At 44.5% G+C, this 144,179-nt stretch overlaps 4 protein-coding genes, 1 long non-coding RNA gene and 1 pseudogene across 18 annotated transcripts; 4 read left to right on the top strand and 2 right to left on the bottom strand.

Moving 5' to 3' along the window:
- Positions 1-27,242: 27,242 nt before the first annotated feature.
- On the top strand, positions 27,243-62,847 carry LOC138764602 (zinc finger protein 850-like). The gene is made up of 2 exons (XM_069940724.1): positions 27,243-28,537; positions 61,419-62,847. Exons 1-2 carry the CDS (start codon positions 27,440-27,442, stop codon positions 62,646-62,648), a joined length of 2,328 nt encoding a protein of 775 aa, XP_069796825.1. The 5' UTR covers positions 27,243-27,439; the 3' UTR covers positions 62,649-62,847.
- LOC138764582 (zinc finger protein 420-like) lies at positions 41,448-106,984 on the bottom strand. 14 transcript variants are annotated; one of them, XM_069940702.1, is made up of 5 exons: positions 106,829-106,984; positions 106,043-106,282; positions 91,575-91,650; positions 84,371-86,002; positions 41,448-46,314 (listed from the first exon to the last, which is right to left on the bottom strand). In XM_069940702.1, the coding sequence occupies exons 4-5, from the start codon at positions 85,708-85,710 to the stop codon at positions 44,991-44,993; spliced, it is 2,664 nt and encodes an 887-aa protein (XP_069796803.1). In that variant the 5' UTR covers positions 85,711-86,002; positions 91,575-91,650; positions 106,043-106,282; positions 106,829-106,984; the 3' UTR covers positions 41,448-44,990. The 14 variants fall into 14 exon arrangements, with proteins under 14 accessions (XP_069796803.1, XP_069796790.1, XP_069796792.1 ...); XM_069940689.1 differs by lacking the exon at positions 41,448-46,314 and having other exon boundaries at positions 84,206-86,002; positions 106,043-106,085; positions 106,829-106,967; XM_069940691.1 differs by lacking the exon at positions 41,448-46,314 and having other exon boundaries at positions 84,206-86,002; positions 91,575-91,647; positions 106,043-106,085; positions 106,829-106,967.
- Positions 46,647-52,469, top strand: LOC138764603 (uncharacterized). The gene is made up of 3 exons (XR_011358225.1): positions 46,647-46,976; positions 49,425-49,567; positions 52,360-52,469. It is a non-coding gene; the product is annotated as an uncharacterized lncRNA (long non-coding RNA).
- Positions 106,985-107,070: 86 nt separating the features above from the next.
- Positions 107,071-111,363, top strand: LOC138764593 (zinc finger protein 583-like). The gene has a single exon (XM_069940714.1). The coding sequence runs from the start codon at positions 107,257-107,259 to the stop codon at positions 108,097-108,099; it is 843 nt and encodes a 280-aa protein (XP_069796815.1). The 5' UTR covers positions 107,071-107,256; the 3' UTR covers positions 108,100-111,363.
- Positions 108,584-117,859, top strand: LOC138765470 (gastrula zinc finger protein XlCGF7.1-like). Its single transcript, XM_069942509.1, has 2 exons — positions 108,584-109,051; positions 117,602-117,859. Exons 1-2 carry the CDS (start codon positions 108,584-108,586, stop codon positions 117,857-117,859), a joined length of 726 nt encoding a protein of 241 aa, XP_069798610.1.
- On the bottom strand, positions 117,710-120,184 carry LOC138764587 (zinc finger protein ZFP2-like; annotated as a pseudogene).
- Positions 120,185-144,179: the final 23,995 nt, after the last annotated feature.

Here is a 144,179-nt window from a genome sequence, read left to right as displayed (position 1 = left end):
CCCTCGAGTGAAGGAGGCTGAGGGGTGACATGAGAGGGTGACAGAACATTAGATCAGACACAGATAGGGTGATTGGACAGGGTCTGTGTCCCATGGTAGGAATGTGTAATACTGGAGGGAATGGGTTGAGGGTGAGAGGGAGGAGGTTTAAAAGGGATCTGAGGTGTAAATGTTTCACACACACAGGAGCTGGTGTCTGGAATGAGCTGCCAGAGGAGGTGGTGGAGGCAGGAACAGTCACAAAATTTCAGAGGCACCTGGACAGATGGAGCCACAGAACCAGAGAACATTACAGCACAGAAACAGGCCCCTTCGGCCCTTCTAATATGTGCCAAATCATTTTTTTTGTCCAGTCCCACTGACCTGCATCTAGTCCGTAGCCCTCGCCCGTAGTCCTCTCCCATCCATATACCTATCCAAATACCTCTATCAAATCTTTCCTCATTCTTCCATGATCCAGGGAATAAAGTCCTAACCTATTTAACCTTTCCCTGTAACTCAATTCCTGAAGTCCGGGCAACATCCAAGTAAATCTTCTCTGCACTCTATCCATCTTATTGATAGTGTTAGGTGACCAAAATTGCACACAATATTCCAAATTTGGCCTCACCAATATCTTATACAACTTTACCATAACATCCCAATTCCTCTACTCAATACTTTGATTGATGAAGGCCAATATGCCAAAAGCTCTCTTTACAATCCTATTCACTGTGATGCCACTTTCAGGGAATTATGTATCTGAATTCCCAGAATCCTGTGTTCCCGTACTCCTCAGTGCCCTACCATTTACTGTGTATGTCCTTTCTTGGTTTGTCCTTCCAAAATTCAACATCTCACACTTGTCTGCATTAAATTCCATCTGCCATTTTTCCGACTGATCCAGATCCCTGTGCAAGCTTTGAAAACTTTCTTCACTGTCCACAGTGCCTCCAATCATAGTGTCATCTGCAAACTTGCTGATCCAATTTGCCACATTATCATTCAGATCATTGATATAGATGACAAACAACAATGGTCCCTGAGACACATCACAAGTCACAGGCCTCCAGTCTGAGAAGCAATCATCCACCACTACTCTCTGGCTTCTCCCATCCTGCCATTGTCAAATCCAGTTCACTACTTCACCATGAATTCCTAACTTCTGTATCTCCCATGTGGGACCTTGATCTAAAGTCCATGTAGACAACATCCACAGCCTTTCCTTCATCAACTTTCCAGGTAACTTCATCGAAAAACTCAAAATGATTAGTTAAACATGACCTACCATGCACAGAGGCATGTTGATTCTCCCTAATCACTTTCTGACTCAGGATCGGCCCCAGAACGTGTTATGGGGGGGCATTAACATGTTAGAGGAGGGGTTGTACAGCAATGAGGGGGGGGGGGTGCTAGCCGGCAACGGCCAGGAGCAAATGGAGTGTCACTAGCATGCATCAACCTAGACGTCGGTGATGCAGGAGGGGTGGAGGCAGCACCTTGTTTTTGGGGCAATGCCTGTTGATGCCTCCCTTTGACGTCATCCCTGTTCTGACGATCCAAGTAATTGTATATCTGATCTCTTGGAACACCTTCCAATAATTTATCTACTACTGACGTCAGGCTCACTGGCCTATAATTTCCAGGGTTACTTTTAGAGGTTTTTTTAAACAAAGGAAAAATTTGAGCTACACACCTTTTGCTGAGGACATTTTTTTTAATTTATAGCTATGTTGTGAAGTATTCTATACTGAGCTACAGTAGACGTCGGTGTACACGTCGTGGAATCACTGCACACGTTGTCGAGTGGTTGTGTATGCTAGGAAGTCAATGTACATGCTGTGCAGTCTAATGCAAGACTGACACCTCCAGGCTTGCATGCTGGGCATGTATACATCACTGCTTCTGTCACATGGACAAGAAGTGATAACAATGATGACATCAGCCTTTGTTGGATGCAGATTCCTGCATTTTCTACAGCACGTCTACTATTTTGGGAGCCAGTTCGCTTGTTAGTAAGTGGGTCGCTGCATGACCACCCCCCCTCAGAACCAGCAATCCCATGCGGACCCCAAAGTCGTTTTATTTTTTGTTTGGGTGGGTGACCTTTCTTTTCACCAAGGTGCCTGAACCATGACTAGTCCGACAAGATCTATATGGGCAGGTTTGAAGTGGTCAGTTGCAAAAGCTTCCTTTTTACCTCTGACGTCCAAAATGTACGTTGAACCATTGTATCATAGTGTCTCAAAAAGACCCTCATACGGATGCTGGAATGGTGCAGGGTGTGCTCCTTTCTGTACGAAAACATACTTACAGTCCTGTAATTTCTGGGGTTTATAGGACTTGGCTTGACCGTGTTGAGATGTTGGTATGGGAGCTAAAGAATTGAGCTTCTCACGGAGCTCGCTTAGGACTGCTGCAGGCATCACCTCCTGTCCTCGTGAGTCTGATACAAATTCTCCTGGAACCATCAGGGGCACGCTGTGGACCAACTCTGCTGATGAGGCACTTATATCATCCTTGGGTGCTGTTTGTATGCCCAAGAGTACACACAGCGATTCATCAACTCAGTTGATTATGGTGGTAAGTCCAGTGGATTATGGGTGATAAGCAGTTGTGTGGTGTAACTTGGTTACAAGCAGGGTCGCCATTGCTGACCACAGGGCTTGACGCGAATTGGGCACCCCTGTCAGACGTGATGTGTGCTGACAGACTTAAACATGCTATCCAGGTGGAAGTGAGGGCCCTGGTACAGGTGTCGATAGTCATGTCTGTCAGTGGAACCGTCTCTGGCCACCACATGGCCCAATCCACTATAGTGAAAAGAAAACAGGAACCATGTGACATCTGCAGGGGGCCTACAATGTCCACATGTACATGGTCAAGCCTCTGATACATCGGCTCAAATGATTGTGGGGCTTTCATGTGCTGCTGGACTTTGGATGTCTGGCAACGAATACATGTCTTCACCCAATTGCTGACCTGTTTTCAAAGGCCACGCCACACAAATCTGTTGCTACCATTCAGACAGTTGTTCTGATCGATGGATGTGCCAACCTGTGTACCGCGTCAAATATCTGTCACCTCCAGGCCACCAAAACGATTGGATGAGGATGACCTGTAGATAAGTCACACAGAAGTTTGAGCTTCCCCAGGCCTACTGGAATTTCTTCCAGTTGCAGGTTCGAGTCTCCTGTAATGTAGAATTTTTTCATCTGTCTGTAGCCCTTTCGTGAGCACAACATAGTCCACCCCTTGGGCCAAGGTCTGCACGGTTGTATAGCCGGGTGAGACAGCACATCTGCCACTACGTTGGCCTTTCCTGAGATGTTTTCGAAGGCCATCGTGAATTCAGAAATATATGATCAATGTCTGTGTTGGCGTGCCGACCGCGCATCTTATAGCTTTTTTTTTTAAACTTTGTTTACAATTTTATGACATGAATAAAATAAAAATTACATTTAAAGAAATAATAAAAAATAAGATAATAAAAATTAGAATACTACATCATTAAACTACACAAATTAACCCCCCCAATAATTATAACACATTAATCATCTAATTTAAAATTAGTCCAACCCTCCCCCCAAAATAAAGAGTGAAGAATTAATTAACAATGTTGTAAATAAAATAGAAAAAACCCCACTTACAAAAAAAAGGATAAAACTTAACAACAAAAAAAATCAATACTAAAATAATACCCTTAAACATATATTTAAATCAAACATAATACATGTATTTAACAAATGAAATCCACTTTAAAACTAAGTTCAAATATTAAAATCATGTATCAACCACATATCTGTTATACAAAAAATTATAATTAATAATACATAAATACAGAATCTCCATTAATACCAAGTTTCCTTTATAATTCATCGAGAGAACAAAAACATCCCTTAGAAAAACAATCAGATAAACTTTTTATTCCCTTCCCCTCCCCTTATATAAAAAAAAGAAAAATAGAAAAAAAAGTTCAAACTCTTATAAAAATTCTCCATATTCTTCATTTATAACATCTTCAAAATTCTCTATCGAAATTAACTTAATAAATTAAACTCTTCTCCCTCAATGTATTTTTACATTTTCTTCTTTTTCTTCTTATCACCTTTCCCCTGATCTTCCTCTTCATCTAATTCAACATCCTCAATTTTTTACTTATTATCTTCTGTGACATCATCCTCTTAAAAAAGAGAGAAAAGAGAAAAAAAATCCCCCCCAAAAAAAAGAAAAAAAAGGAGAGAAAAAAAACCTCCTAATTCCCTCTCAATTACAATCAGAAAACAAAAAGAGTTAAAAAAAATTATTTATTTTTAATAAAATAATAATTTAAAAAAACCTTCACTTCTTAACCCGAAAATTAAAAAGAAAAAAAAACAGGTTGGGGGTCACGACTTCCTCCTCCTGTTTAAACCGCCCAAAGCGGTAACTCCCCCAAAATATTGGGTGTGAGATAACTCACAGGTAGCTGATGACTTTTGGAAACTAGTGCCCACCCAGTTCCCTCTCCCAACTCCCATTTCATTAAACTATCATCATTATTTAAACTATTTAAACTCTTCTCAAAAAAAAAAGATAAAAGATTTTTTTTAAAATCAACGTTACCACTTCGGTCACCATTGCTTCCATCTCTTTTAAAAATCTGGATCCCACCTTACATCTCTACTCTCTTTGGAGACCTTGAAGGACTACATCGTTCCTGAAACTGCATGATTAGTAAAGACTGAGCAAAGTCCAAAGCCTCTTTAGGATTGTCAAAGAACTTTGGCTGATTTCCATCCTGAAAAATCTTCAGTACCGCAGGATACCTGAATGTTGCCTTATGTCTTTTTTTCCACAACCGTTCTTTCACAGAATTAAATTCGCGTCGTTGAAACATAATTTCTTGACTCAAATCTTGATAGAAGAAAACAGGATTATTCTGAACCATCAAAGGAGATCTATTTTGCTGGGCATTTCTAATAGCCGTACGTAAAATTGTCTCTCTGTCACAATAGTTTAAACAACGGATCAGAACAGGTCTTGGATTCTGTCCTGAAAAAGATTTTCTTCTTAAAACTCTATGAGCACATCCCAGTATTAAACCTTCAGGGAATTTATCCTGTCCTAACACTCGTGGAATCCATTCAGTAAAAAATTTTCTTGGATCTGGTCCTTCTATACCTTCTGGCAAACCAACAATTTTCACGTTGTTCCGTCTAGATTGATTCTCCAAATAATCAACCTTTTTTGCTAAATTTTTATTTTGGATCTGCAATGTTTCAATTATTCTATTTTCATCTTGCAGTTGATCCTGTACATCGACTAAACCTTGATCACACATTTCAAATCTTTCAATGGTTTCAAGCTTAAAAGCTCCATTAATGACTTCCGCTATCGCATTAATCTTGGAAATAAACGGGTTCACAAAATTAGCTAAATGACTCAATACAGAATATATCTTATCTTCAAGATCCTTAACAGACATTTCAACAGAAGTAGATTCAGGCATAATGGGGTCTTGCTGTTCCTTAGAGACCACGGGATCTTCTCTCCCTTCCCTTAATTTAGTATCTTTTCTAGCAGTTTGACTTCATATAAAAATCCCTCTCAAAGTCCCCCCAGCAATGCCAGGAGACTGAAGATCAGGGTTATCTTTAAGCCAAATCTCTTTAATCATCTTCACTGAATCGATGTCTGGAAAAACCGTTGTAATTGAAGATGCATTTTGCAGTGCCACCACTGTAGCAGTCGAATGACAGCTCTTTAACTCTCCAGCTGGTGGCGCCCCAGCTGATTGAACTGTCAAAGTCTCAGTAACAGCACTCACAGTGGCCGTTGTGTGAAATACTGGCACCCGGCCAGCTCTTTGTTCTGAAAGCTGCTGAGTGCGACCTTCAGAGAGCCTTACCGGTTCAAAACGGAGTTTCAATGCCGAATTCTGTACGTCTTTTTCTGGATCCATTCTACGTTGAGTCCTGCCAAGTAGGCTCAGACAATTTCGGAAAATGTAGTTTTTTAACAGTCTGTTGATGTTTTCTTTTACCTTTTTTTTTGCATATAAACCATTAGGTATTAATCCAGCACCTCTTATTATTTATAAACTTTTAAAAGAACTTTAACGGGCACTTAAAGACAAAACAATAAATCAGAGTCAGGAGAGGTCTGGAAGGCACGTATGTTCCCTACGCCATCTTGCCACGCGCCCCCCCCCCCCCCCCGCATCTTATAGCTTAGTGAAGGCAAATGTAAGCTGCTTGTGGTCCGTAAAAGCCATGAAATGGCTTCTATAAAGTACCTGAAATGTATGATAACTAGGTACATTGCCAACAATTCTCGATCAAAAGTTGTTCTTGAGTTCTGGTGATCTTATGGTTTCCAATGTCCATTGATGTACTGTGCCAACCCCCCTCCTACTGCTGTACTGAACACATCCACTGCCAGGACATCCATTCTTGGGTGGACCAGTAATGCAGCATTAACCAGAGCTTCCTTGGCATTCTCAAACACTGTTGATGATTCTTCGTCCCAAGTGACGTGGCCTTGCCTGACACCAGGGTGAAGAGAGGGTACCTGATGCGAGCCGCTTTTGGAGAAACCGGGAATAAAAGTTCAGCATTCCAAGGAACTCCTGGGCTTAACTGGGCTTAGCAAGGGCCCAGATCACCTTGACATTTGTCAGTGGTGGCTTTGGTCTGTGTTTGTCGATTCTATGGCCCAAAAAGTTTATGGTCACAAACCCGAATTGACACTTGTTGGGTCGATGGTCAGCCTAAACTCATTCAAATGAGTGAAAAGCTTGCGCAGGTGGGGTAGGTGTTTCTGACGACTGCATCTAGTGTTAAGTATGTTGTCTAGGTGTATGAAGGTCCCACTCTCCATTAAATGTTGGAAGTCTGCGCCACATTCTTGAGCCCAAAATGCATCCTTCTGAATTCAAAAAGGCCAAAGGATGTAATAATAGCAATTTTTGGAATGTCATCTGGGTGGATCGGGATCTGATGATACCCCTGGACCAGGTCTACCTTGGAAAAGATCTAGGCTCCTGGCAGGTTGGACGCAAAATCCTGTAAATGCGGTTATGGGTAGCGATCCAGTGGGGTGACCTCATTAAACCTGCGGTAATCACCGTAGGGTCTCCATCCGCCTATGTCCTTGGGTACCCTAACGAGGAGGCCCAGGAGCTATTGGACCATTGCACAATACCCATGTCCTCCATCCTTTCAAAGTAGTGGTGGCTCTTTGGTTGGTATGTGGTGCTGCACCCCTTGGCCTCACCTCGGGCGAAGGAATAGAAAGTGTTGGTATGAACGATCCTTCATCCCTCTAGATCAGGGGTGTCAAACTCAAATTCACGGAGGGCCAAAATTAAAAACTTGGACTAAGTCGAGGGCCGAACTAAATATTTATTGAAAATTTTCAACAACATCGGCATGTTTTCTCTTCTTTCAACATATGTAATGTTAAACTTTAGGATATAACTTTAGGAGGATAATGTTACAGGTCAGGAGTAAGTAGCTCAAGTTCACCCTTTGCTTGACCTGAGGGAAACATATTTGGTCCCTGTGGAGATGTAGTCAGCATTCACAGGCTGTGTCCATTTTGGCCTGCATCAGGACTCAGCATTTCCTGCTCACTCCTCAGGCTCTAGGCCTCTATTCACCCTTGACCCACCATCCCTCTACCTGACCAGTCCTTTACCCAACCTCTACTCACCCCTCACTCCACTCGCTCTGCCTCTACCCACCCCATCCTATACACGCCCCTCTACTGCCTCTCCCCTCAACCTGTTCCTCCCTCTACCCATCTCTCACCCTCTAATCACCCCTCCCCTACTCGCCCTGCCCCTCCCCTTTTACCTCTTCCCTATCCACTAACTGCCCCTCGCACCACCATAACTTCCCCTGCCCATTACTCCTTACACCCTCTGCTCACCCCTGCTTACCCACCCACTCAGGCCCAGCGCGCTGCCGATCAGCCTTTGCGGACAGCCACCATCTCTCTCTTCACGTGCAGGGCCGAACCAGCCGTCCCTGGAGTCCGCGCGGGTGCAAGCGCTGAAGGCCGTGGCGACCGGGAGAAGTGCGCTCGCGCTGTGGAAGGGCCGTCCGGTGCCAGTCGCGCGGAGCTCACGCTGCCCGGGGGCCGTGCGCAGCCTGCCATGTCCGTCGCGCCGACAGGAAATCACAGGCGCTCGCCAATCCGCCGCACCGCTCGACAGGTGGGAGAAGTGACTGGTTGTGCGGGGAGCCTTCCAACTGGCTTGCCGGCTAATGACATCGACAGACTTCTCGTGTTACAATTTCTCGTGTTACAATGGGGAAGGATGTGCAATGAAGGGGGAGGATGGTGGGGGTGACATTACCAAAAAACAGCATCGGCTCTCGCTGCAGGGCGGGCCACCTCTAATACATTTTTAAAATGATCTTGCAGGCCAAATATGATTATATCGGGCCAGAGTTTGACATGTGTGCTCTAGATCAACCAGCAGGCCATGTGCTCTGAGAAAATCAGCTCCCAGTAGCGGGTGTGCGACTGCAGCTAATGTGAACGTTCGTGTGAACTTAGTATCGCTGAACTGAAGTGGAATCCTACAGGTGCCAAATGTCTGGATATTACTGCAGTTTGCAGCTTTCAGTGATAGCCCATGTTTTCTGTTACATGTGTCACGCCCCCGAAGGGGGAAGCACACTGATCTCAGCCCCTGTATCCACCAAGAAACGCCAGCCAGAATGCCTATCCCAGGCATACAAAAGGCTGTCTCAATGGCCAGCTGCCGCAAGCATTAGCGGCAGCTAGCCCCAGTGTTTCCCTAAAATGCATGAGGTCAGCAGCGACAAACATCTGCGCCCCATCGTTGATGGTAGAAACACCAATGGTTGTCTCCTGTCTGACTGGCGGTTTGATAACTGATTTGATCGATCCTGTTGCTGGTACTGCTGCTGTGAGTGAGATCTGGTGACCTGTCCTACATATGTCACACTTTCTTGCTTAGCTCACCATAGAATGTCAGCCTGGGTGATGATTTTCCGTGTGTCACTGAAATCCTCATCAGCCAGCAGTTTGTGGATATTTCTGGCAACTGAACTAAGAAAGCCTGATTGAACATGAGGCAGGGCTTATGCCCTTCTGCTAGTGCCAGCATTTCACTCATGAACATGGAAGGGGTCTTGTCTCCCAAGCCATCCAAGTGAAATAAATGGGCCGCACACTCACGTTGTGAGAGGCCAAAGGTATGGATGATTAGACTCTTGAGTGCCATGTACTTGCCCTCCTCCAGAGGCTGCTGCAGTAAATTGAAAACTCAGCATTCCGTCTCTTGATCCAGGGCACTTATTGCATACCACGTGGAATCAGATGTTACCCACCTCACTGGAATTGGGCTTATGCTTGGTCACACTATACACATGGTTGTGAAGTCCAAAACGTTGGCAGTTGCAGAGCCATGGCATGTATTGAAGAAAAATTTTCTATGTTGGGGTCCACATATCATTTGGACTGTCGGGGTCACCAATGTAGTGAAGTATTTTATACTGAGCTACTATAGACGTCGGTGTACACATTGTGGAATTGCTGTACATGTTGAGCTGATGTATATTCTGGGAAGTCAAAGTACATGCTATGGAGTCAAGTGTAAGACTGACACCTTCAGGCTTGCATACATCACTGCTTCTTCACATGGACAGGAAATGACATCATCAGTGATATCATCAGTCCAGATAAAACGTGTTGGATCCCGGCAGGTACATCCTGACTTATGATAATTTCACCTTATGATGCGAGTCGTGGAACCGAACCCCATGTAAATTTCCCCTGCAATTTCTACACTAGCCATCCTCAAGGTCTGAGGGAATATGTTGTCAGGCCCTGGGGATTTATCCACCCTTATTTGCTTAAAGGCAGCAAGCACTTCTTCCTCTTTAATCTATATAGATTCCATGACCACACTGCTTATTTTCATAACATCCCACAACTCTGAAACCATTTCCTGAGTGAATTCTGATGGTTTAAAAAAATATATGATAATTCCCCCTTCTCTTTTGGCTCCATACAAAGCTCACCACTGATCTGCAAGGGGACCAATTTTGTCCTGTACTATCCTTTTGCTCTTAATTTAGCTGTAGAAACCCTGAGGATTTTCCTTCACATTGTCAGTCTCATGATTTCTTTTAACCTTCTTGATGTTTTTCTTGGTTTTTCTTACATTTTTTATACTCCACAAGTACCTCATTTGCTCCACGTTGCCTTTACCTGCTGTACATTGCTCTCTTTTTCTAAACCAGATACACAATATCCCTCGATAACCAAGGTTCCCTGTGCCTGCTAACCTTGCCTTTAATCCCGACAGGAACATACAAACAATGTGCTCTCAAAATGTCACTTTTAATGCACTTCCACTTCCCTCGCATATCCTTGCCCGAAAACAACTTATCCCAATCCACGCATTCTAGATCCTTTCTCATTTCTTCAAAATTGGCCTTCTCCAATTTAGAATCTCAACCCGAGGCCCATATTCTTCTCCATAATTAACTTCAAACTAATGGCATAATGATTACTGGACCCAAAATATTCCTGACACATATTTCTGTCACCTGTCCTGTCTCATTCCCTAATAGGAGATCCAGTATTGCACACTCTCTAGTTGGTACCTGTAAATATTGATTTAGAAAACTTTCCTGAACAAATTTGACAAACTGCAAGTCAACCAGCCCTTTTACAGTATGAAAGTCCAGGTCAATATTGGAAAATTTAAATCTCCTACTATCACAACCTTGAGTTACTATCACAACCTTGTGTTTCCTGCAGCTGTCTGCTATCTCTCTACAGATTTGCTTCTCCAATTCTTGCTGACTATTGGGCAATCTATAATACAACCCCATGAGTGTGGTCATACCTTTCCCGTTCATCCACTCCACCCATCTAGCCTCAGTAGATGAGCCCTCTGGTCTGTTCTGCCTGAGCACAGCTGTGATTTGTTCCCTGACAAACAGAAGCCGAAACATTGAGCTGCCAGTCCTGCCCGACCTGTGACTTATGGCCACAATGTCATAATTGTATTCGCTAAACTACGATCTAAGATCCTTTGCCTTTCCTCCAGTTCTCCTTGCATTCAAATAGATAAACCTGAGAATATTTCCACCACGTACATCCTGTTGACTTCTTGCGGTGCAATTTTCACGTCATCTATTCCCTCTATCTGATCTGGCACTCTGTTTCCCATCCCCATGCAAATCTTGTTTAAACCCACCAGAGTCGCTCTAGCAAATCTTCCCGCAAGGATATTCGTTCCCTCCAGTTCAGATACAAACCGTCCTGTCACAACAGGTCCCATCTTCCCTGCAAGAGAATCCGATACAAAGCTGACCACTGATCTGCAAGGGAACCAATTTTGTCCTGTACTATCCTTTTGCTCTTAATTTAGCTGTAGAAACCCTGAGGATTTTCCTTCACATTGTCAGTCTCATGTCTTCTTTTAGCCTTCTTGATTTTTTTCTTGGTTTTTCTTGTATTTTTTATACTCCTCAAGTACCTCATTTGCTCCACCTGGACTCTCATACTGTTAAAGTACTGGTTGACTTGCAGTTTGTCAAATTTGTTCAGGAAAGTTTTCTAAATCAATATTTAGAGGTATCAACTAGAGAGCGTGCAATACTGGATCTCCTATTAGGGAATGAGACAGGACAGGTGACAGAAATATGTGTCGGGAATATTTTGTGTCCAGTAATCATTATGCCATTAGTTTGAGTTAATTATGGAGAAGAATATGGGCCTCGGGTTGAGATCCAGAAACCTGAAGCCTTCCCTCCTGCACGCTTCCCAACGCGAGTACAGGGGAGAGGTCTTAGCCATGTGTTAAGCAGCTTTATCCTCCTATTTCTGTCCTCACCAGCACATGGCCTGGGTAGAAATCTTGAAATCACAACCCTGGAGGTCATGTCATTCAACCTAGCGCCTGACACTCTGAACTCTCGTTACAGAACCTCCTCTCACCCTTCCTACCCACGAATTTGATCTCTGGACTACGACATCTGGATTCTCCCACCACACACACCCCACCCTGGACAGAGCCTCCACATCTCCCTGATAGAGCCCTCACATTCCCCCCTCCCGGTCAGAGCCCCACCTCCCTCCCCCCCACCCTGGACAGAGACACATAAAAAGCCCCCATCCCTCCTGGACAGCACCCATCTCATGGCACCTTTTTCACGTGTTTGCTGGAAATTTCCAATGGGCTTAACGCGTTTTGCGCCCTGTGGCATGACTGCATTGATTTATCTCTTGGTCACACCCTGTTGTACCCACAGCGATGAACCCATTTCAGTGCTCCATCTGCAGGAAGAATTTCAAAAGGTCGAGTGAGTTAACGAGACACCAGCAGATCCACACCAGGAAGAGGCACTTCACCTGCCCAAAGTGCAGCAAGGACTTCATTCATACCTCCAGCCTGCTGAGACACCAGTGGGTTCACACCAGGGAGAGGCCGTTCATCTGCTCTTGAGTGTGGCAAGGGCTTCACCCAGATCACTAACCTCTTGACCCACCAGCAGGCCCACACTGGGGAGAGACCCTTCACCTGCTCTGAGTGCAGCAAGGGGTTCCGCCATACCTCCAACCTGCTGACCCACCAGCAGGTCCACTCTGGGGAGTGGCCGTTCGTATGCTCAGTGTGCGGCAAGGGCTTCACCCAGACCACCAACCTACTGACCCACCAGTGGGTCCACTCTGGAGAGAGGCCGTTCGTCTGCTCAGAGTGTGGTAAGGGCTTCACCCAGACCACCAACCTACTGACCCACCAGCAGGTCCACACTGGGGAGAGGCCCTTCACCTGCTCCGAGTGTGGCAAGAGCTTCACCCATACCTCAGCCTGCAGATCCACCAGCAGGTCCACTCTGGGGAGAGGCCTTTCGTCTGCTCTGAGTGTGGCAAAGGCTTCACCCAGATATCTGACCTGCTGAACCACCAGCGGGTCCACACCAGGGAGAGGCCCTTCACCTGCTCCAAGTGTGGCATGGGCTTCATCCAAACCTCGAGCCCGCTGAGGCACCAGTGGGTCTACTCTGGGGAGAGGACCTTCAGCTGCGGCAAAGCTTCACCCAGTCAGCTGCCGTGTTGAAGCACCAGTGGGTCCACAAGGGAACTGGATTCTGTTGCTGATCTGACCCCACACCCCTGTCATTCTAGCCAGGGTCAGACTGTGTCCACCATCCCATCCAGTTGATCTTAACAGCCCCTGTAACTGTCCTGCAGCTGAACGTACTTGGCACATGTCAAATAAATGACCTGGACCCTGAATACCCGACGTGTTGTCTGTTGAACAGCGAGGGATGTACTTGGGCTTTAGTTACGATTGTTTGAATGGTCTTTCTGCTGTTGAACCACAGAACAGAACAGAAGCAGGTGATTTGGCTCATCTAGTTGAAATAATAATGCATGAAAAGAAATATTAAAACCCTTCAGAGCTTCAGTCTTTTGAAGCTTGTTGGAATTCAGTGTTTCGGGGAGAGGTGAAAGGTTAAAAGCAGGACTGTGTGTTAGTGCCTCTCACTGGAACAAGCTTGGGGTGCCTGGGGATGGAGCCAAAGCAGATGGTGCAGGAATCCAAAGAGAGATGAGAAAGATGTATTTTCACTGAGTTTGAAGAATTATCAACTGCCTTGTTCTATAAACATGTTTTTTAACCTTTTTTAATCTATGAGGCTGCAGGCTTGGGGCAGTGAGGGGAGGGGGAGGGAGATGTTGGAGAGGGTAGTGCCTACATGCCTTAGTGTCTACATGCCTAAGTGTAATGCTTTACTTTGAGATCACGTGAGTTTTTGACTGATGTAACCTTTTTCTAACTTGCTTGAATGTATAAATACCTGATACATCCCTTTGTTGGATGGAGACCCGATGAAACTGCTGCAAGTGTGACAGCAGGAGAGGGCTCTTCCAGGTCGCTGCGACCTACTAAAGAGTTAACAAAGAGATTTCTGTGAGCTTGATTGCATCAGGAGTGACAGAAACCAGAACCACATTTGGTGAACCAGCCAGGAGCCCAAATGAGAAATGCTCACCAGAGACAGTATAAGCGACCAACTGAGCTGGCACCCAAAGGTTTGAGAACGGGCCCATGGGACACTTTCCCGGTTCTCCTCTCAAGGTGTCAGCCCAGCTGATCCCCCTCCTCTGATGGTACCACCCTGATGGGCTCCAGATGAACCGAGAGTGTCGCATTCTGGTCATGCAAAAGCTATGGCTCAAGGATTCGCCCAGGGAAGGGATAAAAGTGTTGTCCTAGTTCCAATACCTTGGTTGTTAAAGGGGGAAATCCCCCACACGAAGGTCAGGACCCTGAAGTGAGCGCAGAGAAACAAAAGGACAACATGAGACAAGTATTTGATCAATCATTACTCCTTTGGGTAAAATGTTGGAAATGAGGGACGTGGGGACCCCAGGACAGCAAATGTGTTATTTGTATCTGAAGTGAGGTAAAGATGAAGAGTAGGAACTAAATTGGACAGTGTGTTGTGCAACTCAGTAGAAAAAGGTAGGAATTGAGCAGGAGGCCAGAAAAGGGCTGGTCGGGGAAACTTATGGAGAGTGTGGGACAGAGTTGAAAAGGTTCTCTGGGGAAGGGAATGTGTGATTTGTACTCGGGAGATGGAAAGAATTGAAAAATGTTAAGTGTGTCCTGAACAAATGAAGCAGGGCCAGCAGGAGGAAGAACTTAGAAAACTAGTAACAGAGCCGAGGCAGAACAACTAAAGGGGGGAAAGATGCATCAAGTAAATGGAAAAACAGAATTCGAGAGTGGAAAGAGGAGGCCCACAAGAAGTGGGAGTAAAATCGAGTAAGAGCTGGAGAGATAATGGGAGTCTCAAGGGAGGAGACTTTGGGGATCCCAATCACATCTGACACATCGACCCTGACCTTACTTAGTCATCAAAGCAAAGTTAATGATCGGCAGCTCCTGTCCCGTCTGAGCAGGATATTTTTTTGAAGACTGAAATTAAAATTCTCTCCAGGAGTTACAGAAATGAACCCAGCGAGTTATTTGGATAAGCAGCACATTAAACTAGAAGGAGCTCGTCAATTGTGAACAATATTAAATTAAATGTGATATTTAAAGAAATGATAGACAACAGACTCGCCAAGGCAAATAGCGCCTTTGGAAGACTACACAAAAGAGTCTGGAAAAACAACCAACTGAAAAACCTCACAAAGATAAGCGTATACAGAGCCGTTGTCATACCCACACTCCTGTTCGGCTCCGAATCATGGGTCCTCTACCGGCACCACCTACGGCTCCTAGAACGCTTCCACCAGCGTTGTCTCCGCTCCATCCTCAACATCCATTGGAGCGCTTACATCCCTAACGTCGAAGTACTCGAGATGGCAGAGGTCGACAGCATCGAGTCCACGCTGCTGAAGATCCAGCTGCGCTGGATGGGTCACGTCTCCAGAATGGAGGACCATCGCCTTCCCAAGATCGTGTTATATGGCGAGCTCTCCACTGGCCACCGTGACAGAGGTGCACCAAAGAAAAGGTACAAGGACTGCCTAAAGAAATCTCTTGGTGCCTGCCACATTGACCACCGCCAGTGGGCTGATATCGCCTCAAACCGTGCATCTTGGCGCCTCACAGTTTGGCGGGCAGCAACCTCCTTTGAAGAAGACCGCAGAGCCTACCTCACTGACAAAAGGCAAAGGAGGAAAAACCCAACACCCATCCCCAACCAACCAATTTTCCCCTGCAACCGCTGCAATCGTGTCTGCCTGTCCCGCATCGGACTTGTCAGCCACAAACGAGTCTGCAGCTGACGTGGACTTTTTACCCCCTCCATAAATCTTCGTCCGCGAAGCCAAGCCAAAGAAATTTACTATTAAAATGGTAGTGCACAATTTATAGTGTGGGGGAATAACATGTGGGAACAGTTTATAATCTATCACCCACGCTCCCACTTTAGAGAGAGAGAGAAGAGCCCAATGGAGACATCCTGCAGGCTGAATGTGGGAGGAAAGAAATCAGGTGTCAATTGGTGAACAAACAGAAGGTGAGAGAAGGAAACCCCGGGGACCTGATGTCAGGCACGGCCACCCTATTGTAGCAGAATGATGAGGAATCCAAAGATTCCTTGTGGGCAAGACCACCCCCATATGTACCCGAGCAGCCACCGTCACGAGTCCTGTGTCTCACCAGTTACAATGAAGAAGGTTTCAGACTTGGCTTTGATAGAGAATTGTTGATCATTTTGGAAAAAAGAAACTTGGAAAAGTTTCCTCCCACCTTCTGTTTGTGTAATGAGACTGTGCTTGAGTGAGGAAGACGTGGTTTAAAAAAGACTCACAGTTTCCCAGCGATTAATCACAGTGAGGAAATGGTGTTCAACTCCTTCATGTTACAGTCTCCAGTTAAGCCCCTTCCCAAAGACACACTGCACAGGTATTTTGGAAGCACATTAGACGTGCTGCAGATCAGACATTTAACGATGGCCGGCCCTTGACTTAATTTAATGCAATGCTCACCAATAAAAAAAACTACAACGTTGTTTAAGACTAAACTGGTGAGATAACACCAAACAACAATCTAGAAGAGTGGTGATGACCTTCTGGCCGAGTAATAAAGAGAGAGAGAGCTGAAGCACCTTTGAAACCCAGAGTGAAATCCATCCAGCATTCAGTGACAGCTCTCCTGGCGTCTAATTCAAACAGGCCACGTGACGAGAGCACTTTTGAGCCACTATGAACTTTTGTCGTATTGAATTCATATCGGACCTTCCACGACTGTATCACTGTTATTTCGACAACCTTTTTAACACCACCTCCAGATGAACTTGAGGAACCAGATGATGATTATTTACAGCATAATTATCTTTTGACTTCTGGCACAAGATTTAATAGACAGTTTCATTGATGAAACTACAACTTGGTTTATTGACTGGTCAGCCTTTGTTGACAATACAGGTCTTCACTGTGTAGTTTTTACCATTGTGAAAGATGCAGATGAAGTAATAAAGACGGCTGCTTCAAGACTTTCCCAACAATTGTTTGCCCTTATTCAAGCCTCCATGATCGGGAAAGGAATATTTCTGCCCGTACAGGAACCCTGTAGCCCTTGGGGATGATTACACAAATGCTACTGCAAAAGCTGCCGTTATAAATGGTCCCTTCACCATTTATTCAGAATGTGATAAACTGCTTGAATATAGAATGCTCTTGCCTGATATGGGGATGTAATATAACCTCAGGGGGGCTCCCATGCCCTGCTAATTTCATTCTGCTCTGTAAACAGCAGGGGGTGTGACAGACATCCAAAATCTGAATTATGAACCACCCCTGCTGGAAAATTTCTGTACCTAATGCACCTTTTTACTTGAACTGCTTAATTATATACTTGTAGCAAGGTCTCTACAGTGAGGTATTAGCTCTCAGTTATAGTTCTAAAGCTGTAGCTCAAATCAAAGGAGAAGAAAGACAAACATACATACCAGTAGAGTGTATTCAACACTGAGTTTATTCAGTGACAGCTCTGCCTTTTATAGTCAGCTCGGCCATATCACCACCAGGCCAGCTGCCGATTGGTCACCACGGATGCCCGGGCTTCCATTGGGACCCTGCAATCCACCAGTGGTGATTGGCCAATTTCACCACTCTGCTGGCGGCCTATGGAAATGGGCACTTCAGCCTGCACAATGCTTTGCCAGTCGCCATGTTCAACGGCCATTTCCTGTGTCAGCCTGAGGCACAGGCCGTGGGCTGCTGCATGACCCCCTCCAGAACCAGCGATCGGAGCACTGTTTTTAGGAGACCGACCCCTGCGCTGTGGGGTAAGTTGAGTGATGGGCTGGTCAAAGTCCCAATAGGCCGGTTTCAACTGGTTGACTGAAAGTCTCTTCCCTGCCGCCAATATCCAAAACACAGGTGAAGCCATTGCGTCTGATGAATGGTCCCTTCTAAGGCTGCTGTAGAGGTGGCCGGTGAGCCCCATGTCGAACAAACACGTATTTACAGTCAGTAAAGTCCTTTAGGATGTAAGCGCAGGGTTGTGGCCATGGGGTCTAGGTTTAGCAGGGGCCAGGGTGCCTAGGCACTCACATTCTTGAGACAAAATGGTCACCGGGGCTCCCCTAAGTCCTCAGGGGTTGACACGAATTCACCTGGTATAACTAGGGGTGCACCAAAGACTAATGTAGCAGAGGATGCCTCAAGGTCCTCCTTGGGTGTGGTACAGATCCCTAACAGGACCCAAGGGAGTTCATCAGCCCAGTTAAGTCCAATAAGCTGTGCCACTAAGGCTGCCTTAAGGTGTCTGTGGAACCTCTCCACCAACATGTTGGCCTGTGGGTGATACGCCATGATGTGGTGGAGTTGAGTCTCCAGGGCATGGGCTAAGGCTGGAAGTGAATTGGGCCCCCCTTCTGATGTAAGGTGTTCAGGGATCCCGAAACGCACTTCCCAAGTGTTGAGTAAAGCCTGTGTGCACGCTTCTGTGGAAGCCTCTGAGAGTGGCACCACCTCTGGCCACCTGGTTGACCATTGTGAGAAGGTAACATGTGCCTCTGGATACAGGTAGGGGCTCACACAGCCCCCACCCCATGAGGTGTTTTTCTGTTAATGGGAGTTTCTGCGGTGATGCTGTCATTGCAAAACAAAATATATACAATGTTTCCTACCATGGTCTGATCATTGACTGGTCAGCTCAAATGTCTGTGGTGGAGCTTTGATATGAGTCTAGATTTTGGAGACTGGTACTGAGTACAAGTCCTGGCCCACAGGGCGACCTCTTTGCAGAGGCCGTGCCAGACATACCTGTTCACCACCATTTTGTCTGTAGTCCTGATGGCAGGGTGAGCCAAGTTGTGGACCAAGCCAAAAACCATTTCTTCCATGTAGCCGGAATGACAGAGTGAGGTTTACTTATTGAGGTGGCGCAGAGCAGCATGCGATTGCTGGGGGTGATCTGGATGTCCTCCAGTTGTAAGCCGGTGAGCGCTGTCCAGTACGCCAGAATTTTAGGGTCTGCTTGCTGTGCATCAGCCAGGGCCACATCGTTGATGCCAGGGATAGGGTCATGCACCGCCAAGATAGTCAGATGGGATAGCGCACTGGATTTGCCGGCTGTGTGTTCAATGTCCGTTGTAAATTCGGAAATGTAGGACAGGTGCCGCTGTTGCCTGGCTGACCACGGATCTGACACCTTACTGAAGGCGAAGGTAAGGGGTTTGTAGTCCTTGTAAATTTTGAACTTCCCGTCCTCCAGGAAGTAACAAAAGTGCCGAATTGCCAGGCTAACAGTTCTCTATCAAAGGCACCATACTTGAGCTCTGGTGGCCTGAGGTGTCTGTAGTACTGACTGAGTGTAGGTGGGGCTTGGTGAGTTCAGTGCCCTTGAGTGAGAGTGACTGAAATGTCCGGACGAGCACCCTTTGATATCCACCAGGAGAATGAGTTTGCCCACAGGAAATCTGCACCCAGTAATGGTTGTTGCACAGCTGCCACCTTAACTTCCAAGTGAATTGCCTGTCCCCGAAGTGGAGGGGAATGGTGCAGATACCGAATGTCCGGATATTGGAGCCGTTTGCTGCTCGGAGCTCCTGGCCCACTTTGCAGCAGCGGGCCGCCAGGCTGGTCGGGAGTGTGGAGGAAAATCTGAACAGAAAAGGTTAAGGATTCACCCATAAGTTGCTTACAAGAAGATACAAGAGTCAGTTGCATTTTGCTTAAGCGGAGGCAGGGAACCTCAAGGTTGCGATTTATCGGCAAACTCGCTTATCTGCAGACATGATAAGCTTTGAAATTCTGTGAAACAATGATTAAATTCTTGCCAAATGTTGACAATGATAAACTATTGTCAGGTTGACCGCAACAGGAAGCTCACATGCAGGAATGCACTGCCATTTATTGTATATAAACTCTGTTAAATCTGGCTGTGAGCAGAGCAAGCTCATGCTGGGTGCTGGGCATGCTCTCCAAGATATCTTGCTAATAAAACTCTTCCAAAGCGTTACCCTGGTGTTGGTAGTTGATTCTTTCTCCGGAACAAATCTGGCACATCCCTTAAAAATATTCCACCAAAGATGGGCGGAGAACTGAGAGACCCGGATCAACTGTCCCTCCTTGTAAATTAAATCCACTCGGCCTTGACTTATGGTTCGTCTTAATTTTTTCATCAGGTGGGTAATTTGATCATTTTCATTTATCAGTCTATCCAAACGGGTATAGTTAATAAGGGGAGTGAGGAGTTGCTGGCAGTGTGCAATGCGATAATCTTCTACCTGCCTCCAGGTTCCCAATAAAATCCATCCCTTGGAGGTCACACCACTCGTCATTCATGAGACAATCAATAACTTGTATGTTGCAAGTTATTGTAACATGTGAAAAAAACAATACTGATCAAGTGGGTCAATATATTCATTAGTCCCATCCGAATGCTGGACAAGGCATAGTCAAATTCAATGACAACATCTCATCAGTCCCCGCACCCCTGATCAAACTGGGTTATTGTGTTACCAGTGGGGCAGGGTGCTGTGGGAGCTGCTCCCCAGTGTCAGAGGGGAGAATAGAAAAATAAATTTATTTGGTCATCAGCTCCTATGCTGGGTTCTCCGGCTTAGCTGGCAAATGTGAGCACCCTTACCAACGTCTGCAAGCAGGCAGTGCAAGGTCATCCATCAGGTGCCAAAGCCCTCTCTTGGCTTGCACATCCCGCACCTTGGCCTCATGCTTGGGCACTCCTCAGGCACAGAGCCCAGGTGCCTGTCACCGTGCTACCCCATGGTGAGACAGGGGGCAGGCCAGCAGGTATACATCCGGGATGTACCTGGGGCGTCTGCTTTTCTGGGCTGACGTTTGACACCAGGATGCCATTCCTGCTCACATTCTCTTTCAACAGGGGCCCCAAGTGCCTGCGTTGGATCCCTGTAATGATAGCCAGGAGGAGTCAGGACAAAAAATTAGCCAATTTAGCGTTTTTAAATAAAGGCCCCCACAGCCCCCACCCCATGAGGTGTTTTTCTGTTAATGGGAGTTTCTGCGGTGATGCCGACATTGCAAAAAAATATATAAACAATGTTTCCTACCATGGTCTGATCGTTGACTGGTCAGCTCACAAACTGTAACTTTACATCCACACTATGATTATCTATCTATAAATTTCAGTTTCTCTGAGTGTGCTTAGAGACATTATGCATTGTAAAAACCACAGCAAAACAAGCAATTTTAAAAAGTTCAAGGCTTGACCTGATAGAATGTCCAGCAATAGTTTCCAGAGCAACAGCTGTTCTCTTGCTGATTTTTTTCGAACTGTCTTGTTGGTCAGTCGTCAGTTCGGTGTCACTGTCCAGGTGCTCGCAAATTCATAAGCAACTCTGAGGAAAGTGTTGGCTGATGTCCCGGTGTCAAATGGGTTGCAGCGAGTGGCAGCACCAGGCAGAGATTTTCTCCAGAAGACTAGCAGGATTCTGCACCCTTGGATCTTCTGCCGGAGAATCTATTCAGCACCTGCCTTACTGGCCAAAATCTGTAATTTAAAAGGAACACCTGCCTGGCAGGGGGGAAGGGGCAGTGCTTGTTCAACAGCTTGCTTTGCTGTGTCAAAAGCAGCCTGTTGTTCTGCTCCCCAGAGGAATGTGGCTTCCTTATGGGAGACCCTATAGGATGGGTCAAAGAGCAGGGTAAGGTGGGGTATGTTCTGCTGCCACTAATTTAGGAGGCCACAAGGCTCTGGGAGTCTGTTTTATTTGAGGGGATGGCAAAATTCAAAGTTTCATTTTTGGCTGTCTCAGAAATATCTCTGGCCTGAGCACCATTGGATCCCTCATTATCTCAGTCAGGGGCTACAACTATCTTTCCTGTAAAATGGGTCCCTCTATCTCTATTTATCTCTCTGGGGATCTTGCAGTGGGGAATCAATTCCTTCATCAGGACTTTGGCCACTGTCTGGGCATCATCTCTCCTAGTCGGGTAGGCTTCTATCCATCAGGTAAACATATCCACTATAACCAGCCAGTACTTGTACCCTTTACAAGGGGGCATATGGGCAAAGTCAATCTGAAATTTCTCAAAGGGGGCCTGAGCAGGGGGCAATCGATCAAATTTGGCAAGTGAGCGTCCTCGATTGTTCTGCTGACCAATTAGACAATTCCTAACTTGTCTTTTTACGTTTGTGGAAATTTCCAGGGGCAAACCATACCTGCTTTATATTATGCAGCATTCCCGCCTTTCCCAGATGGGCTTGCCTGTGGGCAAGTTTTACTATGGGCCGATATAGATTTCGCAGGCACACTACCCTTACGTCTTTACTCTTCCACAAGCTTTTGTCCACTCGGCAGCTGTGGGTTTCCCACGTACACTGCTCTTGGGTGGAAGCTGTTTCTTGGGCGGTTTTCAATTCCAACTCCTGTTTTAGTTGAAGCTGCTCCGGGGTAGTGACATCTCGAGTGAGTGTCATGGGCAACATGGGGACTTGCTGTGACGTGTTCCTGCTTAGAATCGCACAGTGAATGCAGAAGCTGGTATGTATTAGCGGCGGGCAGTTGCATATAAGTGCCCTCCTCGGTATAATATAAAGTAGCATTAAGTTTGCAGAGAGATTGTCTCCCTAAGACAGGGGTCGTGGGTGACACAATCAATCTTTCTTCTACTTGACTATCTCCCACCGTCAGGATGGTGGGTTGTGAAACAGGGTCAGTCATAAGGGTTTTGGACACCCCAATGCTACCTACAGTTTTTTCACTCAGGGGTAATCCTGTGGTTGGTGGCTTTTCCCCCCACCCGCACATTAAGCATAGGCTGGCTTTCTCCATCTAAGGACAATTGGAGGAGCCCTCCAGGCACCCCTACGGGTTGGGCTGCTAAAAGGAGAACTGGGGCCATTGGTTACAGTCCTGGCCCGCAAAGGGATTTCGATAAAGCTCAGATCTATAGAGCAATGAGCATCCACTTTTTGCCATCCTCTACCCCGGGGCTGGCTTCTACATTCCCGTGTCCAATGACCCTTTGTTCCGCAATTTCGGCACATCCTGGGGCCTGCCCCGCTCTCGGCCACCCTCTCCCTTATGTAAAACTGCCCTGTCCGCTTCTCCTTCTTGGTGAATAACCCTTCTCTGTCCATATTAGTCAATTCAGTAACAGTGATAGCTCAATTCTTTCCCTGCCAATCCAATTGCTTCATGTGATAGTACAGATTCTATCACCAATGTGTATATGTACATATTACGGATGGTAGTGTAGGATGACTGTGATTGGCTGAGAGTGTAGCCACACCTACTGGCAGGTCTTAAAGGATTGCTCCAACCCAGACCAGGTCATTCTGGACTGGTCAACCTACTTGAGATATGCTCCAGTCTTTTAGTTAATAAAAGCCTTGGTTTGGATCAACAAGTTTTTGGTTCTTTCGACTTGCATTACACTTCATCTTATACATTTTGGCATTTTGGCTTCGCAGGCAATTTAGCAAGTGAAGGCACCCCAGCATTTTCTTCCCAAGTGTTTTTAAAACAAACCACAAAACCAATTGTTTCTTTCACAGCCTTCTGGAGGCAGTGCATTACTTCTCGCATTTTCTCCTATTGAGACTAGGAAAGATTCTTTTACTGCCTGGCAGTGGGATCTGTAGGCAGCTTATAATGGCATATGGACATCACCGGGCAAGGGATGACAGATGACACAGGTTTGTTGCAGCCAATGGTAGAACGCTATGAGTCTCCTTATTGGGTCTGGTGCTGCTCTAATCATGTCCCGTACCTCAGTGGGCATCCAGGGCTTTAGTATGGGGGTGTCTCCGATCATTTTTTGGGGCATTTGACTAGTTGATTTGGCTTTTCCTTTCCGCCCCCCCCCCCCCCATGCATTGTTACTCCAATCCTTTCTCAGACCTAGGTTCTCTGTGCCCTAAAGCATCAGGTGCCGAGGCAACATTCGTCTCCCGCGAAACAGGAGGTTCAGCCTGATGCACAGGCCCGACAGGGGCCCCATCCTGCGGCCTGCTGGCATAAGCCACTGCTGCCTGGACCAGGTTGTCCCAATTGCTTCCCCTTCCAGTAGATAACTGGGGATACAGGCCGACAGGAGGCGTGGAGGCTGTGCCTGGAGGCACAGATGGTGCTCTGGGGGAGTATGAAGGGGGCCTGAGAAGCTCCGAATTAGAGTCCCTTTTCCTTCCTTTCTGGTCTTGGGCTGATGCCACTTCGTGACCTCTGTCCACTTATTAAAACACCCATTAAAATATCCGAGATCCCAAATGTGGTCTCCTCCTTCAATATTAGCAGATTCTTTCAGATCTGCTATCAACTTTAAATTAAAACTTCCCCTGCATGGCTATTCATTCGTGAACCACCCATATAGATCATTACTGAACGGGACGGCATAATTCCAGTTTCCCATTTCTCTCATCACGATGTCAGCTGACGTGCCCAGAGGCTGCAACGGATCTCCTACCAGTTGGTGACGTCTCTGTTGTTCCTTTCCTCGGGTCTTCAGTGGCTTTCTTCATCGGGGTTGTTGTCATGGCCCGGGAACAGACTTATGTGCTCGACTGGGAATAATTGCCTTGCTGAGCCGATTTCCCATCTTGGTCTCCTGTTAAATCTTAATAACAGTTATACAATATATACACAGTTGTCAGTTCCCTTACTTTACAGCTTGTTCACTGGTGCCTTTTCTGTCCGCGTTGTCACCCTGGGTTCTACTTCTCCGTCTTCCCCCCATTTTAGATAGAGAGACTCCTACTCTGTACATCACCTCACCCTCTCAAGCAGGGATCTCATTGTGTGAGCCTCACCTCACCCTCTCAAGTTGGGATCTTGGTGTGTGAGCCTGCCTCACCCCCTTTCAGCTAGGTTCTTGGCTAGGGCCGTCGCCCACTCACTCCTATGGGACACTCAGTCCCAGGTTCGTGATCCTGTCAAATAGGATCATGCTTGCTGCACCAGATTTGTTGCGGAGAAAGAATCAACTACCGACACCAGGGTAACGCTTCGGAAGAGTTTTATTAGCAAGATATCTTGGAGAGCAAGCTCAGGCTGGGTGCTCGTGCTCCAAGATATCTTGCTAATAAAACTCTTCCAAAGCGTTACCCTGGTGTCGGTAGTTGATTCTTTTTCCGCAACAGGGAGAATGATGTTGTATTGTGCCCCAGTGATCACAAAGAAATGTCGGCCCGACAGGGAGAATTGAATGTGTATCAGGCTCTGCAGTTGGTTGGTCGTCACAGCCATTAATGACAGCCTGGGTGTTGCGCAGGGGGAGTAGCATTGACGGGCCTCGGAACCCCACTGTTGATGATAGAAACTATACTGATTACCGGTGGGGTGTGGCATTCGGGGGGATGGTCAGTCAGTGGCCTTCTGGTTGGGCACTGTTGATCCATCCTGGGTAAGTTTAACTGGGTTCCCGGACTACCTCCAAGGGACCTGGTTGACTTTGGATGAAGCTGACTGGGTTGGACTCTTCCAAGCTGCCTTGTGAGTGGGGGTTGAACCAGGCAATTTGCCCCATTTACCCCATTTTACAAGGCAGCTAATTCTAACCATGAATAAGCTAACAAACTCTAGATAAAACAAAGAGGCAGTGACCCTCTGTGATTGTGCAGCTTTTCACATGCTTTATGAAGAATATTTATTTGTAAACATAATTCTCAATTTCATCTATTTTATAAAATAAAATGTTTCTTTACTTTGTCAAAAGTGTGGCTGAATGTGACTATTCTTACAAAGCTGTTGATTAATGGCAGAGCGTAGACTTTCTCAAAAAGGCAAAACAACTCCAACTGCCCCAAGCCCATCATCTAACTCGACGCCCAACTGCCTTGGCCTCGCTGATCCTTCTGTACTGCCCCTCCCTCTTTCCCCCTCTTCCTCCCACCTCCACCCAGCGCTTCGGAATCGTCCCAGCACAGAGAAAGAGAGAGAACCCCCATTCCCCTCAAGAGGCAGGTGAGCCAAACTGAACTGTGCTGCCCCCAAAGACAAACCCCCTCCCCACCACCCAGAAAACCCAGAGAAATCGACATTTCAGAAGTTCAAGAAATGTTTCCCCAGACTTTTTGGAAAGTTTCTCCCTCATTCTCGGATTTCATCCTGGTGGATCTGTTGGGGTTGTGGGGGATGGGGGAATGCTGTTGAAGGGTTTGGGGACGGGGGGGGGGGGGTGTTCTGTATTCCCAGGGAGTGGTGGTGAAACAATCCCAAGAGCGGATCTTAGAGCAAAGGGTAGACAAGTCCAAGTGGGTCAATTGTTACTTGTTGCGCATATGGTCTGTCCATCCTGGGATGCAGCTTGCACTCTTCTTCCCCATCCCTTTCTCTCACCCGTCCTCTCTTCCTTTCCCCTTCCCCTCTCTACCTCCCCTTATCTTACCCATCCCTTTTTGTCTCCCCCTCTCTCCCCTCCCCTTTCTCACCTATTCTCCCTTCCCCCTCTCACCCCTTAAATCACCCCCCTCTCTCACCTGCCAACCCCTTCTCTCCCCACTACCTCCAACTCTCCCCTCTCTTCCCCCACCCCCCGCATTCTCTCCCCCACTCTCTCACCCTCGGGTGCTGGGAGACTGGAGTCAGGCATTAAATGCTCTCCCTCCTGGAATGAAACCCATCCAGGATGGAGGGTCCCTTTCAAATCAGCAGGTTCATGGTTCTGTTCAGTGTTTCATCATAGTTTCATCATGGACGATCGCCCAAAAAACGCTCACCCCCTTACAAGTAGCCCAAACTCCCACAACTCACAAACACTCAGAAATTCCCACGGCCGATCTTCACTTCTAGCCCAATTATGCATGGAGATCGCAAAACTGCCAACTTCATTTACGGGTTGGGGAGGAGGGGGGGGAATCCTGATTCAGTGCCATAGACGCTATTTTACCTGCAGATGTCACTGTCCAATGACATGAGGGAAACATGGACACATGAGACACGTGTTCCAGACCAAACAATGACATGTGGGAAACATGGACACATGAGACAGGGGTTCCAGACCCATCAATGACATGTGTGAACCATGGACACGTCCTTGCCCGGGCCAGAGGGGAACATTAATCTCCAGTGTTGAAGCAATAAATGGGAACCTTTCCAACAGCCCTAACTCCACATTGGATGAGAACTCAGATCAATGACAGATCTTCACTCACATTGTTCCAATTCTGTTCAATGAGGAAGCTCGTGTTCAGGCAGATGACGGAGCTCCGCCCCTTCAAGGAAGGCGGGACAGAGACATCCAACGCGATGACGTCATCACGTTCCACCGGCTAATGACGCGACGCTGAAGCCTATTAATACATTCATAGGCATGCGCAGTGCGCGTCTCCCTGACAGACGCCAGGCCTTTTCAGGAGTGGTTCTTGTCGGGGACCGAAGGCGATTCGGCACCCGGTGCCGGCCCTAGTCCCAGCCTCAGTGTTGATTTAACCCGCGGCCCAGCCCTCCGGGACCCTTCATCAGGCTGAGCACACGCTGTGGCAGGCCTGCATTGATTTATCCCCTGGTCATATCCTCTCGTCCCCACAGCGATGAAGCCCTTTCAGTGCTCCGACTGCAGGAAGAACTTTAAATGGTTGAGTCAGTTAAGGATCCACCAGCGGGTCCACACTGGGGAGAAGCCCTTCACCTGCCCTGAGTGCAAGAAGGGTTTCACCAGGTTGTCCAGCCTTGAGATACACCGGCGTGTCCACACCGGGGAGAAGCCCTTCACCTGCCCCGAGTGCGGGAAGGGGTTTGCCCAGATCCCCAACCTGCTGACCCACCAGCGGGTCCACACCGGGGAAAAGCCGTTCACCTGCCCCGAGTGCAAGAAGACCTTCACCAACAGGTCCAACCTTGAGGTACATCGACGGGTCCACACCGGTGAGAGGCCCTTCACCTGCCCCATCTGCAGCAAAGGCTTCATCGACACCTCCAGCCTGCAGAAACACCAGCGGGTTCACACCAGGGAAAAGCCCTTCACCTGCCCTGAATGCGGCAAGGGGTTTGCCCAGTCCTCCGAACTGCGGATGCATGAACGGGTCCACACGGGGGAAAGGCCGTTCGTCTGCCCCGAGTGTGGTAAGAGCTTCACCCAGATGTCCAACCTGAGGACCCACCAAAAGATTCACAGCAGCGATAGGCCATTCATCTGCCCAGAGTGTGGGAAAGGATTCACCCAGTCCTCCCACCTGCTGACCCACCAGCGGGTCCACACCAAGGAGAGGCCATTCATCTGTCCCCAGTGCAGAAAGGAGTTTGCCCGTTCCTCCCACCTGCTGGCCCACCAGCGGGTCCACTCCGGGGAGAGGCCATTTGTCTGCCCCGAGTGTGGAAAGGATTTTGCCCAGTCCTCTAACCTGCTGATCCACCAGCGGGTCCACACTGGGGAGAAGCCATTCACCTGCTCCGAGTGTGGGAAGGGCTTCACTCATTCCTCCTACCTCCAGACCCACCAGCTGCTCCACACTGGGGAGAGGCCATTTGTCTGCCTCGAGTGTGGGGAGGGCTTCACCCAGATCTCCAACCTGCGGAGGCATGAGCGGAGCCACACTGGTGAAAAGCCGTTCGCATGCCCTGAGTGTGAGAAGGCCTTCACCAGGTTGTCCACTCTTGAGACACACCGACGGATGCACAAGGGGGAAGATGCCCTTCGCCTGCTTTGAATGCAGTGAGGGGTTAATTGAATCCAACAAGTTGAAGAGTCACCAGCGGGTCAAGACTGGGGAGAAGCCTTTCACCTGCTCTGATTGTGGGAAGAGCTTTATCCAGTCATAGGAGCTGTTGACCAACCAGCAGGTCCATTTCGGGGAGAGGCTGTCTGCCCCAAGTGTGGGAAGGGCTTCATCCAGTCCTCTCAGCTGCTCACCCACCAGCAGGTCCACTCTGGGGACAGGCTGTTTGTCCGCACTGAGTGCGGAAAGGAGTTTACCCATTCCTCCAACCTACTGATCCACTAGCAGGTCCACACCTGGGTGAAGCCGTTCATCTGCTCTGAGTGTGGGAAGGGCTTCACCCAGTCGGACATCCTGCTGAAAAACCAGCGAGTTCACACGTAAAGTTTGCAGAGTGAACATCACTCAGACCTCCGGCTGGCGGCTGCATGGGGTCGGTGGCAGTGGTTCAGTGCTCCTGCCAACTTTCAAACATTTCTCACTCAATCATCTTTAATATTTAACAAAAGAGGCTTAAACGTATACCCTTAAATATTTAATATCATTGTCTTTGGAGATGACAACTACCAGAGGAGCTAAAGGAGCAATAAATGGTAAAGAAGAAACGGCCCCTCTGACTGCAGACTTTGTCTCAGAAATCTTGAAAAAACGATCACAGGAGATAACATGAGAAATAACTGCAGAAGGTCAACGAGAGATTAGTTCTAAGCTTGAGAAGCTTTTACAAGCGATTTCAGCAATTGAAGATCGTTTGGAAACTGGAGAATGGTTTGAAGTCTTAATGACCGTACAGAAAAGCTAGAAACTTGATTTGAAGTAATGTCTGCCACCAATTCCAAGTTAGCCTGGAAGGTGGTTGATTTGGAGAGCAGGTGTAGACGCCACAATACTCAGATCCTGGGCTGAAAGGAAGACACTGAGAAAGGCCAGTTAACTGACTTCTTCTCAAATCTACTCATGGAGGTGTTTTTTTACTACTAAGCCCGAGCTCGACAGAGCATGTTGGTCTCTGGTTCCCAAGGCAACCTCATCTGTGTATCACCTTGGAAAACGGCCACAAGAATTTTTTAATTTGGTGGATGAAACTTGCAAAGTTTTGGTTGATTCTGATCCAACTTCAAGTTTAATATGAATGAATAGTCTCTCTTGAAGGAGGGTCATTTTTTGAGTGGGAGTGTTTAACCACTCTTTGTGTCAATTGAAGGGTTAATTGATTTAATAATGGCATGATTTTTTAATTTTAATTTTGTTTGTTTAGTTTATTTTATCTTTGATATTAAAGATTTAATAGATTGTATTAATCTTATTAATATTGAAGTATTTGCCTATGTTGTTTATTCATTTATTAACACCGTAAATAATATAATGTATGTAGTTTATTATTTGACAGTGGGAAAATAAGTTTGTGCGGTTGGTTTTTTCTAGGACCGTGGGGAAACAACAGTCAGCATCGAAATAACGGATATGTGTTTAATCTAGTTAGTTGGGGAAATATTTTATAATAAATTCTAGTGTTCATGTTGCTGAGTTTGGAAAGTGTAGATTTTTATAGTTTAAAATGACTTCCTTTTTAATTACTAATGATTTGATGTTATTTTGAAGGTTTGAGGCTTAAACGTTTTGATGATGTTTACGCCCCTGCGAATGGTTTTGTTCATTTTGGCTGATAATGGGAATGAGACCTGATTCTACTGCGGATGTGCGTATATTGTCTGTCTACACAGCAAACTTCGTATTTTTCATTTTAGTTTTTTATATTTAGAATTTTTGTCTTTGTTTGAGAAAATTATTGTTACTTTTTTAATATAAGGAGCTTTACTAAGATTTTCAGCAGAAGTGTATGGGGTTAGGATGTATTTTTTGAGATGGTTGCTACTTTGTTTGGCCACCGTCCCAGCTGGGCTGTTTGGGGGGGGTGGGGGGAGGATTTTTGTTTGGGTTTTTACTGAATTTGCAAGGTTATGTTTGTTCCATGGTTTACATATTTTGTATTACAGCATGGTTTCAAGGTGACTAGAGACGACACTTTCCTTATTCCAATTTATCCTAATTTCAAAGCATCGTCCTCCAAAAGCAAGAATTAATGATAATCCAAATTTTGATCTCTAATCCAATAAATCCAACTCTGTGGCTGCTGCTTTATGTAGCTTTAACTCATTGATTAAACTGATGAACATTTTGCATTACTTCGCATTAAGACTTCCATAATGATGAATAACAAAGCACTTACTGTGTAATGAAGATATAAAACATAATAAGAAGCTTTTAAAGAGATAAACTTTAAAGAGATACATAAAAATATTTAAAGATACAAAAAATTCAAAGAAAAATCTCATGCTCATGCCCTCTCTACATCCCGTAGAATAATAACCAACTTGTTAATGGCTGGGCAGGTATTATGCCATATTACATCACAGTCACCATGGTAATACTGAAAGGGACAGGCACAAAATTAACTAAGAATTTAAAAACCACAAGTTCTTAACCTTTTACGTTCCAGCCCCTAATTATAATAGCCCCTAATCATTAATGGCTAATATATAATAATTACTATTACAGATATACAAGTAAATACAGTAAGTATAAGATTAGAAATCAAAATTTTTAGCTTGCTGTAAAAGGCAGATTTTAGTAATAGGTTAATTTAAGTAACCCGTCTTGGTTTTAATCCGCATTTGCCGAACGAAACCTTTCTTGTCTGGAACTGTATCCATGATTTTTCCCAGCAACCAAGAATTTCTTGGTGAAGGATCGTCCCATGATAATTACAATGTCTCCACATACAAAACTGTTTAGCTGTAGATCATTTTTGTCTGTCTTGTAATAACGAAAGATCTTCTTTAAATCATCTTTCCCAAAATAAATCTGCAAGAAATTGCACTTGTTTCCATCTCTGTCTTGCATAAATATCTTCTTTCTGAAATTGAACTGGTGCCATTAAAGGTTTAGATTTAAGAAGTAAGAGATGATTCTGGGTAAGTGCCTTGATGTCATTTGAATTAACAAATATTTTTGATTTTGGACAACTAGCTTCAATCTTACACAATGCTGTCTGAAGATTGTCATCATTGAGTATTTGACTATTCAAGTTAAGAATTTTGTGATTGATCTAATATTTCTCTAAACTCTTATATAACTCTTTCCCACACACCTCCATGATGTGATCCTGTGGGTGGGTTAAATATCCAACTAATTTCTTTCTGAAGTAATGATTCATGAATTTGATGATGATTCCAATTTTGAATTGCTTTTCGTAACTCTAATGAGCTCCTGTAAAGTTATCAGAAAGTAATTTTTTTACTTGACCATGTCTGGCTATAAAACATGGAAGAACATTGATAAAAGAATCTGTATCAAGTGGCATAGGTGTTGTCAAATAGGTAAAAACAGCTCCATATTGTTTTTCTACAATTTTTCCTCATTTAACTTGCAAAGGACCAAAATAAATCCTATGTATGTAAATGGGGGTTCATCAGGTGAAACTCTGTCCTGCGGTAAATCTGCCATTTGTTGTTGTTCAGGTTTAGTAATTTCACATTGATAAATAATTCTTTTGATCAATGTTGAAGCATCAAGTATCCAATATTTCTGGCGTAGTTCTGATAACATGTGATACAACCACTGTGACCTGTTTTTTTCATGTATATGTTGAAGAATCAATTCAGAAATAGGAAATTCCATCGCTAAGATAATTGGATATTTCACTTCTTCTGGCATTATTGCTTTTTCTGATCTTTCTCCTATTCTCAATACATCATTTACCAGAATAAGATTTAGCCTGTAAACACGACTTCTTTTTGCAACGTTCAGATTCTTCTTCAATTTTGATATCTCATTATCAAATGCCTTTTACTGACAAAAATGAATAATCTCCAATTCAGCATTCACCAACTCATCAACTGTTAGGTAACAGCTCTTTCAAGTCTTCAGATTCTCTTTCTTGATACGATTTAAAAGCATAGTTTTTAACCCAAGAATCCATGATACTGCCTTTTTCAAATGAATCTATGAAGGGTGTTCGCAAATAACTTGAGTGATTGGATCATTTTTATTAGATTTTTGAATAGTATTCACATTAGTGTTTTGGATTTCTGGATCCTCCATTGAAAATTCCTTTAACTCTTCCAGATTTTGTGTCTGCTCTTGAGATTGCGAAATAAATTGCGGACCGGACACCCATGTGTTGGCTCTGTTCAGAAAAGATTGAACATTTGATCCTTGTGAAGCCGTATCAACTGGATTATCCACTGTTTTAACAAATCTTCGTTGATTAGCATGAGAAACCTTTTCGATTTCATTAACTCTGTTCGTCACAAAGGTATGAAACTTTGTGGTTTTGTTATTAATAATTTTAAGCACTGATGCACTATCAGTCCAAAACATAGAATCTGCTAACTCCATCTGTAATTCTCTTCTTAACACAGTGTCCACTTTGCTCGCCATAGTAGCGCCAGTCAATTCCATTCGAGGGTTGGTGACTGGCTTTAAAGGAGCCACTCTTTGTTTTCCCATTACAAATCCACAATTTACTCGCTCTTGGTTATTTCAAGGTATTAAATAACTGACAGGACCAAAAACAACTTTGCTTGTGTCTCCAAAGAGGTGTAATTGAGCAAATGTGGAAATTCCAAAGTCTGTTAGTTTAAAATATCTGTTGACTTCAAAATTTTCTAACATTAAGACTCTCAATCCAATTTATCCAATCTTGTGCGATGGAATCTGGTATAGTTTCATCCCATCCAAATTTTCGTCTGCATAATTTTTGCAGAATTTTCTTAGCAATTAATACTACTGGAGCCAATATTCCCAAAGGATCGTGTATTGAGCTTACAATCAAAAGAATACCTCAAAATGATGCTCCACAATTAAATATCACACATAATTTTTCCTTTTGTGGCTAATCCATTTTGTAAGGAAGAAAACTCCTTTAATTACAGATCTCCTTTAACTCATGATAAAGATCTATTGTTTCTTTTTCTGAAACCAGTGAAGTGAGACAATCATCAACATAGAAATTGTTTCTGATGTTGGTTATAGCTGGAGAACGAAATTGCTCTTCATTATCTTCAACACATTTCCTGGGAGCTAAATTTGCACAACTCGGTGACAAAGTTGCTCCAAATAGATGAACTGTCATTCTGTATTCAATCTATTTTTACTGAAATCTTTTGATGGAACATCGCTCCAATATCTGCAGCAATGGCAATAGGCTCTTTACAAAATCTTATCAGAACACCTGTTAATGTACTGGTTAAGTCTGCTCCTTGTAGAAGTTGAGAATTGAATGAAACTCCTTGAAATGATGCTCCACAATTAAATACTACACATAGTTTCTCCTTTTGTGGATGTATAACTTCATGCTGAGGGAAATACCTTTTTTAAAACCATCTTTATGTTCCAAGATACCTTTTTTGAATATTTTATTTTTGATGTTATCAACAAACAATACTAAATTATCACAGACAAGTAATTAAATGTGAATAATTAATACATGTTCCAAATATGACCCCAATCCTCCCTCTCCCAAACAAAACCCCTAATGAAGAAGAAAAAAGGGGAAAAAGGCAAAAAGAAACAGGTGAAAGAAAGGGAAGAGTAGAATGAAAAAGAAAGAAAAAAGAGAAGGAGCAATCTATATCTGAAATCCAAAGAGGCCCAATTATTTTTATCTAAATTTCAACTAAAGAAGAAAAATAGAGGGAAGAAAATTAATAGAACAAGCATCTTATTTGGTAAGTTTCCAACCCTACATTTTTTAAGTTCCCGTACCTGCAAAAACATGTTGCATTTATTTCTTACATTGTAAGTACTTATCTCCAGGGGAATACAACTCTGTATTTCATTATTCCAACAGGCTATTTCCAAGAGAGAATCAGACTTCGTAACTGCAATACATTTCCTGGCCACTGCCACTGCAATTTTAGCAAACTAATTGATATTTGGACAACCTTAGTTTAGGTCTAATAATTTGATTTAATAAAGCTCTCAAGATTCCCCAAGAGGGTTTTAATTTGGAGCATGACCAGGTGGAATGTAAAAAAAAAGTACCTGTTTCTTCCCCATACCTGAAACATACATCAGAAAAAATATTAAAGGGATCAAGATGAGCGACTTTTTGCAGACGATTTATTAATACATCTGACGAGCCGGTAACTTCTCTACACTCGCAATTGGAAGATTATGGGAAAGTTTCAAGATATAAGATATATTAGATTAAAAGTGAAATAATTGCTTTAATGAATGGAGACTACACAGATTGCAAAAGAAATACACAATTTAGGTGGCCGGTAAATGGGATCATATATTTGGGGATTAGAGGAGATAATGATCTTAAAGGTTTGTACAAGTTGAATGATATCCACTTGCTTCGGAAAATTAAAGAGGATTTAAATAAATGGGCCACTCTCCCAATAACATTAATTGGTAGAATGAATTGCATTAAAATGAATATATTTCCATATCTCCATTACCTCCTCTAGACCCTCCCGACATCACTACTACAGAAAATCAAAATTTGAATAAACAAATTAAATTTTTATGGAAAGGTACATTAGCAGAATATCCACGGAAAAATTAACTTGGAAATATGATAAGGGAGGATTACAACTTTCCAACTTTAAATATTATTGGGCGCCCCCAGATGAAATTTATCATTTCCCTCTTGGACAGAAGAGGCAAGGCTTCATGGGTAGAAATTGAACTGCACAAAGTCAGGGAAAGAGGGGCAGAAAATTTTATATATGAATGGGCTGTTAATTTTATTCTAGCTGGAAAAGAAAACGAATAATAAAACACATTTTGAGTATCTGGTATAAAATGAATAATTGGTACAAGAAACAAATTACTCCAAAAACACCCTTGTTTCAGAATAGACAAATTCCTCTAACTATGGATAATTTAATTCTACATACATGGTTGCATAAAGAGATCAGATATGTAGAAGTTTGTTATGTACAAGGGTAATTAATGTAATTTGAACAATTAAAAAATAATTACAATATTTACAACAAATCAATCTTCTGTTACTTTCAATTAAGAGCTTTTCTTAGAAAGAATGAGGTCCAACTAGGACGATACCAGAGTGCAGTGAAATGGAGATTCTAATTCAAAAGGGCACCCACGAAGAAGCTCATATCAGTTATGTATTCTTTAATCCAATTGGGGTACTCCATACTGGAAGTTACTTGGATCAAAACAAAGATGGAAATCAGCCTTGAATATTAGTATTGATGATGAGACCTGGTCGAATTTATGTTATGACTGTACAACCAACACAATTGATGTAAAATATAGACTGGTGCAATATATTTTGCATCAACTGCATCTTATCCTGCAAAAAATACATAAATCCTAATTTTTCTGATGCCTTTTCTATGTATCCCCTGGTTATTGTGTCCAACATGAAATTTGTATATTCTAAATGAGAGGAAGAATTTCTCTTGAACTTTCTCTTTAAATTCAGCATGCGCTGTTCTGTGATTATTTTATTATCTGACGTACAAATTTCTCTTGAGAGGTAATGACCATCAACATGTTTAATGAAAAAGAAAAAGTGTATATCATGGCTAATGTGATTTATGGTGTGAAAAAAAAAATTTAAAAAAACATGTTTAATGAAATTTGAAACTAATTCCAGAAACTGCTTGTCCTCTTTTAAAGGTTCTTAAATAATCTTTGAGACATTCAGGAAAATCAATTTTAAACTATTGTTCCCACAGATCATTAAGTTTCACAACTGAAATTCTGTTGACATTCTTCTGATCATTATTTATTTTTCCTCCTAATGGTGGTTAGTTGTCCATCCAAGCAATGTTCTCACAGCATAAGCCAAGTAACATCTCTATCGGCTTCAATCTTGGGTAAGCAAACATCTTTTAGATGATCCCACTATTCGATATCATCCTGATTGGGAATATTCTCCCTATTCACAGGCATAGTCTTCTGAACATATACACTTGGAATATTGCAAAATCCACTGCTATTCAATTGAGCAATCTGTAAACCTGAAACCATATTCGTTTCAAATTTCCTTTCATTGTTCATTGTCTTCAATAAGATCTGTGATCTTTTCCCATTAAGATTATTCATTAATTCAACAGTACAAAATGATGCAGTACTTCCTGAATCAATAAATGTGTAGGTCTTCAGTATGAAGCTCCCCTTTTTTAGCTTTAACCTGCAGAGGAATGATTGAGAGAGATCTGTCACCGGCCCCAGTAAGACTTTGTCTGAACCGAAGCTGAAGCATCCCCTCTGGCTGTGTCTTTAGTCTTGGATTCAGATTGTTTGACTTCCATCTCAACTTTACTTTGTTGAATATGCAGAAACTTGGGATGCTTTAATCTGCATATGAGTCATTTATTACAAGTTTTGCTGATGTGCCCTTTGTACAAGTAACCGAAACATTCCATTCTTCTGTAAAAAAAACAATTTCTTGTCAGGCAATTTTTTTTCTAATTGTGAACATCTTTCTATAGCTTGCTTATCTTTGCAATACTAACAGCTTTCCTGAACAGCCTGATTTTTTTTTTTCCATTGTTTCCTTGTTCTTTCTTGTGCTTGTATCTGACACAGTAGGAATAAAGGTACTTTGCTTTAGTTTCTGTTGAGACAATGACTTAGACTCCTTTACATCTTAGGAACTATTGAAGTATCCTTAATATTTACAAATACTGGTACAGTGTTAACGTACACACACCATTCCAAGAATTGTACAACATCCTCAAAGATAACGTCCCTTCCAGGAAGCATCTTTGTTCTTTGGTTCTCCGTAAATCCTTCAAGGCAATTTGTTTATAATAATTGACAAATTAGCAAGCAAATTTAGCTCTTGCAAATGTACACCACTTCCCATTGTGTTACAGCATCCTCTCAGAAAGAGGGCATATGCTTGTAAAGCCTTCGTGTCCTCTGATTTTATTGCTGACCAAAAAAGAATCTTGTCTGTGAGCCTTGCCATTTTATGTTTATTGCCATAATGATGTTGCAATAATTCTTTTGCCCTTTTAAAACCTTGGTCTGGATCCATATATTGGCAACATTTGACTAACTCCTTCACCTGTCCTCCAGTACACTGCTCCAGGTAATACAGATGATCTTTAGTGATTTTAGTTTTACTTTCAATGTGACGTTCAAGAGATTTCATGAACATCAAATATTGTAATGGATCTCCATTGAAAACTGGAATTTCCTTCTTGGGTAAACCATATGAACCTTGTTGCTGCGCTAACATAGCAGAGATTTTGTTCTGTTTTGCTATAAGTGAAATATTGTCTTGTCCACCATAGTTGTCTTGAAGTGAATGGAGAAAGCTGATCTTGAACTGGTGCCATAGGTGTAGGACCATGACTTGTAAGTGATAGCATTGATGGGAATCCTTAACTAGAGAACCAGTTACATCAATGGTTGAATATGATCAACTGGCATGGTTGAACATTTTTGGTATACCCACCTTTCGGGAAGATCCTTATATTGTGTGCTCTGGAGAGGTTGATTGTCGCTCGCTCTTTCCATAGGATTGGTCATTGTCATTTGAACACTAACAGTGACACCTATGACTCCTTGCTCGAGTATATTTGTTTCTTGTGGCTGCGGTACCCATGATTCTGCTGGAAGGTTAGGTGCTAGCCCTTTGGGATGTCACTCTGAGTGATAAATCTTGCAGAAGCCTGAGCTAATGCTTTCACTTTGGCCATATTCATTGCATGTTGTTCCTCAAGCTCTAGTCTTTTCTCTATTCAATAATCTATTTTGTTCTTCATGAGCCGTTTGTAACTTCAGTTGCTGATTTTTTGATTTGAACACCCTCATCTTCTAAAGCATCTCTTTTCTCCAACCACTGTTGTTGCGCACAGTCTGTTTGCGCCTTAGCCTGCAGAGCTGATATGCTTGAAGCACGTGAAACTGAACTTGCTCTAGATGCCTTTGAAGATCTTCCTATGCTCATAACCTTGGAAATACTATCATCTGGATTCACATCTGAACTTTCAGATACCACTGATTGAGTATCTATCTTCTACATTTAGCTTGGTACAGCACCAATGGGACTTTGCAGTTCCAGTTCTACTAACGTTTAAGCCAGGTAATAAGGCCTGCAGTGCCTTGACAGAGTCTTCTTGCTTGCTAGTTGAAGCCACTTCTTATTTGATGGTGTTACAGGCCCAGAGGACCCCAAAACCCAGCAGCAATAGAAACAAAAGTTGCTTTTAATTGTCTTTAAACTTGAAAACAGGGTCAAATTTTTACTTATTACTATTAACTTAACCCCCTTGTAATTCTAAACACATGTGTATGTAATGTGCGTGTAAGTTCAGAAAAGTTCTTTGATTCACAGTCCTATCTTACTTCTCACTCTTCCAAGTTCACCAGTATCAGGCAATTCTTCGACTATGCACAGAATTTAACATTTATGAATTTTCACCAACCTCTTGTGCTTGAAATATAGATGGTTACTACTCAGGAAGGTTCTTGTTGGTTTTCAGAGAGAGATTTGTTGCTCGTTGGACACACACAAACTAATTCCTTCTGATCAGCCACTTCATTGTCTTGCCAAAGAAACTTGCCCCATCGTGGTTTTCCAGATGATAACCTCTGCCAGGTCACCACAGAGTTCCTTTTGTCTCCCTTATTTCAGGTGAAAAACTCTACAGCCAGCTATTTCCTCTTGTGTGGACCACAAGGGTTCCAACAGGCTGAACTAAAAACTCACAACCCATATTCAAAATGGGGGTTCAACAAGCTTCCAAAAGCCACTGGCCAAAAGTCAGTTCTCTCTCTGTGAGAAAAAAAAACCTGTTTGTCTGCTTGCAAAACCACATGACCTTCCAAGAACAGCAAACTGGCCCCAAAACAGATTGCCGTCTCCCAAAATCAATTCCTGAACAATCCCATCAGTTCCCTGAGATGGGTCCTTCCATTTGCACCTCCTTGCAAACATCTCCAATACATAAATCTATTGTCTTTGCAAAAACACTCAGACGCTGAGTGTCTGGGCTTGATCCAAGCTCTTGCATTTAAAATGGAATTTGTATTGAAGTGTTGTTTCTGTTTATGACCTAAAACCCCACAATCTATCTCATCTAAAAACTCATAAAACACAATATAATATATAATATAATCCATCACATTGGCTGGCTCCACCTCCGTCCAAGGTTTGTCGGTCCGCCTTGCTGGCTCAACTCACAACTAAATAGTTCTTTGAAAGCAGTTGTTTGCTTGAGCCTGATGAGACTTCTTATCCATCCTGGCTTCTGGTTCCTGGGATATCTATCATTAATTGTATTAATTACACTATCCTGGCACAATCTTGACCAGACCTCATCATGCATTTGTATATTTAAATCTTTTTCACTTTTTTACTTAAATAGTTCCTTTTTCTGAATTGTGTCTTGTAATTGTATTAGTAGTACATATTAGTAGTACATTTCTCAATAAATGTACAAATTATTAAATACTCAAATGGTTTCTGTTCTGGGTCAAAAATTCATGCCTAATTTCTAAATATGATTTAAGCTGATAGTATGAAAAAAGTTTTATTTGGTACATTGTATTTCTCTTTCATTTGTTTCAAAGTCAAGAAAAAAAAACCCAAGAAACAATCTTTTATCCTCTTTATCCTGTTATTGTGTCAAGTATCAAAGAAAGGATTATTTAAAGTAAAATAAATAAGTGGATTCTCCTTTAACATCATCTTAGCTATCTTAGTTCTTAATTCCTCTTTCTATATGAATTCCATTCCATATCTTGAATAAATGTTTTAAAATTGGTACTGTTACGAGTCCAGAGGACCCCAAAGCCCAGCAGCAATAGATATGCACCACGACAAAGGATGCTTTTAATTATCTTTGAACATGAAAGAAATAGAATCAAACTTTAACATATCTCTATTGACTCACTTAAGCTACTTAACTACCCTCTAATTCTAAGCGCACATGTATGTAATGTGTGTGTAAGTTCAGAAAAGTTCTTTGGTTCACAGTCCAATCTCACTGGTTGCAGGCAATTCTGTACTGTACACAGAAGTTAGCATTAATAAAGTTCACCAGGTTTTGGTGCTTAACTGGCAAATGGTTACCACTCAGAAGGGTTCTTGTTGGTTTTCAGAGATTCCTTTTTAATCAGCCAGTTCGGTATCTTGCTGACAAAATTTGCCCACTTCAGGGTTCTCCAGATGATGACCTCTTTCTTTCATGTCACCACAGAGTTCCTTTCTCTTTTTCTCCAATTCCAAGGGAAACACCGGACAGCCAGTCCTCTCCTTTGACCAGGCCATCTTCCAAAGCTTGCTGGGTTGTCCCTCTGGAATTGATGTCTGTTTCTCTCCTCTCTCTCTCTCCCTCCCTCTCTGAGACCAAAGCCAGTCTGATCCATATTTATTATTTTAAGTAAATATTTAGCTTGTTAGCTAATAATTTGAATACCATTTTATAATCCGTATTTAATATTGATATCGGTCTACAAGAGGAAGTAATAAAGGATCTTTCCCTTTTTTTGGGAATAACTATTATTAATGCTGTTTTAAAAGATTCTGGTAAGTCATTAGAGTCTCTCATTTGATCCAAAAGTCCCATAAAAACAGGAATTAACAACTCCTTAAATTCTTTATAAAACTCTGGAAATTGTCCTCTTTGTATTTGACAAAAATATCAAAATATAATTTTTTTGGTATATTTTATTTATTATTCAAAATAAGACATACCATCAAAGTACAAATATACATAATATTTTCTCCCCTGTAATTCCCCCCAGAAAGAAGAAAGAAGAAAAGATGAGGAGTTCAACGCATATAACATCAACCAGTCCCCATGTTTGGTGCAACCCCAACAAGGGAGAAAAAACCTACTACATATTTAAACCTATATATTTCATACACGGGTTCTACACCTTAAAAAAATGAATATTTATTACATAAATTATACGTTATCTTTTCCAATGGAATACAGAGCCTCATTTCCACAAAATATATACTTCAACATCGGTAAAGGAGTTGGAAAATTCCATTTTTTTTTTCAATTGACATTAATTCAGGCAATGTAACTTGCGATAGATATTTTTTTTTTCCCTTATCTTTTAAAGATTCAGACTGATAATTGTTTATAAAAATTCCTAAAATCATCATTAATTTCTTGTATTTTATATTTGTCCAGTTTCTCTTTTTGTTGCTGTTATTGTTCTTGATCATTGCTCCACTTTGAGTTGCCATGCTAAAACTTTATGGGCTCTATCACCTAATTCAGAATATTTCTATTGTGTTTGCGTACATCTACTTTATAAGATTGCATTGTTTCAACTTTTTTTATTCCAATAATCTTCATTGCTTTTCATTTTCTAAATACATCTTTGTTTAATTGATCTACTTCTTTCAAATATTCCTTCTTTATTTTAGATGTGTAACTTATTATTTGTCCTCTTAAACAGGCTTCCATAGAGTCCCATATAATAAATTTATTTGCTTCTGAGTGTTCATTAATTTTTTGAAAAATTTTTATGTTGTCTCAAGAATTCACAAAAGTCCTCTTTAAAAGTGCTGTATTAAATCTCCACCTATAACCTAAACTGTGTTCTTCTTTCAACGCAAATGACATCACTAAAGGCGAATGATCCGATAATATTTTTGCTTGATATTCAGCCTTCTGAACTATAGCTTGTAATTGTGTAGAGACTAAAAATATATCAATACGTGAATATGTCTTATGTCTAAAAGAATAGTCCCTATTGTTAGGATGAATTTTCCTCCAACTATCAACAAGTCTCATTTCATTAAATCTGTCACGATTTTAACTACTTTACTTTTAACAATATTTCCACCTGATTGATCTAGTTTTGAATCAAAAGTAAAATTAAAATCTCCACCCATTATTATTTTCCCCTGGGCACTTAATAATTGCATAAAAATATCTTGTATAAATCTCCCATCATCCGCATTTGGTGCATATATATTCATTAATGTCTAATATTCTGAATAAACTTGACAATTAATCGTTATGTATCTCCCTGCTTTATTTATAGTTGTTTCCAATATTTTGATTGGTAATTTTTTATTTATTAATACCTCCTCTGGCCTTGTTATTAAATGAAGCCAATACAGATCCAATCCAATCTCTTTTTAACTTCCCATATTCTATTTCAGTCAAACGAATTTCCTGCAAAAAAGCTATACCAACTTTAAACTTTTTCATATAATTTAAACACTTTTTTTCATTTTATTTGAATCTGAATTCCATTAATATTAAAACTAATAAAACTTAATTTTCCTGGCATTAAGTAGCAATATTAAATCTCCTGTCCATCGAATGCCCCTTTCTCACTTGATCCAGGCGTAAAATAAGATAGAAATAAGAACCCCCCTCCGCCCCCACCCAGAAGTGCGTGATGCCGTTACGTCTCTATTCCCCTGATCTATTCAGGATGTGATCCAAATCACATTCATGCACATGACTTTGCAATGGTTAGGCTCATGGTCCCCACTAACTCTCTCAATATACCAAACAATCCCTTATTCTATTTTTAATCATTAGATTCTAATTCTCTCATAGATCTTTTAAAATGTATCTAGATCACTTAAAGGTTAAACCCTCCTCCCCATTTAAACTCTCTCAAAATATTACTTTTTATTCCCCCAGTTACAGCAAAACCTTTTCCATCTGATAGTACATTCAAGTATCAGCATCCACCTGCCTTGCTTTTTCAGGCAATGAATCGACACACACCTTTGCCTCATTAGGTTCCGTGAAAAACCTATTTCTCCCTTCTGGAACAAAGACCTTCAAAACTGCCGGATACCTTAAGACAAACTTTTCTTCCATAACATATTTGTAACTGCAACTCAAAACTTACATCATGATTTTTAAAAATCTTATTCCTATTATAAATCATGGGTGACTGTCGTTCTTTTGCTTTCTTTGCTGCCATCTCTAAAATCTTCTCTTGTACTTCATATCGGAGAAATCGGGCGCGGCTTCTGATCCGGCTGTAGCTTTGGTCTCAATGCTCTATGCACTCTCTCAATTTCAATGTCTCCTTGAAATTCAAAAGATTGTAGACTCCAACGCTGTAAAAACTTTTTAATTTCTTGTCCTTCATCACCACCTTTAAGTCCAATAATCTTTGTTGTTTCTCCTGCTGAAGTTCTAAAATGTCTGTTTTCTGCATTAACTGATCTTCTATTGCAGCTGCTTCTGCCACTTTCATTTGCTCCTTAATGCCTTGGATTTCAAATTAATTTCCTTTAATTTTCTCATCCATAACTTCAAATCTTTTATCCACCTGCTGCATCATTTTCTCAACTTTCTCTGTAAAGGTCTTGTTTTCCACCACAATCTTTTTTTATAAACCATTATAAACTTCCTATCTTCTTGGGAAGATTCCATGTATTCTTTCATTTCTGCTGCAGAAATAAATGATTCTTTCATTTTCTCCAGCCATGTGGCCTTGGGACTTTGAGTAAACAAAAACTCCTGTTTTTCCTGTTCCTCTTCTTACCCACTGGAGCTGGACGTCTGCCTGGTCTTTTTAAAGTTGCCTGTCTTTTTTGTGCTCTGCATGTGTATGACTCCTCACACACACGCAGAGTCACATCTTCACCCGAGTCAGGTGGCCATTGTCTGGAGAGACCCTGTACTGCAGATTCCAAGGCCTCCCCAGCTCCTGGCTTATTTCTCCAGGGCTGCACCTTACAAACATCTCCTGGATCCTTCCTCAAGAGTCTTTCGTCCTTATCTCAATCTTTTTCTTGCTCATTTTCTTGTATTGTAACGGCTGGCTTTTATTCTTTGGTGCCATTTTAAAATGTTCTTCGGGTTTTCCAATATTTCTTTCTTCCGTTTTTCTGAAGTTTTGCTAACTTTTTGACTTTTTTGAGGAGAGTAGGGATTTTCAGCCTAACCCCATGTCATCTCTTGGCATGCCCTCCATGATGGGTTTTTTTCAACATGTCTGAGACAGTCTGTATCTTAATTTTTGCTGCTTTAGCTCCTCTGGTGGTCGTCATCTCCAAAGGCAATGATATTAAATATTGAAGGGGATAAGTTTAAGTCACTTTGGTTAAAGATTAAAGATGATTGAGTACAAAATGTTTGAAAGTTGGCAAGACCACTGAACCACTGCCACCTACCCCAAGCACCCGTCAACCAGAAGTCTGAGTGATGTTTCAATATTCACTCTCTGAAACTTCATGTGTGAACTGGCTGGTGTTTCAGCAGGATGTCTGACTGGGTGAAGCCCTGCCCACAATCGGAGCAGGTGAAATGGCTTCACCCTGGTGTTGACCCACTGGTGGATCAGCAAGTTGGAGAAACTCCTTTTCACACTGAGGGCAGTTGAATAGCCTCTCCCCGGTGTGGACTTGCTGGTGGGACGACTGGGTGAAGCCCTTCCTACTTTTGGGGCAGACAAACAGCCTGTCATTGGTGTGAATCTTCTCGTGGGTTCACAGGTTGGAAATTTGGGTAAATCCCTTGCCACACTCGGGGTAGACCAATGGCTTTGTCCTGATGTGGACCCGCTGGTGCAACCGCAGGTTGAGGACCGGTTGAACCCCTTTGCTGCACTCAGATAAGGAGAAGGGGCTTTTGTTGGTGTGGATCCGCCGGTGTCTCTCAAGGTTGGAACTGTTGCTGAAGGTCTTCTCACACTCTGGGCAGGCAAACGGCTTCTCCCCGGTGTGGACCCGCTGGTGACTCCACAGGCTGGAGATCTGGGTGAAGCTCTTGCCACATTCGGGGCAAACAAATGGCTTCTCGCCAGTGTGGATCCGCTGGTGAATCCGCAGATAGGAGGACCGGGCGAACCCCTTGCCACACTCGGAGCAGGTGAATGGCTTTTCCCCAGTGTGGGCCCGCTCGTGCCTCTGCAGGCTGGAGGTGTCAGTGAAGCCTTTGCCGCACTCAGAACAGGAGAAAGGCCTCTCGCCAGTGTGGACCCGCCGGTGTATCGCAAGGCTGGATCTGTTGGTGAAGGTCTTCTTGCACTCGGGGCAGGCAAATGGCTTATTTGCGGTGTGGACCCACTGGTGGATTAGCAAGTTGGAGATGTGGGTGAACCCCTTGCTGCACTCAGGGCAGATGAATGGCTTTTCCCCAGTGTGGATCCGTTGGTGCTTCTGCAGATTGGAGGTGTGGGTGAAGCCTTTGCCGCACTCAGGACAGGTGAAGGGCCTCTCGCCGGTGTGGACCCGCCAGTGTACCTCAAGGTTGGATAACCTGGTGAAGGACTTCTTGCACTCAGGGCAGGTGAATGGCTTTTCCCCAGTGTGGACTCGCTGGTGGGTCAGCAGGTTGGAAATGTGGGTGAATCCTTTGCCGCACTCGGGGCAGGTGAATGGCTTTTCCCCAGTGTGGATCCGTTGGTGCTTCTGCAGGCTGGAGGTGTCGGTGAAGCCTTTGCCACATTTGGGGCAGGTGAAGGGCCTCTCGCCGGTGTGGACCCGCCAGTGTATCTCAAGGTTGGATAACCTGGTGAAGGACTTCTTGCACTCAGGGCAGGTGAACGGCTTTTCCCCGGTGTGGACCCGCTGGTGGGTCAGCAGGTTTGAGATGTGGGTGAATCCTTTGCCGCACTCGGGGCAGGTGAACGGTTTTTCTCCAGTGTGGATCCGTTGGTGCCTCTGCAGGCTGGACAACCTGCTGAAGGCCTTCTCACACTCGGGGCAGGTGAAGGGCCTCTCCCTGGTGTGGACCCGCCGGTGTCTAGTTAACTCATTTGACCTTTTAAAGTTCTTCCCGCAGTCGGAGCACTGAAACGGGTTCATCGCTCTGGGGACGAGAGGATGTGACCAGAGGATATATCAATACATATATCTGTCCCGGGTTCCACAGCCCGATGGAGGGTCCCGGGGAGCTGGGCCGCGGGTTAAATCAACACCGAGGTTGGGACTAGGGACGGGAACCGGTGAGAAGCGTCCTCTCGCCGGCCGCTTCCCGTTCCGGAACCCGGTGCGACGACACCTTCAGCGCTTATCGGGGGCATCTATGAACAATTCATGAGCTGCAGCCCTGCGTCATCCTGCCATCCTACGTGATGACGTCGCCCCGTGGGACGCCCCTGTCCCGCCTTCCTTAAAGGGGTGGAGCTCCGTCATCTTCCTGGACTTGGTGAACATGAGCTTCCTCAATGAACAGAATTGGAACAATATGAGTGAAGATCAGTCATTGATCTGAGTTCTCATCCAATGTGGAGTTAAGGGCTGTTGGAAAGGTTCCCATTTATTGCTTCCACAATGAATAGTAATACTCCCCTCTGACCCAGGCACAATTGCCCCTCTGATTGACAGCTCCCTCCGCCCCTCTTCCCGGGCTGCGGACGCTCGTCACGTGAGCCCACTGATGTCATAGGACCCGCGAGCGGCCCTGAGTGCTGTTCCCGCAGGAACAGGTTGGTCCACGGAGTAGATTACGAGCTGTGCCCGGGGCTGGAGGTGAGAGCTACTTGGGGAGGGCCCCCGAGTGCTGGAGGCGCGGGCCTGGCCTTTGTTGGAGCTGGTGCTGCCCTGAGGTGGAGCCGTTGCTGCCGGTGGTGGGGGTGGGGGGGGGGGGGTTGAAGGCGTCCTTGGGAGGAGGACAAGCGGCTCCAAGGTTCGGCCGGGAACTCGTCCCCCCACAGTCGGGCGGGGAGGGATTGTTGGGGGGTGGGTGGGGGTTTGAGGGCAGGGACCGCGCCTCCTGTCACACGGGGAGGATCAGGGAGAAGGATTCCTGACAACGCCGTGGGCAGCGGTGTGTCCGGTTGCAGCCCCTGTCCTCCCGGCCGCACGGATGGGGGTAGACAGGGTCCCACACCGGAGGGGAAGGGCAGGACGGGGTTTCCACCACAGGGCGGGCCCGCTCGCTGGGGGAAGGGGCAGGAGGCCCCTGTCACCGTCCCCGTCTCACACACGGACACCCGGGGCATCCTGTTGGGGGGAGATCCCATCTCAGGAGAAACAGCATCAGTCCGGTCAATGGCCCCACCACTGGGGCTGCTGTGAAGCTGGGTGGCGCTCAGTCCCGGTGCCCAGTGACTGGGTACTCTGGGGTCCAGGGCACAGACACGCACTTATGTGAGGGAGGGATCCCTGACATTGGCAGGAAGAGAGATGAGATCTTGCAGGTAGTGTTTGCAGCAGCCAAAATTAGAAATGCAGTGTTGTCATCTCAGGATGTCCTGAACCAGCGATGTAGTGAGGTGAGAAATTGGAAAACCTTCCAGCCAAACGGGCCTCTCTTCCACAGTAGGTGGGATAGTAACAAGTGGGGCAGGTCAGAGGGGCCCTTTATACCAATGTGTTTATGTTTGAGGTTTGTCAAAGAAAAATTCAAGTCTAGGTTAGCAAATTAGAAGATCTTCAGTTTTCTGATCTGAGGTTTACTCCAGTAGTGAAATTGATGCTGTGTTAAGAAAATGGTGCAAGGTGGGGGCAGCTGGGCTTGAAGTGGAAGAGTACCCAGATCATGTCATGCAGGTGTGCTGGGGCTGATCTGGCAGGGGGCTTTGACCCAAAACAGTAGACTTACAGTTGGAAAAGATGTGGCTGATAAACAGATTAAAGGGCACAGAGTGAGTGGACTGGAGAGGAACAAGACAGGGTCAGTGATCATTGATCAGGAAGAAGGGACAGAGTGTAGTGTATCAATGTTTGCTGATTACACTAAATTGAGTGGAAAAGCCGATTGTGCAGAGGAATCGGAAAGGCATCAGAGAGATATAGATTGGTTAAGTGAGTGGGCAAGGGTCTGGCAGATGGAGTATATGTTGGTAAATGTGAGGTTATCCACTTTGGAAGGAAAAATAGATCAGATTATTATTTAAATAGCAAGTGATTGCAGCATACTGCCATGCAGAGGACTTGGGAGTGCTTGTGCATGAATTGCAAAAGATTGGTTTGCAGGTGCAGCAGGCGATCAAGAAGATAAATGTTGGCCTTCATTGCTAGAGGGGTTGAATTTAAGAGCAGAGAGATTGCTGCAACTGAACAAGGTACTGATGAAGCCGGATCTGGAGTACTGCATGCAGTTCTGGTCTCCTGACTTGAGGAAGGATGTACTAGCTTTGGAGGTGTTGCAGAGGAGATTCACCAGTTGATTCTAGAGATGAGGGGGTTAGCCTATGAGGAGAGATTGCTAGGATTTAGAAGAATGAGAGGGGATCTTCTAAAATTATGAAAGATAAGATTGAGGTGGGTAAGTTATTTCTATTGTTGGGGAAACTAGATCTAGGGAATATCGCCTCAATATTCAGGGTAAAAGATTTCAGATGGAGATGAGGAGGAACTGGTTTCCCAGAGGGTAGTTAATCATCTACATTTTTATAGTTTATTAACATAAAAGGTTTGACATAAAAGACAAAGTACAAAAAAAATCAATATTTTGTCTTGCAATTCTGTGACTTCTGCATGGTCACTTGTTGTCGCTGGGCTTCTGTGGCGCTCACCCAAGGACGCACGCAAAAGCCGAGTGTTTCGGGAAGTCCGGATTCTTGAATGGTCTGGATTTCAACCAAGACTTTCCTAGAAGTCCACGTTTTTGGACTTTGACTGGACTAGTGGAATTAAGGGACATGGGAGAAAGACAGCTCAGTGCAGATGAGGCAATCATCAGATCAGCCATGATCTTGTTGAACGGTGGAAGAGGCTCGACTGACTGCATGGCCTACTCTTACCCCTATTTCTTACCTTCTCCTGCTTCTCTCTCCACAGAGACTGCCTGAGTGACTGAAGATTTCCAGAAATTTCTGTCTTTATTTGGGGTTTCCAGCATCTGCACTGATTCCTCTCAGTCTGAAAATTGGAGCCTGAGGTCAAGGCCTGAACTGAAGTGGGGTCGGTCTGTACTTGCTGGAGTTGAGAATGGTAGGAGATGATCTAATTGGCTTCTCTTGTGGTTTTCAGATTGATGTAGAAGGCAGTGATTTCATCAAATTAGCTGGTCCTTGCTCTCTGCCATTCTCATGTGGGTCTGTGACGTGACTTGTGGGCCTGAATGTTCGTTTACTGTGGACCTCGGAGTCTTCCTGCCTGGTGGGCAGTGAACAGTGAGTTTATTGTCATGAGCAGTATTTTGCATTCAGCTGTAAAATACCTATTATAAATTAGGGTTCTGTAAATACAATATTAGAACCATAGAACACGCAGCACTGAAAATAGGGTGTTTGGCCCATCTAGTCTGTGCTGAACTATAATCAGACAAACAACAATGGTGCTGGAAAACACCACTAGTCAAAGGCCTCTAGTCTGAGAACCAATCATCCACTCCCACTCTCTGGCTTCTCCTATATTGCCAATGTTGAATGCAGTTTATGATCTCACCGTGAATACTGAGCATCTGAACCCTTGTAATGGACAGACAGTGCTCACCACCTTGTGGCGCTGCTGAGCTCCTTTTAGGAGGACACACTACCTGCCATCAAGGTGACCCTTGCGATAGCCTGCCCAGACTCAGCCCTGACCTTCACCTAATTGGCCCATCGCTGACCCCTGCTGAGCCCCTGCACTTAGCTTCGAGCCTTTGGCCACAGGAGCCAATGGGGCCCAGTCTGCTCCGAGTACTGCCTGCAGAACTATAAAGGATCATGTGCCCCTTTGTTATTGCCTCTTTGGACTCCTCATGGCATGCAAGTAGCACCTTTCACACTGAGTTGGGGTGAGTCCCGCGGTCAGGAAGCAATAGCCATGTCTGTACCAGTCAAGGGATGGGGGCACATGGTATCACCTTGATCCTGACTGTTGAATGTGTATGTTCATGTAATTTCCCCCAGTCTTCTCTCAGTTCCTCCCTTGTTATCCAAAGTGTATATTTACCCCTTGTGCATTGTGTGTGTATACATGCATAGGTTTGCCTAGCATATTGACCCTGTTGTCCCGTTTGCATCCCTGAAATAAACGTGTGCTTTGTACCTCAACTTTGGTCTGCTTCTTAACCTGTGGGACCAAGACGAACCCAAACAACAATTTTCCTGACTAGTCTCCCACGGAGGACAGACAACATCTACAGTCTTTCCTTTAACATTCTTGGTGGTACGACCTACTATACACAAAGCCCTGTGGATTATCCCTAATAAGTCCCTGGCCATCCACAAACCGGTATATCTGATCTCTTAGAACGCCTTCCAATAATTTATCTTCTACTCGTGTCAAGCTCACTGGCCTATAATTTCCTGGGTTACTATTGGAGCGTTTTTAAAACAACAGAACAACATGAGCTACTCTCCAATTGTCTTGCACCTTCACCCGTGGCGAAGGACAGGGCCCCTGCAATTTCTGCACTCGTGTTCCTCAAGGTTGAAGGGAATATCTTCTTGTCAGTATTAATCCATAACTTCACTGCTTGATTTTCTTACATCCCAAGTCTCTGTGCCAGGTTCCTGAGTAAATACTGATGCAATAAAAAGCAGTTAAGATTTCCCCAACTCTTCTGGCTTCAGGCATTGCTGACCACTCTGATCTTCAAATGGACCAATTTTACTTTTAATACACCTGTAGAAACCCTGAGATTTTCCTTCACAGTGTCTGCCAAAACAACCTCGAGCCTTCTTTTCTCACTTCTGATTTTCCCTCTTTAGTTTTTCCTGCATTTTTATACTCCATAAGTACTTATTTGCTCCTTGTTCCGTATTCCTGCGATATGCCCCTCGTCTTCTTAACCAGATCCCCAATTTCCCTCAAAAACCAAGGTTCCCTATTTCTATTAACTTTGCCTTTAACCCTGACAGGAACATACAGTCTCTGTACTTTCAAAATGTCACCTTTGAAGGCCTTCCACTTACCGAACACATCTTTGCCAGAAAGCAACTTAACCCAATTTCTAGATCCTTTCTCATTTCCTCAAAATGATCCTTTCTCCAATTCATAATCTCAACCCTTGGACTCATTAAAAATAAATAATCAGTGCAAGAGAGAGAAAAAAGTGAGGTACTGTCTTCAGGTTCATTGTCCGTTCAGAAATCTAATGGCGGAGGTTAAGAAGCAGTTTTTGTACTGATGGGTGTGTCTCTTCAGGCTCCTATACCTCATTCCTGATCATAGCATTGAGAAAAGGACATGGCCTGGGTAGTGAGGGTCCATGATGATCAAGGCGACTCTCCTGAGACACCAGCTCTTTAAGATGCCTTAATGGAGTGAAGACTAATGCCCATGATGGCATTGGTCGAGTTCACAACCCTTTGCAGCCTTTTCCTGTCCTGTGCCTTGGCAGAGAGTGATGCAACCTGTCAGAATACTCTCCGCAGAACTCCTGCAGAAATTTGCAAGAGTCTTTGGTGACAGACAAAACTTTCTTAAACGCCTCACGATATATAGACACTGGCGAGCCATCTACATGATTGTATCCACATGATGGCCACAGGATGGATCTTCAGAGATCTTGACAGCCAGGAATTTGAAGTTCTTTTACTGCTGACCCCTCGATAAGGACTGGTTTGTGTTCTCCTGCCTTCCCCTTCCTGAAGTTCACAATCAATTCCTTAGTTTTGCGATCATTTTTTTTTTGGAAAATTTTATTTAGCATTTGTATCAATACAAAAAAAGAATAATTCAGTAATACAATAAGTCATACAAAATGATACAAATTTTAAAAAATTTTCTCCCCAACCCCCTTCCCTCCCAAAAGAAGGAAGAAAAAGAAAAGAACACCTACTTCTACATATATAATATTATTAGCATACATAATATTCACTGATTATTTTTGTAGCTTCTAATTGAGAAGGTGGAGAAGGTGAATGGAATTTTATTCATAAAATCCATATATGGTCTCCAAATTTTATAAAGATTTTCAACTCGATTTCTTAAACTGTCATTTTTTCGAAAGGTATACAATTTTGCATTTCAGTACACCATCTGCCTCGATGCTGAAGATCCAGCTGCGCTGGATGGGTCACGTCTCCAGAATGGAGGACCATCGCCTTCCCAAGATCGTGTTATATGGCGAGCTCTCCACTGGCCACCGTGACAGAGGTGCACCAAAGAAAAGGTACAAGGACTGCCTAAAGAAATCTCTTGGTGCCTGCCACATTGACCACCGCCAGTGGGCTGATATCGCCTCAAACCGTGCATCTTGGCGCCTCACAGTTTGGCGGGCAGCAACCTCCTTTGAAGAAGACCGCAGAGCCCACCTCACTGACAAAAGGCAAAGGAGGAAAAACCCAACACCCAACCCCAACCAACCAATTTTCCCTTGCAACCGCTGCAATCGTGTCTGCCTGTCCCGCATCGGACTTGTCAGCCACAAACGAGCCTGCAGCTGACGTGGACTTTTTACCCCCATAAATCTTCGTCCGCGAAGCCAAGCCAAAGAAGAAGACACCATATGCCTAATTGTACCACACTCTCCATTTTCCACATCTCCGCTAGACATTTTCTTGATATTTGTCCAATTTCAGTTTTGCATCTTTTTCATATTTATTCCCAAGTAAAAGTATTCCTGGATCTTTTTGTATCTTTATCTTCATAATTGTCCTAATAATACACACAAATCATTCCAAAATTGTTCCACTTCTTCACAGGACCATCTAGAATGTAAAAAAGTCCTTGGTTCATCGAAAACACTTATCGGAATAATTAGAACCAAGTCCATTTAATTTATGAGGAGTATAGTATAATTGATGAAGAAAATAATATTGAACCATTTGATATCTGGCATTAACTGTATTTGTAACCCTCTCTTGGCACAATTTTTGGCCATATTTCCTCCTGAATTTGTATATTTAAATCTTTCTCCCATTGTAATTTTGATTTGTACATATCTCTTTTCCTTGTAGTTTCTTGTAATTTTATATACATATTAGTAATAAATTTCTGGAACAGCTCATTAAGGGCCAGTGGCAACCCCTGGCCTTTTGCAGCAGACACCTCTGTTCCCCAGACCTCAATTACAGTGCTTTTGACCGAGAGCAATTGGCTCTGTATCTGGCAGTAAGACATTTCTGTTACTTTTTGGAATGCTGGCAATATAAGGTCTTCACCGATCACTAGCTGCTGACATTCACCTTCCAGAAATTATCAGATATGTGCTTGGCCCGACAACAGAGACACTTGTCTCTACTTCTCTGAATTTACCATGGGCATACAGCACATTGTGGGGAAAAGCAATGTGGTAGTCGATGTTCTGTCACACCCTGTGATTGAATCGGTTCACGGTCTCTCCCAGGTGGTCTTCGCCAAAGCACAGCAGCAGGACCCTGAGATCCCCACTTATGGGACAGCCATCTCCAGTCTCAGAGTGGAAGACATCCCCGTCGGCCCACATAACCTGACACTGCTGTGCGATGTCTCTACCAGCAGTCCTCACCCGATCGATCTGGCTGCATGGAGGCGCCAGGTTTACGGGCGGGCACCGGTGCAGACGTTTGCGGCTCACGTTACAGGGCCCACGAGCGTAGCCTAAGCGCCGTTCCCTCAGCAACGGGTCGGTCCATGGAGATGCTGCGGCCTGGGCTCAGGGGTGGACGTGAGACTTGCCCCGGTTGGGAGGGGGGAGCGGCCATGGGGGTGCCGAGAGCTCGAGGCGCGGGCATAGCAGCGCTAGCCAGAGGTGCTGCCGGGAAGTGAGGGTGGCCTTGGGGAGGAGGGCGAGCGGCACCAAGGTCCAGCTGGGGCCTCGTCCCCCCCACAGTCGGGCCGGTGAGGGAAGGGAAAGGGAGGGGGTGAGTGCAGAGACCGCGCCTCCTGTCACCGTCGGGGGGGGGGGGTGGAATCAGGGAGAAAGTTCCCTGACAACACCGTGGGTAGCAAGTGTGCCTGGCTGCAGCCCCTGTCCCCCCGGTCTCACCGATGGGTGGGGGCAGCAGTCGGACTAACAGGGGGAGGGGGACGGGGCAGACAGGGTCCCACACAGTAGGGGCAGGGACAGGGTCCCCACCACAGGGCGGGCCGGCTCGCTGGGGGAGGGGCAGGAGGCCCCTGTCACCGTCCCCGTCTCACACACGGACACCCACCTCAGGGGAAACAGCAGCTTCAGCCGGGTCAATGGCCCCACCATTGGGGCTGCTGTGAAGCCGGGTGGCGCTCAGTCCCGGTGCCCAGTGACTGGGGACTCTGGGGCCCGGGTCACAGACACGCACTTGTGTGAGGGGGGAATCCAGGACGGGGAGTTGCCTCCTTGGTGCTAGGGTCACGGGTGTTTCACAACAGCTTCAGGGTCCAATCTCCTGGACGGGGAGAAGGAATAGCCGGAGTTGGTGGTTCATCGTGGTACTGATGACATTGGCAGGAAGAGAGATGAGATCTTGCAGGTAGAGTCTGCAGCATCCAAAATTAGAAATGCAGTGTTGTCATCTCAGGATATCCTGAACCAGTGATGTAGTGAGGGGAGAAATTTGAAAACTTTCCAGCAAAAAACATGTGACTAAGGACCTGGAGCAGGTGTGATGGCTTCAGATACATGGACCATGGGGCTCTTTTCCACAGTAGGTGGGATGGGTACAATATGGGCAAATCAGTGTAAGACATTTATGGAAAAAATTGGCAACCATACCTAAATTCCATAGAAACACAATTAAAGGGAGGACTGTTGTGCCTTGCTGCCTCACCCTCCCCATCAGCCCTGCAATTGGCAGGAGGAATGGGGTTGGGGGTCCATCCCATTTCAACCAGGAAAAGTTGTGAGAAGAAAATGACCTGAACACTCCCTGCAGTGATATGACAAACACATAAACCCCTGATAGTTATTTTATACCTTTGCTGTGAATGTCTAATTGTGTTTGGTTGAGTGTTAGGTGTTAAATGTGGAGGGGCGGTGTTGGGGTGGGGGGGGGGGGGGGGTAGAGGAAGGAAAAGGTTGAACTACAGGGACAAATGTAAATTGCAACTGGCATTAATATTGTTAATGTTAACATTGACAATATTGATACTGTTAAAGTTTCAGTCTGGAAAATCATAAATTAAATATGTAAAAAAGACAAATTGCTAGATGGATTGAATTTAAGAGCAGGGAAGTTATGCTGCATCTGAACAAGGTGCTGGTGAAGCCGTATCTGGAGTACTGCGTGCAGTTCTGGCCTCCTGACTTGACGAAGGATATTACTGGCTATGGAGGTGTTGCAGAGGATGTTCACCAGTTAATTCTAGAGATGAAGGGGTTAGTCTGAGGAGAGATTACCACAATTTAGAAGAATGAAAGGTGATCTTCTGGAAATGTATAACATTATGAAAGGCATAGATAAGATTGAGGTGGGTAAGTTATTTCTATTGGTGTAGAAAGCTAGAACTAGGGGACATCACCTCAATATTCAGGGTAGTAGATTTTGGATGGAGATGAGGAGGAACTGGTTTTCCCAGAGGGTGGTTAATCTCTGGAATTCTCTGCCCACTGAAGCAGTGGAGGTGACCTCAGTGAATATAATATAAGTCAAGGTTGGATTGATGTTTACATTAATTAAAAGTCCTCACATCTGGACTGCTCAGGGAATTGGGTCAGGCTGGATTTTCCCAATTCTGGGGCAAAATTTGTAAACTCAAATTTCAGGAGAATCAACAGGTAAATTTTAATAGTTTTATTAACAAAACAGTTTTCATATAAAATACAAAAACAGTTGATATTTTGTCTTACATTTCTGTGACTGTTGCATGGTCACTTGTTGCTGTGCTTCTGTGGCACTTACACATTCACGCACGCAAAAGCCGAGTGTTATCGAGAAGTCCGGATTCCCGAATAGTCCAGAAGTCTGAATTTTTGGGCTTTGACTGGACTAGTGGAATTTAGGGACATGGGAAAAAGGCAGGTTGGTGCAGATGAGCCAATCATCAGATCAGCCATAATATTGTTGAATGGTGGAAGAGGCTCAATGGGCTGCATGGCCTACTCTTGCTCCTATTTCTTATGCTCTCATGCCTCTCTCTCCACAGACACTTCCTGAGAGACTGAATATTTCCAGAAGTTTCTGTCTTTATTTGGAGTTTCCAGCATCTGCAGTGTTTCTGTCTGAAAATTGGAGCCTGAAGTCAAGGTCTGTACTTCCTGGAGTTGAGAAGGGTGGGAGGTGATCTAATTGGCTTCTCTTGTGGTTTTCAGATTGATGGAGAAGGCGGTGATTGCATTAATCGAGCTGGTTCTTGCTCTCTGCCATTCCCATGTGGGTCTGTGACCTGACTTGTGGGTCTGACTGTTCATCCACTGTGGACCTCAGTGTCTTCTCTTCCTGCCTGGTGGGCAGTGAACAGTGAGTTTCTGTCAGAATCAGGTTTATTATCATGAGCATGTGTCACAAAATTTGTTATGTGAGGCAGTATTGTACATTAACAGGTGTAAAATTCCTATAGATTAGGGGTCCGTGAATATAATATTAGAAGCAAAGAACCATAGAACATACAGCACAGAATATAGGGTGTTTGGCCCATCTAGTCTGTTCCAGGCTATATTAGCCCAGTTCCACTGACCTGTACCCAGTCCTTATCCCTCCATTGCACTCCCATCCACGCACATGTCCAAATTTTTCTTAAATATTAAAATAAACCCACATTCATCACTTCAGCTGGCAGCTCGTTCCGAACTCCACTACTCTCTATATGAACAAGTTTCCCCTAAACTTTCCCTTTCATTCCTAACCCATGTCCTCTGGTTTGCATCTCACCTCCCCTCAGTGGAAAAAGCATTCTTGGATTTACTCTGTTGAGACCTTTCATAATTTTGTTTACCTCTGTCAAATCTCTCCTCATTCTTCTATGTTCCAGGGATTAGTCCCAACCTGTTTACTCTTCCCCTGTAACTCAGTTCTGAACATCCCAACAACATTGATCTTCCCAGATCCCTGTGTTCTACCACACACCTCATTGCCCTGCCATTTACCATGCAAGTCCTAACTTGGTTTGTCATTTCAAAATGCAAAACCTCACACTTGTTGCATTAAATTCCATCTGCCATTTCTCAGCCCTTTTTTTCCAGCTGGTTTCCCTGATACTACAAATGCAAAAACACAACCTCCCTCACTCAAAGCTGTGCTGACTATCCTCAATCATCTCATGACTGTCCAAATGCCTATATATCCTGTCTCTCTGAACTCCATCCAATAATTTACCCACTGCTGACGTCAGGCTCACCGGCCTATAATTACCTGGTTTATTTTTGGAGCCTCATTGAAACAACAGGACAAGATGATCTACCCTCTAATCCTCTGGCTCCTCACCTGTGGCCAAGGACATTTTGAATATCAGCCAGGACCCTGAAATTTCTACACTTGTCTCCGTCAAGGTCCAAGGGAATATCATATCCGGCCCAGGTGATTTATCTACCTCGACACCAAGCACCTCCTCCTCCTTCACCTCCATCTGCTCCATATTCTGGACTGTGCCAGTTTCCTGAGTAAATACTGATGCAAAAACAACTGTTTAAGATTTCCCTGTTAAATGAGGCTCAACAGAGTTCACCACTCTGATCCTCTCGGGGACCAATTTTGCCCCTAACTATTCCTTTTACTCCTGATATACTTATAGAAACCCCTTGAGTGAACCTTCATATTATTTGCCAGAGCTACCTTCTTTTTGCTTTCCTGATTTCTTTCTTGAGGATTTTCTTGCTTTTTTTGTCCTCTTCAAGTACCTCATTAGCTCCCTGTTGCCTTTACTTGCTGTACATCTCCCTCCTTTTCATAACCAGATCAACAATATACCTTGAAAACCAGGGTTCTCTAGGCCTGGTAAATTTGCCTTTAATCCTATCAGGAACATGTAAACTCTGCACTCTCAAGATTTTTCCCTTAAGCCCATCCACTTACCTAACACACCCTTGCCATAAAACAACACATCCTTTCTCATTTCCATAAAATTTGCCTTCCCCCAATTTAGAATCCCAACATCAGAATCAGGATTTATTGTCATGAACAAGTCATGAAATTTGGTGTTTTGTAGCAGCGTCATAGTGCAAACATACTTATAACCATCTTATGATATTACTATAAAAATAAAATAATAATCGTGCACAAAAAAATAAGGCAGTGTCTTTGATTCATTTATTATTCAGGAATTTGATGGCAGCGGGGAAGAAGCTGTCTTTGTGCCGCTGAGTGCTTGTCTTTAGGCTCCTGTACATTTTTCCCAATGGTAGCAGAGTGAAGAGAGCATGGCCTGGGTGGTGGGGGGGTCTCTGAGGATAGAGGCTGCTTTTTTAAGACACTGCCTCATATTGATGTCCTCAATTGAGTGACGTCTGGAGCTTTTGATGTCGCAGGCCATGTTAATAACCTTCTGGAATTTATTCTTGTCCTGAGAGTTAACGCCTCCATACCAGGCAGTGATGAAACCAGCCAGAATATTCTCAATGATGCACCTGTAGATTTTTATGAGAGTCTTCGGTGACATACCAAACCTTTTCAGTCACCTCAGAAAGTACAGTCAGAGGATTAGACTTATCCTTTTCCATAAATAACTTGAAGCTCATGACATTATGGTCACTGGACCCCAAATGTTCACCTGCACATACATCTGTCATCTGACCTGTCTTGTTCCATAATAGTAGATCAAGTGCTGCATCCTCTTTTGTTGACACCTCGATGCATTGATTTAGAAAACTTTCCTGAACACATTTCACAAGGCATCCAGCCCTTTTACAATATGGGAGTCCCAGTCCATATTTGGCAAGTTAAAATCTCCTACTAGCATAATGTTCTGCTTTTTACATCAGTCTGCTATCTCTCTACAGCTTTGACCCTCCAATTCTCTCTGACTATTGGGCAGTCTATAGTACAGCCCTATCAGTGTGGTCACACCTTCGCCGTTCATCAACTCCACCCATATGGGCTCTGTAGACAAATCCTCCTGGTTCTATGGGCCATTTCCCCATCCAAGTTTTGGATCCCTGAGTGGCTCTCCACAACGCTTCCAATCTTTGTACCATCTGCAAACTTGCTGATCCAATTTCTCACATCATTACCCAGATCAGTCGGGGTTTCCAATCTGGGGCTGCTCAGGACCCATGTATCCTAACCATGTCATGGCCCACTGTAGCCCCTTACACACAGGGTCCTCATTTACGGATGAACTCGCCCCTTCAGTAACATGGGGAGTGGCGTGTCATGCAGTCACCACATGGCTGGAGGTCCTGCAGGGAATCCTCTGTTCCTGGTGTTGGCCTCTAAAAGGCAAGTGGCAGGGTGTGGGGGCTGGAGTGAGCACAGAGTTGGAACCGTCTCATGACCAGGGGAGGAACACTGTCGAGGCCGGAGGGGGAGTGGTGGAATGCTGATGGGGACTGGGGCAGGGGGAAGAACGCTGTCAGGACCGGGGGGGGAGGGGGGATATACTCTTGGGGTCAGGGGAAATCAATCCAGTGTCTGTGTCAAACAAGTTGAACTGATTTGTAAATGGGCGATTAAGAGACTCATGAAGCTTATCGACTTGTCTCATAAAGCTAATTCTAGTGAATAGACCAACAAGCTCTAGATAAAACAGGCAGAGACCCTCTGTGATTGTGCAGCTCTTCACGTGCTTTGTGAAGCATTTATTTGTAAACATAATTCTCCTAAATTTCATTTATTGTATAAAATATAAATGTTTTTTTAGTTTGTCAAAAGCGTGGCTGACAAGTGGGTCGATTGTAACTCATTGCGCACATGGTCTGTCCTTGGAAGCAGCGTGCACTCTTTTCCCCCGTCCCTCTCTCACTCCTCCTCACTTCCTCCCCCTCTCTCCCCTCACCCCTCTCTCACCTGCTAACCCCTTCTCTTCCCACTATCTCCACCTCTCCCCTAGCTCTCTCCCCCCCACCCCCGCATTCTCTCCCCCACTCTCTCACCCTTGGGTGGTGGGAGACTGGAGTCTGGGATTAAATGTTCTCCCTCCTGGAATTAAACCCATCCAGGATAGAGGGTCCCTTTGAAATCAGCAGGTTCGTGGTTCTGTTCAGTGATGACATAGTTTCATCATGGACGACCACCCAAAAAACACTCACCCCCTTACAAGTAGCCCATACTCCCACAATTCACAAACATGGCTGATCTTAACATTATGCATGGAGATCGTCAAACTGCCTACTTAATTTGTGATTATTTTACGGTGGGGGGAGGGGCGCGCTGATTTAATGCTATAGATGCAGTTTTACCTGGAGACGTCACTGCCCATCAATGATGTGGGAAACATGGACACACGAGACAGAGGTTGCAGATCCATCAATGATATATAGGAAACACAGACACATGACATGGAAACATGGACACTTGAGACGGGGGCTCCAGACCCATCAATGATATGTGGGAAACGTGGACACACGAGACAGGGGTTCCAGGCCAATCAATGAGATATGAGAAACATGGACACATGAGACAGTGTTCCTGGCCAATCAATAATATGTGGGAAACATGGACACGTCCCTGCCTGGACCAGAGGGCAGCATTAATATTCAGTGTGGAAGCAATAAATGGGAACCTTTCCAACAGCCCTAACTCCACATTGGATGAGAACTCAGATCAATGACTGATCTTCACTCACGTTGTTCCAATTCTGTTCAATGAGGAAGCTCATGTTCACCAAGTCCAGGCAGATTACGGAGCTCCACCCCTTTAAGGAAGGCGGGACAAGGACGTCCAAATGAGTGATGTCATCACGTTGGGCGGCAGGATGACGCGGGGCTGCAGCCTAATTGAGTCCTTCCCAGACGTGTGCATTGCGCGTCTCTCTGACAGGCGTTGGTCGGAAATCGAAGACGATTCAGAACCGGGCGCCGGGAGCAGAGCGCAGCACCGGGTACCGGAACGGGGGGCTCCCGTGGTTCCGGGGCTTGCAAGGACCGGCGAGAGAACACTTCTCCCCGGTTCCCGGCCCGAGACTCAACCTCGGTGTTGATTTAACCCGCGGTCCAGCTCTCCGGGACCTTCCATCGGGCTGAGACCGCGCTGTGGGGCCGAGGCAGGACTGCACTGATTTATCCTCTTGTCACATCCTCTCGTCCCCACAGCGATGAAGCCCTTTCAGTGCTCCGACTGCGGGAAGAACTTTAAATGGCTGAGTCAGTTAAGGATCCACCAGCGGGTCCACACTGGGGAGAAGCCCTTCACCTGCCCTGAGTGCAAGAAGGGTTTCACCAGGTTGTCCAGCCTTGAGATACACCGGCGTGTCCACACCGGGGAGAAGCCCTTCACCTGCCCCGAGTGCGGGAAGGGGTTTGCCCAGATCCCCAACCTGCTGACCCACCAGCGGGTCCACACTGGGGTAAAGCCATTTGCCTGCCCCGAGTGCAAGAAGACCTTCACTAACAGGTCCAACCTTGAGGTACATCGACGGGTCCACACCGGTGAGAGGCCTTTCACCTGCCCCAAGTGCGGCAAAGGCTTCATCGACACCTCCAGCCTGCAGAAGCACCAGCGGGTCCACACTGGGGAAAAGCCCTTCACCTGCACCGAGTGTGGCAAGGGGTTTGCCCAGTCCTGCAACCTAAGGTTGCATCAGCGGGTCCATACTGGGGAAAAGCCATATGTCTGCCCCGAGTGCGGCAAGAACTTCACCCAGATCTCCAGCCTGCAAACCCACCAGAAGATTCACAGCAGCGACAGGCCATTTGTCTGCCCCGAGTGCGGCATGGGCTTCATCCACTCCTCCCATTTGCTGACTCACCAACGTGTCCATACCAGGGAGAGGCCATTCATCTGCCCCCAGTGCGGAAAGGGGTTTGCCCGGTCCTCCCACCTGCTGGACCACCAGCGGGTCCACTCTGGGGAGAGGCCATTCATCTGCCCTGAATGTGGAAAGGAATTCGCCCAGTCCTCTAACCTTCTGACTCACCAGCGGATCCACTCTGGGAAGAGGCCATTCACCTGCTCCGAGTGCGGGAAGGGCTTCACCCATTACTCCTATCTGCACACCCACCAGCTGCTCCACACTGGGGAGAGGCCATTTGTCTGCCCTGAGTGCGGGAAGGGCTTCACCCAGATCTCCAATCTGCGGACGCACCAGCGGGTCCACACTGGGGAAAAGCCGTTCGCCTGCCCTGAGTGTGAGAAGGCCTTCACCAACAGGTCCAGCCTTGGGATACACCAACGGATGCACAAGGGGAAGATGCCCTTCACCTGCTTTGAATGCGATGAGAGGTTCAATGAGTCTCGCAAGTTGAGGAGACACCAGCGGGTCCATACAGCCAAGAAACACTTCACCTGCCAGAGTCCGGCAAGGGCTTCAGCCACCAATCAAACTTGCTGACCCGCCTGAAGATTTACAGCAGAGACATTTGTGACAGATTATGTTATGTTTTATATTGCATATAGATGTGTTTTAAAGAAGATAAATTGTGAGTGTTTTTAGTGTACGTCACCAAGGCAAATAGCGCCTTTGGAAGACTACACAAAAGAGTCTGGAAAAACAACCAACTGAAAAACCTCACAAAGATAAGCGTATACAGAGCCGTTGTCATACCCACACTCCTGTTCGGCTCCGAATCATGGGTCCTCTACCGGCACCACCTACGGCTCCTAGAACGCTTCCACCAGCGTTGTCTCCGCTCCATCCTCAACATCCATTGGAGCGCTTACATCCCTAACGTCGAAGTACTCGAGATGGCAGAGGTCGACAGCATCGAGTCCACGCTGCTGAAGATCCAGCTGCGCTGGATGGGTCACGTCTCCAGAATGGAGGACCATCGCCTTCCCAAGATCGTGTTATATGGCGAGCTCTCCACTGGCCACCGTGACAGAGGTGCACCAAAGAAAAGGTACAAGGACTGCCTAAAGAAATCTCTTGGTGCCTGCCACATTGACCACCGCCAGTGGGCTGATAACGCCTCAAACCGTGCATCTTGGCGCCTCACAGTTTGGCGGGCAGCAACCTCCTTTGAAGAAGACCGCAGAGCCCACCTCACTGACAAAAGGCAAAGGAGGAAAAACCCAACACCCAACCCCAACCAACCAATTTTCCCCTGCAACCGCTGCAATCGTGTCTGCCTGTCCCGCATCGGACTTGTCAGCCACAAACGAGCCTGCAGCTGACGTGGACTTTTTACCCCCTCCATAAATCTTCGTCCGCGAAGCCAAGCCAAAGAACATACAAACACTTCAAAACAGATCTCATTTAAAATGCCAGAGCTCTGCTCAAGCCAGACAGCCTAGGCTCTGGGAGCCTTTGAATAAACTTTGAAGAATGCCTATAAGGACTTCACAAGTAGGTGTTAATTGGACCTGCTGTGGAGAATGGATTATTGTTTTGAAAAGCAACAGATGAACAAACTCAGATTAGGTCTGGAGCTGCGTTCTGTCTGAGTGCAGTTGGTTGTTCTAAGAGGCTTATGTGGTTTTCTTTGAGAGAGTGAATTAATTTCTACAGTTCAGCAGCAGAAGCTGGGACTGGAACATGACAAGCTGGAAAGCTTGTGGAAAAATCCCATTTTGAAGACGGGTTGTGAGTTCTTAGTTCAGCTTGGTCAAAGCCCTTGTGGTTCATGCAAGAGGAGAGGAAACAAAAAGGAACTCTGTGACCTGAAAGAAAGAGGTTATCATCTGGAAAACCCTGATGGGGCAAGTTTCTTCGGCAAGACACTGAAATGGCCGATCGAAATGAATTAGTTTGTGTGTGTGCCACGAGCAACAGCCTCTCTCTCTGAAAACTGATAAGAACCTTCCTGAGCGGTAACCATTTACCTTTCAAGTATCAAAGCCTGGTGAAATTCATAAATGTTAAATTCTGTGCACAGTAGAAGAAATGCCTGCAAACAGTGAACTTGGAGGAATGAGAAGTGAGATTGGATGGTGAATTAAAGAACTTTTCTGAACTTATATAGACATTATATAAATGTGCGCTTAGAATTCGGGGTAAAGTTAATAGTACTGAGTAAAAGTTTGATCCTGTTTTAATGTTTAAATATAATGAAAAGCAACTTTTGTTTAAGTAGCCATTTGTCTTGGTGAATTTCTATTGCTGCTGGGTTTTGGGGTCCTCTGGGCTCGTAACACAGTGTAGTGGCTACTCCGGTAGAGCTACTAAGCACACACAGACACACACACACACACACACACACACCTGTTTGTTTATTTGTTCTGCGGCCCGCAGAACCTTCCCGGCCATCGTTAGCGACACCACGCTGTGTGCTCGCTTGGCCCGCTACATGGCTGCTACATCACCCCCCAGAAACGTCACCCGTAACTAAAACACCAGTTGCTTGTGCAACATTAGGTGGATGTCCATGTGGTTTGGGCCGGGGGCACTGAATGGTGAAGTGGGATCTGCATGGGCAGGCTTGAGTCTGTTCACACTAAACAGCTGCGAATGCCCCCCAATGTCCAAAGTAAACACAACCCCGTCCCCCTTAATCATGCGGAAAGGGCCCTCATATGGTCGTTGTAATGGCGCTCCTGGGACCTGTCTGCATACAAAAACAAAATCATGTTGTTTTGGGGTTCCATGCCGGTTGGTAGGAACAGGTTTGCTGAATGTGATACCATATCGAAGCTGCTGAAGGATGCCCAGGACAGAGTTGGTTGTGAAATGAAAGTCCCCTGAAACTTTGAGGACCGTACCATAAACCATCTCCGCAGATAATGCAGACAAATCCTTCTTTGGGGCTTTGCACACTCCCAGTAGAACCCATGGCAACTCATCGACCCAGTCGGGCCTTAAGTGCGGACATAAAGTTGCTGGTGGAAATGTTCCAGAAGGCCGTTGGACTGTGGATAGTATGCCGTAGTGTGGTGCAGGTGTGTGCTGCAAAGGCAGTCCATAATGCGGAGGTGAATTGTGCTCTGTGGTCTGATGTTGTGTGTGTTGGGACACCAAATCTAGCGATCCATTTGATAATGAACGCCCAAGCATGTTTCAGTGTCACTGGATGGCAACAGGTTGGCCTCTGGCCAGCGCGTGAAATGGTCCACCACTATTAAAATGTATCTTCATGTTTTGAGATACTGGCAATGGTCCAACCAGGTCCACATGCACATGTTCAAACCTGTGTACCGCTGGAAAAGGCTGAGGAGGTGCATTGGTGCGCCGCTGAATTTTGGCTGTCTGGCAGGAGGTGCATGTACATGCCCATTGAGCGGTCTTTTCTTAGTCCATGCCATACGTATTTATTTGACATGATCTTGACTGATGTTCTGATCAATGGATGAGACAAGCCATGTATCTGGTCAAAAAGGCATCACCTCCATGATACCAGAATCAGTGGTCTAGGGTAGCTCAGAGACATGTCACAAAGAAGGGGTGGGCAGCCCTGTTGTATGTCCTGATTAGTAATGTCGTACTGTATGCCTGAACTTCGGGGTCTATGATCTGTGCACTGGCCAATTCAGAAATATCGATTCCACCCTGAATATGATATACAGTTGGTCTAGACAGCATACCTGCGACAAGGTTGTCTTTTCCTGAAACATGGCGCACGTCCGTCATGAATTCTGAAATGTACAACCATGGATCCATTATTTTGCTGAAGGCAAAAATGAATAACTTATGATCTGTAAGCACAGTGAAATGCCGAACTTCCAAAACATAATGCCATGTGGCTAGGTACAATGCCAACAATTCCTGATCAAATGTACTATATTTCAATTTCATTGGCCTTAAATATTGGCTGAAGAAACCGAGGGGTTGGTAATGGCCATTGACGTACTGCTTAAGAACCGAACCCACGGCCGTACTTGAGGCGTCAGTGCTTAGCCCCAAGATAGCCTCAGGGTTGGGATGGGCGAGCATTGCTGTGTTGGCCAAAGCTTCTTTGGCAGTCGTAAATGCAACCTCTGGCTCTGACGTCTAGGTAAAGTCCCTATGCTTGGTGGAGAAGATCTGAAACAGTGGTCGAAGAATGTCAGTAGCTGCGGGAACGAAACGGAGATAAAAGTTTATCAGGCCCAGAAATTTCTGCAGTCCTTTAACCGTGGTAGGTTTGGAAAAAGCATGGACTGCGTCTACCATGCTGGATAAGGGAAATATACCATCAGCCGTGATCTGCCAAATTGACATTTGCCAGGGTTGATGGTGAGACCAAATTCCTCTAGCCATTGGAAAAGGTGACGTAAATGCAGTTGGTGATCCTGCTCAGTTTGGGTATGAGGATGTCATCCAAGTAAATGTATGCAAACTCCAAATCCCTGCCTAAAGCGTCCAAAAACTGCTGGAAGTTTTGAGCAGCGTTTTTCAATCCAAATGGCATCCTAAGAAATTCAAAAAGCTGGAAAGGGGTAATAATTGCCATTTTAGGAATGTCATCCTTATGGATTGGTTTCTGATGATATCCCTTGACTAGATCATCCTTGAAAAAAATGCAGCAATTGTGTAGATGGGCAGCAAAATCCTGTATATGAGGAATCAGGTACCTGTCGGGTGTAGTTACATCATTAAGCCTATGGTAATAACCGCAGGGTCACCAGTCAGCTGTTTTCTTGGGTACCATGTGTAATGGAGATGCCCAAGGACTCTTGGAGCGTCGAATGACACCCAACTTCGGGTGCCGTAAACTCTGCCTTTGTGAGCCTCTCATTCATTAGATCAGATGGATTCTTGTCACCCAGGCCTTCCATGTTCAAAAGCTGCATGCCACACTCATGTCTTGTCAATTCTAGTGTATCCAGGAGAAACTGGCGGAACACGGTGTACTGGTTTTCCGCCAGGGAACTGGCAATAAATTCACTCACTCGAGATGCAGTTGCAGCATCCAACGCACTGCCGTTATGCCCCGAAGACGAAACTTGGTTTCAGCCTGAATAAGGTTGATGGTCCAGGAAGGAGGCAAGTGAAGTCCCACTGCGTTAACTGCTGCTGCTGCTCTAGCTGTCTCCATTATAAATGCAGACTGAAGCTTCGTCTGAATCTTGTAGTCGTGGTCACCAATTGTAGCGGCTACTATGGTAGAGCTACTAAAGTAATAAACACACACACACACACATACACTGGTGGTACAACACCGGCCTACAGCAGGGGGAAACCTCTGTACCTGCAGGAGTGTAAGGAATAGGACAACACCTGGCCGGCTATGAATCAGTCGGCCTGAATGGATCAAGTCCCACCCAGTTGGGTGTCAATCGCCCTCCGGGATATAACCCTGCACCGGCCTCCCGAAGCCTCACTCAGAGTTACTGCCAGCCTGGCTCTGTGGAAGTCTTTGTGGATTAAAGCCTGTTGTACAGTCTTTACCTTGTGTGCGTCAGATTCTGGCTAACAGCGCTCCACAATTTAATCCACAAAATTTTCCCATGGCTGCCATGGAAAAACTCCTGAGCGTAGGGAGCCTTGAAGTCGACTGACGCCACCTGGAAGCCCAGACATGCTTTGAGATCTGGGAGCACGTGGTTGAGGCAATCATCAAGGCGCAAGAAGGCAGCGTCCTGGACTCAGATCGGAAGAGGCTGGTCCTACTCTGGTCAAAGCTGGGTCCCCACGCCTTCCAGGCAACCAAAGGCTTCCCCACGTACAAGAGCGCAATGAACACTCTCGAGAACTTGTACAAGCCCTCCATGAATGCGGTCTATGCAAGGTACCTCGAACCCAGCAACCCGGGGAGATGGCTAAGTTACCTGGGACACCTGCGAGAGTTGGCCTGAACCCGGGTTAGGCGCAGAGGAGGTCGAGAGGCTGATCTGTGATGTTTTCATCCGAGAAGCTGCTGGAAGATAATATCTAGGCCCTGACCAAGACAGTGGAAATGGTCCGAACCCTGGAAGCTGCAGCCCTGCACATCGAAGCTTTCGATTCCAGGTTCCCCCAGGCTCCATCATGGCCCTCTCACACTGCAGCTGCAGCCCCAGACTGAGCTGGGGAGGAGAACTTCGCTGCGGCAGGCTGTGGGTCCTGGTGTGGGTCAGACCGACGTTCACGCCGAAACTGCCCGGATAGGAACCAGTACTGTTCCCGATGCAGCAAGAAAGGCCACTTTGCTAAAGTGTGCCTCTCAAAACCAGCCCTCTATGCTCAGCGGCCCTCTATGATCTCCCCACCTCCCCTCCACATGTGCATGCCGGGTGGCGCCATTGTCCCCACTACAAATTCCGCCTTCCCCAATTTCAACGGTGCAGCATGGCCAGCGATGATTGCAGCGTGTGCCCCGAGCACCTGTACCAACCCCCACCCTCACCAGCGCTGCACGCCGAGAACTACAGTGATATCACTTCCAGCTCATGGTGCGATGTCCCTTCCGGCTGACATAATGACGTCACTGCCGCCAGCCGCTACAACATCACTTCCCCTGGCGGAACGAACACGGCTGGGGAAGGAGGCCAGCTACGCAGTGTATCCCCACGTGCATCTGCCATCTTGGGCCAGGCTGCGGCCGACATGGAGGGCCCCCATCAATGATGAGAACGACGTAGTCAACATGGGTGATGACCAGGCTGCCCTACTGACGATCCCCACTACTTGTTTCCCTTCCTTCCTTCCCTATACCCAAGGCCAGTTTCCTGACTGATGCAAAAAAAAATTATCCATCTCTGGAACTCTGCTCTCCTGCACTGTGACTTATTTGCTGGACTATGTATGGGATGTCCAGCTGGACTGCTCCAAAACAAACTTCCCCACTGTACCTTTGTACATATGACAATAAACGAACCTGAAAACAAATTGCAAATTGACAACCAAACCAAGACCTGTTTTGATTTGTTGCCTCAATAACCACAAGACTTCAATCCCTCCTGGTGTTTGAGTTAGTGATATTTCACACTTGGCAACTTTCTGTCTGAACTCACTGGTGCTTCACCAGGCTGTTCAACTGGATGAACTTCTTCCTGTACCCAGAGCAGGGGAACAGCCTCTCCCTGGTGTGGACCTGCTGGTGCTTCACCAGGCTGTTCGACTGGGCAAACCCTTTTCGCACTCGAGACGAATGAATGGCCTCTCCCTGAAGTGTACCCGCTGGTGTTTCAGCAGGTGGGAGGACTGGGTGAAGCCCTTCCTGCACTCGGGACAGATGAATGGCCTCTCCCTGGAGTGGACCCCCTGGTCGGCCAACAGCTCAAACGACTGGATAAACACCTTCCTGCAAATGGAGCAGACAAATAGACTGTTGTAGCGGCCATGTAGTGGGCCGAGTGAGCATGTAGAGTGCTGTCGCGAGCCATCGTCAGCACAATTCTGCGGGCCGTGGAACAAATAGGTGAATATGCACCTGCAGATGCACCTGCTGGAGAGTGGCACGTTTTTCTGCTGAGTATGCTGCCGAAAGGCACTGGACACTCACAATGATCAATTTAAACCTGCTGGTCCCGTGGATTGGAAGGACTCCAGTAGCAATGCCCCACCTTGTCCCATGGAGCCCGGGACATGCGGGGTATAAAAGAAAATTGTAAAACCTTAATAAAGTGAGTATTGAGTTGACTAATCTAGCACGTGTGTATTACTTTAGTAGCTCTACCATAGTAGCCGCTATAATTCCATGTTTCAACCAAACTCCTAAATTTTTGTCCATATCTTCCTGGAACCAACTCATAAGCTTTCAATACTGCTTGTTTAACAGTGTCATAATTTACTACTTGCTCTGCAGTCAAGCTAGAGGATGCAATTTATGCTTTTCCCTTCAATACACTTTGGAGCATTAGTGTCCCTTGTAGCATAGAGCCATGCCTGCACTGAGTCAAGAGGTGGTGGTACATCACAGTGATTTTTCCTTCATCATTGTATGTACCAGATCTGTGTGTGTGTGTGTGTGTGTGTGTGTGTGTGTGTGTGTGTGTGTGTGTGTGTGTGTGTGTGTGTGTGTGTGTGTGTGTTTGTGTGTGTGTGTGCATGCGTGCGCTGCATCTGTTACCATTTCCCACACTTGCCTTTTGTAAATAAAATCCTACCCCATCAAAACTGGGTCCAGAGTTTTTGCCTTTGAGACCTACTAAACCTGTTTCCTCACCCACAACAGGACCCCTCACAAATGGTCTAACACCGTCATCCACAGCCGCAATCTGAAGCGGAGCTCAGGGAATCGTCTCAAGGGGAAAAGAAGATCAAGTTGGTCCACGTGGTGGGTTTTATGCTGTTGCCGTATAACAGAAGGGCAGCTTTCTGATCGGACAGGAAGGGGGTAGGGAGCTGGAAGGGAGCCAGAGGGATGGGGAAAGAGAGAAACTGGGAGAGCGTGTTAAAGGAAATTGGAGAAGTCGATATTCCCGCCGTCCGGTTGGAGACGCCGAGACTGAATATAAGGTGTTGTTCCTCCCATTTGCGGATAGCCTCAGTCTGGCAGTAAATAAAGCCATGGACTGAAAGGTCAGTGTGGAAATGGTGCATAGAATTGACATGGTTGGTAACTGGTAGGTCCTTACTGTTGCAGCGGACAGAGGGAAGGAAGGTGCTCAAAAAAGTGATCTCCCAGCTCCCTGATGTAGAGGCCCCAGCTTAAACCCCGGATATAGTGGATGACATCTTGCAGAATCACAAGTGAAGTGTTGCTTCACTTGTAAGGACTGTTTGGGACGTGAGCCAGATGTGGGTGTAGCATTTGGTGCAGTCACAAGGGTGGTTCTCAGGTTGGGGGGAGCTAGGAGGAAGGTACAAGTGGGTGAGGGAATTGTAGAGGGAGTGGGTCCCTGCGGAGAGGGGAGGGGAAAGGTATGTCTGGTGGTGGGATCCTGTTGGAGGTTGTGGACATTTGACACAAGGGAGAAGAAACAAAGGAGTTGGCCACAAAAGGACTGGGGCTGGCATGAGGAAAATCCCTTCCGTGCCGGGATCGGCATCAGTCTGGGAGAAGCTCCAACAAAGGCAGGTGGACACAGACTCCAATTTGTTTTTTTTTTAATTTAGTCATACAGCATGGTAACAGGCCATTTTGGCTCATGAGTCCATGCCGCCCAATTTACACCCCTTGTAAACAACTCCAGCTTCCCAGAGAGCTACACCCTATCCCATCTCAGCTTTTTTCTCTTCTTCCCACCCACCTGTGTCCACCTATGGCTTCTCTCCTGTTAGCATGAGCTCCTCCCCCTTTCCTCCCTCCCCTCGATTCAGGTGAGTGCCTGCTTTTTACTCCAACCTTGATGAAAGGTTCATGCCTGAAACATGGGTTAACCTATAGATGTTGGGTGACCTGCTGAGTTTATCCAGTATTACATTGCAGACCCAATGTCTGCACACTCCCCGATTTAACTTTGCCCAGAGGGTGGTGGGCATGTGGAATGAGCTGCAAGTCGTGGAGGTGGGTGAACTTAGAAGACATATATTCAGGAACAGGGATTGGAAATATGTAATAGGATATGGGCCAAATGGGGCCAGCACAAACAAGCTGGGCTGAAGGGCCTGTTTTCTGCACAGCACAACTTTATGACCCATCGAGGCTAATGTGCGACCCAACTCCAAATGCTCAACCGCACCCCTTGAGTTTCCAAATGACAATTTACAAAACACCCACTGCCACTTGTGGCAAAGGCTTCCAGCATAGATTCTCAAGATGGAGTGTACATCCCCGGGGGGGGGGGGGTGGGAATATTTTGGTGGGGTGTGGGTCTTAAGAGTATTTTAGTGATGTGTTGGAATATTTTGGGAAATAATTAGAAAGTTGGTTTGAAAAAATATATTCATTATGTTGGTGTGAATGACATGTCAAAACTCAGTGCAACACAATTGTGCCAACTTGAAAGTAAAATTACTTAAAAAAAAATTTCATAACGTGTTTTGCTCTTCTGATGTTTCTCTTTGGTTTCTTTTATTTTATCTGTTATTATCCATGGTTAACATTATAATTATAGTTTTCTGACCACTCTTATTATCATCAATTCCAAATTATCTCAACAATCCTGTCTCCGTCCAGGCCCCTTTACGTTTTCAGTTCAGTAGTTAGTGAGACCTGTATATGTAAGTATCATTCTGCACAAGCGTATTGATAAAGGGTGGGGTGGGGGGGGGTGGGGGGAGTCCTGCCCCAGAGGCCAGCCTAAGAGTGATGTCAAAGTTGGAAAAAAAAATAGGGACCCCAAAAAGTAAAGCACAAGGCGAGCGTAGTTTTGATGCACGGTCTGCAAGATAAAAAATTAGAAAAATAACACTATTGATATTTTTCATTTTTTTTCAGGGGAAGTACTCTTCATTTGATTCGATCATTCCTGTTATTACATTTTTCAATTCGAAGACGCAAAGAAATATTGATTAATCTGTTTCAGGGACCTCATGCTGCTGTATTAAACTGTTTCAGGGAGCTCATGCTGTTGTATTAATCAGTTTCAGGGAGCTTGCACAGATGTATTAATCTGTTTCAGGGACCTCACGCTGTTGTATTAACCTATTTCAGGATTATCACGGTTTTGTATTACTCTTTTCAGAGATTAAACTATTCCAGGGAGCTCGCGCTGGTGTATTAATCTTTTTCAGGGACCTTGCACTGTTGTATTAATCAGCTTCATTGCACTCACGCTGCAGTAATAATCTGTTTCAGTAAGATTGCGTGACTGTATTAATCTGTTCCAGGGAACTCGCACTATTGTATTAATCTGTTTCAGGGAGGTCGAGCTGTTTGATGAATCAATTTCAGGGAGCTCGAGCTGTTGTAATAATCTGTTTCAGGGAGATCAGGCTGCTGTATTAATCAATTTCAAGGATCTCGTGCTTTTGTATTAATTTGTTTCAGTGAGCTCGCGCTGCTGTATTAATCTGTTTCAGGGTACTCGCGCTGATGTATTAATCTGTTCCAGGGAGCTCGCGCTGATGTATTAATCTGTTCCAGGGAGCTCGCGCTGATGTATTAATCTGTTCCAGGGAGCTCGCGCTGATGTATTAATCTGTTCCAGGGAGCTCGCGCTGATGTATTAATCTGTTTCAGGGAGCTTGCGCTGATGTATTAATCTGTTCCAGGGAGCTGGCGCTGTTGTGCTAATCTGTTCCAAGGAGCTCGCGCTGATGTATTAATCTGTTTCAGGGTGCTCTCGCTGTTGTATTAATATGTTAAAATTATTTTGCGCAGTTGTATTAATCTGTTTCCATGAGCTCGCACACCTATATTAATCTGTTTCAGAGAGCTAGAGCTGTTGTTTTAATCTGTTCCAGGGAACTCGCACTGCTGTATTAATCTTTTTCAGGGAGCTTGAGCTGTTGTATTAATCTGTTCCAGGGAGCTCGCGCTGATGTATTAATCTGTTCCAGGGAGCTTGCGCTGTTGTATTAATCTGTTCCAGGGAGCTCGCGCTGATGTATTAATCTGTTTCTGGGATCTTACGCTGATGTATTAATCTGTTCCAGGGAGCTCGCGCTGATGTATTCATCTGTTCCAGGGAGCTCACGCTGATGTATTAATCTGTTCCAGAGAGCTCACGCTGATGTATTAATCTGTTTCAGGGAGCTCACACTGATGTATTAATCTGTTTCAGGGTACTCGCGCTGATGTATTAATCTGTTCCAGGGAGCTCGCGCTGATGTATTAATCTGTTCCAGGAAGCTCGCGCTGTTTTATTGATCTGTTCCAGGGAGCTCACGCTGTTGTATTAATCTGTTCCAGGGAGCTCGCGCTGATGTATTAATCTGTTCCAGGGAGCTCGCGCTGATGTATTAATCTGTTTCAGGGAGCTCACACTGATGTATTAATCTGTTTCAGGGTACTCGCACTGATGTATTAATCTGTTCCAGGAAGCTCGCGCTGATGTATTAATCTGTTCCAGGAAGCTCGCGCTGATGTATTAATCTGTTCCAGGGAGCTCGCGCTGATGTATTAATCTGTTCCAGGGAGCTCGCGCTGATGTATTAATCTGTTCCAGGAAGCTCGCGCTGATGTATTAATCTGTTCCAGGGAGCTCGCGCTGATGTATTAATCTGTTCCAGGGAGCTCGCGCTGATGTATTAATCTGTTCCAGGAAGCTCGCGCTGATGTATTAATCTGTTCCAGGGAGCTCGCGCTGATGTATTAATCTGTTTCAGGGTACTCGCGCTGTTGTATTAATTTGTTAAAAGTATTTCGCGCAGTTGTATTAATCTGTTCCAGGGAGCTCGCGCTGATGTATTAATTTGTTCCAGGAAGCTCGCGCTGATGTATTAATCTGTTCCAGGGAGCTTGCACTGCTGTATTAATCTTTTTCAGAGATTAATCTGTTCCAGGGAACTCAAGCTGATGTATTAATCTGTTCCAGGGAGCTTGCGCTGCTGTATTAATCTTTTTCATGGAGCTCGCACTGCTATATTAATCTGTTTCAGCATTTTTGTGCTGTTGTATTAATATGTTAAAGGATCTCAAACTGCTGTATTAATCCGTTCCAGAGATTAATCTGTTCCAGGGAACTCACGCTGCTGTATTAATCTTTTTCAGAGATTAATCTGTTCCAGGGAACTCAAGCTGATGTATTAATCTGTTCCAGGGAACTCAAGCTGATGTATTAATCTGTTCCAGGGAGCTTGCGCTTCTGTATTAATCTGTTCCAGAGAGCTCACGCTGCTGTATTAATCTGTTCCAGAGAGCTCACGCTGCTGTATTAATCTGTTCCAGGGAGCTCGCGCTGCTGTATTAATCTGTTTAACGGAGCTCACAATGATGCATTAATCTGTTTCAGGGATCTCTCGCTGCTGTATTAATCTTTTTCATGGAGCTCGCACTGCTATATTAATCTGTTTCAACGTTTTTGTCTTGTTGTATTAATATGTTAAAGGATCTCAAACTGCTGTATTAATCCGTTCCAGGTATTAATCTGTTCCAGGGAACTCACGCTGCTGTATTAACCTGTTTAAGGGAGAATAAGCTGTTGTATTAATATGTTTCAGGGACCTCACACTGCTTTTAATCTGTTGCAGGGAACTCACGTTGCTGTATTAATCTGTTTCATGGAGCTTGAGCTAACCTATTAATCTCGTTCAGGGTATTCACACTGTTGTATTAATCAATTTCAGGATTATCTTGCTGTTGTATTTATCTGATTCAGGGAGAATGCGCTGCTGTATTACTGTGTTTAAGGGATATAATGCTGTTTTATTAAACTGTTTCAGTCAACTCAAGTTGCTGTATTATTCTGTTCAAGGGATCTCGCACTGCTGTATTAATCTTTTTCAGTGAGATCACACTGTTGTTTTAATCTGTTACAGTGAGTTTGCACTGATGTATTCATCTGTTTTTGGATTATTACGCTGTTGTGTTAATCTGTTTCAGGAAGGTCACGTCAGCCCATATTCAAGGGAGAGTTATGAAAACTAAGTATAAAGTTAGACTACTATCAGCACTGTTATTAGCAACAGAACTGGAGGACATCCCATCAAGAACATATCTTCTTTGGCTTGGCTTCACGGACGAAGATTTATGGAGGGATATGTCCACGTCTGCTGCATGATCGTTGTGACTTACAAGTCCGATGCGGGACAGGCAGGCACGGTTGCAGCAGTTGCAAGGGAAAATTGGTTGGTTGGGGTTGGGTGTTGGGATTTTCCTCCTTTGTCTTTTGTCAGTGAAGTGGGCTCTGCGGTCTTCTTCAAAGGAGGTTGCTGCCCGCCGAACTGTGAGGCGCCAAGATGCACGGTTGGAGGCGATATCAGCCCACTGGCAGTGGTCAATGTGGCAGGCACCAAGAGATTTCTTTAAGCAGTCCTTGTACCTCTTCTTTGGTGCACCTCTGTCTCGGTGGCCAGTGGAGAGCTCGCCATAGAACACAATCTTGGGAAGGCGATGGTCCTCCATTCTAGAGACATGACCCACCCAGCGCAGTTGGGTCTTCAGCAGCATGGATTCGATGCTTGCGGACTCTGCCAGCTCGAGTACTTCGATGTTGGTGATGAAGTCATTCCAATGAATGTTGAGGATGGAGCGGAGACAGCGCTGATGGAAGCGTTCTAGGAGCCGTAGGTGATGCCGGTAGAGGATCCATGATTCAGAGCCAAACAGGAGCGTGGGTATGCCAACGGCTCTGTTCACGCTGATCTTTGTGTGTTTCTTCAGGTGGTTGTTTTTCCAGACTCTTTTGTGTAGTCTTCCAAAGGCGCTATTTGCCTTGGCGAGTCTGTTGTCTATATCTTTGTCAATCCTTGCATCAGATGAAATGGTGCAGCCGAGGTAGGTAAACTGGTTGACCGTTTTGAGTTCAGTGTGCCCGATGGAGATGTGGGGGGGCTGGTGGTCATGGTGGGGAGCTGGCTGATGGAGGACCTCAGTTTTCTTCAGGCTGACTTCCAGGCCAAACATTTTGGCAGTTTCCGCAAAACAGGACGTCAAGCGCTGAAGAGCTGGCTCTGAATTGGCAACTAAAGCGGCATCGTCTGCAAAGAGTAGTTCACGGACAAGTTGCTCTTGTGTCTTGGTGTGAGCTTTCAGGTGCCTCAGATTGAAGAGACTGCCATCCGTGCGGTACCAGATGTAAACACCGTCTTCATTGTTGAGGTCTTTATTGGCTTGTTTCAGCATCATGCTGAAGAAGATAGTAAAGAGGGTTGGTGCGAGGACGCACCCTTGCTTCACGCTGTTGTCAATGGAGAACATATAAATGGAGGTTAAACCCTATGCCACTTAAAAGGCAGGAATTTAGAGAGTTAATTGAACGCCAAATTAAAATGTACTTGAAATAAATACGGAATAAGTGAAAGACAAATTTATATTATGGGATGCAATGAAAGCCTTCAATAGAGGGCAGATAATATGTTATGTAACTAAGATGAAAAAGGACTACAATCGGGAAAGAGAACAGTTGGAAAGGAGATAGTAAGTACAGAAAAAGAACTAGCAACAAGGGATGATATAGCAAAAAGAAGAGAATTGGCGGACAAAAAAATAAAATACAAAACATTACAAATGTATAAGGTGGAGTAGAATATAATGAAAATAAAGAAGTATTATGAACTGGGAGAAAAAACACATATAATATTAGCCTGGCAACTTAAAAGAGAACAAGCTAAAAGAACTGTATTGGCATCAAGGAAAAAGGACAAACAAATTACATATAACCCAACAGAGATTAATGAGAACTTTAAGGAATTTTCTGAACAATTATACCAAACTGAGAACGAGGGGAAAGATGATAAAATAAAAGAGTTTTTAGCTAAAATTGAACTGCCAAAATTCAAGAGTAACAAAACACATTGATCAAACCATTTGAAATAGAGGAAGTACAGGATATATTAAAAAAGCTGCCGAACAATAAAACGCCTGGAGAGGATGGATTCCCAATAGAATTCTATAAAACATTTAAAGAGTTATTAATTCCTCCTCTCCTGGAAGTAATGAACCAGACAGAAGAAAGACAGGGAAGGATCCACTAACACCAGCATCATATAGACCAATATCTCTACTTAATTCAGATTATAAGATAATAGCTAAATTATTAGCAAACAGATTGGTCGACTGTGTACCAAAAATAGTAAAACAAGATCAAACTGGATTTATTAAAAAAAGACGAACAGTGGATAATGTCTGTAAATGTATTAATTTAATTCATGCCGTTCAAGGAAATAAGAAGACAATAGTGGCTGTAGCTATAGATGCAGAAAAAGCCTTTGACAGGGTAGAATGGAATTATTTATTCAAAGTACTACAGAGATTCAATCTGCCAGAAAAATATATTCATTGGACTAAAGCATTATATAATGGACCATTGTCGAAGATAACAGTAAATGGATATGTATCGAACCAATTTAAATTAAGTAGGTCAACTCAGCAGGGATGTCCACTATCTCCCTCATTGTTTGCTTTAGCAATAGAACCATTGGCAGAACTGATAAGAACAGAAAATAAAAGAGATAAAAATAAAGGAGGAGTATAAAATCAGTTTATTTGCAGATGACATCATAGTATACTTAACAAAACCAGAAATATCAATAAAAGAACTGCATAGGAAATTGAAGGAATATGGAGAAATATCGGGGTACAAGATCAACGCAAATAAAAGTGAAGCGATGCCAATGAGTAATGCGAATTATACAGAATTTAAAAATAATCACCATTTAAATGGCAAACACAAGCAATCCGATACCTAGGTATTAGATTAGATAATAATTTAAGCCACTGTAATGGAAGATTCTAACCGTGTTTTTTTTTAACTTTTGCAGCCTTTGCTTCTGCAAGGCTGAGAACCTACTTGTTTTTTAGAATCAGCAGACATAAGCTAAATTCCACAGAGGGGCCAGAGATGCTGTTATCTGATGAAAGGACATCTGTGTACCAAGAACATTTAATCTTCCTGCTTGTTTTGGTCACAGACTGTCAGAGGCCTAGCCTTGATGCAAAAAAACCATTGTATTCAAAGTGATAAGCTGAAAATTATGTTATTCGATAGAAGCCTAGCATGCTAGCTTGCTCGCTTATCTTTCTTGCTGTGCTGGGAATAGGTGCTTGGGTAAGCAGTTTTTGAGTAATATAAGCCACGGTCCCGCTGCTGAAGTTTGAGAATCTCCGAGAGGTGGCAACATCTCTCAGCAAGAAGAAGAACTTCTAGAGTCCAGCCAACGTCCCGGTCAGGGGAGGTGGAGACGCTGCTACCGGCGCCCTGACAACCTACTACAAGTGTGCAGTCATTGCCTCGCTTCGGTAGTTGGGACCAGTCCAAGCATTGATAAGTATAGTTGGGAAGGGCTTGCATATTGTAGTTTGAAATCAGCTTTTGAATTTGTAATAAACATTTGTAAAATCTGAACAGCTCTCGGTGTGTGTGTCTATTTTCTTTCGGTAGCTCAAACACTGTGACCAATCTAAAACGAACAAAGTGAGAGGTCCAAGACAGCCACCTGTACAAATTGAATTATCAGCCACTAATAAAGAAATTGCAGGAAGACTTAGAACATTGGAAAGAATTACCGCTAATGTTGATAGGGAGAGTAAATTGCATTAAAATGAACGTGTTCCTAAGGATACAATACTTATTTCAAACGTTACCAATTCCCTTAATAGAAATTTTGTTTTAATGAACTAAAGAGAATAATAAGAAAATTCTTGTGGAAAGGGAGGAAACCGAGGGTAGCATTAGATAATTTAACAGAGGTATAACCAAGGTGGTTTGTAGTTATCAAACTTTCGAAATTATTGTAGAGCCGCACAATTAAGGTATTTATCAGATTTTTACCAAGCAAGGGAAAAACCAGACTGGACGAAGATAGAACTAGAAAAAATAGGGGAGAAGGTACCGGAACATAAACTTTATAAGTGGGATGAAATGTTGGTGCAATATAAAAGCTCACCAGGTTTGCATTATTTACTTAATACATGGAAGAAGATCCACTTAGAAAGGGAAAAAAACAATTACCAAATACCAAAATTATTATTGATGCAAAATCCACTAATCCCTTTTACAATAGATAACCTTTCCTTTAGAGAATGGGAGAGAAAAGGAATCAAAAGAATAGAAAATTGTTTTTTTGGGAAATAATTTATTAACATTTGAACAGTTGAAGTACAAATATGGAATAACTCACGGTTCAATGTTTGCATATCATCAATTGAAAGCCTACTTAAAGGACAAATTGGGAAACAGACTGAGATTACCAGAAGGAAGCAGCTTTGAATATGTGATTACAGACACAATGATAAAATTAAAAGATTTGTAATGAACATGTACATTAACCTGCAAGCTAAGGAAAATGATGAAATAAGCTATAAACCCAAACAAAAGTGGTAAAAGGATTTAAACATAAAGCTAAAAAATGAAACATGGGAAAAGTTATGTTCTGGAACTATGAAGACTATAATAAACACAAGGTTACACATGATACAATATAGTTGGTTACACAGGTTATATATCATGCCCCAAAAGTTAAATAAAAATGAGATCCAACATTATCAGACAGATGTTTTCGCTATAAGAAGGAAATGGGAACAACAGTACATGCAATTTGGGCCTGTGAGAAAGTGAAAAAGTTTTGGGAAGATCTAAATCAGATATTAAATAAAATCACAAAAAATAACATACCAAAAAATCCAGAGATCTTTCTTCTAAGTAATACAAGAAGTAAGGAATTAGGCCTCAAATTGGATAAAGCGCAAAAAAGATTTATTATGATAGCCTTAACAGTAGCAAAAAAATGTATAAAGTAAACTTGGAAAATGGAAGAGAGCCTGAGAATACAGCAATGGTACATGGAAATTAACAAATGTATTCCATTGGAAAAAATAACATATAATTTAAAAAATAAAGTCACATTATTTGAATAAATTTGGGGACCATACATGGAACATAACAGAGAGAGCTTGCCTCGGATCTCCACCCCCTAAAATGATAAGAAGACAATGATAAGATTCAGTGTGTAAAAGTAGATGACACATTTTTCTTATTTTAATTGTGTGAGATGACATTGTTTAATTGTATTGTATATGTTGAATGTTTAATGGGTTTGAAGGGGGGAGGGAAATGAAGGGGGAAAAAATGGGAGAAAATGCCACTGTGTATATTTAAGAGGGAAACGTTTGTATGTATTTTGATTGATATGGCTCACAGTGCGAAAAATTTTAAAAAAGGAAGGCCACGCTGTTGTATTAATCTGTTTCAAGGACCTCGTGGTAATGTATTAATCTATTTCAGTGAGCTGGCACCGCTGCATTAATCTGTTTATGGGAACTCGTGCTGTTGTATTAATCTGTTTGAAGGGAGCTGGTGCTTGTGTATTAACCGGTTTCAGGGAGATCCTGCTGCTGTATTAATCTGTTTCTAGGACCGTGCACTGCTATATTAATCTGTTTCAGGGAGCTCGTGCTGATGTATTAATCTGTTCCAGGTAACTCTCTCTTCTGTATTAATCTGTTTCAGGATATAACGCTGTTTTATTAATCTGTTTCAGGGAGATCACACTGTTGTATTAATCTGTTTCATTAAGCTCGCCCTGTTGTATTAATCTGCTTCAGGGAGATCATGCGTTTGTATTAATCTGTTTCAGGGAGCCCACGCTGTTGTATTACTCTCTTTCACTGAACTCGCGCTGCTGCATTAAGCTGTTTCAGGGAGATCCTGCTGCTTTATTAATCGTTTTTAGAGACCAAGCGTGGTTGTATTAATCTGTTACAGAGATTAATCTGTTTCAGGGAGCTCGCGCCTCTGTATTAATTTGTTTCAGGGAGTTCGAGCTGATCTATTAATTTGTTTCAGAGAGCTCGAGCTGACATATTAATCTCTTTCAGGGAGCTCGCGCTGATTTATTAATCTCTTTCAGGGAGCTCGCACTGACGTATTCATCTCTTTCAAGGAGCTCGCACTGTTCTATTAATTTTATTGTGAGAGCTTGCGCTGCTGCTGTATTAATCTGTTTCAGGTGTTACAAGATCAAACTAGCAACCACAAAAAAGGCATATCACACAGGCGTTTAGATGAACAATTACTTTATTAACAAAAATTAACCTTCAAACTTTAATTCAAAATCCCCCCCTTTTATAATAATGCCCACTGGTTACTATGCAAATTTCTATAATAGTGTAAAACTAATACATTGCCCAGCCTAATTATAATATATCTAATTAAAGTCTAAGTTATATTTCCAACCAGGCCACAGAAAAACTTAAGACACAAAACACACAAGACTCTCAAAACTTCAATCTCAACCGTTCATAAATAAAATTCAGTTTGTTTGGTAAAATGCAGCCAAAAAATCTTTTACAGAGAGAGAGAACGAGAAAGCGAAAGAGAAAAAGAGCGAGAGCGCACAAAATTCGAAGTTGTCTTGTGTTGCTGCAAAGAGAGGAACAAAGGGTTCGTCTGAATCCTTCTGGCTGCCATCGGAATGTTCATCCCTTTTAAAATGCACAACATTCTAAACTGCCTCCCAGACAATGACTCTGCTGGGGCCTCCTTCCACTTCACAGCCACACCCAGTGGTGGTTTGTCTTCCAAGTCCAGAAATTTCTACATCATCTTCTGCACACGCCCAGTCCATCTCCCACTCTCTCAGCAGTCCACCTTCACCTTGGCTCTCTAAGGCAAACTGTCACTTTCCAACACAAAACATTGGCCAATACACAACACAGAACTTTGTAACACAGGGAGCTTGAAAATAGATCAAAAGCACCTCACTATTCATTCTGCAAACTATAGCCCTGAATTGTACCCTCGAAGCTAGCTATGAAATTTTTTTGCTGACATCAAAACATGGGAAGAATCATACGATTGTGGAGGAACTGATTAAACCTGCAATCTCGTTGTTTCTCAAAACAGTTGTGCAAAAGGAAGACAAAGTAATGCCATTGAGTAGTAGTCCTTTCTGCAGCAGAATACATGACATGGGTCGAGATGTTGAAAAACAGCTTCTCAATGCAACTGGATGAATCTACCATATGGCTCTGTTATTGGCATACACGAGATATATTGATCAGGAAGAGTTTCAAGAAGAGATGTTGTTTTGTGAATCATTGTAAACAACCATTACTAGTCAATAGCTACAAGCTCAAAAATTATTTGGATGAAAATGAAATACCAAAAAGAAACACAGTCTTGTGCTGCAGATAGTACACCTGCTATGATGGTTAAAAAAACTAATGAAGGATTAAAATCCAAAAACATTGGTTGTGCATTGTGTTATCCACCAAGAAAACCTAGTTGCCAAGAATGTTTCCCATGTTCTACGTGAGGTACTGCAGTCTGTGATCAAGTTTATGAAAACCATCAAAGCTAATGCCAAATGTCAATGTCCGTTTCAGCAGTTTTGTATCGATACAAATGCAGAACATGCGAGATTATTGCTTCACACTGAAGTAAAGTGGTTGTCAAAGGGAAACTGCTTCAAAAGGTTTATGGAACTGTTTGATCTCCTCAGCGGGTTTTGAAGGATAAACCTGAAATGAAGCTCTTGCTAACAACAGATGGAAAAGCTTCTGCGAGTTACTTGACAGACATTTTGAGAAACTAAGAACATTGAACAAGCAACTCCAAGTAGCAAATATAACGCTCGTTGATGCAAAAACAAAGATATTTGGATTCATGACACTTCTAGAATTATGCCAAAGGAATATTTCTGTAAGAAATTTCAGTCAATTCTATTGGTTGAATAAGTGCAGCTACAAATGTCATTGTTGACGTTTTGAAAATGTTGGGTTACCAACTTTGATAATAGATTTTCTGATTTAAAGGCAATGGATTTTCCCTCTTGGTTAACTCAGCCATTGCTGGTGGACTTATCTGAAGTTCCAGGAGGAGTTATCTGAGTTGCAACATGATGAATCTGTGAAAACTGTTCAAAGTGAAGGGACCCATAATGTCGCTGTCTAACGAGATCAAAAAGAAAGACCCAAACTCAACTACATTAGCAAGGGAACCATTGATACATTTTCCATCATCTTATTTAGTAGAATGCGGCTTCAGTGCTGTTAGTGATTTGCTGCAAGCTAAAAGAAACCAAATGGAAATTACAAAACGTGGAGATTTAAGGTTGAAACTAACAAAATTAGTCCCTTGAATCAAAAAACTCTGCACCCAGTGTCAGGTGCAAGGTTCCACTGAAGTGACAACAGTTGTTGAATGTGTGTTTGAGATGGTTGATATATTGAAGTAGTAGTTTAATATGTTTTCCAGTGTATTCCCGACCTTAATTGCATTGAAATACACTTGCAGTAAATGATTTAATTAAAACTTCTTTTGAATATATAACTTTTTTTCCACTAATGGTGGGGCATAAGTTTTTTTGAAAAATTAAAGTGGGGCCTAGGGCAAAAAGATTGAGAACCACTGGCTTACAGACTCTTACCTCAATCCCACCTCAGGTACTACTCCCCAAATAGCCAGGCTCCCTAATCCCAACTCACTCCAGCCCCTCCATCACCAGAATATGGAGAGGTGGGAGAAGCTATCAGTTGCCTTAGTCAATAGGATTGGACAAAATAATAGTTCAGCACAGGGTAGATGGGCCAAATGACCTGTTTCTGCACTGTTCTGTGGTTCAAGACCATTCAAATAATCAGTCCAAGTCCAGCCCTCACTATTCAACAGACAACATGCCAGATGTTCAAAGTCCAAGTCATTTATTTGGCATGTTTCAAGTACATTACACTGCAGGATGGTTACAGGAGCTGTTAAGTTCAGCTGGATGGGGACAGGATGGTGGAAACGGTCCAACCCTGGTTAGAATGACAGGGGTGTAGGGTCAGTTCAGTAAAAGATTCGGCTCACTTGTGGACCCGCTGATGCTTTAATAGGCACGATGCCTTGGTGAAGCTCTTGCCGCAGGGGAAGCAAGTGAAGGGCCTCTCACCAGTGTGGATCTGCTGGTGGCTCCTCAGACTGGAGGAATGGGTGAATCCCTTTCCGCACTCGGGGCAAGCGAAGGGCCTCTCACCAGTGTGGATCCGCTGGTGGGTCAGCAGGTTGTACGACCTGGTGAAGCCCTTCCCACACTCAGGGCAGGTGAATGGCTTTTCCCCGGTGTGGACCCGCTGATGCATCCGCAGGCTGGAGGTCTGGGTGAACCCCTTCCCACACTCAGGGCAAGTGAACGGCCTCTCCCTGGTGTGGCCCCGCTGGTGTATCCGCAGGTGGGAGGTCTGGGTGAAGCCCTTTCCGCACTCATGGCAGGTGAACGGTCTCTCCCCAGTGTGGACTCGCTGGTGGATAAGTAGGTTGGACGTCTGGGTGAAGCCCTCACCACAATCATGGCAGATGAATGGTCTCTCCCCAGTGTGGACCCGTTGGTGCATCCGCAGGCTGAAAGTCTGGGTGAAGCCCTTCCCGCACTCTGGGCAGGTAAATGGCCTCTCACCAGTATGGATCCACTGGTGCCTCAGCAGGTGGGAGGTCTGGGTGAAGCCTTTGCCACACTTGGGGCAGGTGAATGGTCTCTCTCTGGTGTGGACCCGCTGGTGTCTCAACAGGCTGGTGGCCTGGGTAAAGCCCTTGCCACACTCATGGCAGGTGAACGGTCTCTCCCCAGTGTGGACCCGCTGGTGCATCCGCAGGCTGGAGGTCTGGGTGAAGCCTTTGCCACACTCGGAGCAGATGAACGGCCTCTCCCCGGTGTGGACCCGCTGGTGGGTCAGCAGTTCGGAAGTCTGGGTGAACCCCTTGCCACAGTCAGAGCAGACGAAAGGCCTCTCCCCAGTGTGGACCCGCTGGTGGGTCAGCAGGTGGGAGGTCCGGGTGAAGCCCTTCCCACACTCAGGGCAGGTGAATGGCCTGTGGCTGTTGTGAATCTTCTGGTGAGTAGTCAAGTTTGATCGCCAGCTGAAGCTCTTGCCACACTCAGAGCAGGTGAAGGGCCTCTCCCCAGTGTGGACCCGCCGGTGTCTCAGCAGGTGAGAGGTCTGGGTGAAGCTCTTGCTGCAATCTGGGCAAGTGAAGGGCCTCTCCCCGGTGTGGACCCGTCGGTGTATCTCGAGGGTGGACAACATGGTGAAGCCCTTTTGGCACTCAGGGCAGGTAAAGGACCTCTCCCTGGTGTGGACCCATTGGTGTTTCGTTAACTCACTTGACCTTTTAAAGTTCTTTCCACAGACGGAGCACAGAAACGGGTTCATCACTGTGGGGACAAGAGGGTGTGACCAAGGGATAAATAAATGCAGTCCTACCCTACGGCGGACAGCACGTGCTCAGCCCGATGGAGGCAGGTTAAGTCAACACCGAGGTTGGGACTAGGGCCGGGACCAGAGGAGAAGTGTCCTCTAGCCAGGCGTTGCAAGCCCCGAATCCACGGGAGCTCTCCGTTGTGGGACCCAGTGCTGCGCTCTGCTCCTGGGGTTTGTCAGTTAATTGGTGTATTTGGGTGGTGAGAGCTCGTGGGCCGGAAGGGTCTGTTACTGTGCTGGATCTCTAAAATAAAAAGTAAAACAAAATTTTGTTTCGGATTAGATTGCTGTGTCCAAGTCCTCCAACTGGCAATAAAATTCAAAATATGACTTCATATGAACAACGTAACACTGAATTTACCAGACAAACTGGAAACACTGATTGAAGCTCTGTTATTAACGGAGGACAGGTTATCTCAAAGATCAAGATCTGATCCAGACATTTGAAAAACCCTATTTATTGGTATTCTAAAAACTAACCTGCATCAGACCCTCCCCTATCTCTGTCCCCTCTCCATTTCATCTAAACGCTGCCCCTGATTGATCACATTTGCAGACACGAGGCCAGGTTTCACATGTCCATTGATCACTTTCCCCTCGACCTTTCCACCATCTCTGGACCACTTCACTGTCAAGCCGCTCACACTGTTCAACCAACACATGGAACAGAAATTTTCCACACGTGTGTTTGGGCCCAGTACAACTCTACTTCCATTCCCTGGGATGCAGCAGAGATTTTAAAATCTACATTTCCAATTCATCCACTGCGCTGTCAAGTCCCATCTCCTGGCTGAGTTCATCGGCTGATGGAAACCTCATCTCTGTCTCTCGGAGAACACACAAGGAATAGGAGCAGGAATTGGCTTGTTCTACTGTTCACTGGGACAATGGCTGATGCAGCCAGGGACTCAGCTCCATTTACTCGCCCTTAGAACAGGGAATACAGAAATCTACTGGATAGTACAGGCCCTTTTGCCCACAGTTCTGTGCCAACCTAAAAACCTAACAACAGCCTCGAATCTCCATCCTCCCTCACCCTCCATTTTTTTCAGCTCCATGTACCTATCTAATAGTCTTTTAAATGATCCTACTGTACCTGCATCTGGCAGCGCATTCCATGTACCCACCACTCTCTGTGTGAAAATCTTGCCTCTGACATCCTCCACCTTAAAACGATGCCCCCCTCGTAATAGCCACTTCAGCCCTAGGGAAAAAGTCTCTGGCCATCCCCACATTCAGTGTCTCTCATCATCTTGTAAACCTCATCCTCCTTAATTCCCCAATATTCAAAAATCTACCTGTGCCTTAAATTCATTTAATGAGGCAGCCTCCACTCTTCATTGGGCAGAGAATTCCAGATCCACCCCTCTCTGGGAGAAGCACTTCCTCCCTCTCTGTCTTAAATCTCATTCCCAGAATCGAAAGGCTTTGCCTCCCAGATGGAGTCTCACCTGCCAGTGGAAACAATCTCATTTCTATCCTCTGTCCTCCTTTCATAATTTTATCTGTTTCTAAAAGATCCGCCCACCCTCCATCCTCCTTCTCAACTCCAATGAGGAGATTCCAGGCTACTCAATCTCTCTGTATAACCCCTTTCATCCGGAATCAACCTGCTGAACTTCCTCTGCCCCACTTCCATTTTTAAAAATGTTAACGTACAGCATGGTAACAGGCCATTTCGACGCACGACTCTGTGTTGCCCAATTAACCACCAACCCCAGTACGTTTTGAATGGCGGCAGGAAACCGGAGCCCCAGGGAAAACCCATGGGGAGAACATACAAACTTCTTACATTCAGCATGGGATTTAACCCTGGTTCTGATGGCTGGCGCTGTAAATGCATTGCACTAACCACTACGCCAACTGTGCCGCCTGTAATCATTCTGATTTCTCCTCACCTCCGTCCTGGTCATGATACAAACACACGTCCCCCAAACTGCAGCCAGCAGTAAGTCACATATCCACCACCCCACAAACAGCCCTCATGCTCCATTCTCTGAGACGACTGACCTCCACTGGGTTCAGTTTACAGACACTCTGTTTTCAAATCCCCATTGAGGTTCCTTCCCGTTCCTCGTAGCCACCATCTCGACACCATCTCCAGCAAATATCAGGAGTTAATAAATTACTTCTGGGGGAGGTTAGTGAAGAATCACAGGACATGGGATTAGTGCAGGAACGATCGGTCATTACCTCAGAGCAGAGTAACACAGTGTGAAAACAGACCCTTTGACCCATCATGCCTGCACGGACCAAAATGTCCCACTCACACTCGTCCACTTGCCTGCGTTTGGCCAATTATCTCTCTGGATTACATGAAAAACATAAGAAATAGGAGCCTGCTCCACTATTTGAAGAGATCATGACTGATCGGCTCATTTCCAGCCTTCTCCCCATGTCCCTTAATTATCCTACTATGTAAAAATCTTTCCAACCTTCTCTTAAATATATTGACTGAGCTCACCTCCACTGCTTCAATGGGCACTGAATTCCACAGATTCACCACCTTTTGGGAAAAGCAGGTCCTCCTCATCTCCCTCCTAAATCTACTCCCCTGAATCTTGAGTCTGCCCCTAGTTCTAGTCTCCCTGATCAATGGAAACAACTGACCTACCTCCATCTTGTCAATGTCTTTCATGATTTTCTGACTCTACAAGATCCCCTCTCATCCTTCTGAATTCCAGCGAGTAAAGTCCCAGGCGACTCAATCTCTCCTCATAGGCTAAACCCCTCATCTCTGGGATCAACCTGGTGAACCTCCTCTGGACCATTTCCAAAGCCAGTACATCCTTCCTCAGGTAAGGAGACCAGAACTGCATGCAGTACTCCAGGTGCAGCCTCACCCAGGACCTTGTACAGTTGCAGCATAACCTTCCTCCTCCTAAAATTAATCCTAAAAGAAATGAAGGGCAACATTCCATTTGCCATGTGGATCACCTGCTGCACCTCTAATCCTACCTTCTGCGATTCATGCACAAGCACTCCCAAGTCCTTCTGCATGGCAGCTTGCTGCAATCACTTTCTATTTAGTATACTAGGATCTTCCATTTCAACATGGGTAACTTCACATTTACCAACATTGAACTCCATCTGCCAGACCTTTCTCAACTCACTTAACCTGTCTATATCTCCCTGCAGACTCTCTGTATCCTCTGCACAATTAACTTTTCCACTCAATTTGTGGTCATCAGAAAACGTAGATACACGACCCTCTTTCAATCTTATTTCTACCTTTCCTGTAGTTCAGAGACTCCATCCGAACTTGCTGGCAACTTCCTCCCAATTTTGCAAAGCAATTATTGAGGATTGTTACTCAATATTTGTAGAGTGAAAGAAAACAGTGAGAATGAGCAGCCCTGTTCCTTTCCTAATGACAAGATGAATGTGTCGTGGGAACCATCTTCTCTCCACGTCTGATCAATCTGATAATGGAAAAAAGACCAAATTTTCTCAATTTTTTCCCTTTTTGGCAGTAAATCAATTCTGCCCATTCATTAATCTTAATACAGACATTATTCTTAATACAGCATTGCACTAGTCCACAATTCAAGCCACTCACACAAAACACAAGCCACAAACATGACTGTCTCTGCCGACACCATCTAACCCCTGGAGAAACAACCACCTCCAGAGACCCCCCCACCCCCTCCCAAACAGCCCGTGAGCACAAAGCGATCCCCCTCCAGGGTTACACGGAAGCCTTATGAGCTTCATCAAGCTTCATTACTTCCCTGCTTTCACATTCTATTCCTCTGGAACTGAATTCCAGCATTCCATTTGCCTTCCTTACATGCAAGTTCACCTTTAGGGAGTCTTGCACGAGAACTTCCAAGCCCCTCTGATTTCTCAACATCCACATCTTTATTCCTTCCAGCCAAGTGCATGATCATACACTACACTCCATCTACCATTTCCTAGCCCAATCTATCAACCTGTCTAAGCCCTTCTACAGACTTCTTCAACACTACCTGCCCCTCATGATCCCACCACTAGACACGTTTCCCTCTCCTCCCTGCCTTCCGCAGGGACTACTCCCTCCGTGACTCCCTTGTCCACTCCTCTCTCCCCACCAATCGTCCCCTTGGAACCTTTACCTGTGACCGCAGGAGATGCTCCACTTAAGCCCAGACCTCCTCCCTCACCACCATTCGGGGCTCCAAACAGTTCTTCCATGTGAAGCAACATTTCACCTGTGAATCTGCATGGGTTATTTACTGCATTCGGTGCTCCTGTTGTGGTCTCTTCTACATTGGAGAGACTCATTGCAGATTGGGAGATCGCTTTGTTGAGCCCCTCAGCTCTGTCTGCCGCAATAGCGTGGATCCCCAGTGGCCACCCATTTCAATTCTCCATCCCTTTCCCTTGCTGACATGTCTGCTATGGTCTCGTGCACTGCCAGCCTGAGACCACCTGTAAATTGGAAGAACAACACCTCATCTTCCCACTGGGCACCCTTCAACTGGAAGGCATTAATATCGACCTCTCTTGCTTCTGTTAAACCCCTTGCCCCATGGCCTTTCCTTATCCAGTCTCTAAATTCTCTGTCTCCTTTCAATGCTCAGGTGATCAATGCTCACCTCAACCCTTATCATATCCAATTAACACCTTTAGTTGGTCTGGATTCCTCCCCCTTTGTGAGAATTCTGAGACTTCCTGCTTTTGGCTTATTCTATTTATTCCTTGAAGAAGGGATCACACCTGTAATGACAGCAATAAATCTTTGTCTCATAGACACTGAAAAGTCCGGCTGAGTTTCTCCAGTATTCCTAAATGTGTTTTTAACTACCTGCCCCTCCTCTCATCTTTGAATCATCTGCAAAAGGAAACCTCTTCAGGGTGGGCATTCCTCGAAAATACTTTGCCGTGGAGCTGAATGGAGTTAAAGAAGGAAGCCCCCAGATGCTGGTTGAGAGCAGAAGGTTACAGAGGGGAAACAGTAAGTGAGACTCTCACAGAACACCCTTCAAAGGGTGACATACATTAGTTCTGGTGTATGTAACTCAGCCGCCAGTTTTCCCTTCTTATCGACTGACGTGAACCGTGATGGGAAAGAACAGGTCATGGAGTTGGTTAAGATCGGCCAATACTGAAGAGTCTGGGGGGGATTATATTGCATTCAGTTCTGGTTGCCTCATTACAGGAGGGATGACGTGCTATGGAGCAAGTGAAGAGACTGGGGTGACTTGGTTAGCGTAGCTGTTAGCTGTTACAGCATCAGCAATCAGAACGGGGTCAAATTCTGCATTGTCTGTAAGGAGTTTGTACGTTCTTCTTGTGTCTGTGTGGGTTTTCCCCCAGGGGCTCCGATTTCCTCATACCATTCGAAACGTACCAGGAGTTGTAGGTCAATTAAGTGTAATTGGCCAGGACGGGCTTGTGGGCTGAAAGCAGGAAAGAGTTTACATTTTACTTCTGGCATTATTCAAAAAGGACCAGAACCGAAATATTAGAGACATTAGGGTTCGGGTTCAAGAGGCGACAAATTCTAGAATCTGAAGCAAAACCCAATTTGCTGGAGGAAGTCAACGGCTCGAGGGACTTTAGAGGGATGAAAAGAACTGTCAACATATGGAGTCCGAACTAGTGGTTCTCATCCTTTATTTCCCCCACTAACAAACCATTTGAAATCATCCCTTACTAAGCACAGAGTACCTGTGGCATCCTGTATAAGGGATGACTTAAAATGGTATGTGAGTGGAAAGAAAAAGGTTGAGAACCACTGCCTTAGACACTGCTGAATGTTCCAGTGTTTTCTGCTTTTATTATAGATTTCTTATTTATGCTTTGTGCCAATTCCAACAGTTGCCATTACCTACCAGGGTTTGGATCCCAGCAAGGTCTGCAGAACCGAACGGCCACAGTTTGCCTGTCTGCCTTCCCAAACTCCATCTGCTGAGCAACAGAAATAGAAAGCGATTGTCACAGCGGGATCAATGGCTGTCTTCATTACCCATAATCCCACAAATAGCTAGAACTGCTCTGCCAGTGCCAGGGAAACACGCATGCCTGTCGCTCACAATGCATCACGGCAAGGTTGACGACACAAAGCAGGAGAAATCCCCGGGGGTCATGGCCGAGGAGCACTGGGCAGGAAGGGTCCGTGCAGCGGCGGGCGGCATCACATCCACCCTGTGGTCAGGCTCACTGGCCTATCATTTCCATTAACCTATTTCATTCAGGACATCAAATTCTATAATTATAATAATTAAACAATTAAACCACAACTCGGACTAGGTCCAAATCCATGTTGAATACAAAAACTAGACAAATAATACACATAAAATTCCCTACACCAGGTATTTATACTTCTCTGACGTGATCATGTTGTTCTGTGATATGATCCGTGATCTATCACATCAAAGCAACATAAGCTGGAACACAGAGCAGTTCATCCTGCCCCTCCTGCAACCAAGTTTCACTAATGGCCACAATGTCATAATTCCACATGCCAGTTCACGCTCTAAGCTCGACTGCCTTTGCTCCAGTCCTCCTTGCATTGCAATAGATGCACCGGAGAACATTTCCACCGGAGAACATTTCCACTACACTCAACCCGTTGACTTCTAACAGTGCATGCAATTTTCACATCATCTTTTCTCTCCTCCACCCCTCTATCTGCTTTGTCACTACTCTGATTCCCCTCCCGCCTGCAAATCTAGTTTATCCACCAGAACAGCACTAGCAAACCTTCCTGCAAGAATATTGTCCCTTTCCAGTGATCCAGAAACCTGAAGACTCCATGTCATTAGCCACATGTTAAGCTGCTTTACCCTCCTATTCTTAACCTCACCAGCACTTGACCAGGTAGCAATCCTGAGATCACTACCCTGGAGATCATGTCCTTCAACCTAGTGCCCAACACCCTGAACTCTCCTTGCAGGACCTCTCACCCTCTTACCCACTATATGGACCACGACATCTGGCTGCTCACCCTCCCTCCGAAAATACCGTGAACTTGATTTAATACATCTTGAACCCTGGAACCAGGGAGACAGCATACCATCCAGGATACTCGATCTCCTCCCCAGAACATCTTATCTGTCCCCCTAACTATGGAATTCCCCCATCACTACAGCTCATTTCTTTTCCTCACTTCCCTTCTTAGCCACAGGACCAGATTCCATGCCAGATAACTGATCTCTGTGGCTTGTCCATGGTAGGTCATCCCCCACAGTATCCAAAATGATCTGGAGTTCGTCCAATTACAAATTCAATTCCTTAACTTGCCAAAACCTGTTGAGCTTCTCACAACCTCAGTGGGAAATGCCTGCTTGCATTTACTCTCTCTGTACCCCTTACAATTCATCTCTATCAAATCTCCACTCCCTCAAAATTCCAGATGCTAGTCCAAACCAATTTAACCTTTCCCTGTAACTCAGTTCCTCAAGTCCTGGAAACATCCTTGTAAATCTTCTTTGCACTCCTCCAATTTAACTGATGCCTTTCCTGTAGTTGGATGACCAAACCTGCACACAATAATCTACATTTGGTGTCACCAATGTCTTAGACAACTTCAACAAAACATCCCAACTCCTATTACTCAACACTTTGATTCTGAAGACCAATGTGCCAAAAATTTTCTTAACAACCCTAGCCACCTGTGATATCCCATTCAGGGAATTATGTACCCGTATTCCCAGATCCCGATGTTCGACTGCACCCCTCAGTGCCCTACCATTTACAGTGTACGTCCTACCAGGGTTAATTCTTCCAAAGATGAACACCTCACACTTGTCTGCATTAAGTTCCATCAGCCATTTTGCAGCCCATTTTTGCGGCTGGTCCAGTTCTCACTGGAAGCTTCCAGAACTTTCCTCACTGCCCACTGCACTCCTAATCTGTGCGTCATCTGCACACACGAGGACAGAGATGGCAAAACTGGGAAACCTGTTGCTTCATTCCTGGTGATGAGAGAGAGGTGCAGTAATCACAAGATTTGGGAGCAGAAGTAGGCCCATTGGCCCATCGATTCTGGTCTGACATTCTAATCATGGGCTGATCCATCCACCCACATCCCTACTCCTTGGCCTCCCCATACCCTTGAGGGCCTGACTAATCAAATACCTATCAATCTTGGCCTTAAATGCAGCCAATGACCTCGCTTCCACAGCTGGTTGTGGCAACAAGTTGGAAAGATGCATGACCCTTTGATTAAGATATTTTTCAGCATCTGTTTTAAACTGATGCCCTTTTATCCAGAAGCTATGCCCTCTGGTCCTTGACTCCCCTACCATGGGAAACATCCTAGCCACATCTACTCTGTCCAGATCTTTCCACATTCAAAATACCTCTACAAGTTCCCCACTCGTCCTTCTGTACACTAATGAGTACAGTCAGAAAACTGAAAAATGTTCCTCATATGCTAACCCTATCATTCCTGGTATCATCCTGGTAAATCTTCAGTGAACCTTCTCCAACTCCAGCACATCTTTTCTCAAATAAGGTGCTCAACCTGTACATAGTTCTCCAAGTGAGGACACACCTGTGCTTTATAGAGCCTCCACATTACATCCCTGTCCTTGTAAGCCATTCCTCTAGAAATTATTGCCAACACTGCATTCGCCTTCTTCACTACTGTCTCAACCTATTTCATCTACCACCTCTTTGCCCGTTCTCCTAATCTATCCAAGTGTCCCAGCAGCCTTTCCGTATCCTCAGCACCACTCGCTCTATCACCTATTTTGGTATCATCTAAAAAATTAGTCAAAAAGCCATCTATTCCAGAATACAACTCACTGATATACAAGGTAAATAAAAGTGGTCCCAACACCAACCCCTGCAGAACCCCACTGGATTCCTTTCTTCTTACTCTCCGTTTCCTGCTGACGAGTCAATGCTCTAACCGCGCCAGTTGCTTCCTGTAATTTGATGGGCTCCCATCGTTTCACAACCTCGTATGAAGCAACTTGTCAAAAGCCTTTTCAAAGTCTAAATAAACAACAACCACTTCATCTCCCTTGTCGACCCTAGTTGAGATCTTTGTAACAACACCGATTTACCACAAATAAAGAACAAACTCACTCCTTTTTTTCAGGCAACATGAAGTCTACTTTCTTTTATTATTCACTGGACACAACGTTGCCTTCTTCAGCTTCCCACCCAGACACCACCCAGCTAAACTCCTCTGACCCTCTCAATGGCTCACTGCCACAAGGGTGATCCTCACACTGTCATTCTCCTCCGGACAAAGGTATGTACGCAAACATGACTGCCCCTGACCCACAAACATGCAAGGATGCGACTGATCCTCTAACCCTTGCTCCAATGCAGAACATGGACCATCGATATACACCAGCTTCAAAGTGTCGATGGAAACAGTGTCAGCTTTTCCATTCCTGTCAATCACAAAAATCAAGTGGCATCGTAATATCTGAAATGGACCATCGTAAACGGGCTGAAGTGGTTTGCGAACAGGATCATGCTAGAGGAACTCACAAGTAGTGTTGGAAATTATTCAACACATTCACTGAGGCTTGATGCGTAGCAGTAGGTTGGAGTAATCTCATGTTTGCCCAATGTAACTAGCCAGATTATAGAGCATTGTGCTTGGACTTGGACCCTCACAACAGTCCCTGCACCGTTAGGATGCGGACCCTCACAACAGTCCCTGCACCGTAAGGACACGGACCCTCACAGCAGTCCCTGCACCGTAAGGACGTGGACCCTCACAACAGTCCCTGCACCGTAAGGACACGGACCCTCACAACAGTCCCTGCATTGTAAGAACGTGGACTTTCACAACAGTCACTGTACTGTACGGAAACAGAGCTTTACTGTATTCACTGTACTGTAATGACACGGACCTTTACAACAGTCACTGTACTATAATGATACGAACCTTTACAACAGTCACTGCACTGTAAGTAAAAAGACGTTTACAACAGTCACAGCACTATAAAGAGACCATCTAAGAGATCAGATATACAATTATATCGATAGCCAGAAACTGATTAGGGAGAGTGCATGGTAGGTCATGGTTAACTAATCTTTTTGAGTTTTTCAAGGAGATTACCAGGAAAGTTAATGAAGGAAAAGCTGTGGATGTTGCCTGCGTGGACTTTAGGTCAAGATCCCACATGGGAGGTTAGTCAAGGTTCAGAAGTTCAGTATTCATGGTGAAGTAGTGAACAGAATTTGACAATGGCTGGACGGGAGAAGCCAGAGAGTAGTGGTATATGATTGGTTCTCAGACTGGAGGCCTGTGGCGAGTAATGTGCCTCAGGGACCATTGTTGTTTGTATGATGGTGTGGTAAATTGGATCAGCAAGTTTGCAGATAACACGAAGATTGGAGGTGTTGTGGACAGTGAATGTTTTCAAAGCTTGCAGAGGGATCTGGACCAGCTGGAAAAATGAGTGGAAAAATGGCAGTTGGAATTTAATGCAGACAAGTGTGAGGTGTTGCATTTTGGAAGGACAAACCAAGAAAGGACGTACACGGTGAAATGGAGTGCAGGAGCACAGAGGATTCTGGAAATACAGATACACAATTCCCTGAAAGTGGCATCGCTGGTGGACAGGGTTGGAAAGAAAGGTTTTAGTATATTGGCCTTCATCAATCAAAGTATTGAGTATAAGAGTTGTACAAGACATTGGTGAGGCCAAATTTGGAGTGCAGGTACACAATCTTTTATCTGGAACCCTTGGGGGCACAGTGTGTTCTGAATTTCAGATTTTTCTGGATTTTGGAAAGCCTCCCCTGAGCGCCGGCCACCTCTCCCGAGCGTCGGTCCCTCAGCCACCTCTCTCTCCACTTACCAGATTTTGGACCTTTCTGGATTTTAGATGTCTGGATAAAGGATCGTGTAACTGTATTGTGTGCAGTTTTGGTCACCTAACTAGTGGAAAGACACAAGAGTAAATGTAGGTTTTTTCCACTGAGGATAGGCGAGATGTAAACCAGATGATATGGGTGAAGAGTGCTGGGGTGTGGAACGAACTGCCAGCAGAAGTGGTGAATGCAGGCTCAATTTTAACATTTAAGAACAATTTGGACAGGTACATGCATGGGAGAGGCCTGGAGGGCTATGGACTGGGTGCAGGTCAGTGGGACTGGGCAACAACAAAAAAATGATTCAGCACACACTAGAAGGGTCAAAGGGGCCTGTTTCTGTGTTGTAATGTTGTCTGGTTCTATGGCTCCACCTGTCCAGACACCTCTGAAATTTTGTGACTGTTCCTGCCTCCACCACCTCCTCTGGTAGCTCATTCCAGACACCAACTACTGTGTGTGTGAAACACGTATACCTCCCTTTAAAACACCTCCCTCTCACCCTCAAACCATTCCCTCCAGTTTTACACACTCCTACCATGGGAAACAGACCAAGTTCATCGACCCAATCTGTGTCTGATCTAATGTTCTGTCCCCCTCCCATGTAACCCCTCAGCTTCCTTCACTCGAGGGAAACCAGGAAAGAGCCAATCCAATCTCTCCTTGTAACTCAGACCCTCCAATTCTGGCACCATCTTGTGAATCTTTCCTGCACACAGCCCAGTTTAATCGCATCCTTCCTGCAGTGCGACGACCAAAACCGCATCACATTCCAGGTTTGGACCAACCAGCACCATGTCCAAGTGGATCATCACTTCCCAACTTCTGCCCTCAATGCCTCGGCTGATGAAGGCAAGCATGTATCCACCTTCTTCTCCAGCCTGTCTATCTGCGTCACCACTGTGTACTTTTACCCCAAGGTCTCTATGATCCAGAACACTTCTGCCCTGGTTTCACTTGGCAAAACCAATCTTTCCAATTCATGCACAAGCACTCCAAGTGCTTCTGCTCGGCAGCATACTGCAATTGCTTAGAATTTAAATAATAATCTGATCTTCCATTTTTCCTTCCAAAGTGGATAACCTCACATTTACCAACATTACCACCCTTCCCACTCATTTAACCAATCTACATTTCTCTGAAGCCTCTCCAATTCTTATGCACAATTTGCTTCTCCACTTAATTTAGTGTCATCAGCAAACTTCAATACTCTACACTCTGTCCCCTCTTCCAGATCACTGATGTTTTCTGTGAACACTTGCAAGCAAAACAACAACCCCCAACTTGTCTCTGCTTCTCATGTCCACCCAATCTGCATCCTTTCATGTTATCAGCTGCAGCTTTTCCATCTGCAAACAACTGTTTTGGGTCAAATCCCCCTCAGCCAGACCAGCCCCAGCACATCTCCCTGACGTGATCTGGGTGCTCCTCCACTTCAGGACCACCTGCCCAACTCTTCACCAGTTTCTCAGCCAAAGAATTAACTTCACAGTATTTCAATTCCTACCCGCTTTGTGGCACGTGGAGTAAACCTCAGAATGGAATGCTGAAAGTCTTTTAACTTGTTAGCCAAGCCTTGAATTTTTCTCTGAAGAACCTCATCTTGTTTATGTTGCTGGTGTAATTGGTATGAAGGTACCCGCTGATCTGCCTCTATTGCACAAATCCCACCTACCGTGGTCTATGTATGTGAAGCCATCACACTTGCACCAGATCCTTGGTCATAGTTGAACTGGAAGGTTTTCCAATTTCTCCACTCACTATATCACTGTTTTTTTTTATTTTTTATTTTTCACACTATAAACCATATTGATCAAGATACATACATTTTCCTTCTTGAATATATAGTGTCATTTTCTCCCCCCCCTCCCCTCCCTCCCTCCCCTCCCATTTATTTAAAGTTCAGAAAATAAGATACATTAAACCCGTCAAACAATGTTGTCACTCAATAAAAAATAAACAAGAAGTTCCACTGAGTCAGTTCTTTTCATTCTCTTCTCCTTCTGTCATTTTAGGTGGTAGATGTCCCCGGTAGGTTTTCTCTATTATGTTTCATGTATGGCTCCCATATTTGTTCAAATATTGTAATGTTATTTCTTAAATTATATGTTATTTTTTTCTAGTGGAATACATTTATTCATTTCTAAATACCATTGTTGTATTCTCAAATTATCTTCTAATTTCCAGGCTGACATAATACATTTTTTTCCTGCAGCTAGGGCTATCATAACAAATCTTTTTTGTGCACCATTCAAATCAAGTCCAAATTCTTTGTTTTTTATGTTACTTAGGAGGAAGATCTCTGGGTTTTTTGGTATATTGCTTTTTGTGATTTTATTTAATATCTGGTTTAGATCTTCCCAAAATTTTTTCACTTTCTCACATGTCCAAATTGCATGAATTGTTGTTCCCATTTCCTTTTTAGAGCGAAAACATCTGTCAGATACTGTTGGGTCCCATTTATTTAACTTTTGAGGTGTAATGTATAGCCTGTGTATCCAGTTATATTGTATCATACGTAACCTCGTATTTATTGTATTTCTCATAGTTCCTGAGCATAACTTCTCCCATGTTTCATTCTTTATCTTTATGTTTAGATCTTGTTCCCATTTTTGTTTAGTTTTACCATTTGTTTCCTCATTCTCCTTTTCTTGTAGTTTAATATACATGTTTGTTACAAATTTTTTGATTATCATTGTGTCTGTAATCACATATTCAAAATTACTTCCCTCTGGTAACCTCAGACTGCTTCCCAATTTGTCCATCAAGTAGGATTTCAGTTGGTAGTATGCCAACACTGTATCGTGAGTTATATTATATTTATCCTTCATTTGTTCAAAGGATAATAATTTATTTCCCGAAAAGCAATTTTCTATTCTTTTGATCCCTTTTTTCTCCCATTCTCTAAAGGAAAGGTTATCTATTGTAAAAGGGATTAGCTGATTTTGCGTCAGTATAAGTTTTGGTAGTTGGTAATTTGTTTTATTCCTTTCTACATGAATCTTCTTCCAGATATTGAGCAGATGATGTCATACTGGAGAATTCCTACGTTGTACCAATTTTTCATCCCATTTATATAATATATGTTCAGGTATCTTCTCCCCTATTTTATCTAGTTCTAATCTAGTCCAATCTGGCTTTTCCCTTGTTTGATAAAAATCTGATAGGTATCTTAATTGTGCAGCTCTATAATAATTTTTAAAGTTTGGTAGTTGTAAGCCTCCTTGTTTATACCATTCTGTTAATTTACCTACTGCTATCCTCAGTTTCCCCCCTTTCCATAAAAATTTCCTTATTATTTTCTTTAACTCCTTGAAGAATTTCTCCGTCAAGTGTATTGGCAATGCCTGAAATAGGTATTGTATCCTTGGGAAAATGTTCATTTTAATACAGTTTATCCGTCCTATTAGTGTTAGTGGTAAGTCTCTCCAATGCTCTAAGTTGTCTTGTAATTTTTTCATTAGTGGATAATAATTGAGTTGATATAGATGGACGAGTTGTTTATTTATTTGTATACCTAGGTATCGCATTGCTTGCGTTTGCCATCTGGATTGTGATTCTTTCTTAAATTTTGAGAAATCCACATTATTCATTGGCATTGCTTCACTTTTATTTGCGTTAATCTTGTACCCCGACACTTGTCCATATTCCTTCAATTTCTTATATAATTCTTTTATTGATATTTCTGGTTCAGTTAAGTATACTATAACATCATCTGCAAATAAACTGACTTTATATTCCTTGTCTTTTATTTTTATCCCTTTTATTTTATATTCTGTTCTTATCAATTCTGCCAGTGGTTCTATGGCTAACGCGAACAATAAGGGGGATAGTGGGCATCCCTGCCTTGTTGATCTGCTTAAGTTAAATTGTTTTGATATATATCCATTTACTGTCACTTTTGCCAATGGCCCCTTATATAATGCTTTAATCCAATTAATATATTTCTCTGTTAAGCTGAATTTTTATAGTACTTTGAATAAATAATTCCATTCTACTCTGTGAAAGGCCTTATCTGCGTCAAAAGCAACCGCTACTGTTGGAGCTTTATTTCCTTCTACTGCATGAATTAAGTTAATAAATTTACAAATATCGTCTGTTGTTCGTCTTTTTTTTTAATAAATCCAGTTTGGTCTAGATTTACCATTTTTGGTACATAGTCGGCTAATCTGTTTGCTAATAGTGTAGCTATTATCTTATAATCTGTGTTAAGTATAGATATTGGTCTATATGATGCTGGTGCGAGTGGATCTTTCCCTGTCTTTGGTATTACTGTAATTATTGCTGTTTTGCATGAATCTGGTAAGCTTTGTGTTTTTTCAATATGGTTGATTACTTCCAGGAGGGAAGGAATTAATAAATCTTTAAATGTTTTATAGAATTCTAGTGGCAATCCATCCTCTCCTGGTGTTTTATTATTCGGTAGTTTTTTTTATTATCTCTTGTATTTCTACTATTTCAAATGGTTCTGTTAATTTATTTTGTTCCTCTGGTTGTAATTTCAGTAGTTCAATTTTAGTTAAAAATTCATCTATTTTATCTTCTTTCCCTTCGTTTTCAGTTTGGTATAATTGTTCGTAGAATTCTCTGAAGTTTTCATTAATCTCCGTTGGATTATATGTGATTTGTTTGTCTTTTTTCCTTAATGCCAATACCATTCTCTTAGTTTGTTTTGTCTTAAGCTGCCACGCGTGCATTTTTTCTCCTAGTTCATAATATTTCTGTTTTGTCTTCATTATGTTCTTCTCCAACTTATATGTTTGTAGTGTTTCATATTTTATTTTTTTTATCTGCCAATTCTCTTCTTTTCGTTGTGTCTTCCTTCATTGCTAATTTTTTTTCTATATTTGCTATTTCCCTTTCCAACTGCTCTGTTTCCTGTTTATAGTCCTTCTTCATCTTGGTTACATAACTTATTATTTGCCCTCTAATGATCGCCTTCATTGCATCCCATAGTATAAACTTATCTTTCACTGATTCCGTATTTATTTCAAAGTACATTTTGATTTATCGTTCAATTAATTCTCTAAAATCCTGCCTTTTAAGTAGCATGGAGTTTAATCTCCATCTATACATTCTTGGAAGGATGTCCTCTAACTCTATTGTCAATATTAGGGGTGAGTGGTCCGATAATACTCTAGCTTTATATTCTGTTTTCCTAACTCTGACTTGCATGCGAGCTGATAACAGGAATAGGTCTATTCTTGAGTATGTTTTATGTCTACCCGAATAATATGAATATTCCTTTTCCTTTGGGTGTTGTTTCCTCCATATATCCAAAAGTTGCATTTCTTGCATCGATTTAATTATAAATTTGGTTACTTTGTTCTTTCTGTTCATTTTTTTCCCAGTTTTATCCATGTTTGAATCCAAATTAAGGTTGAAATCCCCTCCTATTAGTATGTTCCCTTGCGTATCTGCTATCTTCAAAAAAATATCTTGCATAAATTTTTGATCTTCTCCGTTAGGTGAATATACATTGAGTAAATTCCAAAACTCCGAATATATCTGACATTTTATCATTACATATCTCCCTGCTGGATCTATTATTTCCCCTTCTATTTTGATTGGTACATTTTTACTGATTAATATAGCTACTCCTCTATCTTTTGAATTATGTGACACTGCTGTTACATGTCCTATCCAATCTCTCTTTAATTTCATGTGCTCCACTTCAGTTAAGTGTGTTTCTTCTACGAATGCTATATCAATTTTTTCTTTTTTCAGTAAATTTAGCAGTTTCTTCCTTTTGATTTGGTTATGTATTCCATTAATATTTAAAGTCATATAGTTCAACATAGCCATTTCATAGTTTGTTTATCTTTCCTTTCCGTTTCCTCATCATCACCTTTCCTTCTTATCCATTTCTACTTTCTTTTTTTGAACACTTTATAAGACAACATTTCTAAAACAAAAAACATTTCCCTTATTCTCCTATCTAAAATTTCTTTAACCCCCACTATCCCCTCCCCTTCCTGAGTTGCCCTTTGTCCCTTGTCGGGCAACCACATCTCCCCTCTCCATTTGGATTTGCGAATTCACTCGTAAGCGTCAACTGATTTCGCAGTGACCGTAACTCTTCCCCACCCAGCCCCCCCCCCAGAAAAGATTTTAATTTTCATATACAACAAAGGTCACTCTCTTAATTCCCCCCATACTTCCTTTCTTCCCTTTCTTTCCCTTCTTAGTTCTTCCCTATATTCTATTTTTTTTATACATACATACACACACATACACACACATATATATATATATATACTTTGGTTTGGCTTCGCGGACGAAGATTTATAGAGGGGGTAAAAGTCCACGTCAGCTGCAGGCTCGTTTGTGGCTGACAAGTCCGATGCGGGACAGGCAGACACGGTTGCAGCGGCTGCAGGGGAAAATTGGTTGGTTGGGGTTGGGTGTTGGGTTTTTCCTCCTTTGCCTTTTGTCAGTGAGGTGGGCTCTGCGGTCTTCTTCAAAGGAGGTTGCTGCCCGCCAAACTGTGAGGCGCCAAGATGCACGGTTTGAGGCGTTATCAGCCCACTGGCGGTGGTCAATGTGGCAGGCACCAAGAGATTTCTTTAGGCAGTCCTTGTACCTTTTCTTTGGTGCACCTCTGTCACGGTGGCCAGTGGAGAGCTCGCCATATAACACGATCTTGGGAAGGCGATGGTCCTCCATTCTGGAGACGTGACCCACCCAGCGCAGCTGGATCTTCAGCAGCGTGGACTCGATGCTGTCGACCTCTGCCATCTCGAGTACTTCGACGTTAGGGATGAAAGCGCTCCAATGGATGTTGAGCATGGAGCAGAGATATATATATATTATATATATACACACACACATATACCTACATACACACTTACATATAGTTTGTGGTCATTTTTGTTCTCGTTACATATCTTCCTCTCTCTGTCTGTTTTGTAGTTGTTCTGCAAATTTTCTTGCTTCCTCCGGGTCCAAGAATAGTCTGTTTTGCTGGCCTGGAATAAGTATTTTAAGTACCGCTGGATAAATTTATATCCTTTTTTCCATAGGATCGTTTTTGCTGCATTAAATTCCTTCCTCTTCTTCAGGAGTTCGAACCTTATGTCTGGATAGAAAAAAATTTTTTCACCTTTGTATTCCAGTGGTTTTTTGTCTTCTCTTATTTTCCTCATTGCTTTCTCCAATATATTTTCTCTTGTTGTATATCTTAAGAATTTTACTAGAATGGATCTTGGTTTTTGTTGTGGTTGTGGTTTAGGGGCTAATGTTCTGTGTGCCCTTTTTATTTCCATTTCTTCCTGTATTTCTCGTCTTCCTAGGACCCTGGGGATCCATTCTTTTATAAATTGTCTCATATTCTTCCCTTCTTCATCTTCCTTAAGGCCCACTATCTTTATATTGTTTCTTCTATTATAATTGTCCATTATATCCATCTTCTGAGCTAACAGCTCTTGTGTCTCTTTAACTTTTTTATCAGATTCTTCTAATTTCTTTTTTAAGTCCTCTACTACCATTTCTACGGCTGTTTCTCGTTCTTCCACCTTGTCCACTCTTTTTCCTATATCTGACATGATCATCTCTAATCTATTCATTTTTTCTTCTCTACTCTTTACTCTTCTTTTTATTTCATTGAATTCTTGTGACTGCCATGCTTTTACTGATTCCATATATTCTTTAAAAAATATATATATCCATTGTCTTGCCCTTCCCTTCATCTTCCATTTCTCTGTGTTCTTCCTCCTCTTCTTCTGAGTCCATTCCAGGATCTGTGTCCTTTACCTCTGTCTCTTCTGGTTTTCTTGTTGGTTTGTTTTATTTTGTTGGGTATTTTTGGTCTTCTTATTTTTATTAGAAGTGTCTTGCTGCTGGTCTTCTTCCTCTGGGTTGGTCATCTGTTGTTTCTTTGATTTCTTTTTACTCTCTTTGTTGCTCTCGTTATTTTCTGTGTTTTCCTCTTGCTGCTGTGTTGTGGCTGTCAATTTCAGCTGTGGAGATCGACTCCTCAGCTGGTCCCCCCTCCCGTCAGTGTTATTTTTGTCTTGTGCATCGGGCATGCGCGACTCCTCACGCATGCGCGGTTGCGCACTTTTGTTTGGCTCCGTGAGCCATTTTTGTAGTCCCGAGTTCAGGGATTTAACTGACCTTAGGGAGCGGGTTTCTCTCTCCGCGGCTGGCCTCCTCGGACAGGTAAGGTCTTCACTTTCTTCCAACGTCCTTTCTTCTTCCCGTTGCTTTTGGCTTTTCTTTTTTCGTTGCCATTTTCTCCACACCTTTATTTTCAATTTATTTTGGTTTTTGTGTTTGTGCCTTCGTTTTTTCACTGTCTTTTTTTACTTTTCTGGAGAGGGCTGGAGTTCCCCGACCGGCCACTACTCCATCACGTGACTCCGCACTACATCACTGGTTCAGGACATCGTGAGATGACAACACTGCATTTCTAATTTTGGATGCTGCAAACTCTACCTGCAAGATCTCAACTTTCTTCCCGCCAATGTCATCAGTTCCACGATGAACCACCAACTCTGGCTGCTCTTTCTCCCCGTCCTGGATACCCCCACATATGTGCGTGTCCGTGCCGCGGACCCCAGTCACCGGGACTGAGCGCCACCCGGCTTCACATCAGCCCCAGTGCTGGGGCCACGGACCCGGCTGACGCTGCTGTTCCTCCTGAGAAGGGATCTCCCCCCCCAACAGGATGCCCCGGGTTTCCGTGTGTGAGACGGGGACGGTGATAGGGGCCTCCTGCCCCTCCCCTAGGGAGCCGGCCTGCCCTGTGGTGGGGACCTCGTCCCTGCCCCTCCTGTGTGGGACATTGACTCCCCCGTCCCCCACCTTCCCCTCCAGTCCGACTGCTGCCCCGACCCATCTGTGCGGCCGGGGGGGGGGGGGGAAGAACAGTGACTACAGCCGGGCACCCTCCCTTCCTACGGCGTAGTCAAGACCTTTCTCCCTTCCCTCCTCTCCCTTCCCTCCTCCCCCTTCATTCCCCCTGCCCCCTTCCCTTCCCTCCCACCCCACCCCCTTCCCTTCCCACCCCACCCCCTTCCCTTCCCTCCCACCCCTCCCCCTTCCCTCCCACCCCTCCCCCTTCCCTCCCACCCCTCCCCCTTCCCTCCCACCCCTCCCCCTTCCCTCCCACCCCTCCCCCTTCCCTCCCCCTTCCCTCCCACCCCTCCCCCTTCCCTCCCACCCCTCCCCCTTCCCTCCCACCCCTCCCCCTTCCCTCCCACCCCTCCCCCTTCCCTCCCACCCCTCCCCCTTCCCTCCCACCCCTCCCCCTTCCCTCCCACCCCTCCCCCTTCCCTCCCACCCCTCCCCCTTCCCTCCCACCCCTCCCCCTTCTCTTCCCTCCCCAGCCCAACTGTGGGGGAACGAGGCCCCGCCCGGATCTTGGTGCCGTTCGCCCTCCTCGCCAAGGCCGCGCTCCTCCTCAAGGCCGCCCTCACCCCTCCCCCAAGCAGCACCGGCTCCACCTCAGGGCAACAAGGGCAGATCCCGCCCTCCGTCCGCTCCCCTGCTGCCCAACTAGAGCATGTCTTACCTCCATCCCCAGGCCACGGATTCCTCAATGGACCGGCCTGTTACTGAAGGAACAGAATTAAGGGATGTTCCCGGGCCTTGTGACGTCAGCACGCACACTACTGGACCGGCGCAAGTCGAGGAGGGGCGAAAGGAGCGGCAGCGCACGGGCTCTCCCTGCGCATGCGCACAGCAGCTTCCCAGAACTCTATCTAAGTCGAATCTGCCCGCGGGGTAACGAAATGTTCATTGGAAGCGGGAACTAGGGGGGAATAAAACAGCGAAGGGTGAGGGGAATAAATAAAGAAGGGAAACGGGAGTGTGGGATAAAACTGGCCCGAAATGGGGAGAATAGACGGTCAGAGTTCATGTTGAGGGTTTTCACAGGCAAACGGTGCCGAAAGTGAGCGGTGAAGCTGCGCTCAGTGAGTGTCGGGCGGGCGGGCTCTGGGCTCAGTGATGGACAATAAGGAGAGAGCAGATTGAGAAAGAGGGTTTAGCATCATCCTGCTCAAACGTTGGTTCGGACACAGCTGGAGATGTTGGCGATGGAATCCGATTTCCGCGCTCCCTCCCTCCATCATGTTCCCGCGGCTTCAGTGGACGAGGCTCCCTTTCAAACGGACCCGCGTCTCCTCTCCCCGATCCGGTTGAGCTCCCTGTCGCCTCACCTTCCGCACAGCGACAGCAGCGCCCGGGCCCGAGGGGAGCATTAATCTCCAGTGTGGAAGCAATAAATGGGAACCTTTCCAACAGCCCTAACTCCACATTGGATGAGAACTCAGATCAATGATGGATCTTCACTCACATGGTTCCAATTCTGTTCAATGAGAAGCGCATGTTCACCAAGTCCAAACAGATGACGGAGCTCCGCCACTTTAAGGAAGACGGAACAGGGACGTCCCACGGGGTGATGTCATCACATTCCACAGCCCGATGATGAGGCCTGATGCACAGGACGGCTTTCACAGGCATGCGCAGTGCGCGAGTCCTCGATAGGTGGCAAGATCTGACCCGGAACTGAAAGTGATTCAGCGCCGGGAGCAGAGCGCAACACCGGGTCCCGGAACCGGACGTTCTCATAGTTCTTGTGCTTGCAACGCCAGGCGAAGGGACGCTTCTCTCCGGATGCCAGCCTCGGTGTTGATTTAACCCGCGGCCCAGCACTCCGCGCTGTGCCCCGGGGCAGGACTGCATTGATTTATCCCCTGGTCACATCCTCTCGTTCCCACAGAGATGAACCCGTTTCAGTGCTCCGACTGCGGGAAGAACTTTAAATGGTCGAGTGATTTAACGAAACACCGGCGGGTCCACACTGGGGAAAAACCCTTCACCTGCCCTGATTGTGGGAAGGGATTTGCTCACATCTCCAACCTGCGGACCCACCAGCGGGTCCACACCGGGGAAAAGCCATTCGGCTGCCATGAGTGCGCGAAGTCCTTCACGCAGAGATGCAGCCTTGAGGTACACCAGCGGGTCCACACTGGGGAGAGGCCCTTCACCTGCCCTGAGTGCAAGAAGGCCTACACCACTTTGTCCAACCTTGAGATACACCTGCGGGTCCACACTGGGGAGAGGCCCTTCACTTGTCCTGATTGCGGGAAGGGGTTTACCCAGTTCACCGACATGCGTACCCACCGGCGGGTCCACACCGGTGAAAAGCCGTATGCCTGCCCTGAGTGCGAGAAGGCCTTTACCAAGAGAGGGAACCTTGAGGTACACCAGCGGGTCCACACTGGGGAGAGGCCCTTCACCTGCTCTGAGTGCAAGAAAGCCTACACCACTTTGTCCAGCCTTGAGAGACACCTGTGGGTCCACACCGGGGAAAAGCCATTCGTCTGCCCCGAGTGCGAGAAGGCCTTTACCCAAAGATGCCACCTTGAGGTACACCGGCGGGTCCACACCGGTGAGAAGCCATTCACCTGCCCCAAGTGTGGCAAAGGCTTCATTGAAACCTCCAGCCTGAAGAGCCACCAGCGAGTCCACACTGGGGAAAAGCCATTCACCTGCCCCAAGTGCAACAAGGAGTTTGCACGGATCAGTAACCTCCGGTCGCACCAGCGGGTCCACACCAGGTAAAAGCCGTCCGTCTGCCCCGAGTGTGACAAAAGCTTCACCCAGATCTCCAGCCTGCAGACCCACTAGAACATTCACAGCAGCCACAGGCCATTTGTCTGCCCAGAGTGCAGCAAGAGCTTCAACCACGCCTCCCATTTGGTGATCCTCCAGCTTGTCCATACCAGGGAGAAGCCGTTCATTTGCTCCCAGTGCGGAAAGGGGTTTGCCCGGTCCTCCCACCTGCTGGTCCACCAGTTGAGTGTGGAAAGGAATTCGCCCAGTCCTCTAACTTGCTGATCTACCCGGGCTTCAAACGTACCTCCTATCTGCAGACGCACCAGCTGCTCCAGACTGGGAAGAGGCCACTTGCAAATGCAGGAAGGGCTTCACACAGATCTCTAACCAGCGGAAGTATCCGTGGGACCACACCGGAGAAATGCCATTCGCCTGCCTCAAGTGCGAGAAGGCCTTCACCAACAGGTCCAGTCATGAGATACAATGATGGATGCACAAGAGGGAGAGGCCCTTCACCTGGCCTGAGTGCTGCAAGGGCTTCAGTGACCGATCAAACTTGTTGAACACCCAGAGGGTTCACAGCAGAGATGGGCTATTTGTCTGCCCTGTGCAGGAAGGATTTCACTCAGTCCTCCCTGCTACTGGCCCACCAGCAGGTCCACACCGGGGAGAGGCTGTTCATCTGTCCCAAATGTGGGAAGAGCTTCATGCAGTCTTCCCACCTGCTGAGTGGCTACACTCCAGGGAGAGGCCATTCATTTGCCTGAATGCAGAAAGGGGTTCACCCAGTCCTCCAACCTGCTCATCCACCAGCAGGTCCACACTAGGGAGAGGCCATTCATCTGCACCGTACAGGAAGAAATTCACCCAGTCGAACAGCCTAGTGAAACACCAGCAGGTTCACACAAAGTTTGCAGAGTGTGGAATATTTAAACAAACCTCACTCAGACACCAGGAGGTACTGGAGTCTTGTGGTTTTTTTTAATTTTTTTATTTTTCACACTATAAACCATATTGATCAAGATACATACATTTTCATTCTTGAATATATACAGTGTCGTTTTCTCCCCCCCCCTTCCCTCCTCCCCTCCCTCCCTACCTCCACTCCAATCTTGTCACTCAATAAAAAATAAACAAGAAGTTCCACTGAGTCAGTTCTTTTCATTCTCTTCTCCTTCTGTCATTTTAGGTGGTAGATGTCCCCGGTAGGTTTTCTCTATTATGTTTCATGTATGGCTCCCATATTTGTTCAAATATTGTAATGTTATTTCTTAAATTATATGTTATTTTTTTCTAGTGGAATACATTTATTCATTTCTAAATACCATTGTTGTATTCTCAAATTATCTTCTAATTTCCAGGCTGACATAATACATTTTTTTCCTACAGCTAGGGCTATCATAACAAATCTTTTTTGTGCACCATTCAAATCAAGTCCAAATTCTTTGTTTTTTATGTTACTTAGGAGGAAGATCTCTGGGTTTTTTGGTATATTGCTTTTTGTGATTTTATTTAATATCTGGTTTAGATCTTCCCAAAATTTTTTCACTTTCTCACATGTCCAAATTGCATGAATTGTTGTTCCCATTTCCTTTTTAGAGCGAAAACATCTGTCAGATACTGTTGGGTCCCATTTATTTAACTTTTGAGGTGTAATGTATAGCCTGTGTATCCAGTTATATTGTATCATACGTAACCTCGTATTTATTGTATTTCTCATAGTTCCTGAGCATAACTTCTCCCATGTTTCATTCTTTATCTTTATGTTTAGATCTTGTTCCCATTTTTGTTTAGTTTTACCATTTGTTTCCTCATTCTCCTTTTCTTGTAGTTTAATATACATGTTTGTTACAAATTTTTTGATTATCATTGTGTCTGTAATCACATATTCAAAATTACTTCCCTCTGGTAACCTCAGACTGCTTCCCAATTTGTCCATCAAGTAGGATTTCAGTTGGTAGTATGCCAACACTGTATCGTGAGTTATATTATATTTATCCTTCATTTGTTCAAAGGATAATAATTTATTTCCCGAAAAGCAATTTTCTATTCTTTTGATCCCTTTTTTCTCCCATTCTCTAAAGGAAAGGTTATCTATTGTAAAAGGGATTAGCTGATTTTGCGTCAGTATAAGTTTTGGTAGTTGGTAATTTGTTTTATTCCTTTCTACATGAATCTTCTTCCAGATATTGAGCAGATGATGTCATACTGGAGAATTCCTACGTTGTACCAATTTTTCATCCCATTTATATAATATATGTTCAGGTATCTTCTCCCCTATTTTATCTAGTTCTAATCTAGTCCAATCTGGCTTTTCCCTTGTTTGATAAAAATCTGATAGGTATCTTAATTGTGTGGCTCTATAATAATTTTTAAAGTTTGGCAGTTGTAAGCCTCCTTGTTTATACCATTCTGTTAATTTATCTAGTGCTATCCTCAGTTTCCCCCCTTTCCATAAAAATTTCCTTATTATTTTCTTTAACTCCTTGAAGAATTTCTCCGTCAAGTGTATTGGCAATGCCTGAAATAGGTATTGTATCCTTGGGAAAATGTTCATTTTAATACAGTTTATCCGTCCTATTAGTGTTAGTGGTAAGTCTCTCCAATGCTCTAAGTTGTCTTGTAATTTTTTCATTAGTGGATAATAATTGAGTTTATATAGATGGCCGAATTGTTTATTTATTTGTATACCTAGGTATCGCATTGCTTGCGTTTGCCATCTGAATTGTGATTCTTTCTTAAATTTTGAGAAATCCGCATTATTCATTGGCATTGCTTCACTTTTATTTGCGTTAATCTTGTACCCCGACACTTCTCCATATTCCTTCAATTTCTTATGTAATTCTTTTATTGATATTTCTGGTTCAGTTAAGTATACTATAACATCATCTGCAAATAAACTGATTTTATATTCCTTGTCTTTTATTTTTATCCCTTTTATTTTATTTTCTGTTCTTATCAATTCTGCCAGTGGTTCTATGGCTAACGCAAACAATAAGGGCGATAGTGGGCATCCCTGCCTTGTTGATCTGCTTAAGTTAAATTGTTTTGATATATATCCATTTACTGTCACTTTTGCCAATGGCCCCTTATATAATGCTTTAATCCAATTAATATATTTCTCTGGTAAGCTGAATTTTTGTAGTACTTTGAATAAATAATTCCATTCTACTCTGTCAAAGGCCTTCTCTGCGTCTAAAGCATCCGCTACGTTGGAGCTTTATTTCCTTCTACTGCATGAATTAAGTTAATAAATTTACAAATATTGTCTGTTGTTCGTCTTTTTTTAATAAATCCAGTTTGGTCTAGATTTACTATTTTTGGTACATAGTCGGCTAATCTGTTTGCTAATAGTTTAGCTATTATCTTAAAATCTATGACGCTGGTGCGAGTGGACCTTTCCCTGTCTTTGGTATTACTGTAATTATTGCTGTTTTGCATGAATCTGGTAAGCTTTGTGTTTTATCAATCTGGTTGATTACTTCCAGGAGGGAAGGAATTAATAAATCTTTAAATGTTTTATAGAATTCTATTGGCAATCCATCCTCTCCTGGAGTTTTATTATTCGGTAGTTTTTTTTATTATCTCTTGTATTTCTACTATTTCAAATGGTTCTGTTAATTTATTTTGTTCCTCTGGTTGTAATTTCAGTAGTTCAATTTTAGTTAAAAATTCATCTATTTTATCTTCTTTCCCTTCGTTTTCAGTTTGGTATAATTGTTCGTAGAATTCTCTGAAGTTTTCATTAATCTCCGTTGGATTATATGTGATTTGCTTGTCTTTTTTCCTTAATGCCAATACCATTCTCTTAGTTTGTTTTGTCTTAAGCTGCCACGCGTGCATTTTTTCTCCTAGTTCATAATATTTCTGTTTTGTCTTCATTATGTTCTTCTCCAACTTATATGTTTGTAGTGTTTCATATTTTATTTTTTTTATCTGCCAATTCTCTTCTTTTCGTTGTGTCTTCCTTCATTGCTAATTTTTTTTCTATATTTGCTATTTCCCTTTCCAACTGCTCTGTTTCCTGATTGTAGTCTTTCTTCATCTTGGTTACATAACTTATTATTTGCCGTCTGATGAACGCTTTCATTGCGTCCCATAGTATAAACTTATCTTTCACTGATTCCGTATTTATTTCAAAGTACATTTTGATTTGTCGTTCAATGAATTCTCTAAAATCCTGCCTTTTAAGTAGCATGGAGTTTAATCTCCATCTATACATTCTTGGAGGGATGTCCTCTAACTCTATTGTCAATATCAGGGGTGAGTGGTCCGATAATAGTCTACCTTTATATTCTGTTTTCCTAACTCTGTCTTGCATGCGAGCTGATAACAGGAAGAGGTCTATTCTTGAGTATGTTTTATGTCTACCCGAATAATATGAATATTCCTTTTCCTTTGGGTGTTGTTTCCTCCATATATCCAAAAGTTGCATTTCTTGCATCGATTTAATTATAAATTTGGTTACTTTGTTCTTTCTGTTCATTTTTTTCCCAGTTTTATCCATGTTTGAATCCAAATTAAGGTTGAAATCCCCTCCTATTAGTATGTTCCCTTGCGTGTCTGCTATCTTCAAAAAAACAGCTTGCATAAATTTTTGATCTTCTTCGCTAGGTGAATATACATTGAGTAAATTCCAAAACTCCGAATATATCTGACATTTTATCATTACATATCTCCCTGCTGGATCTATTATTTCCCCTTCTATTTTGATTGGTATATTTTTACTGATTAATATAGCTACTCCTCTAGCTTTTGAATTATATGACGCTGCTGTTACATGTCCTACCCAATCTCTCTTTAATTTCTTGTGCTCCACTTCAGTTAAGTGTGTTTCTTGCACGAATGCTATATCAATTTTTTTCTTTTTTCAGTAAATTTAGCAGTTTCGTCCTTTTGATTTGGTTATGCATTCCATTAATATTTAAAGTCATATAGTTCAACATAGCCATTTCATACTTTGTTTATCTTTCCTTTCCGTTTCCTCATCATCACCTTTCCTTCTTATCCATTTCTGCTTTCTTTTTTTGAACACTTTATAAGACAACATTTCTAAAACATAAAACATTTCCCTTATTCTCCTATCTAAAATTCCTTTAACCCCCACTATCCCCTCCCCTTCCTGAGTTGCCCTTTGTCCCTTGTCGGGCAACCACATCTCCCCTCTCCATTTGGATTTGCGAATTCACTCGCAAGCGTCAACTGATTTTGCAGTGACCAAATATCCTCCCCACCCAGCCCCCCCCAGAAAAGATTTTAATTTTCATATACAACAAAGGTCACTCTCTTAATTCCCCCCATACTTCCTTTCTTCCCTTTCTTTCCCTTCTTTGTTCTTCCCTATATTCTATTTTTTTATATATACATACACACATATATACCTACATACACACTTACATATAGTTTGTGGTCATTTTTGTTCTCGTTACATAACTTCCTCTCTCTGTCTATTTTGTAGTTGTTCTGCAAATTTTCTTGCTTCCTCCGGGTCCAAGAATAGTCTGTTTTGCTGCCCTGGAATAAGTATTTTAAGTACCGCTGGATAAATTTATATCCTTTTTTCCATAGGATGGTTTTGCTGCATTAAATTCCTTCCTCTTCTTCAGGAGTTCAAACCTTATATCTGGATAGAAAAATTTTTTATGACCTTTGTATTCCAGTGGTTTTTTGTCTTCTCTTATTTTCCTCATTGCTTTCTCCAATATATTTTCTCTTGTTGTATAGCTTAAGAATTTTACTAGAATGGATCTTGGCTTTTGTTGTGGTTGTGGTTTCGGGGCTAATGTTCTGTGTGCCCTTTCTATTTCCATTTCTTCCTGTATTTCTCGTCTTCCTAGGACCCTGGGGATCCATTCTTTTATAAATTCTCTCATATTCTTGCCTTCTTCATCTTCCTTAAGGCCCACTATCTTTATATTGTTTCTTGTATTATAATTTTCCATTATGTCTATCTTCTGAGCTAACAGCTCTTGTGTCTCTTTAACTTTTTTATCAGATTCTTCATATTTATTTTTTAAGTCCTCTACTTCCATTTCTACGGCTGCTTCTCGTTCTTCCACCTTGTCCACTCTCTTTCCTTTATCTGACATGACCATCTCTAATCTATTCATTTTTTCTTCTGCACTTTTAATTCTTCTTTTTATTTCACTAAATTCTTGTAATTGCCATTCTTTTACTGATTCCATATATTCTTTAAAAAATATATATATCCATTGTCTTGCCCTTCCCTTCATCTTCCATTTCTCTGTGTTCTTCCTCCTCTTCTTCTGAGTCCATTCCAGGATCTGTGTCCTTTACCTCTGTCTCTTCTGGTTTTCTTGTTAGTTTGTTTGTTTTATTTTGTTGGGTATTTTTGGTCTTCTTATTTTTATTAGAAGTGTCTTGCTGCTGGTCTTCTTCCTCTGGGTTGGTCATCTGTTGTTTCTTTGATTTCTTTTTACTCTCTTCTTTGTTGCTCTCGTTATTTTCTGTGTTTTTCTCTTGCTGCTGTGTTGTGGCTGTCAATTTCAGCTGTGGAGATCGACTCCTCAGCTGGTCCCCCCTCCCGTCAGTGTTATTTTTGTCTTGTGCATCGGGCATGCGCGACTCCTCGCGCATGCGTTGTTGCGCACTTTTGTTTGGCTCTGTGAGCCATTTTTGTAGTCCCGAGTTCAGGGCTTCAACTGACCTTAGGGAGCGGGCTTCTCTCTCCGCGGCTGGCCTCCTCGGACAGGTAAGGCCTTCACCTTCTTCTTCCGACGTCCTTTCTTCTTCTCTTCTTCCCGTTGCTTTTGCTTTTCTTTTTTCGCTGCCATTTTCTCCACACCTTTATTTTCACTTTATTTTGGTGTTTGTGCTTGTGCCTTTGTCTTTTTTTTACTTTTCTGGAGAGGGCTGGAGTTCCCTGACCGGCCACTACTCCATCACATGACTCCTCCCGAGTCTTGTGGTTATTGAGGCAACAAATCAAAACAGTTCTTGGTTTGGTTGTCAATTTGCAATTTGTTTACAGGTTCAAGTTTATTGTCACAACGACAAAGGTGCAGTGAGGAAGTTTGTTTTGAAGCAGTTCAGCTGGACATCCCATACATAGTTCAGCAAATAAGTCACAGTGCGTTCCAGGTACAGATCAGGTGGTACAAGGAAAAAGTAGTATATTATCAAAAGTCTGATAACACGGGGAAGGAATTGTCATTGGATCTGGTAGTGTATGATCTCACACTGGGGAATCTTCTCCATGGGGAGGAGGGTAGAGGGAGTGTGTATGGGGAGAGGTGAGTCTTTTAATATGTTGGTTGTTTTTCCAAGGCTGTGGGAAGTGGAGGTGGAATGGATTCTCTCCGTCAATGTTAGTGACTCCGATTAAATGTTCTTAAAAATTAACAATGCAGCACAGTTGAAGGCTCTCCGGCCCATGAAACCCGTGCTGCCCAATTAACCTACCAATCACGGGGTGGGGGGGAATGTACAGAATGTAAGGTACAGAAAGGACTGGATTCAAACCTGGGTCATCGGTGCTGTAATAATATTTCGTTACCATGTCACCCAATTACAGGAATTGAATTTTATTTCTTGGATCTAAACCAAATAAAGCAGCTGTGTTTGAAGACTGTGTCTCCTCCCCTTGTATCTCTGTCATACACTCAATGTAGAGAACAAAGACAAGGCCATTCAGTCCATCTGGTCCCACACTGGGAGCATCCTGGTATCTCCCCTCCTGTCAGTGTTTCTGCTCCACACCAGCCCCCACCCTCCTCACCCAGCTGGGATTCTCTTCTGTTCCCTTCCACTTCTAGACAGCTACGCTGTTCACCTCAAGGTCAGAAACAGTAGTTGGCCACCCGGCCCCTTGAGCCTGCTCTGCCAGTCAATAAGATCATGGCTGCTCTGGCCATGGACTGAACTCCACTTACCTACCTGTTCCGTACAAGCCTTAATTCCCCAATCTGTTATAAATCTGTATCTTAAACACTTTCAACAAGGCAACCTCCACTGCTCCACTTCAGGGGGAAGTCAGAACACAATCCAGTCCTCACTGAGGGCTCAGTCGTGGAGAGGGTCAGGAACTTCAAATTCCTGGGTGTCACCATCTCTGAGGATCTGTCCTGGAACCTCCATGTCGCTGCCATCATGAAGAAGACTCGCCAGCAGCAATACTTTGTGAGGCATTTGTGGAGATTTGGTTTGTCACTGAAGAGTCTCGAACACTTTTACAGGTGAACTGTCTGGTACAGAAATGCCAATGCTCAGGACAAGAGAAAACTTCAGAGGGTTGTTGTTTTCTTTTTAATTGAGCTCCTGTTCGGCTCCGAATCATGGGTCCTCTACCGGCACCACCTACGGCTCCTAGAACGCTTCCACCAGCGTTGTCTCCGCTCCATCCTCAACATCCATTGGAGCGCTTACATCCCTAACGTCGAAGTACTCGAGATGGCAGAGGTCGACAGCATCGAGTCCACGCTGCTGAAGATCCAGCTGCGCTGGATGGGTCACGTCTCCAGAATGGAGGACCATCGCCTTCCCAAGATCGTGTTATATGGCGAGCTCTCCACTGGCCACCGTGACAGAGGTGCACCAAAGAAAAGGTACAAGGACTGCCTAAAGAAATCTCTTGGTGCCTGCCACATTGACCACCGCCAGTGGGCTGATATCGCCTCAAACCGTGCATCTTGGCGCCTCACAGTTTGGCGGGCAGCAACCTCCTTTGAAGAAGACCGCAGAGCCTACCTCACTGACAAAAGGCAAAGGAGGAAAAACCCAACACCCATCCCCAACCAACCAATTTTCCCCTGCAACCGCTGCAATCGTGTCTGCCTGTCCCGCATCGGACTTGTCAGCCACAAACGAGTCTGCAGCTGACGTGGACTTTTTACCCCCTCCATAAATCTTCGTCCGCGAAGCCAAGCCAAAGAATTGAGTTTATAATAATGATAGAATGATATGATGTGAATAGTTCCACATAATTAATAAAACAATCATCTTATCAAAACCAAATGTAAAACATTCATAATTCACAATCCAGATCTTATTTTAATGAGAAACTAATAAAAAGGGAAAAAAAAAGAAGATAGGAAAAAAGTATGAAAAGAAACCAAACCAAAATGAGAAAACTTTGTCCCCTCCCTAATTGCATTGCCATGTGGTATTTATGATTAGTGTTAGAAGAAAGATAAGGGAAAAATATATAAAAAACATGAAAAGACACAAGTTGGGCAATTCGATGACATTGGGAGTGAAATTATAATGTCAGAGAGTGAGTCGTAGTAAATGGGGATTCTGCACAATGCAAGAGAGTCATCGAGTTCAGGTGACCAGATGCTGGAATAAAATATTTGGTTTTTTGTGTGGAACCAGAGTTTAAAAACATATTTGACTTAAATAATTCGCTATTATTAAAGAATATAAGAGATTTGGAAAGAATACATCACCTATCACTTTAATAGGTGAAGTAAATTGTGTTAAGATGAATGTTTTTCCTAAAATACTTTATCTTTTTCAATCGATTGCAATTCCTCAAAAATTTGTTCAGGAATTAAATGCTTGTGTGAGGAAATTTTTTATGGAAAGGAAAACTGGCCCCAGTGCAGCGTTGACACTATGCGAGTGTGGAGAAAAACGACACACACACAACAAATCCTTAGGATCAAGACTGGTTTATTGCTCTGGCCATCACACTTATGGGTCCCAGACGCTGATGTCAGGGCCGCTGATGTTGGAGCGCTCGCCTGGAACTGGCCAGCGTTCCTGCCACAGTTCCCCGTCTTCGGGCCTGAGGGAGGTCATCTGAGTCAATGGTTCGAGTTACCCCCAGGTCTGCGCTGCAGTCACGTTCATTGGCCATTTTTGAGGACCAGACTGCATCTCCATGCGTGGGCCATGCATGCATGACTCCCCCTCCCAGAACCAGCAATCGAGTCATCATCCACTGACTTGGGTGGTGTACCCCTGCGTTGCAGGGAAGGTGTGGAGACCAGCGGTCACCGTCCACATATGCTGGTTTCAGGCAGTCGACAGTAAAAGTCTCCTCCTTACCACCAATGTTGAGGATGAAAGTGGAGCCGTTGTCCCTGATGACCCTGTAGGGCCTATTGTAGGATCATTGCAGCGGCGTCTGGTGTGCTTCCTTTACACAAACACACACTGACAAATCTTTAAGTCCCTGGGGATGTTGTGTTTGGGCTGGCCGTGTGGTAGGAGTTGCCACAGGACCAGAGACCCCAGTTTTCGTTGCAAGTTCTTGAGGGTTGCTGAGGGATATTCGGGCATTTGTTGGGGGCCAGGAATTCCCCTGGAATGATTAGGGTGCACCATAGACCATCTTTGCTGCTGATGTGTTGAAGTCTTCCACGGGCACGGTGCAAATCTTCACAAGGACCCAAGGCACTTTGTCCACTCAGTTTGGACCCTTGAGCTGGGCCATCAAGGCTGCCTTGAGGTGTCTGTGAACCCACTCCACCAACACATTGGCCTGAGGGTGTGGTGTGGTAGACCTGTGTCCCCAGGAAGTTAGCCTGCACTGCCGGAAGCAAATTGTGCCCCCATCCGAGGTTAGGGACTCTGGGACCCAGAATCCTAACTAAGGCCCAAGTATTAGCCCCCACTGTTCAACAGGCAATACATCAAATGTTCAAGGTCCAGGTCACTTATTTGGCATGAACCAAGTACAATAAGCTACAGGACAATTACAGGAGCTGTTAAGATCAGCTGGACAGGGTCAGACCCTGGTTAGAATGACGAGGTTGTGGGGTCAGATCAGCAACAACATCTGGTTCATTTGTGGACCCGCTGGTGCTTCCACAGGCTGGCTGACTGGGTAAAGCTCTTGCCGCAGCTGAAGCAGGTGAAAGGCCTCTCACCGGTGTGGACACTCTGGTGCTTCCGCAGGTGGGAGATCTGGGTGAAGCCCTTGCCACACTCGGGGCAGGTGAAGGGCCTCTCCCTGGTGTGGACTCTCTGGTGCCCCTGCAGATGGGAGGACTGGGTGAAGCCCTTGCCACACTTAGAGCAAGTGAAGGGCCTCTCCCCAGTGTGGACCTGCCGATGAACCTCAAGGCTGAACATACTGGTGAAGGCCTTCTTGCACATTAGACAGGTGAATGGTCTCTCCCCGGTGTGGACGCGCTGGTGCCTCCGCAGGTCTGGGTGAAGCCCTTCCCGCACTTGGAGCAGACAAATGGCCTCTCTCCAGTATGGAGCAGCTGATGGGTCAGCAGGTGTGAGGACTGAGTGAAGCCCTTCCCGCACTTGGGACAGACAAATGGCCTGTCCCTGTTGTGAATCTTCTCATGGCTCAGCAAGTTTGATCGACAGTTGAAGCCCTTGCCGCACTCGGGGCAGGTGAACAGTTTTTCCCCAGTGTGGACCTGCTGGTGGGTCAGCAGGCTGGCAGTTGTGGTAAAGCGCTTGCTGCACTTGAGGCAGATGAATGGCCTTTCCCCAGTGTGGAACCACTGGTGCCTCTCAAAGTTGGTCCTGTTAGTGAAGCCCTTGCTGCACTTGGGGCAGGTGAAAGGCTTTTCCCTGGTATGGATCTGCTGGTGGGTAAGCAGCTTGGAGGACCGGATGAACTCCTTCCCACACTCTTGACAGATGAATGGCTTCTCCCCGGTGTGGACCTGCTGGTGGGTCAGCAACTGAAAGGGCTGGGTGAACCCCTTCCTGCATTCAGGACAGACGAATAGCTTATCCCTGTTGTGAATCTTCTGGTGGGTCGTCATGTTTGATCGCCAGCTGAAGCCCTTGCCGCACTCGGAGCAGGTGAAGGGCCTCTCCCCGGTGTGGACCCGCCGGTGTCTCGTTAACTCACTCGACCTTTTAAAGTTCTTCCCGCAGTCGAAGCATTGAAACGGGTTCATTGCTGTGGGGACGAGAGGATGTGACCAGAGGATAAATCAATGCAGCCCTGCCCCGGGCCCCACAGCCCGATGGAGGCTGCCGGAGAGCTAGGCCGCGGGTTAGGGCCGGGACCCGGGAAGAAGTGTCCTCTAGCCGAGTGTTGCACGCCTTGGAACCACGGGAGCCCCCTCCGTTCCAGGACTCAGCTCCCGACGTTGAATCGTCTCCGGTCCCAGACAAGCCCGAAGATGACGTCATGGGAAGCATTCTGGGCCGTTCGCTCCGCCCTTGAGCTGATTGACAGATGCAGCGTCCAACAGCGTGCGGGCCGGTGTCATCGGAGAAACTGCAGCCGCAGAGAAGCAAAATAGACGGAAATGTTGGAGAAACTCAGGCAGCGTCCACACGGAGTGAAGGGAACCCACGTTCTCTCTCTTTCCCTCCATTCCCACCCCATCCCCTTCCTGGTCTCTGCACTTACTCCATTTCTCCTCAGCTTCGTTCTCCTCTCACCTCTCACTTGGGATCCACCTGTTCCCTTACGTTTTATCCCGTGTTCCTCTGAGAGTGGGACTTCGTGTATCTCAGGCCAAGGGGCCGAGTTTACAATGATGGGAGGATTCAGCAATGCAGGCGATGAGAAACCGCGATGCAAGTTCCAGAAGAACAAAGGGAAAAGGTGCGTGGAAATACATGGAAACAGAGGGTGGAAAATAGAGGGAGGGGAGGGAGAAATCAAGTCATTAGGGAAGGTTAGTGTGGGATCCTGGAGCCCAAGACACAACGAAAATAAATCAGAAACAGTAAATCAATATATTGAGATGGTTTTCCCGCAAGAGGCGGTCACTGAAGTTTGAACCAGGCGCTTCTGAAGTGGCCGGACTTGTCGCTACAAGAAGGAAGCCGCATGGTGCTGTCTCTGTGACCAAGAACACGCCGGTGGGGTGGTAGAGAGGCTCGCAATGCGCGATTCCGGAGCACACTGTTCCCCTGGCGCGGTGTCCTCTGACTTCCCAAAATCTCCCAAACCTGCTCCTCAGAAACCGGCGTTGCGGGTCCAAAAGCGAGATCGTTGCCGGCGACAGCGATGAAGAGCGGGAGAATTCCGAGCCGGAGTGGTCCAGAGGGTGAGAGATGGAGAGGGAGAAGAAGGAGAGAGACAGGAGGTTAAAACAGTGGGATGATAGAGAGATACGGGGTAGGGGAGGAGGGAGCGAATGTGCAGAGGGAGGGGATGGGGATAAGGAAGAGAGAAGGGTAGGAAAGGTGAGAGAATCGGTGAGGGGGCGGAAAGAAGGGAGACGGAGGGAAAGGGGAGGGAGGCGGATGAGTTGGGTAGTCAAGAGTGGAGGGAATCATATTTACCACATTATCATCCAGATCATTGATAGAGATGACAAACAGCAATGGTCCCAGCACTGATCCCTGAGACACACCACTAGTCACAGGCCTCCAGTCTGAGAAGCAATCATCCACTACCACTCTATGGCTTCTCCCATATTGCCAATGTTGAACGCAGCTTACTACCTCAGGATGAATACTGAGCATCTGAACCCCTCTGACTAACCTCCCATGTAGGACCTTATCAAAGGCCTTACTAAAGTCCATGTCGACAACATCCACGGCCTTTCCTTCAACATTCTTGATAACCTCGAAAAACTCTTAAGATTGGTTAAACATGTCCTATGCACAAAGCCATGTGGACTATCCCTAATCTGTCCCTGACCATCCACATACTTGTATATTTGATTTCTTAGAACATCTTCTAATTTACCTTCTTCTGATTTCAGGCTTATTGGCCTATAATTTCCTGGGTTAGTATTGGAGGCTTTTTAAAACAGAACATGAGCTACCCTCCAATCATCTGGCATCTCACCCGTGGTGAAGGACAGGGCCCCTTCAATTTCTACACTAACGTCCCTCAAGGTGCAAGGAAATATCTTCTTGTCAGCCTTGGGGATTTATCGACCCACATTTGCTTTCAAGAATGCAAGCACGTCCTCCTCTTTAATCTGTATTAGTTCCATAACTTCACTGCTTGTTTTCCTTACATCCCAAGTCTCTCTGACAGAGAGTAAATACTGATGCAATAAAAAACAGTTAAGATCTCCCCATCTCTTCTAACTCCATGCACTGCTGACCACTCTCATCTTCAAAGGGACCAATTTTGTCCCTAACTATATTTTTGCACAATACTCTTGTAGAAACTCTGAGAATTTTCCTTCACATTGTCTGCCAAAGCAATCTCATGTCTTCCTTTATCATTCCTGATTTCCCTCTTGTTTTCCTGTCTGTGCTTCACTCCCTTGGCCCCTGTCTCAGATTTAGCATTCCCGTGTTCAGACCCCTCTTTGGCCCTCACCTCCTCATTCTCTCTGTAACCTTCCCCAGTCCTGTAATCCTCTAAAATCCCTCCTCTCCCATCTGTGACCCTATTTAGCATCCCTGCATCTTTTCAGAATGAAGCCTGTGACCAGTGGGGTGCTGCAGGGGTGGGTGCTGGGTCCTCTGTTGCTTGTCAGGTATATTAAAGGTTTCCATGAGTATGTAGGTGGCAGGATCACCAAGGTTGTGGAGGACGTCACAACGGGTGGTTGCGTGTATGGTGAAGAAGTTTGTCTCAGGTTATAACAGGAGAGAGATCAACTGGGAAAGTGGACAAAGGAACAGCAGATGCAATTTAACTCAGACAAATGTGATATGATGCATTTCGGGAAGTGAAACCAGGGCAGGAGTGTTGTGGAGCAGAGATTCTTTGGGGTACAAGTACACAGTTCTCTGACAGTGGGGACACATGGAGACAGGGTGGGGAAGAAGGTGGATACATGCTTGGCTTCATCAGCCGAGCCATTGAGTGCAGAAGTTGGGAAGTGATGTTCCACTTGGACAAGGTGCTGGTTGGTCCAGACCTGGAATGTGATGTGCAGTTCTGGTTGTCGCACTGCAGGAAGGAAGTGATTAAACTGGGCCATGTGCAGGAAAGATTCTGGAGGGTCTGAGTTACAAGGAGAGATTAGATCGGCTGTTTCCTGGTTTCCCTTGAGTGAAGGAAGCTGAGGGGTGACATGAGAGGGGACAGAACATTAGATCAGACACAGATAGGATGATGGACAGGGTCTGTGTCCCACGGTAGGAGTGTGTAAAACTGAAGGGAAAGGGTTGAAGATGAGAGGGAGGAAGTTTAAAGGGGATCTGAGGTGTAAATGTTTAACACACACAGGAGCTGGTGTCTGGAATGAGCTGCCAGAGGAGGTGGTGGAGGCAGGAACAGAGGCACCTGGACAGGTGGAGCCACAGAACCAGAGAACATTACAGCACAGAAACAGGCCCCTTCGGCCCTTCTAGTCTGTGCCGAATAAATTGTTTTTGCCTAGTCCCACTGACCTCCACCCAGTCCATAGACCTCCATACCTCTCCCATTAATGTACCTGTCCAAATTCTACTTAAATGTTGAAATTGAATTCACATTTACCACTTCAGCTGGCAGCTCATTCCAAACCCCAGCACTCTCTATGTGACATTCACCTTCGTGTTCCCCCTAAACTTTTCCCCTCTGGTTTGTATGTCCCCTACCCTCAGTGGAAAAAGCCTATTTGCATTTAATCTTCTATCCCTCACTTAATTTTAAATACCTCTCTCAAATCTCCTCTCATTCTTCTATGCTCCAGGGAATAAATTGCTAACCTGTTTAACCTTTCCCTTTAACTCAGTTCCTGAAGACTGGATAACTTCCCACTAAATCTTCTCTGCACTCTTTCTACCTTATTGATATCTTTCCTGTAGTTAGGTGACGAAAATTGCACACAATACTCCAAATTTGGCCTCACCAATGTCTTGTACAAGTTTACCATAACATCCCAGTTCCTATATTCAATTCTTTGAATTCTGAAGGCCAATAATGCCAAAAACTCTCTTTACAACCCCATCCACCTGTGATGCCACATTCAGGGAATTATGTATCTGAGAGGGATCTGGGAATACAGATACATAATTCCCTACACAATGCCCGCACTCCTCAGTGCCCTACCATTTACCATATATGTCCTTTCTTGGTTTGTCCTTCCAAAATACATAATCTCACACTTGTCTGCATTAAATTCCATCTGCCATTTTCCAGCCCATTTTTCTGCTGGTCCAGGTCCCTCTGCAAGCTTTGAAAACCTTCTTCACTGTCCACAATGCCTCCAATCTTAGTATTATCTGCAAACTTGCTGATCCAATTTACCACATTATCATCCAGATCATTGATATAGATTACAAACAACAATGGTCCCTGAGACTCATCACTCGTCACAGGCCTCCAATCTGAGAAGCAATCATCCACCACTACTCTCTGGCTTCTCACGTCCAGCCATTGTCAAATCCAGTTCACTACTTCACCACAAATTCCTAACTTTTGAACCTTCCTGACTAACCTCCCATGTGGGACCTTGACCTAAAGTCCATGTAGACAACATCTGCAGCCTTTCCTTCATCAACTTTCCTCGCAACCTCCTCTAAAAACTTGAAAAGATTAGTTAAACGTGATCTACCACGCACAAAGGCACATTGACTCTCCCTAATCAGTTTCTGAAGATCCAAGTAATTGTACATCTGATCTCTTAGAACACCTCTGATAATTTACCTACCACTGACGTCAGACTCACTGCTCTATAATTTTCAGGGTTACTTTTGGAGCTTTTTTAAACAATGTAAAAATGTGAGTGACCCTCCAATCCTCCTGTACCAGACCCATGGCTGAGGATGTTTTATATGCAACTGACTTATGATGTTGTGACTTACGATATGTCAAAGTTAGGATGATCAGAATTCGTTTTGAATAAAGGTAAGTAGGGGTCGACCTGTATCAATGTGGTTGCTTAAAAAAATCCTTCTCTGAAGGAAATGTTTCCATCCAATCATTGCACGCAGATCATTTCCCACCGTCACCACCCTCTCCCCCCCCCCCTCCCAATCTCATCATTTTGGTGCTCCTCTTGTAGTGGCATGAAGGAAATGTGCTTTATCGGACCCAATGCTGTTTTAACAAAAAGGTGATTTGGAACACGTGCAGATTGCCATCGCTGGAGAGGGAGAGAAAGATTGAAGAGGTTGTGAAGTAACGTCTATGCCCCTAGTTATCAGGCCCCATCTCAGGTAGATCTCGGCTTATGAGAATTTCATCTTACGATGTGAGTCATGGAACTGAATCCCATTGTAACAGAGGTCCAAGGGAATATATTGCCAGGCCCTGGGGATTTATCCACCCTTATTTGCTTTAAGACACCAAGCACTTCCTCCTCTTTAATCTGTATAGATTCCATCACCACACTGCTTATTTTCATAACTCCCATTTGAGCCCATTTCCTGAGTGAATACAGATGGGAAAAAAAAACATTTACAATAATCCCCCTTCTCTTTTCTCTCCATACAAAGCCAACCACTGATCTTCAAGGGAACCAATTTTGTCCCGTACTATCCTTTTGGTCTTAATATAACCACAGAAACCCTGAGGATTTTCCTTCACATTGTCTGTCAAAGCAACCTCGTGACTTCTTTTAACCTTGATTTTTTTCCTTGCATTTTTTATACTCCTCAAGTACCTCATTTGCTCCATGTTGCCTTTACCTGCTATACACTGCTCTCCACTTCAGAACCAGATCCACAATATCCCGCGATAACCAAGGTTCAGTGTGCCTGCTAACCTTGCCTTTAATCCCAACAGGAACATCCAAACTCTGTGCTCTCAAAATATCACTTTTAATGCACTTACACTTCCCTCACACATCCTTGCCCGAAAACAACTTATTCCTAATTCACGCATTCTAGATCCTTTCTCATTTCTTCACAATGGGCCTTTCTCCAATTTAGAATCTCAACCCGAGGCCCAGACCTATTCTTCTCCATAATTAACGAGACTAATAGCATTATGATCACTGGACCCAAAATGTTCCCCGACACATACTTCTGTCACCTGTCCTGTCTCGTTCCCTAATAGGAGATCCAGTATTGCACTCTCTCTAGTTGGAACCTCTAAATATTGATTTAGAAAACTTTCCTGAACAAATTTGACAAACTGCAAGCCATCCAGGTCTTTTACAGTATGGGAGTCCCAGTCAAAATAGGAAAATTCAAATCTCCTACCATCACAATCTGATGTTTCCTCCAGCTGTCTGCTATCTCTCTACAGACATTCCCCTCCAATTCTTGATGACTATTGGGCGGTCTATAATACAACCCCATGAGTGTGGTCATACCTTTCCCGTTCCTCCACTTATCCATCTAGCCTCAGTAGACAAGCCCACTGGTCTGTTCTCCCTGAGCACAGCTGTGATATTTTCCCTGACGAGGAATGCTACTCCTCCCCCTTTCATTACCCCCCCCCCCCATCACGTCTAAAGCAACAGAAGCAGGAACATTGAACTGCCAGTCCTGCCCGACCTGCAACCAAGTTTCACTAATGGCCACAATGTCATAATTGCGTTTGCTAATCCATGATCTAAGTTCCTCTGCCTTTCCTCCAGTTCTTGCATTGAAATAGATGCACCTGAGAATATTTCCACCACGTACATCCTGTTGACTTCTAGTGGTGCAGGCAATTTTCACGTCATTTGTTCCCTCCCCTACCTGGTTCCCATCCCCCGCAAATCTTCTTTAAACCCAGAAGAGCTGCTCTAGCAAAGCTTCCAGCAAGGATATTAGGTCCCTCCAGTTCAGATTCAAACCGTCCCATCGGAACAGGCCCCACCTTCCGTGGAAGAGAGTCCATTGATCCAGAAACTTGAAGCCCTCCCTCCTGTACCATGTCTAGCCACGCGTTAAGCTGCTTTATCCATTTCTACATGACGCAGGTAGAACTCCTGAACTCACAGCCCTGGAGGGTCCTGTCCTTCAATCTAGCACCTGAGACCCTGAACTCTTTTTTTACAGGACCTCCTCACCCTTCCTACCCATGTCATTGATCCCAATATGGACCACAACATCTGGCTGCTTCCATGGACAGTGATCCCAACACCCCCAACAAAGAGACCCCCCCCCCTCCCTGGACAGAACCTCTTCATGCCCCCAGAGTTGAAAAAGTTCTCTGGGGAAGGGAATGTGTGATTTGTACTCGGGAGATGGAAAGAATTGAATGTTAAGTGTGACCCGAACAAATGAAGCGGGGACAGCAGGAGGAAGAACTTAGAAAACTAGTAACAGAGCCGAGGGAGAACAACTACTGTGGGGGAAAAGGTGCATCAAATAAATGGAAAAACAGAATTAGAGAGTGGAAAGAGGAGGCCCACAAGAATTGGGAGGAAAATCGAGTAAGAGCTGGAGAGATAATGGGAGTCTCAGAGGAGACTTTGGGGATCCCAATCACGTCTGACACATCGATCCTGACCTTACTTAGTTATCAAAGCAAAGTTAATAATGATCGTGGCTCCTGCCCCGTCTGTGCAGGATATTTTTTCTGAAGACTGAAATGAAACTTCTCTCCAGGTAAGATGTATAAAAATTATACTTAATAAGGAATGGACCAACACCAACTACAGAATGTGAAACTGATTTAGATTTCAGATTAAAGATATATTTACAATTAAAATTCTCTTGCCCACACCCCTACCCTAGAGAGATTTTTTCTGCTATCCATTTGTGACTGACTTAACCCTCTATTCCGCTCATTTTTCAAAACAGCACTGAACCCAATTTAAATATTCCACTTGAAACTCTAAAACATGTTATAGACCAAACCAACCCAGTAATCTTTTTCAAAAATAAACAATAAGAGAAAATAGAAGGAGAACAGAAACAAAGGGAGTAACAGAGACATATGAGTGTAGGAAAAGGATTCAGAAAAGGAAAAAAAACTGAGAACTCCTGCAGGCTGCATGTGGGAGGAAAGAAATCAGGAGCCAAATGGTGAACAAATAGATGGTGAGAGAAGGAAACCCCGGGACTCGATGTCAGGCACGGCCACCCTATTCTTGCAGAACGATGAGGAATCAAATGATTCCATATGTATCCCAGCAGCCACCATCACCAGTCCTGTGTCCTACTAGATACAATGAAGAAGGTGAATTGTTGATCATTTTGGAAACAAGAAACTTGGAAAAGTTTCCTCCCACCTTTTGTTTGTGTAATGAGACTGTGCATGAGTGAGGAAGAAGTGGTTTAAAAAAAGGCTCACAGTTTCCCAGCTATTGGCCATTAATCACAGCAGGGAAATGGTGTTCAACTCCTTCAGTGTTACCGTCTCCAGTTAAACCCCTTCCCAAAGACACCGCACAGTAACTTTGGAAGCACATCAGACTTGTGGTCCAGATCAAATGTGGTTGGCCCTTGGCTTAATTTAATGCTCACCAGATAAAAGGTGCAACATTGTTTAAGACTAATTTAAACTGGTGAGATAATGCCAAAGAACAATCTAAAAGAGTGGTGATGGCCTTCTGGCTGAGTAATAAAGAGAGAGAGAGCTGAAGCACCTTTGAAACCCAGAGTGAAATCCATCCAGCATTCAGTGGCAGCTCTCCTGGCGTCTAATCAAACAGGCCACGTGACGAGAGCACTTTTGAGCCACTATGAATTTTTGTCGTAGTGAATTCATATTGAACCTTCCACGACTGTATCACTGTTAACTCGACAACCTTTTTAACACCGCCTCCAGATGAACTTGAGGAACCAGATCATAATTATCTTTTGACTTCTGGCATGACAAGATTTAATGGACAGACTCATTGATGAAACTAGTCTCATTGATGAAACTACAACTTGGTTTATTGACTGGTCAGCCTTTGTTGACAATACAGGTCTACACTGGGCAGTTTTTGCCATTGTGAAAGATATAGATGAAGTAATAAAGATGGCTGCCTTAAGTCTTTCCCAACAATTTGAATTGTTTTTCCTTATTAGAGCCTACATTATAGGGAAAGGAATATTTCTGCCCATACAGGAACCCTGTAGCCCTTGGGAATGATTACACAGATGCTACTACAAAAGCTGCTGTTATAAACAGTCCTTTCACCATTTATTCAGAAAGTGATAAGTCTTGCCTAATATGGGGATGTAGTATAACTTCAGGGGGATGCCCCTGCCCTGCTAATTTCATTCAGCTCTGTAAACAGCAGGGGGGGGGGATGGGTGACAGAAATCCAGAAACTGAATTATGAACCACCCTTGCTGGAAAATTTCTGGATCTAATGCACCTTTTTACCTGTACTTCTTAATTATATACATGTAATAATATATTTGACTAAGGAGGAACAGTAGGAGGGCCATATCACTAATTTGAGAAAAGGGACACAAAGAAAGGCACAGAAATGTATCATCTGTCAGCAAAATAATCCTGGTAAAGATAATCCAGTCCGATCAGCTCCAATCACTTCACGAAGACCTCTGCCACCCTGGCGTCACCAGGCATTTTCATTTAGTCAAAGCCAAAACTCTCCTCTACTCCATTGACAACGTCTGGATGCTAACTAGAAACTGCTGGATTTCTGCCGAATGCAAACCACATTTCTACAGGCCTGTTAAGTCACATATGACCAAGGCCACTCATCCCTTAGAGCACTTGAGCATGGATTTCAAGGGACCCCTGCCCTCCTCCAATTGTAATCTGACCCTCCTCAAGATTATTGACGAGTACTCCCGAACCCCATTTGCCATCCCCTGCCCAGATATGACCATGGCCACTGTTAAACAGGTTCAGCACAGCATCTTTACCCTATTCGGTACCTGAGCTACATCCACAGCGATTGGGGGTCCTCATTTATGAATAGTAAATTCTGTGGCATAGCCACCAGCAGAACCACCAGTTATAACCCCCAGGGGAAGTGGCAGGTGGTGCGGGAGAATGACACAGTATGGAAAGCTGTACCCCTGGAATTGAAGTCCAGAGGCCCACCCATCTCCCAGTGGCAGGAATTCCTTCCCGAGGTGCTCCACATGATTAATCCCTCCTGTGTACTGCGATTGATACCATGCCACATGAAAGAATGTTTTCCTTCTCCAGGAAGTCTACGTTGGGGACATCGCTACCATCTGGGCTGATGTCCTCAGGACAAGTCCTGCTACAGAGACATGTACGGGGCCACAAAACTAACCCACTGGTCGAGAAAGTCCACCTCTTCCATGAAAACCCCCAATATGCCTACTTGCCGTACCCGGTTGGGTACAAGGACACAGATTCTGTCCGGGACCAGGCTTGCACAGAGGTTGCTGAGACCACTGTAGACCCAGAAAAGCCTCCTATAGCCATTGACCCCTACACACCCAGTCACCCCCCCCCCAACCCAAGCATCAGCTGCTGTGACCACCACGCCGACCCACTGCACCTTACCTTGACCTTTGCTCCATCTATCCCGACCTGCCCCTGGGTATACCAAATGCCAACATACCAACGACTGACCAGGAACCAGCAGGTGCACCATGATGGTCCATAAGGAACAGAAGACCACTGGACTGGCTGAACTTGTGATGGACGCTGAACTTTCCCACCCTTGTGACCTTTGTTTAAAAGAGGGGGTGAATGAGGTGATGCACCACTGTGTGCTGTTACTATGTCACTGGCTCTGCATCCCTATGTATGTCTGGCCTGCCTTTCCTCTGTAAATCCTCCCCTGGAATCCCTTCATAAAGGTGGTTACACCCAAGTTCCTCCCTCACTATGAGCCCTGGAATCGGGCCAGAACAGGATCACGTGTCCAGTCTGATGGTAATAAAACCCTGTTGCTCTACATCTCCAGCCTTTTGGTGTAATTGATGATGCATCATCTTTATCGAGGTTCTGTATATGCAAAAAGGAGCCATGGGCCTGAATAAATGGTGGGGTTGGGGTAGGATCACAGGATGACAGAGAAGGGGTCATAGGTAGATATGGGTGGGAGGGCAAATAGGATGGATGCACTTTGGACACAAATCCTACCCTGCTCCCCGCCACACCTCACATCTCATGGATGCAAACATTTTATTTTCACAGAGCCTGTGGGAAGGAGGAGGGAAGACGGATAAAATGGCAGGATCCCATGTGTCAATGGTGGAGAGGAAACCAAAGATGGGCTCAAAGGAAATCATCTAAGAAGCACAGACATGGAAGGAATAATCTTTAGAAGACATACCCCAGACCCATCTGGCCTCGGAAAATGGGATGTGATGGAGCCTTGACCGGAAGCAGGGTGGAGACTGTGGACCACTTGCCCTCTTATGATGGAGACAGAGGGATGGTGAAAGTGGAAGGTTTTCCCCATCTCCGGGACCCAACAATGAATTCGCCAACTGCAGAAAACCACTTTGTATCAGCAGGGGCTGGTTCTGAGGAAAAGATGTCAATCTGTGGCATTAACTCCGTTTCCTCTCTCTCACACACAGATGCTGCTCTACATTCAGAATTGCTTTTATTACATAGGACGTTGTGAGTATTAACCAGTCAAGCAGCATCTGTGGTAATACAGGACCAAGTTGATGTTTTAGGCTGAGATGTTGAGGCTCTGAGTTCTTCCACCTGTTTACATTTTAAATGCAGACATACAGCACAATAACAGGCCCTTCAGCCTAGGAGCCCGTGCTACTCATCCCACCAAATCCACCAATTAATCTACAAACCCTGTGTGTTTCTGAAGAGTGGGGGGAAACCCATGCAGACTCTGGGAGAATGTACAAACTCCTTGATGGTACTGGGTTCAAACCCTTGCTGCTGGCGCTGTAACAGTGTTGTTCCAACTGCTATGGGTTACACATAATGGTGTTCTTGTTCTAGATTCCAGCAGGTCCAGTCTCTGCTGTCCACAGAATTCTCCTTTATTTCACATTCCCAGCAGAGCAGTGTTTTGATGACTCAATAATTACTCTCTCCTGCCTTTATTCACAAACAAACACCACAAAACAGATCTCATTTAAAATACTGAAGCCCTGCTCAAGCCAGACAGGCCTGGCACCAAGTGCTTTTGCAAAAACTTTGATGAGTGCCTATAAGGACTTTACAAATGGATTGTTGTTTTGGAAAGCAACAGACGAAAGAATTAGGTTTGGAGCTTGGCCTGTCTGGCTTTACCAGAGCTCCAGTATTTTGAAAGAGACTTTTTTGAAGTGTTTGTATGCGACCTGCATTTTTTTAAAAAAACCTGCCACAATTTATTTCCTTTAAAACATATCTATATAAAATATAACATAATCTGTCAAACTACCCTCCCATCTGACAATGGAGAGCAGCTCCCACAACTCCCTGCCCCATTAGGGGTTGTGAGGGCTGGTGAGGGGTTGTCACTGAATTTGACCATGTACCTTGTCCAGCATTCGACTGCACTAGTGTGTATACTGACACACTTGATTAGTATTGTTTTTTTTAATATAATTTTTTATTTAATACTTCACTGCGAACCATGTTAGTAACAATATGTACAAATATTTAGCATTAAAATATACACAGTGACATTTTCATTTTTCCCCCTTCCTCCACCCTCCCCACCCCTATAACTTAAAACAAAAGGGAAGAAATAAATAAATAACTGAAGAATAGAAAACAGAGAAAGAAAAGAAAAAGAAATCATGTCGTTCAGTATTTCATATTCAATTATTTTCGTACTTGTAATATCACTTTAAGAGATGGAGTCTGAAATTGGCGGTTTCTAATCAACACTATGTATGGATCCCAAATTTGTTCAAATAGAGCATATTTGTCTTTTAGATTGTAGGTAATTTTTTCTAATGGAAACACTTGTTCATTTCTATGAACCACTGTAGTGTTTTTAATGTCGTTTCCATTTTCCAAGTTATCATTCTACACTTTTTTGCTTCTGCAAGCACAATCATAATAAATCTTTTTTGAAACCTGTCTAACTTTAGACCTCATTCTCTAACTTTTATGTTCTTTAACAGGAAGATTTTTGGGTCTTTTGGCATCCTATTTTTTATAATTCTCTAATCCTCCCAAAAAGTTTTCACTTTTGTACATGTCCAAATTGCATGTATTGATGTTCCAATTTTTTGTTTACAATGGAAGCTTCTGTCTGATATTGTTGGATTCCATTTTTTTAAACTTTTGGAGCCAATTATATTGTATCATATGAAACTGAGTATTTATTGTATTTATTATGGTCCCTGCACATATTTCCTTCCATGTTTCATTCTTTATTCATATATTTAAATCTTTTTCCCAACCTTGTTTGGTTTATATATTGTTTAATCATTTTCCTTCTATTGCAATTTGCTGTACATGTTTGTAATTTTTTTTTACTATCGCTGTGTCTGTAATTAAGTCTCCATAGCAGCTACTCTCAGGTAATCTTAGGCTAATCCCCAACCTTTCTTTAAAATAAATTTTCAACTGGCAGTATGAAAATATTGTACCATGTGATATTCCTTATTTATTTTTTAGCTGTTCAAATATCAATAAATTATTTCCCAAAAAGCAATCTTTTATTCTTTTAATTCCTTTTCTAGCCAATTTCTTAAAAAATAAATTTTCTATTGTAAAAGGTATTAATGCATTTTTGGTATTTGATAATTTATCATTTTTTGCTCCAGATGTATTCTCTTCCATGTTTTTAGTATGTGATGTAGATTGTTATATTGCACCAGTTTCTCATCCCATTTATAGAGTAAATGTTCTGGGACTTTTTCTCCTAATTTATATAGTTCTACCTTGATCCAATCCTGTTTTTCTTCCGTCTGATAAAAATCTAACAGGTTTTTTAACTGCACTATCCAGTAATAGTTTTTGAAATTTGGTAACAGCAATCCTCCTTGTTTGTACACCCATGTTAATTTTTCCAAAGCCACTCTTGATTTTTTACCCTTCCATAAAAACTTTCTTATTAATTTCATTTAAAATTTCCCTGTCAAGGGAATTGGTAGTGTTTGGAACAAATATTGTATCTGTGGAAATATATTCATCTTGATGAGGTTTACTCTCCATGGTAATAATGGTAAATCTTTCCACTTCTCTAAATCTTCCTGTATTTTGGAGTAATTTTATTTATACAAATGATTTAAACTATTATCTATCCAGATGCCTATGCCTGTGATTGCCATTTAAAAGGGGATTCCCTTTTAACTTTTGTATAATCAACTTTGTCTTGGCGAGTCTGTTGTCTATCTCATTGTCGATCCTTGCATCTGATGAAATGGTGCAGCCGAGATAGGTAAACTGGTTGACTGTTTTGAGTTTTGTGTGCCCAATGGAGATGTGGGGGGGCTGGTAGTCATGGTGGGGAGCTGGCTGATGGAGGTAGCGCCTTTGGAAGACTACACAAAAGAGTCTGGAAAAACAACCAACTGAAAAACCTCACAAAGATAAGCATATACAGAGCCGTTGTCATACCCACACTCCTGTTCGGCTCCGAATCATGGGTTCTCTACCGGCATCACCTACGGCTCCTAGAACGCTTCCACCAGCGTTGTCTCCGCTCCATCCTCAACATCCATTGGAGCGCTTTCATCCCTAACGTCGAAGTACTCGAGATGGAAGAGGTCGACAGCATCGAGTCCACGCTGCTGAAGATCCAACTGCGCTGGGTGGGTCACGTCTCCAGAATGGAGGACCATCGCTTTCCCAAGATCGTGTTAGATGGCGAGCTCTCCACTGGCCACTGTGACAGAGGTGCACCAAAGAAAAGGTACAAGGACTGCCTAAAGAAATCTCTTGGTGCCTGCCACATTGACCACCGCCAGTGGGCTGATATCGCCTCAAACCGTGCATCTTGGCGCCTCACAGTTTGGCGGGCAGCAACCTCCTTTGAAGAAGACCGCAGAGCCCACCTCACTGACAAAAGGCAAAGGAGGAAAAACCCAACACCCAACCCCAACCAACCAATTTTCCCCTGCAGCCGCTGCAACCGTGTCTGCCTGTCCCGCATCGGACTTGTCAGCCACAAACGAGCCTGCAGCTGACGTGGACTTTTTACCCCCTCCATAAATCTTCGTCCGCGAAGCCAAGCCAAAGAAATCAACTTTGTTCATTGGCAAAACTTCACTTTTACCTATATTAACCTTGTATCTTGATATTGCCCCATATTCTTTCAATTTTGTATATAACCTTTTCATTGATTTATCTGGGTCCATTAAATATAACATAAGCTGCAAATAAGCTAATTTCAAATACTTCTTCTTTTACTTTTATTCCCTTCATTGTAGGTTCTTTTAATCATCAGCTTTGCCAATGGTTCTATAGCCGAAGCAAACAGGAATGGTGATAATGGGCATCCCTGTCTTGTTGACCTACTCAATTTAAAGTGGTCTGAAACATATAATTTGTTACCACTTCTGCCAGAGGTCCATTATACAGGTACACAATCTTTTATTCGGACATCTAAAATATGGAAAGTTCCAAAATCCAGCAAGTGGGGAACAGCGGTTGGGGAAGGCAGCCAAGGGACCAGCAGTTGGGGGAGGTGGCCGAGGGATCAGCTGTTGGGGGAGGTGGCCGAGGGACTGGCGGTTGGGGGTGGTGGCCGGGCGACTGGAAGGGGGTGGGGGTGGATACGGCAGCACATTTTGGGTTGGCTTTCAGAAATCCAGAAAAATCTGAAATTTGGAACACACTGTCCCCAAGGGTTCTGGATAAAGGATTGTGTACCTCTACAGTGCTCTAATCCAATTAATGTTTTTCTTGAATTTGAATTTCTGTAGTAATTTAAACAGATAATTCCATTCCACCCTATTAAAAGCTTTCTCTGCACCTAGAGCTACTGCCACAGTTGGTGTTTTATTTATTTGAGCTGCATGGATTAAATTAATACATTTACAGGCATTATCTGCCGCTCTTATATTTTTGATCTAGCAACCCTAATTTTGGTACACAGTATGTTAATCTGTTTGCTAGTAAATTTGCTATTAATTTGTAATCTGTATTTAGTAAAGATATTGGTCTATATGAAGCCGGTGACAATGGGTCTTTTCCTGTTTTTGGAATTACTATAATTATTGCCAGGCAAATTCTGGGTCTCTTCCATCTGTTTCATTACCTCTAAGAGGGACAGAATTAATAGATTATTAAATTCCTTATAGAACTCTGTAGGGAATCCATCTTCACCTGGAGCTTTATTATTTGGTAATGTCATTAGTGTATCATGTATTTCTGTTGTCAGGGGCTTTAGTAATTTATTTTCATCTTCCAATTGTGATTGGCCAATTCAATGTTTGACAAAAATTCATATATTTTGTCATTCTTCTCTGGGTTTCTGGTTTGAGATTACAATTGTTTTTTTTAAGGTCATTTGTTTTTACTTATATATACATAGAGTTATAGATTGTCTCATGATTGGTGAGTGGTGAGACCTCCAAAGGGTGGATTGTGTTGGGAAGGGTTGTGGCTGTCATGAGACAGCACTGCCCCCCCCCCCCCACCCAGTCGGAGGACACACCAGTTGCCAATCAAGGTTTGGTCCCGCCCCACCCATTAGTGCACACCTTGATGTTGGCACCATGGAAATGACCTCGACTGGACTCTCCAGCCTGTCTGGACTTGCCCTTGTCCGCTACTTCTTTCCCACGGATCAGGTTCACTCAGTCATCGCAAACTTATGAAGCAAAGAAATAGCTTCATTTAGCCTCAAGTTCTTGGCACTTGCCAGAGTTTTGGTTTTTATTTTATATGAAAGTGAAGAATAATAAAAAGTGCAAGAACAGGGCAATAATAAGAGTTTGGAAACACACGAGGAAAGGATGATTGACGACTTTTTATCAAACTCCTCAAAATGTGTAAGTGTGGAATCGTCTCAGATCCGTCCAGCTTGTGGAGGAAGGAGAATGAAGCGACTCTTTGACCCATCCGTGTGGATGAGGCAGTGACCGTTCCGTGGCGGAGTAGAGTGATGGCGCCTCTGGGATGTGGGGGAGTGGGACTGGGTTGGGGCGGTTCGGTAACGTTGAGAGGGGGGGGGGGGTCGTCCCTGATGCCAGTGGCGGATGAACGACTTAGGCTGAGCTTCAGTAAGCCACCCCCCGGGTCGGCGTCAGGAAGGGGAGGGGGTGGGAGCGAATCCTAAGTTCACCTCCTTCCAACACCACCACCCCCAACCCCACCCCACCCTCACTCACTTGTCCAACAGCTTGTTGGCTGGTTCAGTGGAATCCGTGAACCTCAGGACAAATCGGGGCGTGGAGGTGGTCAATTTAATTTGTGGAATAAAACAGGGAGGAGGAACGACTTTCAACCGGCTGTGGTTGCAACGCTCGTGTGTTTCAATGGAAGATTCCGTTGTTAAAATTGAAGTTGATCCCCGCTCTCATCAGAGGACGAGTCTGTGTGGACATGGAGAAGGTTTGGGGAATAAGCCCATCAATTCTGAGGATTTGAGTCGAGCCCATATTGGGCTCCTGACGGCTTCAGCCTTTCCAGCTGTTCTCCGTTTCCCCGCCCCTTCGGGCTGGTTTCCGGACATTGCGGTTCACGTTGGCGAGAATGGGCTGAATTAATCCGAAATGCCCGCTCCCCTCCCCGCACCCTCACCCTCTCCTTCACGCCGCTCTTCTCCGTGGGCGCTGTCCGAGCCACGAGGCCCCTCCAGCGTTTCCCCGGCCGCCGGACTGTATCCCCATCCCTGACCGCCCATCGGCCCCTCACCTTGACCACGCTCCGTCGACAGCTCCGCTCCGACCCCACCCCCCCCACCCCCCCGCGACGATCCGAGAACCCCTGACCCGGACGCCCCCGTCCGCCTGCCAGTGGAAATGCAGAGGGTCCTCAACGCAAACCGCGGCGCGGGGAAGACCCTTCGGCCCGCCGTATTCGTGCTGTTTAATGACCACGTTCTGTGCAGCATGGTCTTCCATCTCATCTCGTTTCTAGAGTTTATCTCACTCAACATTCTTCCACTCACTTACAACCTTAAATAATCCCTGACGACCAGGGACATCGTGTGCCATAGAATAGATGCTCTATGGGTCGTCAGGGATTATTTAAGTTGGGAGTGGGTGGAAAAATAAAGTTTGAGAACCACTGATCTAAATACATCAGACACGGAGAAAAGTCCTGACCCCACCAGCTCGTCCAGAAGCCAAAAGTGGAGCATCTTCCAACATCGTTCTCTTATCCACGCTGCCTCCACTGTCAAGCCCCCCCACAGGGAAATAAATGTCATGGTGCCCAATGGGGAGGAAGGATGTGTCACCGAGTGCCATGAACCATTGGGTGCAGTGATCAGTGGACATCGACAACGTTAGGAATAGGGCCACTGGATACAGGACATTTTGGACGGTATGTTAATAAAGTCAAACAGTGTGGGACAGGCCCTTCAGACCAACCAGTCAATGCAACATGGTCTTCTGGGCTAATCCCACCTCCCTGCACCTGATCCATGTTCCTCCAAGGCACAACTGAAGGAGAAATTAATACTTTAATTGGTTAATGTTGTGTTCAGTGTTACGTTTCGGTCAGGCAATGTTTCTGAATATAATGTACCGCCGATCACTGAGCGTCGGTAGAGCCTGAAATGATGCATTTATATATTAATTTCAATATTTGATGAGTAATTTTGAAAGCATTATTTCTTTTTTTTTAAAGACATGCATGTAAAATTTAATACAGATTTGCTTCCAACTGAGTTTGGGGGGGGGGGGAGGGTGCTTTGAAAGGATTAAATTCGGGAAAGTTTTATTTGGGGAGGGGTGGTTCAAATGTCTTTCTCTCTGGGATGTGACAGGTCATCCCACACTGGCCATTTCATTGCAAGTCGCGAGGAAATTATACAACTTGGCAAAATAAGAATGTTGTTTAAAGCTTGGATGCTCTATAATGCGTCTCGTTTCCACAGAACTCGTCCCCTCTCATTACCAATCGAATGACCCGCGGCGCTGGATTTCACGGTGGGTTCCTGCCTGGGGCAAAACCAACCAAGTGGGCCAGGCGTCTTCAGCCGACAGGGGCAGACGAAAGAGTTTCAGACCTTGTTTCCCAGCTACCAGTTTGTGTTGTTTATTTGCTGGAGTAGCCGCGTGTGCGTTTATACTGATTTGCGATGCATTTCCGAATATGGTGTTATTTGTGTGTGTGTGTGTGAGAGAGAGAGACAGTGCACGCTTTAACGGCAAACAACTCAGATTCGAATTTAGTCCTGTCTGAAAGGAGTCTGTATGTTCCCACCCTGATTGGCAGCAAGGTTTTCAAGGGCCGGAGAACAACCGTGTTGTATTGCTAATTTAAAAAAAACAACATTTAATTGGAGACACTAACATTGACGGAGAGAATCCATTCCACCTGCACTTCCCACTGCCTTGGAAAAGCAACCAACATATTAAAAGGCTCACCCCTCCCCAGACAAACTCCCTCTACCCTCCTCCCCATGGAGAAGAAGATTTCCCAGTGTGAGATCACACCCCACCAGATTAGACAGTTCCTTCCCGATATTATCAGACTCTTGAATGATCCTCACACTTGTAAAATAATGCTGCTTTTGCCTTGTACCCACTGATCTGTCCCTGGAACTTGCACTCCTGCATGATGACTTGTAATGTTTCGTTTTTTTTTATCCCGCAATTCTCTCCTTTTTGTTATATCATCCTTTTTACTAGTTCCTTTTCTGTACTTACTATCTCCCTTTCCAAATGCTCTATTTCCCAATTGTAGTCCTTTTTCATCTTAGTTACATAACTTATTATCTGCCCTCTATTTAAGGCTTTCATTGAATCCCATAATATAAATTTGTCTTTCACTGATTCAGTGTTTATTTCAAAATATGTTTTAATTTGGCATTCAATAAACTCTCTAAATTCCTGCCTTTTAAGTAGCATGGAGTTTAACCTCCATCTATATGTTCTTGGTGGGATGTCCTCCAGTTCTATTACTAATAACAGGGGTGAATGATCAGATAGTAATCTAGCTTTATATTCAGTTTTCCTAACTCTCCCTTGAATATGGGCCGACAACAAAAACATATCAGTCCTTGAGTATGTTTTATGCCTACTTGAATAATATGAGTATTTCTTCTCTCTTGGGTGCTGCCTCCTCCATATATCCATAAGTTTCATTTCCTGCATTGATTTAACCATAAATTTGGCCACTTTATTCTTTTAGCTGTCTCTTGTCCAGTTTTATCCAACATTGGATCCAAATTAAGGTTAAAATTCCCTTCTATCAATATATTTCCTTGTGTATCTGCAACAGGGGTGTCAAACTCAAATTCACGGAGGGCCAAAATTAGAAACTTGGACTAAGTCGAGGGCCGAACTAAATATTTATTGAAAATTTTCAACAACATCTGCATGTTTTCTCTTCTTTCAACATATGTAATGTTAAACCTTTTCTTATTAAAATAAATGTTTAATAATAGTTTTGGATAAACTCTTTCCAGAAGCATTAACAAATGAGAAATAAAATATTCAATAAATAATATTTCTCTATAGAGGATTTGTCAAATGTTGCTAGTGTGCTGTCGAATAGTAAAATCTGAGGGCTATTGAGAATGTGGGAGAATAACATGATTCCTGAAACAATCAAATGGGTGACTGATTGTGGGCATGAACTCTAGCAGGGTTATTTGCCATGCCCTTTTTCCATTGGTACAGATATCCTTTGATTGACACACTTTTCAAGTTTTATGCCTAATGAGCTTGTATCCAGGTGCAGGACCATTTTTAACCAGGAATATATTTATCACTGTGACATGAAACTATTGGAAGATCATTTTATCCTGAGATTAAAGTTCATAATACTTACTCAGGCCTGTGTGCGGGAGGGCGGGGTTTGCAGGCGATCGGGTTGGACAACGATAGTGCGGGGGCATCGGCTCTCGCTGCAGGGCGGCATCTCGGCGGATCAGTGGCCCCGTCACCGTGAGTCGCGGGTCGGCCTGCGGCAGGGAGGGGGAGTGGGCAACGGTCCTGGCGAGGTCAGGCCCCCCCCTAAGTTTCTGCCGGACCCCCCTTGATCTGCTGAGTTTCTCCCAGACCCCCCCTTGACCTGCTGAGTTTCTGCCGGACCCCCCTTGACCTGCTGAGCTTCTGCCGGACCCCCCTTGACCTGCTGAGTTTCTCCCGGACCCCCCTTGACCTGCTGAGTTTCTCCCGGACCTCCCTTGACCTGCTGAGTTTCTCCCGGACCCCCCTTGACCTGCTGAGTTTCTCCCGGACCCCCTCCCCTTGACCTTCTGAGTTTCTCCTGGACCCCTCCCCCTTGACCTGCTGAGTTTCTTTCGGACCCCCCTTTGACCTGCTGAGTTTCTCCTGGATCCCCCTTTGACCTGCTGAGTTTCTCCCAGACCCCCTTTGACCTGCTGAGTTTCTCCCAGACCCCCTTTGACCTGCTGAGTTTCTCCCTTCTGGTGTTTTTACGAGAACCACAGACTTTCGCTCATACATTGATGAGGGGGATCAAGGGCCAAACATTGTCAGGTACCTCTCTGCTGGATAAAGGATATGGTTTAACCCACTGAGTTTCTCCAGTGTTGGGTTTTCATGAGATAGAGTCAAAGGGCCGAAGGGCCTGTTTCTGATCTGTAATGTTCTACGGACCCTGCTCTTCTTTCCATACCAGTGTCCCAGGACCTTTCCAGGGCAGTCTCTGCGCTCAGGACCGCGCTGGGATCCCGGTCAGCGGTGGAGGAGCAGGTGAGCATGGCTAATCCCGATCCAGCCCACGCCACTCCCGAGATTGGCGGGGGGTTCCATCCTACCTGCCCGACCTGCCTCACTCTCCATGTGTACTCCGGGCACCCACCGCTGGTCCGGTGGGAAGGCGCACGGCGGCCGGCGCCCCCATCGCCCGGCGGGGAGCCCCAATCTTCCCTCTGGCGTCCCGACTCCATCTGCAGCTCCAAGAAACGCTGTGCCACTGGGGTTCCAGGCGCTGGGAAGCGGCCTTGGCTTCCCCTGACACCGGCCAGGCCGCGCTGCGGTGGGGGGGTGGGCGGGGGGACACGACAGTGTGTGTATAAAACCACCCACCAAATATAATTATATCGCGGGCCAAATTTGGCCCGCGGGCCAGAGTTTGACATGTGTGATCTACAATCTTCAAAAAAATATCCTGCATAAACTTTTGATCCTCTTTGTTAGGTGCATATATATTGAGCAATTTCCAAAATTCTGAATAAATCTGACACTATTATTACATACCTCCTTGCTGGATCTATTATTTCCTTCTCTATTTTGATTGGTACATTTTTATTAATTAATATAGCTACACCTCTACCTTTTGAATTAAATGATGCTGCCGCTACATGTCCTACCCAATCTCGCTTTAATTTGTTATGTTCCACTTCAGTTAGATGCGTTTCCTCCACAAATGCTATATGTATTTTTTTCTTTTTTTCCAGTAAATTTAATAGTCTCTTCCTTTTAATTTGGTTATGTATTCCATTAATGTTTATAGTCATATAGTTCAATGTGGCTATCTCATATCCTGTTTACACTTCATTTCTACTTTCTCACCACCACCATCCCCCTTTTCCCCATTTTCATCTCTGTTTTCCCTTTTTAAATTCAATGTATGACAACACATTTAAAACATAAAATACTCCAACAACTCCCACATTCAATATTACCTTAACCCCAAATGCCTCCCCTCTCTGAGGTGCACCTTATTCCTTGCCAGACAACCACAACTCCCCTTTCCATTTGGATTGCACTCCTGTTCGCAAGCCTCAACTGATTTCACAGTGACGGTTATTCTCTCCCCCACCCCAACCCCCACCAGAAAATACTTTTTTTAACACATATAACAAAGTTCTCCCTTTTATTCACCCCTTCCTTCCCTTCTCTTTCCCTTCTTTAGTTCTTTACATATACATTATTTTTACATCTTTATATATACTTTATTGCCATTCTTCATTCTTATTACATCTTTTCATCTCTCCTTCTGTCCTCCAAGCATTCTCCAAATTCTTGTGCTTCCTCCGGATCTGAGAACAGTCTGTTTTGCTCCCTGGGGATAAATATTTTAAGTACAGCTGGATTTTTATTAAAATGAATTTATAACTTTTTTTCCATAGGATTCGTTTTGCTGTATTAAACTCCTTCCTCTTCGTTAAGAGTTCAAAACTTGTGTGGATAAAAAACTATTTTTTGACCCTTGTATTCCAATGGTTTAATTATCTTCTCTAATTTTATTCCTTGCCCACTCCAGTATATTTTCTCTTGTTGAATATCTCAAAAATTTTACTAAGATGGATCTAGATTTTTGATGTATCTGTTGTTTCGGAGCTAGTGTTCTGTGTGCCCTTTCTATTTCCATTCCTTCCTGCATTCTGTCATTCCTGGGACCTTTGGGATCCATTCTTTTAAAAATTCCTTCATGTCTGACCCTTCTTCCTTCAGGCCTACTATTTTTATGTTGTTTTGCTTACTATAATTTTCCAACATATCAATTTTCTGAGCTAACAACTCTTGTGTCTCTTTAATTTTTTTTGTCACTTTCTTCCAATTGTTCTCTTAAGTCATTTACTTCCATTTTGACAGCGTTTCTCATTCTTCCACATTTTCTACTCTTTTCCCTATTTCTGTCATGACTAGTTCTAATCTTTGCATTTTATCTTCTGTTCTTTTCATTTTTCTTTTAGTTGCACTAAATTCTAATGACAACCATTCTTTTAATGCTCTCATTTGTTCTTCAAAAAAACTTTATCGAAGGGGAGTCACATGATGGAGTAGTGGCCAGTCAGGGAACTCCAGCCCTCTCCGGAAAAGTTTAAAAAAAAAACACACAAAACACAAAGGCACAAACATAAAAATTAAAACAAAGTGAAAGTAAAGGTGGGAAGAAAATGGCAGCGAAGAAAGAAAAGTTGAAAGCAACGGGAAGAAGAGAAGAAGAAAGAACGTTGGAAGAAGAAGGTGAAGGCCTTACCTGTCCGATGAGGCCAGCTGCGGAGAGAGAAGCCCGCTCCCTCAGGTCAGTGGAAGTCCTGAGCTCGGGACTACAAAAATGGCTCGCGGAGCCAAGTAAAAGTGCGCAACCGCGCATGAAAAAAAACCACTGATGGGAGGGGGGACCAGCTGAGGAGTCGATCTCCACAGCTGAGGATGACAGCTGCAACACAACAACAGGAATAGAACATAGAAAACAACGAGAACAAGAAAGAAGAGAGTAAAAAGAAAACAAGGAAACAACAGATGACCAACCCAGAGGAAGAAGAAGAACATAGAGAAATGGAAGAAGGGAAAGGCAAGACAATGGATATATGTTTTTTTAAAGAATACATGGAATCAGTAAAAGAATGGCAATTACAAGAATTTAGTGAAATAAAAAGAAGAATTAAAAGTGCAGAAGAAAAAATTAATAGAATAGAGATGGTCATGTCAGATGTAGGAAAAAGAGTGGACAAGGTGGAAGAACGAGAAACAGCCGTAGAAATGGAAGTAGAGGACTTAAAAAAGAAATTAGA

The sequence above is a fragment of the Narcine bancroftii genome, chromosome 5, assembly GCF_036971445.1.
Source record: "Narcine bancroftii isolate sNarBan1 chromosome 5, sNarBan1.hap1, whole genome shotgun sequence".
Lineage (NCBI taxonomy): Eukaryota > Metazoa > Chordata > Chondrichthyes > Torpediniformes > Narcinidae > Narcine > Narcine bancroftii.
The sequence above is the reverse complement of the archived record's forward strand: the minus strand, read 5'-3'. Positions and strand labels throughout refer to the sequence as shown.

Bases quoted from the DNA above. Each gene is read 5' to 3' on its own strand.
- LOC138764602 (XM_069940724.1), top strand. From the start codon at position 27,440: ATGAAGCCCTTTCAGTGCTCCGACTGCAGGAAGAACTTTAAATGGTTG. The intron at 28,538-61,418 runs GCCCTTCGCCTG...ACAGCGATGAAG, and splicing joins GGATGCACAAGGGGGAAGAT to CCCTTTCAGTGCTCCGACTG.
- LOC138764582 (XM_069940702.1), bottom strand. From the start codon at position 85,710: ATGAACCCGTTTCTGTGCTCCGTCTGTGGAAAGAACTTTAAAAGGTCA. The intron at 46,315-84,370 runs GTGAGCCGAATC...TCTCGTCCCCAG, and splicing joins AAGCATCAGCGGGTCCACAA to AGCGATGAACCCGTTTCAGT.
- LOC138764593 (XM_069940714.1), top strand. From the start codon at position 107,257: ATGAACCCGTTTCAGTGCTCCGACTGCGGGAAGAACTTTAAATGGTCG.
- LOC138765470 (XM_069942509.1), top strand. From the start codon at position 108,584: ATGCACAAGAGGGAGAGGCCCTTCACCTGGCCTGAGTGCTGCAAGGGC. The intron at 109,052-117,601 runs GTACTGGAGTCT...AAATTTGTTCAG, and splicing joins CCTCACTCAGACACCAGGAG to GAATTAAATGCTTGTGTGAG.